The 119,600-nt window shown below is 34.3% G+C and overlaps 6 protein-coding genes and 1 pseudogene across 12 annotated transcripts; 4 read left to right on the forward strand and 3 right to left on the reverse strand.

Annotated features, from left to right (window-relative positions):
• Nucleotides 1-8,904: 8,904 nt before the first annotated feature.
• On the forward strand, nucleotides 8,905-19,534 carry KLRF1 (killer cell lectin like receptor F1). Of its 3 annotated transcripts, XM_033117588.1 has the most exons (7): nucleotides 8,905-8,989; nucleotides 11,830-11,928; nucleotides 12,770-12,916; nucleotides 15,614-15,622; nucleotides 16,464-16,603; nucleotides 16,995-17,107; nucleotides 19,138-19,534. In XM_033117588.1, the coding sequence occupies exons 1-7, from the start codon at nucleotides 8,905-8,907 to the stop codon at nucleotides 19,244-19,246; spliced, it is 702 nt and encodes a 233-aa protein (XP_032973479.1). In that variant the 3' UTR covers nucleotides 19,247-19,534. The 3 variants fall into 3 exon arrangements, with proteins under 3 accessions (XP_032973479.1, XP_032973478.1, XP_032973480.1); XM_033117587.1 differs by lacking the exon at nucleotides 15,614-15,622; XM_033117589.1 differs by lacking the exons at nucleotides 12,770-12,916; nucleotides 15,614-15,622.
• A 1,025-nt stretch (nucleotides 19,535-20,559) lies between these two features.
• Nucleotides 20,560-42,204, reverse strand: LOC117028708 (C-type lectin domain family 2 member B-like). Its single transcript, XM_033117590.1, has 6 exons — nucleotides 41,949-42,204; nucleotides 34,845-34,937; nucleotides 29,572-29,735; nucleotides 26,422-26,525; nucleotides 24,522-24,632; nucleotides 20,560-23,574 (listed from the first exon to the last, which is right to left on the reverse strand). Coding segments are annotated over exons 1-6 (561 nt in total). The 5' UTR covers nucleotides 42,037-42,204; the 3' UTR covers nucleotides 20,560-23,573.
• A 4,376-nt stretch (nucleotides 42,205-46,580) lies between these two features.
• Nucleotides 46,581-58,660, forward strand: KLRF2 (killer cell lectin like receptor F2). The gene is made up of 6 exons (XM_033117995.1): nucleotides 46,581-46,718; nucleotides 49,872-49,970; nucleotides 52,012-52,059; nucleotides 55,806-55,954; nucleotides 56,219-56,334; nucleotides 58,043-58,660. The coding sequence occupies exons 1-6, from the start codon at nucleotides 46,631-46,633 to the stop codon at nucleotides 58,158-58,160; spliced, it is 618 nt and encodes a 205-aa protein (XP_032973886.1). The 5' UTR covers nucleotides 46,581-46,630; the 3' UTR covers nucleotides 58,161-58,660.
• Nucleotides 56,502-67,587, reverse strand: CLEC2A (C-type lectin domain family 2 member A). The gene is made up of 6 exons (XM_033117643.1): nucleotides 67,209-67,587; nucleotides 65,625-65,696; nucleotides 63,595-63,770; nucleotides 62,125-62,228; nucleotides 60,827-60,974; nucleotides 56,502-56,604 (listed from the first exon to the last, which is right to left on the reverse strand). The coding sequence occupies exons 1-5, from the start codon at nucleotides 67,585-67,587 to the stop codon at nucleotides 60,866-60,868; spliced, it is 840 nt and encodes a 279-aa protein (XP_032973534.1). The 3' UTR covers nucleotides 56,502-56,604; nucleotides 60,827-60,865.
• A 5,242-nt stretch (nucleotides 67,588-72,829) lies between these two features.
• LOC117028756 (coiled-coil-helix-coiled-coil-helix domain-containing protein 2-like) lies at nucleotides 72,830-73,347 on the forward strand (annotated as a pseudogene).
• Nucleotides 73,348-79,992: 6,645 nt separating this feature from the next.
• LOC117028757 (C-type lectin domain family 2 member F-like) lies at nucleotides 79,993-94,203 on the reverse strand. The gene is made up of 4 exons (XM_033117644.1): nucleotides 94,095-94,203; nucleotides 83,231-83,418; nucleotides 82,304-82,410; nucleotides 79,993-80,107 (listed from the first exon to the last, which is right to left on the reverse strand). The coding sequence occupies exons 1-4, from the start codon at nucleotides 94,201-94,203 to the stop codon at nucleotides 79,993-79,995; spliced, it is 519 nt and encodes a 172-aa protein (XP_032973535.1).
• Nucleotides 94,204-95,118: 915 nt separating this feature from the next.
• On the forward strand, nucleotides 95,119-110,669 carry CLEC12A (C-type lectin domain family 12 member A). Of its 5 annotated transcripts, none has more exons than XM_033118650.1 (8): nucleotides 95,119-95,223; nucleotides 101,275-101,394; nucleotides 101,743-101,790; nucleotides 105,138-105,236; nucleotides 105,526-105,714; nucleotides 106,675-106,826; nucleotides 108,148-108,254; nucleotides 110,385-110,669. In XM_033118650.1, exons 2-8 carry the CDS (start codon nucleotides 101,304-101,306, stop codon nucleotides 110,560-110,562), a joined length of 864 nt encoding a protein of 287 aa, XP_032974541.1. In that variant the 5' UTR covers nucleotides 95,119-95,223; nucleotides 101,275-101,303; the 3' UTR covers nucleotides 110,563-110,669. The 5 variants fall into 5 exon arrangements, with proteins under 5 accessions (XP_032974541.1, XP_032974540.1, XP_032974539.1 ...); XM_033118649.1 differs by lacking the exon at nucleotides 95,119-95,223 and adding an exon at nucleotides 101,056-101,175; XM_033118648.1 differs by lacking the exon at nucleotides 95,119-95,223 and adding an exon at nucleotides 101,095-101,152.
• Nucleotides 110,670-119,600: the final 8,931 nt, after the last annotated feature.

Raw genomic sequence — 119,600 nt, forward strand, 5'->3', positions numbered from 1 at the left:
CTACTTGAAGTTCATCAACCTTGATAGATGTGTAGATTAATGTTTTCATCAAATTTAGGGATTTTTGGCCATTACTTTTACAAATATTCTTTCTACTCCATTTTCTTTCTCCCCTCCCCTGGACTCCTATTATGCATAGGTTGAATGCTTGATAGTGTCCTACAGCTCTCTGAAGCTCTGTTTCTTTTTCTACATTTCTTTTGTCCCCAGACTTGATAATGTCAATTAATTTATCTTAAACTTCTGATTCTGTCTTCAGACAACTCAAAGCTGCTGTTGAGCTCTTCTAGTAAATTTTTTATTTCATTTATTGTAACTTTCAGATTCAGAATTTCTATTTGGGTCTTTTTTATGACTCTTATGTCTCTGTTGATATTTTCTATTTGGTAAGACATTATTGTCTTATATTTTTTTATTTCTTTAAACATGGTAGCTGTAGTCCTTTGAAAATTGTAAAATAGCTGATTAAAAATCTGTTTTCATCTCTGCTTGTTCAGAGTCTTAAGATCAATCAGAAGGGAGAACTGAAGGCCTTTTCAGGTCTTTCCTGGGCATTGCACAACCCTACACGTGCACATAGCATCCTATATTCCTATCAACAGGTGTTAGGTGTCTTCAGAGTCCGTCTATGAACATCGTATCCCCCAAGTTTTCCTCTTTGGTTTTTGTTTTTTAATTAGCCATTTCTTTGCCCCAACTTGTATTACCACTTCAGGAAGCCAAATTGTTCAAATGGTGCTGATTGTTTTGAAAAATGCCCCTGGGGTAAATACTGCTTGTAGTAAACAAACTCTGTTTGACGGCTTTGGTTCAAATAAAGACATGCCCTACAGATGGGATTTTCCAGCATAATGTCACATAGTTCAAATAATGACTACTCTGAGATTTATCTTTTAAAGACCTCCAAATACTTTCTGCCCTCTTTAGTTCCTGTTATGCTGCTGTTTCCCACAGCTATTGAAGTTGCAAGACTGTTAGATTTCATGGTTACTGTGAAGCTGAGAAGAAGGGAATGGGGAATAGAGCAAGTGAAAACTCCACAATTGTCACTATTCTTAATGAGTTTCAGCTATTTTGTTGAATAAACTATTTTAGATTTTTACAAGTCTTTGGTTAATTTTCAGCATTCTAGAAAGTTGTTTTGACTTTTTTGTCAATGTTCTTGTTGATTTTATAAAGGAACAGCTATTTGTAAGTTATAATGCCACCACCTTTCCTACTGATGACAAGTAAACATGCAATTACAATGAAGTATGTTAATTATTTTAATAGGAAAAATAAAGGTAACTATAGGAACATATTGGGGAATTTAGTATGAGGATAATATTTGTATAAAAAGTAACGTTTATCATGAGAAGTAAAGATGAACAGAAATTTTCCCGATGAACGAGGCAGAAGAAGAGCTTTTTAGCTAGGAACAAATAGTACAAGTCTCAGAGATGAAAGCAAGGATGGTCAATCTGAGGAATTGAAAGAAATTCAATAAGCTGAGATAAAGTGAGACTAGAGAGTGAAGTGGTAGAAAAAGACAGATTACAAAGGACCAAACAAATGCTGTTAAATGGTTTAGAATTATTCTAAGTACAGTGAGAAGTCTGGAAAGCATTATAAATTGTGAATAACTTGGATGGATGATTCATTTTTAGAAGTATTACTCAGGTTGACTAATCCAAGATGGACTGGAGTGAACTGTTAACTTTAAACAGTTATTGTATTCCAGACTAGTGTGCTAGAAGTAGAGGTAAAGGAAAGTTATTAAATTAAACACGTAATTAGTAGATATAATCCATGATTATTTAGATGAGGGAATTCAAGGAGATGAGATGGAGAGAGAGAGAGAGAGAATCAGAGATGGTCTTCATGTTTTGATTTAGAAAACTATGGGCAGTATTCCTTAAATAAGACAGATAATAAAGATTAGATTAAAGAGAAAATCAAAATGATGAAGTTAGTTTCTGGAACTTGTACAGTGATTCAACTAGGTATTTTAAACAGACATTTGTTTGTATGGTTCTAGTCCTAAGCAAAGGAGTCTGGTCAAGAGTGTGTGTGTGTGTGTGTGTGTGTGTGTGTGTGTGTGTGTGTGTGTGTGTCTGACTTTTCTATCTTTTGATTTAGAAAATGATTTTTCCATCTGCAGTGAATGCAGTGGTATGTCACCTCTCTGGACTGAAACAATCATCCCTTCAGCTGATAGAGTTGTTTCCAGCTGAATTTCTACGGTGTGGCTTTCAGCAAAAGAGTACCATCTTTTTCAAAGTCACACTCTCTCAGACCAATTGCATGAAATTATTATTTCATGTGACACAATAAAAGTCTAGACCTCTTGATTTATATGAGGACAAACTTAAAGGGCCACTCATCTCTGGTGCTCTCTAACACTTTTGTTGGGAATGAATGACAGTTCAAAGTTTTCCTTTGCCAGGACAAAAGTTTCTCTTTCTTACCCACACACTAGATTTTGAGATACCTCCCTAATTAACATCCTGTATGTAAACCTCTATCTCAGAGTCTGTTTCCTAAAGAACTTGAATTGCAACACAGTCTGAAGAAATATGGGGGCGCATATCTTAGCCAAAAAGTGAATTTTCATCCTTGATCTTTTCAGTTTTTTGGATAGTACATGTATATTTTACTCCCTACGTGCAATACTACAAAAGAATGAACAGATGTAGAATTTCTCTGTAGCTTGTATCTTGAAAACAGCTGCTTCTCCAATTTCTCTTTGCATATGACATTTTTGGAGAATGATTATAATGAATAATTTGACTCTCAAATTAACACATGGAAATTCATACTTTGCATGAAATATATCACATTTGTAGAAACCACAAAATGACTCATACAAAAAAAAAAGCAAACATGGTTCTACTTACTGAGGTTAGAGTACATAGATCCATATTTTATTTTATCAGTATCTTCATTTGTCCATTTTTAAAGTAATCATTTTAAGCAGGGGAATGGTGTAGTCTGGCTGACAACATCCCAAAAACATATTATTTCAGCATATGATTTTCCAAAAAAAAATAGAAAGAAAGGTGCTGAGAAGACAAAATTTATAATTATGACTAGTACGGCTGAGGTTATGTATCTACATTTTTTCATTGACTTGATAATTGGCTTGAGTGTAGGTGTACTGAATTGAATATGATGAAATGATAAAATCAATGAGCATCTAGTATCCAGAAGTATGATAGAGCATACCAAATATTAAATTGATGAATAAAATAGGAAATATCTTTATTTATCTAGACTTTCAACTTCAAAACACTAGTGTCCCTTGTTTCTCAATGAATATCAGAAAAGCAAGAGCCATGAGAGGTGAAAAGATGAATGCCATGATCCCTTCCCTGGATGTCTACAGTCTAATTTTAGGCTTAAGCGTCATAAATAATTCATTTTGTTTGCAAAAATGTAGTTGAAAATGATATAAGTATATAATTACACAAGATAACAAAAGGGAGAGATTTAATAATAAACCTTTAATAGTAATAAGCCTTAAATGTATGGTAAACCAGTTGTAGAGGCTATACATTCTTGCTTTCAATATTGAAATAATTTTTCAGGTGGCCAGGTTTTAGAAAACTAATCTTTCACTTTTCATTAAAGTCTCAATTCATTTGCAAGCAAATAAGCATGTAGCTCCCACACATCTGTTTCCTTTACACGTTTCTCTTTATTTCACCACAAAAGCTACATAATTTATAGGAAGTCAATTTAACGTCTTTATTTAGAAACAAGAAGTTACAAAATTCAAGGCTATTTTTAGGGGTACTGGAAGTTTATAATTTCATTCACTGTTTAAGAAAAAGAATTACTTAATTGAGGTCACAGTTTGTAACTCTGGTTAATATAAAAAAACAAACAACCTAATACAAAAAAAAGGTCAAACTAGCAAATAATTGAATTAATCCAAAAGGAGATAAAATGAGAATGAATGAGTGTAAACATAGAACCCAATGTACCTTAAAATCCAGTGAAGCAAAAAATAATCTGAGCACCAAGTGGGTTGGAATTCCAAAATTTTTTTACTAAGCAGAATCACCTTTGCATCACAATGATAGTGAAATTAGTGTCTCTTGTCACAGCTATGTGAGTTGACTAATACAATTTGGCTATTCTTCTGCAATTAAATCCACTTTTCTGCCTACACTATACCTGCACTTGAATAGATCTATCTAATTGGGGAATAACACAAAATCTTGTTGAAATGTCCCATTGTAAAAGTATTAACAACCCTAGATATCTATTCCTTTCCCTTCTTCCCTCCCTCCTTTCCTCTTATCCTCTCCTTCCTTTTTCAATTTCTCTTGCATGGAACCCTCCTAAGTCACTGGTCGTTCCTTCTGTCTCCCCCGCAGAATCCTTCTTTCCTCTCTTGTTTTCTTCTACCAACTTTATCTACATGAGCTTCTTAGATGATCCCATCCAGCCCCATGGCATTAATGGTAGCCATATTCTTAGAACCTATATATTTTTTTACCCTGACCTTCTTACATTCTGTACCTATCAACTCCTTACCCAAAATATCTACTTCTATGTCAAATAGGGATCTTAAACTTAAAATATGCAAACTAAACTTCCAATTCTGCCTTGCTTTTTTTTTTTTTACCAGGTTATCCTCCAGTTTTTTATGTCTCTAATGGTAATTTCATCTCAGTAACTCAGAAAAAAAAATCCTAAATCATCTGTTTCCTCTTTTTTCTAAAACACTACATCTAACCCATCTATGTGCATCCTTGGGTTCTTCCTTCATACATATGAAATCATCACTTCCACTGTTACTACTGTATTTCAATCTAACACTAACTCTTGCATGCCATTGTAACAAGGTTTTAATTGTGATCTTTCTGCTTCTGCGCTTGAAGACTTTGCAAAGCAACCCCCATTTTAATGCCTGGATATTGCTTTATTTTTCTTCGTTACTTCCTTACCAACTGAACTGTTATATAGTTTTTGTTTGTTTGTTTTTTGTGCATCTTTCTCTATTCAAATGTAAGCAGCATAAAAACACCACTGTTGTTGTATTCATTGCTATATCCCAGTGCCTAGAACACTGCCAGGCAGATAACAATGTTCAATAATTTTTTGTTGAACGAATGAGTAAATCAATGTGTGCATATGATAGTGAGTGACAAAGTGAGTAGATCGAAGGTGGTAGTATTGAAAAAGGTGGTCAGAGAGGACTTCTCTGAATAATTCAGGAGATTTCCTCTAAGGCTTTGCATTTGTAGCTACAATAGTGCCTAAGAAAGAATCAGACACTACAGAAGTGATGTGCAGTTATCAACTCCAAGAAAAAAGACATAGAAATCCTTATAACTTTAGGGTGTCATGTATCCTCTTTACCTGCATTCTGCTTTGAAAGGTGCCATGACTCTGTAGCTCTCAAAAAATTTCATTACCAATTGTCCATTAGATACCCAGCTTGCTGAAAATATCTCCTGCTGTTTTTGTTTCTAGGCAGATGATATTGGTGATATCTTGGTAGGGAGTCTAGTCTCAGCAATCAGTTTTTTATACACTTTGTATTGCATTGATTCTTTTTCTTGGATCAGTTAACCACAAAATATTTATCATCATTTAAGTTTGCATCCTCAAGACTTTTCATATCTATGCCAGAGAAGAATGATGGAAATGTAAAGAGCAGTGGAGTGTAGACGTTTGCAGCACTGTGAAGCTGAACACGTTTTTACATGGGCTTTAGGTAGATCCACCTGATTGACAATGTTAGTCTTCACATTCAGCTGGACTATTCAAATATTAAAAATTGAGCTGAGACCTAGATGGTGATTGTTTTTTAGTTTGGGAAGATATTAATATTATTGCCGTTGTTACTCTTTAATATCTGATAGTTGAAGACACTACAAAATTCTTTCTTTAGGGGGAAAGAAATTTTGGCACTTCTGCTGTATTCTTCTGACTAAATCTTAAAATTATTTTTCCAATATTTTCAAGGTCATTATTGACCCATTGCTATATTCTTTATTCAGTACTCAATTTTCCCCTTAACGGACTTGTGAGAAGAATTTGACACAATTGATATTTTCCTTTCTTTCATAAACTTTCTTCTTTTGGCTGCTAGAGAAATAGTACTAGTAATACCATTAATATTGAAATCATCATCTTCACTACTGTAGTACTTCCACTGACTCCACCACTACCAATCTTCTCCTGTGAAATACACATGAAAGTTGTTCTTTGTCTCATATTAACTCTCTTGTGTTTTAATTATTCATATTTGGAACTACTATATATAACTTCCTATGTGATCTGATTTGACAGTGGAAAACTTGTGTAGAATGTTATTTTTATGAGCTTGTATTGAATTTCCATACTCATTGGTGAAATTTCTTGTGTTAATATATACATAGAAAAAAATACTTATGGGAGGAAATTAACAAAATATATATATATATATATAAAGTTATATATATAAAGTCTTATATATATGTGTATACACATAATAATTAGTCCATTGACAAAATTATGTCTTCATTCAATGGGATAGTCCTAATTTTTATTTTTAAACACACAATGAAGATAAAAATGTCAGATTCCAGGATATTGAATAAATTAGAGCTAAACACAAATTTGTTTTCATTTTTCACTGCACCTTTGATCTCAATTCAAAGCAATATAAAACATTCAGATATTTTCTCTGGGAACCCACCTTCCACTTTGTTTTCTCAGCATCATTTAGGACAATGACGTCTCAGGAAAAAAATAATCATGTTATCATTTTTTGCAATATTTGAAATGTAACTTTTTAACAGAAGTTTACACAGATCTTAGTGTGACTTACTTTGACACAATGCCTAACACACAATCCATTAATTCCATTTTTTACTCCTTAAAAAAGAAAATTAATTAATTTTACAGTAATATTAGAATTTTCAGGCCTATGATGGGCTGTTTGACACGGGGTCTTCAAAACAGATTGGCATTGCGAATATTTCAACTTAAACTTTTGTAAGTTACTTTTGCTTGGCATTCTTAAGAGGAAATATGTTTACAAGCAATAAAATTTGTTTATTTGTGGCATATTTTTCATATAATAAAATTGAAACCTAAAACCTCTAGTTTTATTACCGATTTCAGGGGCGTTGACTTTAGTACACTGGAATTACAGATCAACAGCATAGATGTTAATTATTTTCAGCTTTCATTTTTTTTATTAGTTTCAGGTGCACTGTCGTGCAGGGCGGCCTGCAGGGTCTCTGGTCCTGCTCCCCTCATAAGAACGCAGGATACGGTGAGGCCAAAAAGGAACACCCACGGAGCCATAAGTAGGGGAGTCATATCTCTATACTCTCGCTGGCTGCTGGGTTGGAGACACAGGAGACAGGAGCAACACAATTCTCAACCCTCACTGTTCCGCTTGCAGGCTCAGCCCCATCTTCTTGCTAGCTCCCCCATTTGCTGCTAGCCTAGCCACGGCAGTTATATTAGTGCCCAATGGCTCACTGGTTACAGCTGACGGCCAACTAGCCACAGCTGCTGGCCATTTGATCACAGTCGATGGCCATTTACTACCTGAGCCAGCACCTTTCTATGTGAGGCTGAGAGCCTGGAAACTGCTTTCTGGGGCTCTGTCCCCACATGCACAAAACAAAGTAATACTTAGACGTTTATCATTTATATCCCTCACACTGTGTCAATCCTCCACCCCCAACCACTATCCCTCTGACATCGCACACAGCCATTACATTTCCACTGTCTCTATTCAGCTATCATTTTTAAACCTTCAGTTCCACTTGTGAACTGGTGCTCTCTGGTGGTTGTTTGAGGCCTTAGAGAAAGAGCCTTCTACTGTGTGATTGGCAGATGGACAAATCTGTGCAAACAATGAAGTACAAATCTCCCACGCTGCTCTCTCGGCAAACACTTCCCTTCCCCTAATTGAATACTTCCACCAAATTCTACCTTCTCATTCAGTCTTTTGCCAAATAGTAGTGGACTCTGGTGGCTAAAGTTATGGGTTTCCATTTCAGATTTGCTACAGCTGCCAGAGATTTGGGAGCTAGCTGCCAAAACTTTAAACCACTTTATCTCAACATATAAAGTTAGTGGTTCCTGAATTATATTACTCTTTTTAGTTGGGGCTGAAGGAAACATTTTAGAGAAATAGAAAAATGCTAAACTAGGTTTGGTGATGGTTGTGCACATCTATATATTTTCTAAAATTTAACCAATCATATACATACAATAGGTGAATTTTATGGTATGTAAATTAGGCCTCATCAAAGCTAAAGAAAAAAAATTTCTACCCTGTCTTATGAATATTGGGCATTCTCTTCAAATACCAGTAAAGGTCGTTGGAAAATATGGTTTCTTTCCTACATGTTCTCCAAACTTTTATTTTATATTTAGAATGTCTTTAGAATGCCCAAAATTGCCAGTATTTTTCTTCAAATTGCATAATTATATTATTAGCATAATTTGTAATCAATGTTGTTTTAGGATCAGAAAATAATTTAACTGTTAGGTAATTGCAAGCTATTATATTAAATCAAATATCACTATAAGGGAGTGTAATTGAAAATTTACATATTTAGGCTAAAAATAGGCAACTCTAAAAGAGGACAATTTCCACTCCTCTGACTTTCTGGGATTATCAGGAGACATTTTTAAAATAACAAATATAATATTAAATCCAGTATGTGGTGAGTAGTTGAGAAATTATATGTTATCTGGGTCATGAGAGAAAAACAAACATTTCCTCTGAGGTTTTCACCAAAGATAAAAGTGTGATCCTTTGTATGTACCCTGAGTGGACAAGTTGAGGACAAATTAGTAGTCTGAGGACCAAGCTCTGATTAGCATCAGGTTTATTATATTCTTATTTCATATCACACTTTAAAAACATACATATACATACACATAAATTCACTAACATTGAAAATGCAAGACGAAGACAGATACATGACATTGAATTTCCAGTTGAAAAAAAGGAATTCAATCCAAACATCCCAACTTAAATTTAAAGGTATGGAATTTAGTATTTTTTTCCAAGTATGTGGATTATTAAGGTTATGTATTTAATATGGATTAATATTAACATGGATATTAATATGGGTAATAATTTCCAATATTCTGTTCTTTTCTGTTCTTGAACTGTTTCTTTTCTTTACTCTTTTTTTTTTGTGCTTCCCTTTCTTTTTCTTTGTCTTGTCATCTCTCTTTCTCTGTCTGTCTGTGTCTCTCTCATTTATCAATGTGGGACTAACAGTTATTTGTCTTTAAATTGATATTTTGTCTCATATAATTTCTTAAATGTATTCTCAGGAAATATATATATTGAATTCAAACTAATAATTAAAAAATGAATATTTGGTGTCAGTCATCCACCTCATTATTCATAAAATATAGCATTTTAAACAGTAATTTTTAATTCATCTTTAAAATACGTTTTCTACCAGGTGAACAATTTTGTTTTGGAAAATAGAAACATTAACCTGAAAGATTACAAAATACAGTTGCTTCTCTGTGCAAACTTTTTGGACACTCAGTTTGCAGATGTCACTTGGAAATCAGAATATGTTTTGGTGAAGAAAAGGAGCTCAGGAAGTTACAAATAATAAATTTGCAGTTTCTATTTATTTAAGTAGTATATGCTAATATTCATCCTTTACTAATGTATCCTTTGCTAATGTTTAGTAAAGCTTGCTAAATTTTAGTAAATCTTGGGGTGACTAAAACATTACATTTGAATCTAATTGACAAATTAAACCTTGTTATTACACATAGGATTTTCCTTTGTTAATGTGTATTTGCATATCTTCACACTAATAATAAGAAATTATATTTTTGCCCTATACGTAAAGTTTCAGAATCACTATAGAAGTAGTATCACTAATAATATAATTACTTAAAACAGATTTAAAATGTTTATGCATTTTGTTTTGTCCTTAGTAAATTTTCATTCCATTGGCCTTGCACAAAGTGTTTTAAAATCACTTGAACTAATTCCTTTCTCTACAGTTAAGTCACTAACTTACTACCCAGTTAGGATTCTTTACTTCGCATTCCATTTTATTGGTAGGGATCACTTTTAAAATTTTTTGTTAATCTTATTCTGTAATTATGCATATATAAACATATGCAATTATAATGATATATAATACATATTATACAATATAATTACAATTACTTTATAATAATGTAAACTATTTAGAAGTCAAACCTATGTGATAAGGTACTTCCAGATATCTCCAATGTCCGTAAACCCAGCTCCCATCCTGTTCCGTTCACCCCATTTAACTACTTTATCCAACTAGTCCCCCTTTTGATGGACATGTATGATATTTGTATTCTTTTTCTATTATACTCCTATTAGAAATAGTGTTGTAATGCCTTGCACATATGTCTTTTCATACTTCGCCAATATGTCACCAGGACAGATTCCTAGAAGAGAGATTGCTGTATGATAATGTAAATGCTTATTTAATTTTGCTAGATTTTTTTTCCAAATATCCCTCCATAGGATTGTACCTTTTCATATTTCTATCTTTTTAAATGTTTACTTGGCTAGTTCTTAATGTGCTCTGATAATAATTTGTTTGATTTGTAAAAATAAACAAATAACTTTTTCACATACGTTGAATTCTTGGAACTTATTGGTTATCATTCATTATTAATGTATCAAAGTATTCAAAATAATCTGGGAAATGCAGTGTATTCATTAACTGAATTCTGATGTATCTTATTTTACTATATTTGTCAATATTATGTTAAGAGAAAAATTGTGTACTGTTTCTCTGAACTACTACTGTTCTATACGGCTTGACAGAGTTTCGCAAGTTAAAATGTAGCTTCTCTATTTCCACAGGTTTAAAGGGAATTTAGAATATGAAATCGGTATTAATAATTCAATTTATTGACTGAACAATAAGGAAATCACAGTTATGGGGAGTGATTTCTTATCAATCATTGTGATGCATTTGCAAAAATTATCTTTGATAAGGACATAAACTACCATGCAAAATATGGATGCTATAAATATATTTAGTATAAACTAATTACTCATACAATTCTATAAGCCAGTAATTTGTATAAGCAATGTAATTTGTCTTAATGAGGTTGAGAAACATAACAACATATATACTTGAGGCACTGGATGATACTCTTTGCTTTCTGTCTAATGATATCAGTTTGTTGATTAATAACCATCACTGAGTGCACACTCTTATCTTCAACCTAGCAGTGCTGGTATATGAAAAATAAAACATTTGTCACTCTAAAAGAGGTTACCATCTAAGGAGAAGCTGAAGTATCATTATTACATGGATTAGAAAGAATTTTAAGACTTTTTTTTTAGATTAAAATAGCAGGTTCCAGGAGTCATATTTAGTTTTGATTCATATTACATCCTTAGTAAATAAAACAGGTGAAATGACTTGTGAATATTAAAGCAAATGATTAATTTGAAAGTATTTATTTGTGTGTGTGTGTATATGTATATATATACATACATGTATATACACATATGAGTGTACATGCCCACATTCCTGAATGTGTGTGTGTGTGTGTATGTGCATGTGTGTTTGGGAAATTATTAGGTGTATATATTAAAAGTCTTTTTTCCCACTGGTTAATTATGTCAAATATTAGCAGTTATTTTAAGATTCAATATAACTTGTATCATAACTTCTGACCATCAGAGTATTATCATTATTAAATAAAATAAATATACATTTTTCTATTTACTTATGTTTTATGCTTTTGATTGCTTAATATCCTTTGAATTCAAAACTAACATTATATAAAATTCTATTATTACAATTCTATCACTTCTTGGAAAGCTAATTCATATGATTAATCTCTCAGATTGTTCTGTGATATTGCACTGGTATAAAATCTTGTTGGGAATATCTGGAACAGTAAATGGTATTCTGGTTTTGACTTTGATCTCCCTGACTCTGTTGGGTAAGTTAAAAGTTCTTTAATAAATAAATATATGAAAAATGTTTACTTTTTTCTTATGATCTTCATATTCATTCATTCTTCCTTATGTACAAAGCTGTATGTTACACTTCATAATAATGTATTTAATATTTAGTAAAAACAAGTATCTTGTCCTCAGGTGGCATACAGTCTGATAGGAAGAAACTGTGTGTGTGTGTGTGTGTGTGTGTGTGTGTGTGTGTATGTGTGTGTGTTTGAGATGAGATGTGTATTTGGAAACCATATTTTTGATTTGTCAGATAGTTGTAAATAGAATTCCATAATTTTTCTTAAACATTTTAATACATTTTATCTAAGATTGTATTTCGTTCTCTTGGTTTTGTCCAACAAACATTTACTGAGCAACTACTACACCTCAAGCATTAGTACAAATTTCCAAAAAAAAAAGGAATATCATGTTGAGGAATGTCATATTCTAGTAGAAAAAACTGACTTTAGATGAATATGTATGGTAAAATGACGTAAACGCAGTATCATAAGTTTCAGCAAAACATCAAGAAACCATGGAAAGAGATGTGTGCTCCTTAGAGCAGGAACTTTGCTTGATTTACTACTGTATCTCAAGTTCTTAGGACAAAGCCTGGCGCAGAATGGATCCTAAACAAATATGTGTTCTATAAATGAATTAATTGTGTAATATTTGAAATTATTTTTCATTAGACATGATAATAAAAAAAGAAATTTCTAGTTATCCCTTCAGTTATTTCTTGTTCCAATTATCAGAATCAATCTAAAGAATTTGTCTTTGAGACATTGTGCAGAGAAGATATTTACCCAATCTTAAAATAATCCTGTTTTCAAGTTTCTCAAGGAGTGTTGCTAAAATGCCACGAAGGAAATAATTCAAATATGAGCCAACATGATGATATTGGAAACCTGGAAATGAATAGAGATGCAAGAGGAAATATAAGTAAAAAAGACTCAGACCACTGTGTTTCAAGAGCTGCAGGTATTTCTCAAGGGTTTGACCTATATTTGTTTCTATTTTTTTGGACCTTCTAAGTTTGAAAAATCTTATTGAACATGTATGCAATAGATTAAATAAACCAATGAAGATTTTAATAAATCAACTTTTCACTCTAAACTTTATTCATATATTCTTTTATTTTTTTGCAGTGAGAGGAGAGCTAGCTGCAAAACATAATATAAAAAATAGATTTTTTCCCTCCAAACATTTAAAATCAAATTGAAACATACAAATATGAGAATGAGAACCTAATTGTGATGATAAGGCAGTAAATATGTAAATAACCTTTTTTTTTTTTACATACTTATCTTTTTTTGAAATACAAAAGAGATTAAGTAATTCTATCTAACGAATTATCCCTTATGATTTTAAACTTAGAACTTCCAACCATGCAGAATTTTGGAAAACTATCTGTTGTACTTTCAATTTTTTTTTTTTTTTTAGTTTAATGTTTTAACACTTAACTCTTTGAGCCTTGGACATTTATTTTATAGTATGATATGAGAGGAAGATGCAGATTCATTTATTTTATAATTATTTATCAAAGGATTTTTCTCTAATTCCCTAGTTTGTGTTGTCCCTTTTATCACGTATGAAAATGTCGTATATATTATGGTTTACTCTTTTCTTTTGAATTATTTGTTTTACATATACAAGTCACAAACCAATTAAAAATTGTAGTTTTACCACTTATTTTACCTAATTCCTCATTATGTTGGCTATTATATGTAACCTTTTTAGGGGTAAGGAAGCTTTGATAGGTAAACATGGAATCATATAACCACTATTAAACATTCATTAAAGTCAATCTAAATACTGTATATCAAATTATAAGATAATAATTTTCTATTACTTTTTTCTTCTTGTTTAATTGAGATAATATCCACAAACATAAAGTTAAATATTTAAAATTAAACAATTCAATGATGTTAGGATATTCAAATGTACAACCACCATATCTGTCTAGTTCCAAAATATTTCATCACCCCTCCAAAAAAGAAATCCCCCACCTAATAAGCAATTACTCTCCATCCCCTATTCCCCCAGCCCTTACTAATTACTAATCAGTTTTCTGTCACTATGGATTTACCTCTTCTGGCTTTTCATATAATGGAATCACGCACTATTTGACCTTTTGTGTCTTGCCTATCTTACTTAGCATAACATTCTGAAGTTTACCTACGTTGTATCATGTATCAGCATTTTATTTCTTTTTATTATTGAATAATATTCCATTATATGTATGCGTATATACCACAATTTGTTTAAGGTGGCAATAGTAACCAATGTGGTCCACAGATTGAAAGAAATCTCTATGAAAATTCTAATGGTTTTTTTATCTGCAGTAATGGGTGAGGTGATCCTAAAATTCATATGGAATTGCAAAGGATCTTGAATAGCAAAACCACCTTGAAAAAGAAGAAAACATTTGAAAGATTCACATTTTCCAATGTCCAACTTACTACAATCAACAGTAATAAAAACAGTGTGGCCTTAAGATAGACATATAGATCAATGGAACAGAATTGAGGATTCAGAATTAAGCCCATACACCTATGCCAAATGATTTTTGACAAAGATGCCAAAACCTTTCAATTTAGAAAGAACAATCTTTTCAACAAATGGGCTAGGTTAACTGGATAGCCACATAAATCAAAAAATGAATTTGATACTTAGTTCATACATTATAGAAAAATCAATTCAAAATGGATCAAAGACCTAAATGTAAGAGCTAAATTATACAATTGTTACAAGAAAAAAATAGATGTAAATATTCATAACCTTTGATCAGATAATGATTTCAAATATGATATTAAAATCACAAGTGACAAAATAAAAAATAGATAAAATAAATATCATCAAAAGTAATGACATTTATCAAAGGACATTATAAAGAAATTGAAAAGACAACACACCAAATAGGAAAACATATTTGCAAATCATATATCAAATAGATCTGTAGTATCCAGAATATATTAAAAACTCATCACTCCAAAACAAACAAAAAACTCCTAAAGAACTCAATTAAAAATTGGGCAAAAGACAAAAAAGACATTTCTCAAAAGAAACTATATAAAAGATATACAAAAGACTAATAAGCACATGAAAAGGTGCTTAAAATGATTAGTCATTAAAACCACAATGGGAAACCACTTCATACCCACTAGTACAGCTATAATCAAACAAAAATAACAAGTGTTGGTGAGGATGTGAAGAAATTGTTCATACATCACTGATAGAAATGTAAAATGGTGCACACTGTGGAAAACAATTTGGCAGTTCCTTGAAAAGTTAAATGTAGAATTATCATATCACCCAGCAATTCAAATCTTAGGCATATACCCAAAAGAATGAAAAGCATGTCCATACAAAAATTCATACATAAATGTTTATAGAAGGTGTATTCATAATAGCCAAAAATAACCCAAATATCCATCAGTTGATAAATGGGTAAACAAAATGTGCTATACCACCATGCAATGGAATATTACACAGCCATAAAATGGAACAAAGTACTGACATGCATTTTAATTGGATGATCCTTGAAAATTTTATGCCAAGTGAAAAAACCGGACACAAAAAGCTACATATTATATGATCCCATTTATATGAAATGTCCACCATAGTCAAATCTGTAGAGCCAGAAAACAGATTAGTGATTGCCAAGGCTAGGAGTAGAAAGAATGGGTAAAGGCTGCTTTACGGGGTTTCATTTTTGGGTGATGAAAACATTTTGGAATTTGATGGTAGTTGTGTTTGCATAACATTGTGGATATACTAAAACCAGCGGCATTTGCATTTTAAATGATTAAGTGGTGAATTTTATGTTATATGAATTTTACTTCAGTTAAAAAAGAAGATTATAATAGCCACAAGTTTGAATAGTTACATTGGCCTGCACTTAAGTTTTTATATATACTTTACTTTCTCTCATTATTATGCCAGAAGTCTCAGATATTTTCAATTTGAGAATACCTCAGTCTAATTTTAATTGAAGAAAAATCAAAAGACTTGATGAACTTGCAATTATAAAAAGGTTTGATAAATTAATATCATTTAATATCAAAAGGAAGATATTAAAATAGATTTACACACATAAAACAAGGATAGAGATTCTAATACTTTATATGGATAAATTCTAAGCAAATAGTATAGAAAATATTTTATCTAATCTCTCAAATAACATTAATGCAATGTATACCTTAATGGGTTCATGGTATTTTAGTAATTATACATTTAGTAATTATGTGGTAATTTAGTTACTATACTTAGTAATTATATGTAGTAATTAATCATGGCACAAAAAAGATCCCTTATATCAAGCTTTTGCTTTATCTTACTAAATTAATTTTCTTAAGTCCCAGCAATTATTATTTGTATTTTGGAAACCTTTTGAGTCTGAACACTTTGTTAAGTGATTTTATCATAGCTCCAGTCTTATTCATATAACACATAAGTATTCTCACTGTTGATTTTCAGAGATACATATATAGTTTACTTTTTCTTTGTTTCCCACAATTGCCTATAGGATTGTGCCCATCAGAATGGCTCAAATATCAAGAAAAATGTTATTGGTTTTCTAATGAGTTGAAAAGTTGGAATGACAGTTACAGGTATTGTTTGGGAAGAAAATCTCATCTACTAATCATTCAGGATCAACTTCAAATGGCAAGTGGTTTAGTATCATGGTTATGGTATTGGCCTCATTACAGTTAAAAATAGCTTTCCTCAAATTTCTTCCCACCCTTCCATTAAATTATTATTTATCTTGATTACTGAATTTTTGGCACCCTCTTAAATTTGTGTTTGAAGCCACTGCCTCACTTGACTCATGCTAATCCTGGTCTGAATATTTGCACTGAATTTGCAAGTAGTGTATGTGTAGGTATATAATATATAACATAGTTATATAATGTGTGTGAAAATTAGATATGAATTAATTAGCATAAGAATCCTCATGCAGAGTGCTAGTTGTCCAATAAAATTTTAAAGTTTTACTTAGTATGTTTGAATTATTAAAATATTATGTTCCTTTAGTCACTCATTACCCACTTTTTAGGCTTTTATACAGAAAAATCTAAAACAATCAAACTACGTGTGGATTGGGCTTAACTTTACCTCCCAGAAGAGGACATGGACCTGGGTGGATGGTTCTCCATTAGATTCAAAGATGTGAGTCTTTACAAAAAGACAATCTGATTTATTGTTTATTGTGAAACTTGTCTTCATAAATCTCTAAGTCCACCAAAATCCATTCTGACATAGTTCCTGGTATTGAAGAATTGAAAGGATGAAAAATAATTTAATGTTCACTGGAGTAATGATAGATATTTTGGTTTTGTTTTCAAAGCAAAAGAATTGTTGTACATTTATTATTTAAAAACTACTCATCAGTTATATGGAAAGATGGACTGAACCAAGGTACTTTTCTGTTGTCAAAGTTCTTAATGTTTACTTTAGCCATTTTTAGTAACTGGAAAAAAAAACTGCATACAGTTTTTTTTTGGTATTGTTTTATTATTATAACGGTAAAAGACAAATGAGAAATATAAAACAGAACAAAATCATCCAAAATTCTCTCATCAATTGTATGAGATGATTGAGGATTTAAAAACTTTCATCAATATTTATGTGCTTATATTAATTTTATAATAAACTACTTAATTAGAAATACAAATAGTAAAACTAGTAAATTCAAATCTTATCTCTATGTTGGTAGGCAGAAGAATGGTTCCAAAGATGTCCATATCTTAATCCCCAAATCCTGTGACTTTGCATGGCAAAAAAGACTTCAAGGGTGTGATTAAATTAATAATCTTGAGATAGTAACATTATGCCGGGTTACCCAAACGAGCCCAATGTAATCACTAGTCCTTACAAGAGGAAGAAAGTAGATCCCAAGTCCAAGAAGGGGATGTAAAGATAAACACAGTGTTCCAATTGATATAACCATGGCCCAAGAAGTGGACAGCCTCTAGAAGCTGCAAAAGGCAATGAACAGATTTTTCCCATAGTGCCTGCAGAAGGCAGCTCTGCAGATACTTGATTTTACTCCCATAAAACCAGTTTTGAACTGTAAGTTAGCACATTTGTGTTGTGTTAAGCCACTAAGTTTATGGTACTCCATTACAGGAGTGATGAACAACTGATACACTAGAGCAACCAATTAATGACACTGTTGTTTTGTCTTCACCCTTATTTCATAATTAAATATTACTTATTTTCCATATCACTGCACTAAATTAATCAATCTAAGGAAGTCAACTGAAGCTCTTATTTGCAATGGAGAGTAAAATTGTGGGTGCGTGTCATCTGAGGGTAGAGTTGTAACAGTGAACATTACCTGGGTGCGTGTCATCTGAGGGTAGAGTTGTAACAGTGAACATTACTTATGAACGTGCTAACTTAGGTTTTTTTTCCCTCATGCCAAATCCACTCACACCACCTATAAGATTGAGCTTTAAATTTAGATCATGCCTAGGGATTTTTGTTCAAAATATATTCAATATAAAATTCAAATAAAAACTTGGACACAGTGTGGTTTCCAATATGATAATCCAGTACTTATTTGCCCCTTATTAATTTGGAAGATTTTATGACCATGTGTATCTTGCCCATGATTCTTTCTTAAACTTTTCCCTCAGTTTAAATAAATTCTTAACAGAATAAATCACTAACACTACAGTATATTGCAGATGATTTTATTATTGTATTTATCATATTGCTTTATGGATAAAAATACAATAAACGCACAAATTATTTAGGCCTTACTTGACTCAATTTGTATGCTGAGTTCTTTGTAAACATCAATTCATTTAGCTCCATAACAATATCATGAGTTAAATATTATCACCATTGTACAATTTGATATGAGAAGCCAAGAAATGTTAAGTGAACTGTCCATGTAACTTAATTTTATTTTTTTAATCTAAGGAACCACATGGAACAATGCAAAGGATACTAGAACAGAATTATGGGCACACATTTATTCTTAGCTCTCTCATGTGCAAACAGACACTGTGAGAACTCTCTGCCAATCACGGACAGTAATACTAAGTTACAGAGATACTGTAGTATTTAGTGAGTCAAGGTATTTGAAAATGCCTTGAAATTTTGAATTACTTTTTAATTAAGCGAGGGCAAATACAAATGGATGTCTTAAGCAACAATGATTAACAATGTATTTATCTTCTCTTCTGCAGATTCTTCATAAAAGGACCAGCTACAGAAAACAGCTGTGGTACCATCAAGGAAAAGAAAATTTACTCTGAAACCTGCAGTAGTGTTTTCAAATGGGTTTGTCAATATTAGAATTAAAAAAAAATTGATAGTGGAATAATCAATGATTAAAAGATTTGCCTATTAGTCTCTAATATCAATCTTCAGGAATAAGAATTTAAAACTGTAATTAAACACCAAATTCTCTTCTCCATTTTCCCTCTATCATCTACTTTGGTCCCAGCCTCAGAGTAACCATGTTAATAATCTAAAATATACCTTTTTGATTTTGTGATAATATAATCTAGTGTAAATCCATGCATTTATGTTCAGGATTTTTATTCCTTTCTTTTTTATTTACAATGTTATTAAATTCTGTCTACTTTTGAATGAGAAAAACAAATGCCATATGATCTCACTTATATGTGGAATCTAAAGAACAGAATAAATGAACAAATAAGACAGAAATAGACTGATAGATACAGAGAACAAACTGATGGTTTCTAGATGGGAGGGAGTTTGGGGAGATGGGTGAGAAAGGTGAAGGGATTAAGTAGTACAAATTGGTAGTTTCAAAATAGTCATGGGATGTGAAATACAGTATGGGGAATATAGTCAATAATGTTATAAAAACTATGTATAGTGTCAGATGGGTACTAGCTTTATCGAGGGGAATACTTCATAAATTATATAAATAGCTAACCACTATACTGTACACCTGAAACTAATATAAAATAATATTGAGTATCAACTATAATTTAAAGAAAATACAGTCATGGGATATAAAGTACAGCATAGAGAATATAGTCAATGGTATTATAATACTATGTACAGTATCCATTAGGTAGTAGATTGTTGGAGTTATCACTTTGTGAGCTGTGTAAATGTCTAATCACTATGTTGTTTCATACACCTAAAACTAATAATAAAAAATGTTGGAAAAATTATGTTTGCTTTTCTGTATTTTGCTTTTTAAAATTATTAACAATATCCTATGAAAATTTCGTATAGTTCTGAGTTGCATTATAGAGTGGATTTTTACATTCTTTACTCCTTTATTGATGAGCATTCTCTGTGTTTCCAGGAGTTTGCTACTTAAACTGTGCTGTAACAAATATTCTAGATATCTTGTTCAATAATAACATTTTTATTTCTATGATATAAAATTTAAAACTGGAAATTCTGTGTAAAAAGTGTTAGATAGGTTGTTTACTTTAGATTTTATAAAAATGTTACCTAAATTTAGAAACTATCACAAACTTTTAAGATTATGGGTTCAGAAAAAATAAATTAAACCTTTTTCCTGAGCCTCTTGAGAATTAGTTGCTAAATTAATGTATTTCATTATGAAATTTTAAGTATCATAGGATAATGTGTGTATTTCCTACAAACAAAATCTTCTACTTCATCACAGTACAATGATAAAAATCAACAAGTTAACATTGTTACAGTACTACCAACAATTTCTCAGACTCCCTTCAGGGTTTGCTAGTGTCAAAATACATAATGCTCTTTACACATCCAGCTCACATTCATTTTCTGCATTTAGATATGTCTCTTTAGTTTCCTTCCGTTTAGAAGAGTTCCTTAGTCTCTTGACATTCATGGCCTTGACATTTGAATACTACAAGCTGGTTATTTGGTAAAATGTTCTTCAGTTTGAATTTGTCTGATTATTTCTCATGGTTATACTCAAGTTAAGTCTCCTTGGCAGGAATGGCAGAGAAGGGATACAGTGAAGCTGTCTTCTCACTGCATCCTCTCAGATAGTACACATTTTTCCTTGTTCTATTATTGGTGATATTCACTTTGTTCACATGATTAATGTGTTCTCTACCATACTTAACTGTAAAGTTACTCTTTTCCCTTTGTATTTTAGTATTTGTGGGAGTGATTGAGATGGCCTTAACATGCTCCTCAGCTTGACTATAAGTTTCATTCTTACTGACTATGCACCCCTGGCTTCCCTTTTTCGTGGAGCATTTACTTTAGAAACTTGTACATGGAAATTCTTTCTATGCTCCTTTGATAGGTAAATTTTTCTTAAGGCCTCTTGAAAGCTTTACAACCCAGAAACATCTTTTTCAAGGACCTAAGAGCCATCCCTTTGAAATGTAATCGTAAAGAAAGACAGCACCCTTATTTTTCAATTTCTGTGGGAGGGTAGGAGACTAACTTTAGTGGGTGCCTAGTTCCAAGTTGTAAAACTACCTCCTATCATGAAGATCTGAACAAGTTTAATTTTCCTTTGTTTAAACCACATAGCAAAATCAGATTGTGTATCATCTTCCCTCCTCCCAGGTCTTGAAAACCCTGCTGCCTTTCGTTTCAGCAGACTGTAGTTCAGACTGAGTTCTAACCTGTCTCCCTTATTCCAATAGTCTTGTATAAAGTATTTCTTCCCTGTGTAACATTGTTCCGTGCAATTTTTGTTTTGACAGGAGGTACTTCTAAATTTTGTAAATATCTCATTTATCATTAAAATTGCAATTCATTTTTGTGGATGTCTATTTTCACATTTTGTTAAATATGCCATAATCTTCTATTTTGAAGGTCAAATTGTTCCAAACCTGCAAGGTGACATCTGTGTCCCTGATCTCCACAATCCTTTGCTGTCTGTAGTGGTTGTTTTTATTTTTTTAGTTTTTATTTTATATTTTTTTATTTTTTAGTGGCATTAATCTCTGCAGAATATCAGTAACCATTTTTGCCAATGTCTGAACTGGCCTGTATGTTCTAGCCTGATTCATAAACATCAATAAAATAATTAACCAAACAAATATAAAATTAAAACTTGGTTTCTTTTCCAAATAATTTGTCTTTCTTTGTATCTTTCAAAATATGATGTTTAATTTTCTGACTCCTCAGCTAGAATTTAAGCTCCATGTGGGCAAGGATTTTGCCCTGTTTGGATTCCTGTTTTATCCTTATTATTTAAAGCAATGCCTGATACATAATAGATGCTTAATAAATATTAGTTGAATGAAATTTGATTGGTGTTATGAAAAAATTTGCATGATACTTATTTGAATATAAAGTAGGGTGATCTGATATTGTCACTGAATTCTGTTAATACTTCATTAAATATGTAACAAATAAACATGTCTGTTGAGTAGAATTAAGTAAAAAAAAAGAAGAAACCTTCCAAAAGGGCCCAGATAACGCATCAATAGGTGAAAAAAATCTTTTGAGTTTAGTGAGTCAAAATGTCAAGTACTAGATGTCAAGAAAGTACAAGCTAGGTGTGAAATATGGATGGAAAATACAAAGTGTCATACATGCCATACAAGTGTTTCCACTTTCATTTAAATAGCAATTGGAAACCAATTAGCAGAATAACATAGTCACTTTTGAATTTTGAAGCCATTACCCTGGCTATGGTATGGGGAAAGGAATATGAGGTATCCACTATTGGGCAAGAGATGATGGACTAGTATGAATGTTTTGAAGATAAAGAGAAGTGAATTGAAATTTAAAGGTTAATAGGACTTGTTGATTGACTGAAAGGGTAAAAGAGGAAGAAAGCAATGTTAAGCATAATAAAAAGTTTGTGTTTTTATGCAACTAGTTGGATGATGGTTCCGTTTAATACAGTGATGAGGGCCATATTTGGGTGTAAATTATAAATTAAATTTTAGACACATTCAGGTTAAGATATCATTGAGACATGGAAGTGGAGTAGGCAGTTAGATATTAAATCTGGAACTCAGAGGAAGTTTCTTTGTTGAGTATGTAAGTTTGGGTTCCTTAGAGTAGACATTGATCTCAAATACATAAAGGAGATTCCCTAAGGAGGAGTACAAAGGGAGAAGGGAAGGCCTAAAACAATAGGAAGGCTAACATAAAAGGCAGGGACAAAACATGTATCCTGAAAGCAGAGAAAGCGGAGTAGTCAGGGAGCCAGGAGGAATCTCAGGGGGATATGGTGTCGCAGAATTCTTGGAAGACAACATTTAAAGAAAGTGGAAATAGAAAATAAATGTTAAATGCTGCTTGAGAGAACATGAGCGATGTTACCTGAAGCCAGACCACTGGATATAGCAATACAGATGGGGGGTGACTTGGTGAGCTCTGCTCTTGTGCACTTTTGCGGTATGATTAGGTCAAACCAGACTGGACTGACTGAGATGCCTGAAGGATATATTTTCCTTGACTTAAAGAAGAACCTTGAAACAAGAAAGGGACATTCTAGCTCAGGCTTATATCCAAGATAGATGGAATATAGTAATGACAATAAGCTGATCTTGGTAATATAATACAATGTATTAGTTTGCTAGCACCGTAAGAACAAAGTATCACAAATTGGATGGTTTAAAACTACAATTCCTCCTTCACCTTTCTGGCAATTGGAAGTCTGAAATCAAGGTGTCTGCTGATCTTTCAGACTGCTTGCTCTAGTGGAGAATCCTCCCTTGCCTCTTCTAACAAAAGAGAGAAAAAAAGAAGAAGAATTAGTAAACAGAAATAGAAAAGAACTGCCTTAACTTAAAAATTGTATTTAAAAAGACTAGATAAAACATTACTAATGGTTAAATGTTAGAAACATTTTCCTTAAAATGTGAAACACATCAAGAATATTCACCATCAGTATTGTCCTGGCAGTCCTACACATTTTATTTTATTATTTTTTAAATCAAATTAAATTTTATTGTTAGGTTTATGTATACAAAACAACATAATGATTAGACATTTATACCCCTCACAAAGTGATAACCCCACCAAGTCTGCTACCCATATTAATTTGACAAGAAATAAGTAATAGTTATAAGATAGAAAAAAAACTATTATTATTAGATACTATGTTTTGCAGTATTTAAAAGAATCCATAAATTATTAGAAATCATAAGAGCTTTCAGAATGGATGTTGAACAGGAGAATTACCAAAAAAAAAGTCTATATACATATCTATATAGAAACAATTATTTTAAAAGATAATAAAATTACATAATTGCAATAGCAAAAAAATAGATACATGTATAAGGATGCAAAAAATAATTTTCAGTAACTGTTTAGAAAAATTGTAAGTTACTTAAGAAGACAAAAATCAATACAAAATATATATTATAAATTAATGAGAGAATAATGTTATAACTGCAATACTCCCAACACTGACCTATAAATTCTGTGAAATTACAAGATTCTTCTAAAATTGCTATAGCAAAGCAAAGATCCATTCTATTTGAAAAGTAAAAACACAAGTTGAAAGAAATTACTCTAACAATTAAATCAAAAGGTATTATATTATCAGGCTATAATATTAAAGCAGTGAAATGTTGAAAGTTAAGTTATACAGAGAGAAAGAAAGAAAGGTTACAGATATTAAAACTATCTTACCTTTGGTTATAAGCCCATGATTAGAACCACTTACCAAGTGCCTTTTTTCTTCCTGCAAATCCATTTTCTTTCTGTGTAGCATCTAGCTGTTGCTACACCATCATCACCTAGGTAAGCACATTTTCCATTTCCTTTCACATCAAACCTACAACAGAGGGATTAAACACTATGTACTAGGCAGTCCTGTGATTTCACCCTTGCCCAAATGACACATTTAAAAAAATGTCTTTCCAGAGTCCTAAAAAAGTGTGCTGTGACACAGTACTCTTGCTAGGGTTAAGATAGCTATACCAAATTGAATCCTAAAAGTCTATGTTCCAAGAATTTATATTTGTTAAACAGAAATTAAGTTAGTTACCTGTAATCAGTGGAACTACCAGTTCATATAAACCAATGGTTCTTAACCTGGGGCAGTTTTGCTTTGTGGCCCCTCTTCCCCCCGCCCCCACAAGGGACACTTGGCAATAACTGGAGACATTTTTGGTTGTCACAAGTGGAGTGGGGAGGGAGGAATTGCTAGTGTCTAGTAGTAGAGGCCAGAGATGCTGCTATCATGTACAAGAAAGTGCCCTTCCAAAATGAAGAAAAAAGGTGAAGGGGTTAAGAAGAACAAATTGCCAGTTATAAAAACAGTCATGGGGATGTAAAGTACAGCACAGGGAATATAGTCAAATATTGTAATATCATATGGGTACTAGACTTATCAGGATGATCACTTTGTATATTACATAAATGTCTAATCACTATGTTGTACACCTGAAGCTAATACAATATTATATACCCAAAAGATTGGAAAACATTTATCTGCAAAGATGTATGTGCTCCGATGTTCATTGCAGCTTTATTTACAGTGGCCATGACATGGAAACAATGAAAGTGTCCTTCAATAGATGAATGGATAAAGAAGATGTGGTATATATACACAACAGAATACTACTGTGCCATAATGAAAAATGAAATAGTACCATTTGTGACAACATAGATGGATCTTGAGATTGTTATGCTAAGCTAAATAAGTCACACAGAAAGTCAAGAACTATATGATTTCACTGATATATGAGATATAAAACTGAAAGCAACAAAGGAACAAGACACAAATAAAGAAACAAAAACTCATAGACACAGACAATAGTTCAGTGATTACCAGAGGGTAATGGGGTTAGGGGTGTGTTAGATGAGGGTAAATGGGATCAAATATATGGTGATGGAAGGAGGTCTGACTCTGGGTGGTGAACACACAATGTGATATATACATGATGTACTACAGAATTGTACACTTGAAGCCTATGTGATTTTACTATCCATTGTCACTCCAATAAATTTTAATTAAAAAGAAAAAAAAAAGAAAGTACCCTTTCTAACAACAAAGAATTATTCAGTCCAAAATGTCAGTTGTGTTGCTACTGAGAAATTCTAATAGAAAATAAGTGGTAAAGTCGCTGGCAGTCATCATGCTGAGGTCATATGTGCAGTGAACTCAGGTCTTTAGATCCAATGTTTTTTATTGTAAAATAGAATATGCAAAGCCCAGGATAAATTGTACTAGCAAAGCAAATAAAATCAGGTTAAAATGAACAACAAATTTATCCTGAGCTGTCAAAGATGTCAGCAAACAGGTAGCATAAAACTGGAAAAACAGATGTAGAATTGGAGAAAATAAGTTAAAATCAGGCAAAAGTTTAATTTTTTGGACTGTGTTTATGAATATTAGATCTCTATTTTCAAAATAACCAAGTAGGACATTTTCCTCTTATATCTTGATTCCCAACCTGTCTGGCTGACAATTGGAACTAGTCTAAGTATTATACAATCTTCCCCATTCCATCTTTTCAACATGCACACAAATCTTGGGATCTAGAGAAATGTAGGTAATGCAGAAGCTCTAAAGTTTAAATGATCTAAATGTAAAGAATCCCAGAAATAAAGAAACTTACCATTTGTTAAATATGGTTCCATTTACCCATTGTCTTGTTTGATTTTTTGTCATCGTTAGCCCAATCCAATGATCAGACGTGCATTTGTATTGGGTAAGAAAATTCTTTAGAGACAAAATAAATTTCATAATTTTACTTGTCAGTTTTTATCACAACCTATTGTGTGCCTCTTTCTTTGCTGGTTGTGAGGAGCTAGGCAACAAATGTTCAACTCCTACCTACATCAGAAGATAGCTATGGCATTTTGAAAAAATATTTTACCCTCCTACTCTCAGTTTTCTTATTTGTGAGACAAAGATGTGAGATAATTTTTCTTTAAGATAGTTTTTGATTCTAAACTGATACATATTCAACATGAAAATCTATTCCCTCAGGATTTTTAAACAATAAACTCTGGAAAGCCAGAGGTTGTCATTGAGCTCTTGCACTGCCTTCCTAACCATCACATATTCACTATGTTTTCCTCTTCCTAGAAATTATTAGTATATTTAGTTTAATGTTGTATTTTACGTCAACTTCTCTCCCAAAATCATCACATGAGCATACACATACACACACACACACACACACACACACTGTACACACACACACTCACCTCCTTTTATTCTAATTCATTCAATTTGAAAATTTTTTGCTTCCTTAGACCCCTTTTTGACCATAGAACTATATTATATATGGAAAGTCAGTGAGTCTACTCTGCTACTAAATACTTTGGAAACCACAAACTTTACATTATTTCACTCTATGTTTCAGTGTTATGATAAATATAAGGAAATCATGACAGATCACAGCATTATGGTCCATTCCTATCTGATAACATTGACACCAGTAACCTTCGGCATTTTAATATACCATCTTCTGCAGCATTTTATGAATTTAGTTGAAAAAATTCAATTCATTGGGCTAAGATTTTGGGATTACAAAGGAACAGATTAAGAAACATTCTCCCTGGATTCAAAGAGTTTCACTTAGTGAGAAAAAATTATGTAAACATAGATAGAAAATATTCTACTAAATAAGGAGATGATAAAGAGTATAATAAATACATAGTGAAATTTGAGTTTACAGGAAGAAGTATCTGGTTTTTATGGGAGATTTTCAAATAGGATGTGCTCTAAGATGTGGGCCTAGAAGGGAAAAGGAGAAGATTCCATGATAAATATAGTGAGTAAGGGAGAAAAGGACATTCATAGTCTAGTCTTACGAAAGAGTTTGTTTGAAGGCAGAAAAAAATATATATAAAAAAGGATAAACATATTGTAAAACAGCAGGAAATCGTATATATATGTTATAGGATGAGGTTCAGTAGTTGTGGTGTTGGTGACAGGCAACTAGGAGGTGCATTTCCTAGAGTCCATCCTATGAAAAATATTAATCACTATTTCCTCAACAAGGGGGTGCCCATATAGTCCCTTGTTAAAAATGCAAGATAATTTTAAGTATGTGAAAATAAATATAAAAATAATTCATGAAACAAGTTTCATCTCATTTCAATTATGGAAAACATTTTGTAACTTAAATAAATATATATAATACTCTAAACTATTTTAAATAAACAGTCCTTTAAAACTTTTGTATACATTACTTTTATCACTCCTTCACAGGTAAGTTCACCTCATTCTGTTTGTCACTTAACATTTGCCCAGATTATATAGTACACAATAGGCATCTGTGATTTTCAAAATATATCAGGATATTGTATGATCAGGGTTTTTTTTTTAATCCAAACAGTACAATCATTCTTATCTGATATGTTTATTGATTTCTCTTAAGTCCAAAATTGTTTTGTGTACTTCTGTTTTTTGTGTTCCATGCTATTAAGTATCTTTTCAGTCTTTGCCAACAAGATTCCTGTAAGTGAAGATTTTGAAAATATTTTGCCTTATTATTTATTTATCCCCCCAAAATTTTATTAACACTTATTATTTTCCAGCTTGCTGCTAATTTAGCATCTTTTTCCCCCAAGAGGAATTGCTAAGGTAGTTTAAAGATTTCTAAAAATGTTTATTGCAGAAGTCTTGCAAAATTCAGGAGTGAAACTGTTGACTGCAGAAGCTCTTCCCATTTAATTGAGCATGCATATTTGATTTTCTGTTTACTCTTAACATATCTGGTTCTTCACATTTGATTCTGATTTCCATACCTTTTAGTGCTTCCAAAATAGTTTTGTTTCCTTGCACTGATCTATAAATTACCCCAGCTTTGTTCACATTTATTTAAATTTGAACCAATCTTCAGGGAGATTATATAAATATACTTTGTTCACCACAGAAATAACATATAATTTTCTTTTAACAATGTTGACTGCTGTGCTATACTCTTTTCATTTTAAACACTCCTTAATTATACATTATTCACACAAAAAATTAAAATCAAGTTACATTACCACTTATATTGACCCTTTATTTTTAAAGAGACTAAACAAAAGTAAAAATATATGCTTACTGCAGAAGTGACTTGGGGAAAAACAGATTTCACTAGTGCAGAGCTACAGAGCTTCATTATCTCTTATTAAAGGTATTGGTGATTCTCTACTCATAAAATTTTTGCCATGTAGATCAACATTTATTCAACGAAAATCCATTCACCTTTAATTTGTATCTGCCTTTATGCTACAGCAAAGCATGCGATTTCAAATAAAACACAATATCTGCTCACTGGAAGCTCATACTCTGGGCTAGGGGAAACTTTCCATCGCACACTTATTGCATAACCGGTAGTGAGTGCTCTGATAGAGCCCGCCATGGGACCTCAGCGACAGACAGCAAAGCCAGCCTGAGAAGTCAAAGGAAGATTTCTCAAAGGTGGTAGAATGGAGAATCTCATCCTCCCTGAGGCAGTTATTTCTTTGTGGAGTGCTGACTTTTAAAAGGTTTCCAAATATTATCAAGTTCTTCTATTTCTACTCCTTAAAATATTAATATAAAGATAGCTATCAAGTCTACTACTTGATGTAAGTCTTACACAATCCAAACAAAATATCACCAGGTTTTTCCAACTGTATCTTTCATGACACACTATGGACATCTTCAATATTCTGTATATATAGACAGGCATGTGTACAAAGTTTTAAAAATAATAATGGAATTTGAATATTTCCAATGTCCCTACTCAATAAAATTCATAAGGAATGCGTGTTAGATTACTTACCATTTCTTCCATAGTGTCAATCATAGTTAGGTCAGCATGTTGAGTGGAACAGTTGTATCTACTTGAATTCCAATTCTCTTCTTGCTTAGAGAAATAATAGCAACTATCTTGGAAACGAATCCAATCATCTGGACAAAAATACTGAGTAACCAGAAGTGGCCTAACTGGAAATGAAAAATATGTATTTTAAGAACCAGATGAAATAATATGCCTCTGTATTTGAGATCACTGGGGAAAGATAGGATTGTGATGTAAAAGATTATGATCATGATTAGAATTACATATCTTTCACATAACAAGTTGAAAAAAATGCATGTTAAGTTAAATGACAGCAGCACAGAATTTGACAGGACACTCATATTCCTTTCAACTCCAGTCTCAGTGATACATAGCCCTTCCTAGAGCTACCAGTGTGATTTCATTTGTCACCTATGCTATTTCTGGGTAAATGAAATATAATGAAATCCTAGTATTATAAGTAAGTAATAAAAGTGATAATTTATACTAGAGTTATATCTAGGAAATTTATGTTAAACTCTAAAGAAGCAGTGAAAATAATAAAACAGAATAAATAGCTAACAAGATATGTATTGTATTGCTTGTTTTCAATGAGGTACCACCATAACTGTATGGTTTTGGATTAACCAATGAAAAGAATCCACATGAATTTGGAAGGTGGAAGTAAAGCAGAATCCATTATTCTTGGAGGCCTAGGGCATAGGAAGTTCATAGGCTTTTTTAAAAGTTTCCCATTTGTAATCATGGCAGCTAGATGTATTAGTTTATTAGACTTTCCTCTAATCTCTGGGTTCTCCAAACACATTAGTGCTTTAAGCCAAAATTATTAGTGATTATTTGTCCTCCAGCTACACAGTCTTCCAGACCATTACTCCACAGCTCCTCCCACAATCATGTTATCCCCAATTCCTACATTAAAGTCCTATTCTTGAAAATTTGTCGTGTCTACTTTTCCGAGCACACACAGACTGAATCAGTTTTTGGTACAAAAAGTGGTTCTAAAGAAATAGAACCTTAAGGCTGAGATATGGTATGGGTTTTCCAATGCAGTTTGCTTTAAAGGCATGAATCTAATTACCTCTTATAAATGGGATACTGGTGACTTAGGGTACACAGAGGCAAAACAATTTGCTAAATTATCATCTATAGTCACCTGATGCCAAGTACTTATAACAGCCTTCTCTTCATCATTGGTATTATAATGAGCCAAAGTGTAAAGATAATGATAACTGAACTCCATGCTAACAAAACTAAGTCAGTTGACATACATAGAGAGTTACATGCAAAAACTACATAATGCACATTCTTTACCTTGCACATGAACCATTTACCAAAATGCAGGACAGTGAAGTGGTAATAAGAAATTTTTTAAAATTGAAGACATTTACAGTATGCCACCTGACTGCAGAGGAATTGAGCCATATATCAATAACAAAAATAAAATTAGATTATCACCAAAGTTTGTAAATTAAGTAATTCAATGCTAAATAACTCATCAATCAAAGAAGAAACATGGGAAGTAAAAAATATTTTGAACTGAAAGACAGTTACATATACATAGTATATGTGATATATGTAAACTTGCAGAACATAACACATTTTCTTAAAGGTAAGAGGAAAATGTATTGGCGTAAATTTATGTTTCAAAAAGGAAGAAAAACTTTTAGAAAAGATAATCATCTATCTCAAAAAGTAAGAGTGGTGAATTAAAACCAAAGTAGAAAGACACAATTAAAAAAATAAGACCCAAAATCAGTTGAATAGAAAATTAATAGAAAGTAGAAAAAGTCAAGAAACTCATAAGTTGGCTTTTAGAATGATCTAAAGATAGAACACTAGGAAAACTGATAAAAATTTTAAAAGAGGGAGATAAAGAAACAAATTAACGATACCAGGAATGAAAAAAAGAAGATGCATTTTTAAAATACACAACTTATCACAACTGACAAAGGAAAAGTCGTACCATGTTTCCCCGAAAATAAGACCTAGCCAGACAATCAGCTCTAATGTGTCTTTTGGAGCAAAAATTAATATAAGACCTGGTCCTATTTTACTATAATATGAGACCAGGTCTTTATAATATGATATAATATGATATGATATGATATGATATGATATGATATGATATGATATGATATGATATAATGATATGATGATATGATATGATATGATATGATGTAATATAATATAACAATATAATATATACTGAATCTTAATTTTTACTCCAAAAGATGCATTACAGCTGATTGTCTGGCTAGGTCTTATTTTCGGGGAAACGGTAAATATGAATAATACCCTATTTAGTAAAGAAGTTAAATCTTTAATTAAAAATTCCATCAAAGAAATCTCCCATTCCAGATGGTTCCAGTGTGAATACATCTAGTCATTTCGGAAAGACGTAACAATATTACACAGCCTCTTTAAGAAAATATAATAGGAGGAAATACCTTCCAATTCAAGGGGAAATTATAGCTCAGTCTTTAATAAACCTATGTGCATATACCTTAAAATATTAGCCAGTTTAATCAAGAGTGTTAAAAGCTTAATACTTTATAATCAAATTGAGTTTATTTTACACATGAACATTTAGTTTAACATTTAAATGTGCAATTTAGCACATTAACAGAAAAAAAGAAGCAAATTAAGTATCTCGATAGCATTTGATAGTATTCTATACCACTTCAAAATAAAACCTTTTAGCCATCTAGTAATTAAAGGGAGTTCCCTTAATTTGATTAAGAATATCCACAAATTATCATTCTCAATAGAGAAATATTAAAAACTTTCTTATAGATATTAAGAGTAAGATAAGAATGCAAGTTCTCACTACTTCACAGTCTTGTACTGGAAATTCTAGCCAGTAAAATAAGGCAATAAAAATATGTAAAGTAGTATAAGGATTTCAAAAAAATAAATAAAATTATTATTATTATTTACAGATAATCTGTTGCTGACATAAACATCTAAATAAAAATGAAGAAAATTTATTAAAATTTGTAGTTAATATAAAACACACCTTAACAAATTTAAAAAATCATAATAACTTGTATGCTTCTGGATCATAATGGAAGTAAACTAGAAATCAATAGCAGAAAGATAACTGAAAATTTCCAAAATACATGGAGATGAAACAAAATACTTCTAAATAACACATGGGTCAAAGAAGTCTCCAGGGAAATTAAAACATATTTTGAACTAAATGAAAATGAAAACACAACTTATCAAATTTTATGGTGTGCAGCAAAATTAGTTCTCAGAGGAAAATATATAGCATTAAATGTACACATTAGAAAAGAAGAAAGGTTGACAATCAATAATCTGTTTCCATCTTAGAAAACTAATAACAGAGAGAAATAAAATCTAAAGTGAACAGAAAAGAAATAATAAGAATTAGAACAAAAATTAATGAAATTGAAAGCAAGAAATTAATAGAAAAAAATCAACAAATCAAAAGCTGGTTCTTTGCAAAGAACAATAAAATCAATAAACCTCTACACAGGCTAAGAAAAAAAGACAGAGGACACAAATGAATAATATCAGAAATCAAAGAGAAGACATTACTACAGATCCCATGAAAATTTAAAAGATAATAAAGGAATATTATGAATAACTCAATGCCCACAAATTTGGTAATCTAGATGAAATAGACCAATTCCTTGAAAGATATAATCTTCCAAAACTCACTCAAGAGGAAACATTTTGAATAGAACCATATCTTTTAAAGAAATTGAATCGATAATCATGACTTGTCCCAAAACAGAAAGCACCAAGCTCAGAGGGGCTCACTGGTGAATTCTACCAAACATTTAAGGAAGAAATTATACCAATTCTCTTACAATCTCTTTCAGAGAATAGAAGCAGAGGGAATACTTCCTAACGCTTTCCATAAGGCCAGCATTATCCTAATACCAAAAACCAAAGACAGTATAAGAGAACTATAGACGAATATCTCTCATAAACATGGATGCAAACATTCTCAACAAACTATTACAAAATCATATCCAACCATGTATAAAAAGAATTATACACCATGAAAAGTGGGATTTATTCCAGGTCTGCAAGGCTGGTTCAACATTGGAAAATCAATGAAATCCAGTATATCAACAGGTTAAAAAGAAAAATCACATGATCGTATCAATATAAAGATTTGACTCAAATCTAATGTTCATTCATCACAAAACACCCTCAGTGAACTAGGAATAGAGGAAAATTTCCTCAACTTGATAAAGACTATTTACAAAAAACCTACAACGATTATGATACTTAATGGTGACAAACTAGAGACTTTGCCAGTAGGATCAGGTACAAGGCAAGGATGTCCCTTCTTATCACTTCTTTTAAATATTATACTGAAAGTTCTATCTAATACAATAAGACAAGAAAAGGAAATAAAAGACATATAAATTATGAAGGAAGAAATAATCTGTCTTTGTCTGCAGGGAGCATGATCATTCTGTAGAAAATCTTAAAGAATTGAAAACACAAACTTCAGTTGGAGGATACAAATTAATATAAAAAGTCAATGACTTTCCTACCGTGTTTCCCTGAAAATAAGACCTAGCCGGACCATCAGCTCTAATGCATCTTTTGGAGCAAAATTAATAAGACCTAGTCTTAATGTAGCATAATCAAAATGTCCATCAAAAGTAGAACAACTAATAATATTAAAATTTCTGTGTTCAATTTTGTTGCAACACAGCCATGCTCAGTTGTTTATCTTCTGCAGTTATTTTTGCACTTCTAATTCAAAGTTGAGTAGTTGCAACAGAGATTGTGTGGATAATAAAGCCTAAATTATTTACTATGTGGCCCTTTGTATAAAAAATTTTTTAACTCCCTTCTATAAAATGAGTCAATAAACTTTTGCTACATGTTATGAAATGGAAGAATAATACAAGCATAATGTGGAACAAAAGAAATGAGATGCAAAGGATATATGCAAATTGCATGATTTTACTTACGTATAAATTTTTAAGTGGACTAAACTAACTTAAGCAACAGAAGTCGAAATAGTGATTACCATTATCAGGATGAATGATTTTGTCTTAATCTTTGCATCTCCCAATCCCTTACACAGGTCACATAATTCGTAACAATTCATTCATTGATGCCCATTAAATATATTGTGACTAATGGGAAGGAAGTGAGAATAATGAGAAAAAATCATGGGAGACAAAAAGGAAAAGGATCATACAACAGGAAACTCTGAAAAGAAAAAAAAATAAGGGAAAAAATAAAGGATGTAATTTACTCACCTATTACAATAGGTACAACAATATTCGCAATAAAAGATATTACCAGTAAAGTAAAAAGTGCTAAAATATACACCATATATTTTTTGTTAACACCTGAAAAACAGAAAACAAACACATTTAGATTAAAAAACAGGTGAAAGAAAAACTAAATTTGCATTCATAACTATCTGACACACCCTTTAGGCAATTTTATTCTGATATTTCACAAGGAGATGACACAAAATATACTTTTTCCATTTGTCATATGAAAAAAAATCTGATTTTTTTCCTTTGGTTGATATTTCTCAGGACATTCTTACATCCAGTTCAAATGTTACCTGGGATTTTACGTCATTGTCCAAGAAATCAAATATGTGTGAGTCTTTGGGGTAGAATTTCCTCAGGCCTGGACCCCCCACTCCAGGCCTTTACTATGCTTCATCTATGGTAAAATATCAGCACATCCTAAGATTCCTTGAATGTTTCTAAGAAAAATCTATTTTCTAACTAATGAAAAGGTTAATTTAAAGGATAGCTAGAATAGCATATTTGAAAAGTCATAGAATATTCAATCAAAAGATTTGGGATTGAGATTTTTGCCAAAACAAGCAATGGTAACTTGGATAAGTCATTATTTTTTTCTGGTCCTGCATTTTCTCATCTGCAAAGTCAGTAGGACAGAATTAATCTCTGGTCAGAAATTGTTTTTCTTTTATTAGTGCCCAATTAGGAAAAAAAATGAAACATAAGTTGCTTTTTTTTTTTTACCATTATAACATTTTGGTTTATTTATTTATGTTTTTAATTTATTTTTTATTAGTTTCAAGTGTACAAAGCAATGTAATAGTTAGGCATTTAAACCCTTCATAAAATGATAACCCATCCCCCAAGCTACTACCCCTCTAACATCTCATATAGCTGTTACAATACAATTGACTATCTTCCCTATGTTGTACTCCACATCCCATGACTATATATACCTATATATTTAGTTATAGTTGACATTCAATATTATTCTACTTCAGCTTTAGGTGTATAGTGCATTGGTCAGGCATCTACACAGTCTATGATGTGATCTTGCCGATAAATCCAGTACCCATCTTGCACCTTACATGATCTTTACAACATTGTTGATTATATTCCCCATACTGTATTAACTACCAATTTGTATTTTTTTAATATATTTTTTTAAATTTTTAAAAAATTTATTGGGGTGACAATTGTTAGTAAAATTACATAGATTTCAGGTGTACAATTCTGTATTACATCATCTATAAATCCCATTGTTCACCACCCAGAGTCAGTTCTCCTTCCATCAGCATATATTTGATCCCCTTTACCCTCATCTCCCACCCCCCAACCCCCTTACCCTCTGGTAACCACTAAACTATTGTCTGTGTCTATGAGTTCTTGTTTGTCATTTGTTTGTCTTGTTCTTTTGTTGTTTTTGGTTTATATACCACATATCAGTGAAATCATATGGTTCTCTGCTTTTTCTGTCTGACTTATTTCACTTAGCATCATACTCTCAAGATCCATCCATGTTGTCACAAATGTTCCTATATCATCTTTTCTTACCGCCGCATAATATTCCATTGTGTATATATACCACAACTTCTTTATCCATTCATCTATCGAAGGACATTTTGGTTGATTCCATGTCTTGGCCACTGTAAACAAAGCTGCAATGAACATTGGAGCACACGTGTCTTTATGTGTAGATGTTTTCAGATTTTTTGGGTAGATACCCAGGAGAGGGATTGCTGGGTCATATGGTAATTCTATTCGTAATTTTTTGAGGAACATCCACACTGCCTCCCATAACGGCTGCACCAGTCTGCATTCCCACCAACAGTGTATGAGGGTTCCTTTTTCTCCACAGCCTCTCCAACACTTGTTACTATTTGTCTTGTTGATGATAGCCACCTTTTTACCCTAATCCCAACCCCTTTCTGATCTATCATCCTGATAGATTTAGAACCTCTCTGCCACTGTAGTGCAGAGGATCATGCCGACTTCGCCATGTGTCATGCGGGGTGTCAGGCGGGGTTTCTGATCCCACTCCCCACATAAGAACGCAGGATATGGTGAGGCCAAAAAGGAACACCCACGGAGCCATAGGTAGGGGAGTCATACCACTATACTCTCACTGGCGGCTGGGTTGGAGACACAGGAACCAGGAGCAACACAATTCTCAACCCTCACTGTGCCGCTTGCAGACTCAGCCACCATCTACTTGCTAGCTCCCCCTTTTTTCTGCTAGTGTAGCCACGGCAGTTATATTCATGGCTAATGGTTCACTGGTTACAGCTGACGGCCAACTAGCCACAGCTGCTGGCCATTTGATCACAGTCGATGGCCATTTACTACCTAAGCCAGCACCTTTCTATGTGAGGCTGAGAGCCTGGAAACTGCTTTTTGGGGCTCTGTCCCCACACTCCACACCTACACGGTCTCGCCTCACAATCTACGCGACAAGCATCTTCCGCGAGGGGCCCTGTGCGAGGAGCCTGGAGGTGAATGCTATTTCCTGGACACAGCCAAGCTCTCTGGTCACAGCCAGGGTTTCTCAGGGCACCACCAGTACTTCTGGGCACAGCCAGACTTCCTGGACTTCTTAGGGTACCACTAGTCTCCCCGGGCACAGCCAGGGTTTCTCAGGGCACCACCAGTACTTCTGGGCACAGCCAGACTTCCTGGACTTCTTAGGGTACCACTAGTCTACCCGGGCACACGAGGGCCTCTCAGGACACTGCCACTCTCTCTGGACACAGCCAGACTTCCTGGACACAGCCAGGGCTCTCAGGGCACTGCCACTCTCTCTGGACACAGCCAGACCTCCTGGACTCAGCCAGGGCTCTCAGGGCACTGCCACTCTCTCTGGACACAGCCAGACTTCCTGGACACAGCCAGGGCTCTCAGGGCACTGCCACTCTCTCTGGGCCTCTCAGGGTACCGTGCTGGAACAACAGTGGCTCACAGTCAAGGTGCTTACATATTCTCGATGGCGGCCGGTCAAGACACAAAAGCAAATATCCACCAGTTCCACTACATGGTGGTATGTTCCCAAACAGTCAAGTGGTCCTTTAAATTAGGTATGGAAGGCAATTCCCCATAGTCCATAGTCATTCGCCAGGGCTGTCCTGGGGGTGAGGGATGACCTTGACCTCACCCTCAGCTCCCACGGAGGACTCAGCAAGCCATTCCTCCTGGGACTACAAGTCCTGCATCCGGGCTGCCTCAGCAAGCACTTCCCAGCCCACCGGGCTGCAAGGACCTTCGCTTTCTCCGGCTTTGCTGGTTGGGGAACCATCCATGTCTTCCCACCTCTCCACGGGGGTCCAGCTCTCTGGCAGCTGCTCCTCCTGGTCTTCCTACAACTGAGTGTTCATAGGCACAAACTGCTTCACCGCCCTTCGGAGAGCTTTGGCCGACACCATACGCTGCTCGCTGCGCCATGTGTAGTGCAGGGGATCCTGCCGACTACGCCAAGTGTCGTGCGGGGTGTCAGGCGGAGTCTCTGGTCCCACTCCCCACATAAGAACGCAGGATATGGTGAGGCCAAAAAGGAACACCCACGGAGCCATAGGTAGGGGAGTCATACCACTATACTCTCACTGGAGGCTGGGTTGGAGACACAGGAACCAGGAGCAACACAATTCTCAACCCTCACTGTGCCGCTTGCAGACTCAGCCACCATCTTCTTGCTAGCTCCCCCTTTTTTCTGCTAGTGTAGCCACGGCAGTTACATTCATGGCTAATGGCTCACTGGTTACAGCTGACGGCCAACTAGCCACAGCTGCTGGCCATTTGATCACAGTCGATGGCCATTTACTACCTGAGCCAGCACCTTTCTATGTGAGGCTGAGAGCCTGGAAACTGCTTTTTGGGGCTCTGTCCCCACAGCCACCATACCTAGCTATTACAATATTATTAACTATATTCCTTATGCTATACTCTACATCCCCATGACTACTGTATAACAACCAATTTGTACTTCTTAATCCCTTCCCCTTTCATCTATCCTTTACTCCCCTCCCAGCTTAAAGAAGTCCAAGAGTCCTTGTAATATTGGTTTGGTGGTGATGAACTCCGTCAGCTTTTTCTTGTCTGGGAAGCTCCTCATCTGTCCTTCAATTCTAAATGACAGCCTTGTTGGATACAGCAATCTTGGTTGTATATCGTTGCTTTTCATCACTTGGAATATTTCCTGCCACTCCCTTCTTGCCTACAAAGTTTCTTTTGAGAAATAAGCTGACAGTCTTATGGGGGCTCCCTTGCAGGTAACTAACTGCTTTTCTCTTACTGCTTTTAAGATTCTCTCTTTGTACTTAACCTTTGGCATTTTAATTACGATGTGTTATGGTGTTGGCCTCTTTGGGTTTATCTTGTTTGGGACTCTCTTCACTTCCTGGGCTTGTATGTCTATTTCCGTCACCAGGTTATGGAATTTTTCGTCACTATGTCTTCAAATAGGTTTTCAATTCCTTGCTCTCTCTCTTTTTCTTCTGGTACTCCTATAATGCGAATGTTGATATGCTTGATGTTGTCCCGGAGACCCCTTAAACTCTCCTCAATTTTTTGGATTCTTTTTTCTTTCTGCTGTTCCGTTTGAGTGTTTTCTGCTACATTATCTTCAACATCGCTGGTCAGATCCTCTGCTTCATGTAATCTACTGTTGATTCCTTATAATATATTCTTCATTTCTGCTATTGTATCCTTTATTTCTGACTGGTTCTTTTTTATGGTTTTCATCTCTCTGTTGAAGTTCTCTTTAAAATCATTGAGCATTCTTATAATCAGTGTTTGGAACTCTGTGTCTGATAGATTGTTTATCTCCATTTCACTTAGTCCTTTTTCTGGAGCTTTGTTCTGCTGTTTGATTTGGGACATGTTTCTTTGTCTCCCCAATTTGGCTATCTCCCTGTGTTTTTTTCTATGTATTAGGTAGGGCTGCTATGTCTTCTGGTCTTAGTAGAGTGGTCTTATGTAGTAGGTGTGCTGTGGGGTTCAGTGGTATGTCTTTTTGGTCACCTGAGCCACACGTTCCAGGAGAGTCCCTTCTATGGGTTATGTGTGCCTTCCTCTTGTAGTTGAGCCTTGGTTGATAATTGTACATCAATGGGAGGGACTGACCCTTGGGATCACTGGTTGTGAGGACTGGCCTTGACTACAGTGGAAGAGTTGTTGTGCAGGGGCTGACCCTAAGGATCTGCCTCAGCAGGACTCTGGTGCCTCCCCAATCTTCCCCTTGGGTGTATTGTACTTGGAGATGGCTAGGTGATGCTCCAGTTCATTTTGAAGCTGGCCACTGGGGGCACCAGCTCCAGGCCCACCTTGGAGGGGATCTGCTGTAGGTCTACTTCAGCCACAGCCCATGCCCCACCTGGGGCCTCCTAGTGGGTGCCAGAAAGAAATCTGCAGATGGCTGCCACCCATGTTGTGCTTGGAAGGTCTTTGAACCAAGCCAAGAACCAAGGCCGCCTGCTGTTAGTCCTTCTAGAGGCACAGGACACACTCAAGCCAGATGTTGCTTATCCTTGAACCTCTGAGCGACCCTAGGAAAGCACAGCTTGAGTCAAGGCAAGCGGCCACTGAGAACAGCCTGGGTGTGCCTGAATCGAGTTGGGCAGGGTCAGATCTCAAATCATCAGGGTGTGGAGAACAAACAGCAGAGACTCAGATATGGCGGCTGCTTGTGTTCGTACAGTGGGAAAGTGGAGGACACAGCATAGAAACAATGGCCTCTGCCAGTTCCTCTGTCCAGGAGAAAGCTGCCTCTCCAGCCCCCATGGCACACTGGACAACTCATTTCACCATCGTATATCCCTGCCACCTTTCCAGCTGCTGTCCCAGCGCTGGAGCTCAGAGCAAGTGATTCTGTTGGTGGGTAAGTCTGTGCAGTCCCTTTAAGAGGAGCGCCTTTGCAAAGGCAAAAGTCAGTTCCTGGAGTATAATTTTTGGTGCATCCCCAAAACAAAACAAAACAAAATGAAACAATATAATATTAAGTAACTTATATATTTGTGTATACATAAAGTATTTGCACATAAAACATATAAATCCATACTGTCGAAAGGTATGTAAAGTTAAATTTAACACTGGTTTTGTAACTGGCTGGAAAGCATTTTTTTGGTTCAGATATTTTCATTTTACAAAATAATATTTGATCCCACTGTCCCCAACCCTGTTTGATCTAACCTTAGACAGAATTATTAAATTATCAAAATAGAGGATTAAAGTATTTATGTGTTCTAATATAAACTACAACAATAGTTTTTGAATGTTCAATGCACTGGAAGATTGAAATAAAATTAAATGGTAAATGTTTAATACTCACCATAGCCCATAAGTCATGGATTGCTGTGATTAATGCATTTTAGAGTCATTTCCTCCCTTATTCTCCTTAATTTGACTATAAAGAACCCTGTTTAAATAACTTTGAAAGATTTTCCTGTTAGATTTAGAATTTGGATCTTTCATACTCTGAATTTGTTATTTAATACATCTACTGCTACTAAGTGGTTTTCTAAGGATTTCTTTTTCTTTTTGGTACATTTTCTTTCCTTATCCTTCTTAAGATTTCCAGAGACATCCTCAAGGATATCAGGATACCAGCAATTGTTTTGATAAGAGTAAGACAGGGAACTAATCTTTCTGCTGTTAAGTATCTCTGAAGTCTAGTTTATCTTTACTTCCTCACAGGCCATAAACAATCTTTTAAAGTATTACAAATATTGGGCAACTTTTTCATATCCTGTGTGCATTCTGGGCATTGAATGAGTATGCAGATTTAACATCTTCTCCAAAAATGGAGTCATGAAATACTAAGTAAATGTAAAATTGAATCTTGAACAGTTTTATACTATGGCTAATCCCTCTTCATTACTAATTAAGATAAAGTGAATCTGAATTAAAAGGACAAAATAGTCCATTACAAATCTGACTTTTGTTGTTAAAATTTTAATTTATGTACAGGTTAACTAAAAATAAGATTTTATGCCTAGATGGGAGAATCTACAAGACCCGTTTCGTGTATTCTAAGGCTTTTGTCTAACATTACGCATATGCTTCGTAATTTCACTAAATGACCTTCATTCTAAGAACAACTGAAAATGTTCTTACCTCGTTTCGTTTCATCACTTCCTTGGTTGCTGTTATCAGTATTCGGCACACTTCCAGACAGGGTAGCTAAAGGGATGCTTTGTGTCATATCTTCCAAAACCTCTCTTTAAAGTTTCCACTTTAACGTAAAAATGTTATTGTTATTTTTACAACACAGCTCCAACTACAGTCAAGCTACTTTTGAAAAGTAAAAGAAACTTAAATACTAGATCTTAAAACGAAAGTATGTAACTGTATGACTATGATCTTGAGTCATGCTGTTATCTTCCGGTAAAAGAAAAAAAAAAAAAGGAGAAGATTAGTAAGAACAAAACAACCTTAAGTAGTAAAGAACTCCTTTTGTCTTATCTCTCGCCAGAGGATCCTCATCAGAACCATAGAGTAAAAAATATTCAATTGCAAATTTTTTTCAATTCTCCCAAGAGTTCCCTTTCAATTCTTCCAAGAGTGCCTTATGAGATAAAAATACTAATTAATTAAGATGCATGTTTTAGGACATTATGGTTTAATTATTATGTGTTAAGAAAGGCCATCTTAAAGGTGGTGAAAGCAAAAAACAGAAAGTTATGCTTTAAACTGGCTACTGAAATAAGATCAAATGCCATTTTCTCTCAAACACAAACATCATGTCACACACACACACACACACACACACACACGAGGAAAAAAAATGAGAGAAAAAGAAAAAAATAGTTTAAAAGTACCCAGAATGTTATCATCAATATTCAAGATAATAATGTTATGATAGTGTTAGGTTATTAGGACAGTTTGGTTTTCAAATCTGTCCTCATGAGAATTTTCAAATTTTCTCATATCTCCCCTCTATTATATACACATATATTATACATAAAAGGGAGGAAACTTAAGGGAAATTGCTTATGTCCCACAAGCTTCTTCAGAGTTACCATCACATTTGTTCTGACAGGGACAGTCTGAGGGGAAAAGGAAATGAGAATAGAAAAGTAGAGTGCAAAAGAATGAAAAGAAAGAAAATGTAAAGAGAAAAAGAAGTGCAGAATTAAACTCTTCTAGGTAGCTCCAAATAGATATCTCTGGTCACTTCTGCCATTACCCAAACAAAATTGTACAAGGTAAACTGCAGAAGGAAAGGGCAGATAACAGAATTGTTGCTTAAATTTGGGGACAGTTAAGACTAAAAGTTTGGGGAGAAAAAAACTGAACATATTCTATCTGTATCATCTTCAAAACATTCTATTCATAGAACTACTAAGAACGCATATGTAGGAGAATATAGTGATTGCACTATCTGGGTTGAGTGAAATTTAGTTTAGTTTCTAAGGGAAAATAGTCAACATATAAAATTTGACTCACAATATAAAACATTTCCATTATCTCAAAATGTTTCCTGATGTACCTTTGCAGTTCCTCCCTCTACCTCTGGAACCAGACAGTGATTAACTTACAATCAATGGAGAGGAGTTTTGCTGGTTTTAGAATTTTACATAAATGGAATCGTGTGGTATGCACTCCTGTCAGTTATGCTCCGCATAACATTTTTGAGTTTCATCCATATTTTTGCATAGACCAACAGTTCATTTTTTTTTATTGCTGAGTAGTATTTCATTGTGTGGATATATAATAATTTGTTCATCTATTACCCCATTGGGTTGTTTCTAATTTGGCGCTATCATAAATAAAACCAGCATACATATTTTTGTTAAAGTCTTTCTTTGGACATTTATTTTCTAATATTTTGAAGAAATACCTACGAATAAAATCATTAGATCTTATAGAAAAAGTAAATTTGTGTTTGCCCCTCTTTTATTTGTGATAAGACCACTTAACATGCAGTCTGGGAGGTGATGAGCATGTCTATGACCTTGATTGTGGTGCTGGTATCATGAGTGTTTGCATGTGTCTAAACTCATCAAATTGCACACATTAAATATGTGCAGTTTTTGAATATAAATTATACTTAAATAAAGCCGTGTTTAAAAAAGAAAATAAATGTTTAATTTTGTAAACATATAACATTTTCCAAAGAGGTTGTACCATTTCTACTATTAGTTCCAGTACCTCCACATCAACAGCAACATTTGTTATGGTGAGCCTTTTAAATTTTAGTATGTTTATGATGGTATCGAAATGCAGTTTTAACTTGTACATTTCTAATAATCTGTTGAGCATTTTCTCATGTACTTATGGCAATTAATATATGTATTAGGTTGGTGCAAAAGTAATTGTGGTTTAAAAGGTTAAAAATAATTGCAAAAATCACAATTACTTTTGCACCAACCTAATATTTTGTGAACTCTACATTTAAATATTTTGCCAATTTTTATACAATTTTTGTTATATTGAGGTATATATGTACACATATATACATATAATGAGTTATAACATTATTTATAAATAATATGGAAACAATCCCTTTGTCAGATATACATATTACAAATATTTCCCACCATTTGTGGAGTGTCTTTTTACAAAATTTTATAAAATAAAAGTATTCCTTTACTATCTTATCCAGGTATATGTCAGTTCTCCTGATCTCTGCCATAAGATATCCCAGAGAGAACTAGATCACCTTGACATATCTTAGAATGTGATATAGCATATACTTATTATACAGAATAGATTCATTATTACATTGATGACATTATGCTAATTGTACCTGGTGAATAATACGTAGTAAACATCCTAATACTTTAGTATGACATATGTTCACCAGGAAGAATCTGATCTCATTTGGCCAATTTGATACAATGGATCCTAAAATTAAAATGTACACCAGCATTCTATCAGAAACTCATATGGGGCATATTGGAAGTTAGGCCTTAGCAGTTCCAAAAAGGCATAGTAAACTGCATGAGCAGATGGCTCAGACTTCCATGGTATATTTCTGTATTAATTTTCTCTCTTCATGATAACCATGTATATGCCCTTGGGGCAGGACGGGGTGGGGTTCCATATAATCATATATTGGAGAAGTAAAAAGAAAAGTTTTATCACTGAATATGAAAAGTATGCCAGCTAGAAATATATACCAAATTAGAGTCCCATTCAAGCAGTGGTCATGAAAGACAGAAGTGAAGTTAAATCTTTGCATTAAACAGAAACTTGGGTGACACATCTGGCTGTCCATCTGGTAGGAAAGATGAGTACCCAGATATATAAATCTAAATTGACTCATGGTCAGAGATAAATGGGTTAGGTGACTCGTCAAGAACTCAAAAAGAACAAAATTAGAAAATCAGTGAGAAAGATATTTGGGTGAGAGGTATGTGTAGGGCTTATTCAGAATGGACGCAGATTGTGAAGAAGTTCATTCCCATGTAAATAAGCACAATTGATAACCACAGTTGAGGTGGAGACTCTCAATAAACCAGGTAGACAAAATATGTGCCATAGGCATCAGGAAGCTTCTTTTTCACACACTCTGTTTGCTCGATGGACCAATACAGAGTGGCCACATAGCTGAAATGGATCCCATGCATGTGATCAACAATGTTGTCTTCTACTCCCAAGGATGACCTGGAACTAATGAGTGCCCAATCTGCCAAATGCAATGGCCAAATCTGAGTCCTATATGAGATACCAATTTTGGGAGGGACAGTTGTTTAGCTAGGTGGCAGATTAATTACATTGACACTTGTCCATATTGAAGAGGGCAACACTAGGATTTAATAAGGTAGACTCTTAATCCAATAATGAATTTGACTTCCTGCCCACAGATCTTCTGCAGTACCATCATCCAAAGACCCAAGGACTCATACTAAGCTGTATCCATCTCCCTTGTATTCAATCTACCATTTTCTCTGCACTGATCATCTCTTAAGAGCTACCTCAGACTCTCATAGCCAATCCTCTCTCAGAGGTTTTGGACAATTATTTAGACAAACTGTTACGACAGCTGATTTAATGCCAGCCTGATATTACCTTTTCTCATACCCTCATTATATGCTCCTTATCATTGGCCTGTGACTTACCAATTGCCAATGAAAAGTGACATTTTCCTCTGTGTGTATGCATGTATAATACCAAAGTGTGGTAAAGATAATACTCTGTAGAGCAAACTTTTTACCAATGCTAGAATAGAACTGTAGATAGGTTTTCTCCCTTACAAAAAAGTTACTTTTTTCAAAATAATTCTGATCTCACTAACTTGAAATTTATTGATCTATTATTTTCCTGTTTTGCCTTATCTAAGCATTTTTTATCTAGACTTTACTAGTCTGATATGTCCCAAAATAGCAAAATGGTTATTTAAAAAATTTTTTTAATGTAAAAGTTTCATTCTTATCGAGCCAGACACTGGTTTTGTTTGTTTGTTATTTATTTGTTTTGTTTCATTTTTATCTTACTATAATATAAAAGATATGAGGGTAGGACGCATGTTTGTCTTGTTTATTTTTATGTTACTAGTACACTGCACACAAATGACTGCTACATGGTAAGTGCACAATAAATATTTGTTGAAAAGAATGGAATAAAACAGCCACCTTTATTTGCCTTGCAGCACACAGAATTTTAGCCAGCAATTAATAAGTCTATCCGTTTTCATTTATCAACACATCCTGTGTGGTTTTAGACAGCAATACCTGAGTAAATTTTGGCTATTTTTGGATTTCCTTTTAGTCTTTGGTACATTGGGCTAGGAGAAATATCCAAGGCTGAAAATAGTCTCCATTTTCTTTTTGCTCTTTTCTGGGTAATATCATATGAAAACATTTGAGGAGATGGAAGCTGAAGATGGCTATATGAAGCTGAATTGCAAGAATCATTTCAAATCCAGGCAGAAATCTAAAGGTAGGAATACTGTTTCTTCTCACTCAGACTCCAATTTAAAATTAGATTATTCTCATAGGAAGACAGTTACATTTGAACACTTCTAAAGTGTTAAAGTTAACTATGTTCTGGGATTTTTAAAAATGTTGTAACTTATCTGAGATAGGTTATTTAGATTCATGTAAACATCAAATAAAAAAACAAACAGTATTTTTGCAGCCATGCGGCCTGAGAAATGCTAATAGGATAATGTATAATCTCCTCAATGCTGTAGCATAAGAATAAAAAGGTAACTTTCAAGTAAAAGGTCAATGTTAGCATTTTTGTAATGGAAATTATTCCTCCTACAAAAAAACATAAGATTCTTGGAAGCAATTATTTGAGTATGGTATCTATAAAGATGTCTGTTTTACTCAGAAGATAAAGATCTAGTGCTTATGGTAGGAGTAGCAGTGGTCCTCCTATCATCAGCACAGGGTTTTACCGTTTAAAAAGCATTTACATTTACACATATTGTATTTTTTAAATTGTCTAAAAAGAGCCATGGGATTGGCAAAAGGGTCTATTGGGAATGAGAGAAGGGAAAAATAAAAGAAAACATTAATCTAAGTTTCCTCCCCCCAGATCTGTTATATCTACTATAGACAAGTTTAATAAACAAGATACCAAGATTCCAATGTTTAAATTCAGTTGGTCTAAAACAAATTTCTAAAATAATTCTGTTGAAATAGTCCAGATCTAAGCTGGGATGACATAAGCTTTTTTTACCAGCAGAAAGTTAGAACTGCTGGTAAAAACTGCAGTTCTGCCGTATGTACTTTTGGTGAATGTCCTTATGTACTATTCCGATTTTCATCTAGTGAATTCAAGATTTTTGTTTTTTCAGAAACATAATACTTTTGTCATCATCTAAAAGCTCAAGGTCTTTTTCATGATCTAAATATCAGGATGCAAACACTTCCTTTTTCATCAGTAACATATTTTGATGTAGTTAAAACTAGGGCCATTGGAGTTAAATTGACTGAATTGGACTTTTAATCCCATAGACTAACTGTATGGCCTTGGGCAAAATATTTTGTTTCTTAATGTCAATACTTTTATTTATAATAAAGCAAATCTATCTTGTAATTTTTTTATGTGGATGTTAAACTAAATTATTAACTATTTTTATCTTAAATTTATAAACCACCCTGTAAAAGACAGGTCAGTAAAAAATATATAAAATTTGACTGTAGGTACATAAACAACCATTTAAATAATAAGTGAAATAAGGATTGGGCTAACATGATAAATTAGGCCTGCATTTAAGCAAACATTACATTACTATAAGCATATTTTCTTGTGCCATAAATTTGTTTCTAAGCTTCTTTGTAATTGATGAATAAGGGTAACACAACCAGTTATTTGACTTGCATTGTAAGACAATTACACCTATTGTTTAAGATGACTGTAATTAATGTTGTGACTAAATCCAGAAAGAAAAGATTTCCCTTCACAAAGTATATAGAAATAATACAATTAGTGTTCTTGCAGTAGTGATAAGCAGTTTCATAGAGCACTTCCTTAATATTGCCCCAGGGATGCCAGTGGCATCCAGTCGAGCATTTCTGGAGTGGGCCAATGCAATGCATTCCAGGTAATCAGTTCTCTGGTTATCTGTCTTGATATAGTATGTACATTGTGCCTTAGATAAAAGAATATTAATCTTTAATTTATAGCTATGATATTATTTGGCAATGAGTTTAAAATTTTCCTTCCTGGCAAGTATGCAATCAGTTAACTGCATATGCCTAGCATTGGTCTTCCCTCATAACTTGCAGAGATATATTTTGAGGATTTTCAGCTATGTAGAGGTCTTTCTACTTTTGCTGGAATAAAGAAACCCCCACCAGCAAGAAAAAAATAATAGAAACTTACTTTGGATTTATTTTGTAATACAGAAAATAGGGCAGTGAATTTCAAAAGTTTTAGTATGTACAGCACAGTACATAACTGTGTACTATAAATATAAAGAGTTACTCTAAGTCCATAAATATCAATTGAAATAAAACATCTAAATATTACCCAGATTTGAGAAATAGCACTCTTTTATTGTGACTTAGAACACGAATTATTTGTGAAATGTACAACCGTGGTTATGGAATTCAGTGCTTGTTTATTTATAAGCTAGCAAAAATTGGGGAATAATTTTCTGAGTATCAAATTACTTGACTTTATTTTTGGTCACTAGCAAGGCAAATTAGCTACAATGCTTCTACATTGAGAAAATATTTCTATCATTTATTAATGTAAAGATATATCTGTCTTTATTTTGCTTGTAGAAAGAGTGTATATATCTAATTTATTCTAAAGTGCTAATATGTGGACAAATACAGCTAAAATTAAAAGAGAATAGTAACATATATATCCCTGCCTCTGGAGGTTCTCCATTTATTCCTCTTTAAAGACACCATTCCTGCCAATGCTGATCCAAAAGAGTACTATAGCAAAAATTCTATGTAAGCGGTATTAACTGGAGATCTATGCTGCTTAGGCTGACACTGATTCCTGTGCAAAAAGTCAAAGCCAGGGAAATATAATGTATCATATATAAAAGTGAGATAACATGTGAATACTCCCAGTACAGTGACTGGTACATAATCAAACTTCAATAACGTTCCTTTCTTTCATTTATTTCTAACAGTGAATCATTAAAATAAAGAACATATGTGACATAGATGCACTTGGCATTAGACAATCCAAAAATAAAATAAAAATAATTCCATTTACAATAGCATTATGTATATATCATATATGACACATTAATTCTATTTTTCTATATATAATACAAATGGGATATATAGAACATATATATTATTATATATTATATTATTTGATATATATTTTATATACAATATAAAACATATATTTATATTATGTATAATATGTTATATATAGACTATAAATTATATATTTACATTATATTTTAAATATTAATATATAATACATATACCACTATACATTATAAATTTTATATATATATATATCTATATATAATATAGAGAGAATTTAATAAATCATTTTATGTTATCAAAAACATCACCAAATAAATAACAAAGCAAGACAGGAAAATATTTATAAAATGAATAATTACAAGAGTTCTAAAATTAATGAAAAACCATCTCAACATTTCAGATTTCTCCTTGTATACACAGTATTATTGTATTATGCAAGTATTCGGATGCATTGGGATTCTTATTTTCATGCTGACAGTGATTGACCTGAACTTTTGGGGTGAGTATGGAGTTTATTTATTTTTGCACTTTTGAAAGATAAATTGATCTTTAATTCTTCTTAATATTAAGATCAGCTCCACATTCTAATCCAAAAATGGTAAATTAAACTTTCTAACCATATAAGTCATATTACAAAATTATTTAAAATTTAAGAAAAATTAAGAAACACTCAAACGTAAAACAAGTATTTATTCTGCACCCTTTCTTTTGAATAACCTCCACTAAAAGGTTGATTTGTTAATTTTTTTTTTAACAATTAGTGATATATTTTGCAGCGTATGTGCTCATTGGTATCACTAAGAGATAATAATTTAAATGTATAAACATGCTAGCTGAAAAAAAAGACCTATTTGAAAACCATTTTAGATGGACTTCACCTTTTTTTTTCTGAAGTGGTGTTTAATATGTGTATTCTGTACTCATTTTTCTTGAAATAACCAGACAAATTCATGGTTTCTATAATTTGCTGTTCTTCTGCTAAAACTGTGGTTCTGAAAACCGTAGGGCTAAAATGGGTGTTGTCACATATAATATTGACATGGAAACATAAACCCTGGGGGCCTTTGAGATGAGATATCTAAATATAGATGAGCCCTAAAGCAACTTCTCTAAGGGAGACAAAGAAGTAAAGGGTCTATTTTTGGGGAGCAATTATATTTGTTTTTTGTTTTTTATAATACAATAGAAAATGTCATAATTTTCTAAGACCAAATAAATGTTCTACTTTAGGTAATTCCTCTGTAGTTTGCACAGCATTTTGGTCGGGAAGCTGTGAATCAATCATATCCCCCAGATGGGTTAAATAAACCCTTATATTGAAGTCAGTAATTGATAATATGAAATCCACCACCTTGTTAACATTTAATATTGGATGACTAATATTAGTTTTCATGAGTTGATCTAAGTAAGCATCATTTAACCAGTAATTCTTGAGATAGATAGGATAGATAGATACATACATACATACATACATACATAAATCTTCATCATATTTCAGGATACAATCGGTAAAGATACAATCCTAAAAGTTTACATAAAAAATTAGTTAGAGAACCATGCGATTTCAGTGATATGTGTGATATAAAACTGAAAACAACGAAGGAGCAAGACAAACAAATAAATAAAAACTCATAGACACAGATAATAGTTTAGTGTTTACCAGAGGGTAAGAGAGGAGGCGGGTGGTAGATGAAGGGAAACGAGGTCAAATATATGGTGATGAAAGGATCATTGACTCTGGGTGGTGAACATACAATGTAATATATAGATGGCGTATTACAGAATTGTACACTTGGAACCCATGTGATATTACTAACCATTGTCACCCCAATAAATTTTAATTAAAAAAAATACTTTTCTCCCAAAGCAAAGAGAAACAAATTGACATCCGATTTTTAAATGTATATAAAAATATACATTTTGTACTAATGCCTTCAATGTTCTGAACTTGATTTTAATGTAAGTTTAAAACAAGAGTAATTAAGTAATATAATTTTTCCATGTATTTTTTGGAAACAAATAAAGGGGGGGGCACTGATATTATAGTGAAGTTAGCCCAAGACTGTAATGAAAAGACACTGTAGGTTATCAGCTGTTCTGTGTTCCTGGAAAGCAATTAATTCAGTCTACATAAAAACAATCTATAAATATTGCAGCTAAGAAGCTGAAGAAACTTGATATTGTGAAAAAAATCTTTGTTTTTTTTTTGGGGGGGAGGTTATTTGGAACAAGAAAAAATGACATCAATTAAAAATCTTAGTGGAAAAAAGAAAATAATATACAAAAAAGTAATAGGTATGAGGTTTAAGAATACATACAATATTTAGAATTGTGATTTGCACTTAAAGGAATAAAAATAGATATGATAAAAAGTGGCTAATTCTGAGGAAGGAGAGGAGTAGAAGCCTAGTTGAAGAGAGATATTTTGAATTTTTATTTGTATGCCTGTATTTTGTGCTAGTATTTTTATTCTCATATATCTAGGTTGCTCTTCATTTTTACATGTTACTCATTATATTTTTCCTTTGCACTGAGTACAGATAAAAAAATGGATTTCTCACAGAATGTAAATATCAGCAGTCAAGCAGGTAATGTTCTTTTCTGTATGTAATGTGTTGTTCTATGTTTCAATCAAGAAATTTCAACCAACCGGTCTCATGAATTTAGGCAAATTAAATATTAGTTAAACTTTCAAATGGGGATATAATAACTACATTATAAAACATTTGGTATAGGTTAAACCAAATGTGATGGCTAACTTTATGAATCAACTTGATTAGGCCATGCATGCATAGTTTCCTGATATTTGGGCAAACACTAGTCTAGATGTTGCTGTGCAAGTACTTTTTAGATGAGATTAGCATTGATGTCAGTAGATTTGAGTAAACCAGATTATCTTCCATGATGTGACTGGGCCTCATCCAATTAGTTGAAGGCCTTAAGAGAAAAAATACTGAGGTTCCTTAAAGGAAGAGGGAATTCATCCTTCAGACTCCAAACTTGAGCCTCAGCATCAGCTCTTCTCTGGGTCTCCAGCCTGCTGGCCTACTCTGCACATTTTGGACTTTCTAGCCCCAATAATTACATGAGCCCATTCCTAGAAATCCGCCGCCCCCTTTCTTACTCTCTCTCCTATTTCCCTGACAAATACATCAATTAATATAGTATGGAAATAGTATGATGCAGTGGTTGACAACATGGGCTGTAGAGCCAAACTAAGTGGATTGGAATTTCAGCTCTGATATTTACCTTTTCTATGACTTTCAGAAAAATATACAACTTTATATTACTCAATTTCTCATCTGTAAATTGGGGGTGATAATAACATCTACTTCATAAAGTTTTAATTTATTATATGTATTCTTAGATTTTTATTATGAAAACTAGAAGTAAAACTAGGTACCTTTCAAACCGTGTCAAAAATTGTTAATACATGATCAATATTATTTCATCTACACTCTTCCAAACTAAATTATATTAAAGCAATTACCAGATATCATGCCATTTAATATTTAAATATTTCAGTACATGATTCTTACAGTTAAGGGCTCCTTTTGCTTAACACAATCATAACATCATTGTGACTCCTGTGTTAGTTTTCTTTCGACGTTTAACAGATTACCACACATTTAGCAGTTTAAACTAACAATTATTTAATACCCAACCTCCATGAGTTGGGAGGCTGGGCCCAGCTTAATGAAGTCTTCTGTTCAGGGTCTCACAGGGTATAGTTTAGGTGTTGGCCAGACCACACACCTTTCTGGAGCTGAGATTCCTCCTGCAAACTCTTATGGTTGTTGGTATAATTCAGTTACTTGTGGTTGTAAGAATTAGGTCACTGCTTTCTTGCTGGCTTTCGTCCAGGGTTGCTCTAAACTCCTAAAGGGTCCCTGCATTTTCTTGCCATTTGTTACTTTCATACAGTGTCTGAAGACATGGAAGCTTAATTTCTCAATGACAATAAGAGTTCTCTCTGCCTTCACGAAAGGCCCAGTCCCCTTTTTAAGGTCTTGTACCTGACTACCCTGTTTCCCTGAAAATAAGACCTAGCCAGAACATCAGCTCTAATGCATCTTTTGGAGCAAAAATTAATATAAGATCCGGTCTTATTTTGTATTATGTTATATAAGACCCGGTCTTATTTTACTATAGTAAAATAAGACCGGGTCTTATATTAATTTTTGCTCCAAAAGATGCATTAGAGCTGATGGTCCGGCTAGGTCTTATTTTCGGAGAAACACGGTAAGTCAGGCCCACTTGGGATAATCTCTCTTTTCATTAACTCAAAATCAACTGACTGGGCACACTTCTGCTGTCTTCAAAAGGCCTTCATCTTGCCATATAATCTAACTTAATGAGGGAAGTGATATCCCATTATATTCGCAGGTATGACAACACTCACGGAGAGGGAATTAAACAGGCCATATACACTAGGGGGCAGGAATCTTGTGGGCTCTTTTAGAATTGTGTCTATCATAATTCCTAACAAAATTAGCAATAACTTCTTAATATTATTTGTTATCTAGCTAGCATTAAAATGCCTTTTTTTTCCCTTTGATTTGTTAGAATCAGAATCAAAAGAAAGATCATAATTGCACTTGGTTAAAATGTCTCAATATCTCTTGAGTCTCTTAATCTTTAGATCCTCTTTACCTTGTTTTATTTTTCCTTTGCCATTTATTTGTTGGAAAAAAATGGGTCATGATTTTGTATAATTTCCATACTCTGGATTTTTCTGTTTATATTTCCATCAGGTCATTTAACATATTCCACTATTTTATAAAGTTATTTTGAAAACTCAATATATGGTATGTGCTTAAAAACCTGCCTGGCCTCCAGTAGTGGCTATATATGTTTGTTGTTATTATTATGTAAAGCATCTGAGACAGGAATTGATATAAAGTATTGTTAAATAAATGTTTTTCTCCATTCTCATCCCCATATTTCTTTTTCTTATAGAAGATAGCACTTGAAGTTGACTTAACCATAACAACTCTTTGGACAATCAGTGTCTACATTTTGCATTATGTTTTGATGTTTTAACATATTACACTGATCATTTGGACTATTTTTAATGTGTTTTGCAACTCTAAACGATACTTTATTGACAAGTCTATCAATATCTACCCAATGGAATCACTTGGCCCAAATGATTCCTTCTCATTAATAATAGTGAATAAATTGCCCCTTTCAAATTATAAATTGGGAGGTATATTGGAGGTCATTTAATACTTTTTAGTCCATAACTATGTACTTGTACAGCTGGGATTAGAATCCAGCTCTCCTGAGTCTTCAAATATTTTTTGCAAAATTGTATAACTATCTAGGATTGGCAATTCTTGACCTGGTACAAAGTATATTGATAAGGTAAGGATATATATGAATTTTATATATTTAAAATTAGTCCATGATAATCTTTGCTATCTGTTGATGTTACTCGCCCCTCCCACCATCTTAGCTGGACATATTAATTCAATTTCTTAAAATGAATTTTAACAAAATTTTAGGCTCATAGACAACAGAGGAAAATATTAACAATGAAAATTATGACATGCTCTAACTTATGGATATTTAATTCAATTATTCAACGATCAACAATTAGACACTATAATCAAAGTGCTACATTGATGGGAAATTCAAAGATGAAAATGACAGTCACTTCAAGAACCTTCCAGTCAGGTAAAAGACATGGGGATGTTCACAAATGACAAGGACATAGATAATTCATCCTTTGTTAAATGATACCTACGTATTATGAGTCCTAGAGGTGGCAGAAATTATGAGTGTGTTTAAAGGCTTTGATTTTGAAGTGGACATACGATTGAACATTAAAAGATAAGTATAATTTAGAGGATGAAAAAGGAAGAGTAGCCTATTCAAGGCTAAGGGAAAAGTGTGAATGAAAAACACAGGAGGATGAACATGACCAACCCAATGAGGTAAGCATTGGTAGTGGTAAGTAATCTCACAGAAATGAAGTGCTGGTTGTAAAAACAACCTCCAGAAAAAGGAGTTAGAATCAGATAGTGGAGGGACTTAAGCAACAGGCTTTCATTATTTTTCAGTTAGTAATAAACAGTTAAGAAAAATTATATATCTGTTTCTTCTAATTATAGGGGTCAGAACTCACTCCAACCCATCGCCCAAAACCTTTCCCCCATTCTGGGAAATACACAGATTAATGAATTAATCTCATTCTTGTTCTGCTAATAGAGTTGCCTTTTAATTGTGAAAAGCGAGTTGACTATTTTCCAGTCAATTACATTTGATACTACTCACATTTTATCTTTGACTGTAGAGTTTAATTAATTTTTTTTCCTACATTTTCTTTCAGGAAGTAAGTGTATGTGCCCAAATGACTGGCTATTGAACCAAGGGAAGTGTTACAAGTTTTCAACTTCTTCTAAAACTTGGAATGAGAGTCAGCGTGATTGCACAAAACTCCAGGCACATTTGCCAGTGATTAACAATTCTAAGGAGCTGGTGAGGAATCAAAAACAAGATCTAAGTGCTCAAGGAAGAACTGCTAGGTGCAATTCTAGGAAGTGGGGGTGGTTTATAGTCATTGCTTTTGAACATTCATTAGCCATAATATAATTACTATTGTTTATGATAAAAAACATATTTATTAAAGAAATGATTATTTACCATTTCATCAATGCCTGGCACAATGCCTTACTCTATAAGAGGCATTGACATTTTTTTTTCTCAAAAAATGAATGAATGAATACACAATTTCCTCCTTAGGAATTCATACAGAAGAGTTTAAAACCTGGATGTCCTGGTTGGATTGGATTATATATTATATCCCCAGAAAAACAATGGCAGTGGATAAATGAACATGCTTTTGTGGAACAAAACATGTAAGCAGTTATTTGAGGCAGAGGGATGATGTAGTGATGTTTTATTTATAGCAAAGTATTTTTAATTAAGCTTCCTTGATGTCCAAGTCTTTTTATCTTTCTTCTTTCTTTCCTCCTTTCTTTTAAAAATTTTTTTCTCTTCATTTTTCTTCTTCTCTTTTTCCTCTGTTCTTTCTCCTTTTATGTTTTGCTTCCTTTCCTTTTTCTTTTAACAGTCAGTAATGTTGACAAATGGAGTTAGAAAGTATTCAGTATGGCGTCTGGAAATTACTGTCAAAAAAGTGATAATTAAAAATTTTTAAGCTGACTAGGATCTCATTTAAAATAATTTAAAGCAACTATTTTCTATATAGGAAATTCAAAGATAAGAGTCACTTATACATAAAAGCATCTGGAATATATAAAAACATCTCTCGAGGTGAAATCAAAAATTGTGAATTTATGAGTAAAGTTTTGCTCTTAGAAAATTCTCCCAATTATTTTGATTTCAATTACTTCATCTGTACAAAAAGAACAATGAAACTTTCCTCACAATGTTCTTGTATGAACAACATAAGTTAAGGCATGTAAGAGTGCTTTAAAATTCTTAAGTGTCATATACATTTACACATTTTCCTTTGGGCTCTCATATTCTTTACACGTTATACTACCATAGCACCTGAGATGTGGCAAGTTTGGAACAAAGACCATGGAGTGATAGTTACTTTCAGTCTGGATATTTATGTACTCTTAGGTACTTCTATTCTCCATTTACCATCATCTTTCATGAATATAAACTAACGTATGAAGTAGTATTCATTTTTGGAACTATTTTGACATATGTTTGACAAAAATTAGTAAGAAATGCTTGGGGTCTTTTATTTTATTTGGAAACCAACATATTGTTAGGGAAACATATTTCTTTTTAAAAGCTTCCCTTTAATTATTTATGAAAAATGATGCGCAGAGGGTTATAATAGTGTTTGGTTTTTATACTTTAAACAGTAATCAGTAACTAGAAAGATTAATGAAAAAATAGCTTTCTCCAAAAATATTTTACCCCCACATTTTCCTATCCCTATCATACCATTGAAGTTAAATGAGGAATTTAATAGTCAGCTAAATAGTTTTTACTTTAACTTTAAAAAGAAATTAACTTTTTTTGTAGTAGGTTACTGCTTTGTAACTCCTATTGGTATAATATATCGATCACCACGCATTCTTTACCAAAACTTCCATTTTAACATCTAATTACCTTTTAAAGAAAATTATTTATTCTGCTATGTGGAAAATGAATAGATGGAAAGTGAAACTGAAACTGAAGTTCAGTTAGAAGGCAGTGACCAGAGATAAGGAGAAGTACCGGTAGTCTGAACTAGAAGAGAATGAATATGAGGACTTATCTGGGGATAGAATACCCAGGACTTCGTGATCTATGTAAGGTAAGGAATGAGAGGGAAGGAAGAGACAGGATGCTTCCAGTCTTCAGGCTTGAGCTTCTATGGTGATGTTACTCAAATAAAAGTGGCATCACAATGGGGAGGGCTTGGAGGGCAAGCAAATCAAGAGTGCCCAAATACAATCATTGGCAACAATAGAAGGGTCCATTCGAAAACTGCAACATTTTGATTGTTGAGGAAAATTTATACAAGTTTGGCTAGAGAAATCTTTAAAAAATACAACTATTATTTTAAGATAAATTCTCTAAAGTCTGTCCTTTATCTCCTAGTTTTTCAGTAATTGGACCAACTAATATCATGAGCTGTGCTGTCACAACAGGAAATCAAGTGTATTCTGAAGACTGTCGCTCCAAATTTAATGGCATTTGTCAGAGAGATGTTGTCTGAACAAGGAAAGCAAATCTGCATTTAAATAAAGAAGTGGAAGAAATGTGTATGGATGTTAACAATGCATATCTATTTTTTTAGAGGAATACAAATTTGTTTCTTTTTTATTCAAATATAAAAATTTCAGATATTCTATACAGAAATAAGACTTCAAAATGAGAAGATATAGTAATTTATTTTTAAACAAGAAAACATAACTTCCTATTTTTTTAATGTCTGAAAAATAATTATATTTAATCTTCTAAGCCTGCCTATTCTCTATGTGTGTCCTATTACTTGGATTCTAACTCCTGAGCATTTGGTGGAGTAATAGGCCAGGCATGTAGATATAGATATGCCATTTTTTCCTTCGTGGTGGGCCTTTACACCAAGTTGTTCTCAATTTTTATCAAAAAGAAATCAAACTTTCAACTATAATAACATATTCAGGTATTGTAAGCATAGGATGTCTATTTGAAGTAATATATAATCTTGTTTTTAATGTAATTCCACAATTTATTATCTTTTAATAAAATTTATTTTAAACATTACTATATTGAGAATGGTCCTACACCCTTAGTTTTCTAACTGAAATTCTATAAAAAGCTTCTTATTTTCCTCTCATTTATTCAAAACATTCATATTTCAAAATAAATGAAACAGTCTGCGTCCACTGTGAGGTAGTTATTTGACTTCTTCAAGAAATTGTGTGTAGTTTATTTTAAACCATCTGGAATCTATATCCTAACTGTGAATATAAGGAAAAAAAAAGAGATGAATTATTCTAAATTGCTAAGCAATGAAAAAAATTAACTTGTAACCAGGAGGCAACAATAAAAATAAAACCTATATTATGAATCAACTAAAAAAATTGAGCCAAAATTTAAAATACCTCTCTGTTATACACAATGGCATCTAAAGTTCATCATTTCCAAGTTTTCTTGGTTACAACATGATGCACAGATGTAAAATGTCCATACTTGATTACATGCTGATATTTTCCAGGATTACTAAAAGTCATTTGCATTCACATAGCCTGCGAGGTAGAACATTTATAGGTGGGGCTCACAAAAAATCTCCCTATTATATGTCAGAAAGTTTCATCTGCAGCTAATTAAGGAAGTAAGCCTCCTCCATTAAAGATATAGGAGAAGGACTTGTTTCAATGTTTTTGCCTTGTAACCTAGACATTTCGTTTCTCCAGCTTCTCTATCCTGTTAAGTTTCTATTTCTTCACTTCCACTGATATTCCTTCCTTGTACTCATAGATTACGGTTACCTAGTCAGGAAAGTAAACTCAAGCTAATGTAACAAAGGCAGCATTGATATGATTTTACAAATGCTCTGCAGAATTTGAATTTTATGTACCCAATTTAGAGATGTTATAAGTCCTTCTTATTTCCTTGTCCTTACTTGGAAAATTAAAAACTTCTCAGAAATCTAGTGTTTGATCACTTATTTTTGCATGTATCAGGTTAGTTCCCCCTCCCCTTTTTTAGAACAACCACCATTTATTTTATTTTATTTTTACATTTATTTTTTCAATTACCATTCACATAAAATGTTATATTAGTTTCAGGTGTACAACATAGTGATTAGACATCTTTATACCTTAGGAAATTCCCCCCGATAAGTCTAGGACACACACATCTGACATCATACATAGTTACTACAATATTAGTGACTATTACTGACTCTGTACTTGATACCCTTATAACTATATTTATAACTGGCAATTTGTACTTGATCCCTTTCACCTTTTTACCAGTCCCCCCAACTCCCTACCCATCCAGTGACCATCAATTTGTTCTCTGTGTCTATGAATTTCTTTTTTGTTGGTTCATTTATTTTGTTTTTTAGATTCCACATATAAGTGAATTCATGTGATATTGTCTTTCTCTGTCTGACTTATTTCACTTAGAATAATACTGTCTAGGTCCATCCATGTTTTCCCAAATGGTAAGATTTTATTCTTTTTAATGGCCAAGTAATATTCTATTAAATATATGTACCACTCTTCTTTATGAATTCATCTATTGATGGACACTTAGGTTGGTTTCATATCTTGGCTATTGTAAATAATGCTGCAATGAACATAGGGGTACATATATCTTTTTGAATTAGTGTTTTGGATTTCTTCGGATAAATACCCAGAAATGGAATTTCTGGGTCATATGGTAACAATTTTAATGTATAATTCTGATCATTTATCAGTGACTATTTTTTACAGAGTTAGGGTCCTCCTGGTGGGCTTTCCCTTATTTTTAGGATATTGTTGAAGTAAATGCCTATTCATAAGCAATTCTCTTATAACATTTCTGTAAGTCAAAGTCACTATGGTTAGTATTTTATAATATTTACACATATGGAGTACATATACTTCTCTAATTTTTAAGCTATAAGTCTTGGCTTGCCTATCAACATAGAACCATTTAAATTTGCTTGTTATAACCATCATTACAGTTACAGGCTATCTAATTATTTATTGCTACTTTGTTTAGAACTATTTAATAGGAGTTTCCTGACTTGTACTCATAATAAGCAGTTAGGTATCTTGAATTGATGTGGTTTGCCTATAATCATTCATTCAACAATTTTTAGTTCCTTTTTAAAATACTTTTAAAACTCTGCATTCCATACTGTGAGAAGTGAAAAGCAACTTTTTCCTACTAACTCCTTTGCTTTACCTTTGAAGTTTGATTGTCATTTTTCAGGTTTTTGCTCTATTAAAATCTAGGTTTGCTGCAAATCCACTTGATATCAACAAATCCCCTGGAACTATAGACTCCATCAGCATTCAGAAAAGCAAAGGATCCATCCCCGGTAATTTCAAACCTGAAAAGGAAAAAATATCAGTTTGGAAGCCACTGATAGCTGTAATCAAAAATAAAATTAGGAATAGAGTGATTTGAAACATTTTATACAAAACACTGAGCTCCATACTCACCCATCAATCACCATATGCTACACAAAAATATCTGGCACATTAAAAGAATATATGACTGAATGTAGGTATTTATTTAGTTCTTAATAGTGTAATCTGTAATCTTATTTAGAATAGGTAGAAAACATATATACATATATATGTGTATATATATGGATAAGTCAATGATATAGCTATATCTCTGTATTTATCTACATTTACCTGTATTTATTTCTATCTATCATCTATCTATCGATCTATCTATCTACTGAGAGAGAGAGAAAGAGAGGGGCTAAATCCAAAGATCTCTGGAATTTTTTTAAAAAGCAGTTTCCTTGCATACTTTTAGCTAATGTTCTTTTTTGAAAATAAGTAACAAGATTTATATTCATTTGGTACTTTTGAAACATATTGAAATACAAACCAGAGACTAATTATAATATTGTCTTTATTAATTTGTTTTGTTAACCGAATTTTCCCTTTTTTTGTAATAAATATAATTTGTCGTCCTATCATACATATTTCAATATTTGTTTAATTGGTTCCCTTTTTTTAATCTAGCCCTTAATGAAATATGATGGCAGGAGTACATGGATAGAAAAAAAAAGTAGTTAGTTCTTATAGCTAAAATGGTATATAAGTGAAGAAACAACATTCACTCAAGAAATGGTTACATAAAGCAGTAATATTGCTTATGACGGACATTTGGAAAGTTAAAGGCAACAATATGGACTCTATTTAAAGAAGAAAGATCTTGTATAAATTTAACCAGTTGGAAAAAGATTCAAGTAATATATGTGCTTTGGCTTGGAATTTGCAGAATAGTTGAATTTAAATTAGCAGCAGGAGGGTTGATTAGCTATAGCTTTACAGTGAAAGTAAAATAAAATAGGAAACAAACATAAAAATGAAAAATTTCACTGTCTCATTTAGCAAGGTAGAAAGAAGATGGGTTGCTCTAGGGTATGTTTCATTGTGAAGGGGCATGTGTCACAACTCAAAATTATTTAAAAATTTTTGTATAACCAGAATAAAACCTTTCCTATTCAATTAGAAACTCACCAAGCATTAAATGTTGTGCCGTTTGTCCATTTCCAAGACTCGCCTGGTTTTCTGCTCAATCCAATCCAGTGCATTTTTGTCCCCGTGTGCTTCTTCAAAAATTCCTTTCACAAAAAGCAGGGCATTATCTATTACTTAATATTTTAGAGCACATTGCTGAACAATGCTTCTCACCCCAGTCAGCTTTTAAGATTTAATTCCTGATTTGCATGGCTAATGCTTCTATAGCAACAAACGCACAGATATTTAGTTTTACCAGAAAGATTCTCACTTTGCTCTTTTACTTCTTAAATGTCACTAAGGAGTGGAGGGACTCTCATCAAGTCATAGAAACTCTCTGAGCTGCCTTGACTTGAATTATCTTTAAAGGTAACTTCTATTTATGTCTCAACTGGGAAATTAATGAGAAAAATATATTTGACGTCCCTTCCTTCTATTTCTAATGCATAAACTATCAGTATGTTTTAGTCACAGAGAGAATGAAAAAGACTATAAACTGATGTGATGTTATATAGATGACAAAATCAAGAGCTAAGCAGTTTTTATAGGAACTAATACAGCATGTTCCTTAAAGATGCCAGAGAACTAATGCTTATATTTTGTTTTGTGTGTAGGTTCTCTCTCAAAAATCATAGAAGAGGGATTTCAGAGGGAAAATGGTTTAATGGAAAGTATAAATACTGTTAAAATATAGTAAAACTCAGTCATACACTACTTTGACTAGATACCAGAATAAGAGTCCCATTGCTGTTGTGAGCTTTCTCATAGAATCAGAAACCAAACTAACTTCTGAATATGATTTATTGCAATAGAAGATATTGAACGATGGGTTTAGTCTCTCCTCTATCTGTTCTTCACTATTAGACCACAGATCTATTAGTCAGCTTTTCTTTACAAGCTTCTTCCCTCACACAGTGCCCGTGGAGTTCAAGTCCCTATTTCTTTGCCCTCTTTCACTTTTTCAATTCATTGTCTCACTTACTTCATACAGCATGGATTTTCCTCACATCCTTATCTCTAAATTCCAAGAACCATATCTTTTCTTTGTTAGTTTGTTTCAATTTCCCAAGGCTATTCTTGAGAAGATGCAAATGTAAAGGTATTAAAAACTATTTAATAATCTAAGAACACTGAACAAAGCATTTAGCTGTATAAACAATATGCATTGTGATTAAGGACATAGCATCATCACTAGCTAACTTGCTTGTGTTCGAATCCAGTTCAACAAGTATGATAATGACTGTGTTGCATAACATCTCTGTGCTTCACTTTCCTCAACTTTAGAATAGGGATATCTGAATATTTACTTCATAGGCACTGGTTGAAAAAAAAATTACATGTTTTTATAGTTACAGTGCTTAAAACATTGTGTGGCATACATTATCATTGAATACTAATTTTTGTTATTTTTATTATTTCTTTGTATAAACTTAAGCTCTGAAATGATTGCAAACTTTCCCGTTTTCTTACCATATCCTCTTGTGTATCAATGTGAGCAAGTTCTGATCCCTGTGAACTGCAAACTCTTTTACTGGCTGTCCAATTCCTGGTATCATCAGAAAAATAGAAACACTTCTCTCTTACTCCAATCCATTCTCCTGAACATTCCATAGTTTTGGGATATTTTAAAAGTTTTACAACAAATACTGAAAAAAAAAAAAGAATTGATCAAATAAAAAATAAATTAAAATGTATTTCTACTCATTCTAGTGAATCAATTTTATTTTTCACTCCCATGGCTTGAGGCCTATGAAATCAGCTTCACTCACAGGATTATGGATGAATTTAATTCCCTGCCTGCAAGGAGGAACTCTTGATTGAGTAGTCTGTACTGGATATTCCTGGCTTCTGTTTTGAGGAATAGGACTGCTAGCCTCTCATGGTCTATACTGACATACTACCAAAAACAATGCATAAAATTTATCAATTGAGAAAGAAGTGTAGAGACCTGAATATAATTTAGGCCTCAAGGCTAGGGTAAGAAATGAAGGCTTACCTTTACTTGGAAGAGAAACGAGAAGGTCATAGACAAGACAGGACATTCAAGTTAGGGAAGTGAAACACACCATAAATGACAACAAATACTTGAAATATAAAATTTAGTGGAATATTTGTTCTACTTCACCAGTAGTCAGTGCCAAAGGAGCTGGAATAATGATCAATGTAGTTCTACTTGTATCCATATTGTTTTGAGAATTTACTGTTTCAGGGTTTTAGTTGGGTGCTGGGTAATCAGAATAAGGTAAAGTCCCTGTGCTCCAAATGTTTGAATCGGTTAATGTAATTAGTAAATGTTCAATGTAGGCCAACTCTAAAGCCTTCTTTCCTCACTCTGCTATGATATTATATATATGTATATGTAAATATATAAATATATATATATATATATTTTTTTGGTAATACTCAGAGTGTATTCAGGCTACTATAGATGGGTAATAAACTATATTGTGTTTCAATACATTTTTTAATCAATTAATTAATGAATGTAAAGACTTCTTATAGAAACCCTTCTCTACAATATTTAAATTCCAAATGTTTAACTATCAATAATGTTGACCACCTAGGACCATATGGTAAGGCTGTAAACAAGAATATTCAGTACTCTTGCAAATGACAAAGAAAACAAGAATCAAGAGTGTAGTGCTACTTTAATTTAAGTGCTACCTTAAGTGTTAAATTAAGCAAAGCATGCATATGGACAATCAAGTACTGAAGAGTATTAGGCCCTAGCTCAGGAATTAAAATTTACCTTTGAATTATTTTCACAATATGAACCCATAATACACAGAAGAAAAATTAACATCTTCTTTTTTACAAATCTACTCCAACAGAGAAAATCTTGCAACATATTACTTATGCTATTATTTCATTTTTCTTCTTTCAACAAAATATGATAGAATAAATATTTCATAGAACAACTATTAGTAATATTTCTTACTCTTGATCCAAAAGAAATTAAAGGTATACCTCAATTATAGAGGGAGTGTTGCATGTAAAATATCAAGAATTAGACAAGAATCTCAATTCTGGCTCTGGAACTCATTATTTGCGAGAGGCAACTTACTCACTTTGGCTCCTATTTCTTTGTATGTAAATGGTTTCATAATTATACATGTTTCATTGTCTTGTGAGAATTAAATATAAATATTAAATATAGGGTATTTAACATTCACTCTTTAACTCAGACAAAGTACTCTCAGCTATAAAAATAGTTATTGCTGTTGCTATCTGGTGGTTGTCTGAGAATTTACAATTATATTACTCAAAGATCAAGAACTACTATAAAGTTGATAAGATGACTGCATTGTGGTACTTAAGAGTATTTTTGAGAAAAGCAAGGAGTATGGTAAAACCTGCTGAGATGGTAGGAACCTGAGGACAATCTCTACACACCCTTTTATTACTCCAGAACTGAGAGATTCTGGATTAAGCTTAAGTTATAAAATTTTGGGCCAAGTGAGCATAAAGAACTATAGAAAGTTTATAAATTAAGCACTCACCGCTTAGTATTATAAAAATAAACAGGATGAATACAATATGAGAAAATATCAAGTATTTTTTCAACTGATGAACTGCAAAATAAACAAATATTTATAATTAAATTTCCAGAGAAACCCTTATTGGATACTTATTATTCATTTATTCTTCTTCCATAATAATCAGTCAAGAAAATCTCATTAAAAGCATATATATCTTAAAGTAAAAAAGGATATAATTGAGATAGGACAGGGGCAGGGCCTCCAATAAGAACCACTAACTTCCAGTGGAAGACAAAGGACCAGTAAATCAAGATGAGACAAGGAAACCAGGCCAAGATGGCTAAAGATGTCCCTCCAAGTAACCTCCAGCCACATTATATGGTCATTGTAATATATCTCCATGCTAAATGACACACCCACAAGCGCCAGGACACCTCCAGAGGGGACCATTTAGGGACAAAAAAGGAGTGTATTCCTGATTCTTGGAAAAGCCCACTTATTTCCTGAAACTAATAGAACATTCCTCTCCTTCATTTCCGTGTAAAATACCTACCAAATGGAAATTACTGCCACACCTCAAATGAGTTTGTCTTTCGCCCGGAGGCGAGCCTATGGAGTAGATCTTTATTCAATCAACTACTTTCGCTTTATTTCCCGGCTTATGCTTTAATACTTTCCTGCAACACAACAGCTTTACAAAGTGTGAAGACGGTAAGTGCCAATGATTGCTATAGCTGTTCAGATGGGGAATAGGGGTGGGGAGATCACTTAGACTTGATGGAAGAAGGGAGGAAAGGCAAGGTTAATTCTAAAGGGAGAAATAGTGTGAACGGGGGACTGTAATCAAGAGAGTATAAGGGTCATTGAAAGAGCTGTGATCAGACAAATGGCCATAACAAATATATAAATTTACAAAAAATCAAAGATAGGGAAGAAAGGAAGATCATAAGGTCATATCACTTAAGTGTAAGAAATCCCTTTCATTATTTTGTAAGCAATAAGGTTAAGAAGTTTAAGGCATTTGAGCAAGAGAATGTCACAATAAAAGCAGTAATTTGTGGTGAACAGAATGAATTAGAGAGGAGAGGGGAGTTGGTACTCACACAGTAATAATTCTATTAATGATTATCTTGTCTGACACATTAGTGGAGCAGGGCCCGGTTGGCACCCCCACGTGGAGGCCTCTTCACACCCCCGGCCTCACCATTACTTGACTTACCTATAGCTTAACAATAAATCAAACCCCTGCGGCTTGAGCTCGGAATGTCCCCTGTCCCACCCAGTTCCCTGTTTTAGAAAATCACCCTGAAACTTATGATTAACATCCTTAGGCTTACTGATCACAATCTCTACAGTCTAGCATTCTTTCCAGGCTACTTCCATTATTATTCCTGGGTTGCTGACTTCACCATAAAATTTCATGACCACAGGGAAGACGCCATGCAGATACCTGGAACCTTCACGTAGCCTCTGGAGGAACGCCCAGATTTTCCCTTCAACACCCCAAGTCGGTCTGAGAATGTTACGGCAGTTTTTGGAGGTGTTAACCCACTGCCTTCTCAGACCACGGTGCTCTGAAATAAATAAGCATTTATTATTCGATACCCAACTCCTGTGTTTCTCTATTGGCTGAGTGGCACACGCAGAACGAACCCTGGACTGGTCTTCTGGTTTCCATTTCTGGCGATTCGATAGGGATGGTCTCGGGATTCCTCTGGTAATTCTTTCGGCTTGTGAGTCTCCGGGGCTGCCTGGGACTGGGTGGATTCCTTGACACAGGACCAACCTCTGGAAGCAGCTGCCGAGCAATTTTGCTTATCAAGGTGGGATCTATGCCAGGGCCCACCCATGACAGACACCTTTTTGCCCAATTGGGATAAAGCGTTTGCTCTGTTCCTGCCTCGTTTCTGGTTCTAGAAGTGGGGTGGCCCTGGTGTGCACAGGATTTTTCACTTACCATCTGGGGCTCCTCTTTGAGGGCCATTTAGGTGTCATACTGACCCATTGGCACCAAAAGGTGAGATTGCAATGTCCAGCAAGGCATAATACCCCCACCAGTAAGGGGCTTTGGTTGCAAGCTTGCTTTGGTTCTGGAAGCATGCTTGTGGTTGGCACTGTGAAAGCCACCATGCTTGGTTTAGGCCTTTGGGCACTGGGTGGTCTTAGGGCCACATTTGGTTTTTACCCACTGGCCGATTGTCTGATGATCGACAGACCATGTATATGGAGTAAGATGATGTCGCATGCCAATTTGGTGCTTGGCTAGGTTCAGTTTTGGTTTTGGTATTTGGATCCAAAGTTAGGTTTTCTGGTTTTGTCTGATTCAGGGAACACTTGGATTTGTGTGTGTGTGTGTGTGTGTGTGTGTGTGTGTGTGTGTGTGTCTCAAGTGCAGCTGTATTTGTTCAAGCTCAAAAGTGGGATCTAAGGGTTTAATCCCGGCCAGGAGCCCATTGGCCAAAGTATTAGGCCATTGGCAAAACTATGGCTATAAGCCATTGACCAAAATGAAATTAATGTTCTATTACAGTACTGCTTGGCCCATGTATATATTAGATTCTGGAAGGTGCTGGTCGCTCAATATTTCATTGCAACTGGAATTGTTCTGTTAGAGGTCTGGGAAATAAAATTTCTTTATAAAAGCCTTTATGATAGACTCTAAAGAGAGGGGAACTAAACTGAGAGTTCAGGAAAAAAAAGGGACTGCAGCCATCTCCTAACCCACTTATAACCAGGGATGCCTGAGGCTGAGGTAACTGAAGGATAAAAAAGAGATACTTTTAAAACCAAGCAACTAATTCTCAAGCCAGACTCTCCAACCCTTGTCGCGGCTTCTTTGAAATTGTAGGGGCAATTGTAAGATCTTAGGACCTCTCTGCAATTGTTAATAATTCTGTTTATATGTATATGATCTTTGATATCTGCGCTTGTCTGTGTTTTGTATATAATGTAGTGTTTTTGCCTCTGGATGGCATTACCAGATTATAGTTGATTAGCCTAAAGAAAAAAAATTAAGCGCTTATATAAATTTAAATAATAAAAAACTAACTCAAGTGCTTTTCAGTATCACATAATCTAAGAAAATATTTGATACTAAGGCTGGTTTAACTTTTGGTTAAATAGATACACATTTTTAAGGTTATTAACATCAAATATGGTATTTTTTGTTTTACCTGGGTTTACAAGAATAAATTGATGTTACCTCTGTCACAAAATTTGTCAAAAGAATAGCTTGGGTAATAATTACCTTTGAAATCTCATAGAGCTAAAAACTGATAAAGTGTTAACTAATATAAAGTTTTAGATGAAACTTTTCAGTAATAATTATATAGTGTGGATACTTGGACGTTTTTTCCCTGCTTCTGTTGGTAACTTAAGATTTCAGTTTTACTAAGTTGTGTTAAATGATAAAAATTATTAAGTATCTAGGTATTTCAAAATAACAAAATGCTGAAATATTAATTATTGGATGAGTCTGAGTTCACTTACTTTTTGGTTTTTTGTCACAGGAAATCTGAAAGATAACTTAAGATCTATCAGTAAACGTGTTTTGTACTTTTTAAAAATATATAATTTTAAAAATTGGTAGATATATTGCTAACAAAATCCTATACTTCTAAAGGTTTGTCACGCGGGGTGTCCGGCGGGGTCTCTGGTCCCGCTCCCCACACAAGAACGCAGGACACGGTGAGGCCAAAAAGGAACACCCACGGAGCCATAGGTAGGGGAGTCACACCACTATACTCTCACTGGCGGCTGGGTTGGAGACACAGGAACCAGGAGCAACACAATTCTCAACCCTCACTGCGCCGCTTGCAGACTCAGCCACCATCTTCTTGCTAGCTCCCCCCTTTTCTGCTAGCCTAGCCACGGCAGTTATATTAGTGCCCAATGGCTCACTGGTTACAGCTGACGGCCAACTAGCCACAGCTGATGGCCATTCGATCACAGTCGATGGCCATTTACTACCTGAGCCAGCACCTTTCTATGTGAGGCCGAGAGCCTGGAAACTGCTTTCTGGGGCTCTGTCCCCACAAGGTTGTTAAATGTGTTTATGGATTTGCTAATGGAAATATTGGATACTTGCTTTTAGTTGTCAGTAAAAATTAAGGTTCTGAAGGTTACGGATGCTAATTACCATGAAAGGAAATGATGTGTATTTTCAAGGAAGGCACAAGGTGTGGAAATACATTTTTGAAGGAATTGAAAGAAAGTAGTTTGTCCTAAGGATGGTTATTTCTGAATGAGTGAGAGGAGACAACCTAAGAGGGACTAGGAAAGTTGTAGAAGGTTTGTGAAGGAAAATCTTGGAAAAATTTTATACATGGTTAAGCTAAATGTGATTAAGTAAGTTAAATATCAAAAATAAGCTGGTACGAAATTAGTTAAGTTTTCTCTCTCTGCTAAAGAAAACAAAGTTTGTTAGACTATTGGTCTGCTACTGATATTATGAAACAGTTTTTTGCCTGATAAAGATTATATGTGTCATCAAAATAATTTTCTATGTTTTATATTGTCATGATTAGATCTTTAGTTACTCAAGAAAATAAATCTAAAAACAAAATTGTACTAATACGGTAGTTATGTAAACGTCTGTATTTTAGGACTGCTAAGAGTTCATGTGTCCTCGGTGTTAGATATAGGCCAGTGTATGGAAGCTTATTTTCTCTAACCTTGGCAAGGTATTACAATGGTTCTGACCCACTGTTCTCTCGTGATAAAAATGCTCAGATCCTAAAAGAAGGCCAGGGGATTTGCTTAAATGTCCTTAGCAACTGAGACAGGAAAAAAGAGGAAAGAAAGGAGCAGTGAGACCAGATGAGGCCAGAGACAGGCCAGACTTTGGCTGCAGTTAATAGACAGGCCAAAGCCAGGGCCACCTCAGGGCTACCCCTGCAGCCTCAAAAGAAAAGGAACCTGCTTTAGATGTGGAAGCCCAGGCTACTGGGGTAAAACAGCCTGCAAAGCAGCCGTGCTCCCTGTGCAAACTAAAGGGCACACTGGAAGAGGGATTGTCTTCTTTTCTGAAGGGGGCAGGGACCAATTCCTTCTCTGCAAATGGCTGCAATTGACTGATGGACCTAAAGGGCTAGTGGCTCCTGAGAAGAAGAGGCCATGCTCATCACAGGAGAGGGGCAATAGGTGAGCCGTGATGTGGTAGGTAAGGCTGTTAATTCCTTGATTGATATGGGAGCCATTTATTCTGTCTTGACTTCTCACTCTGGACCTGTTTCCTCTGAGATCTGCTCAGTTGTTTGGATAAATAAGGCCCCTAAATTTGGGCTCATACTCAAGCCTGCTCCTTACCATTGGCCTATACCTTAGAGAAAATGTAAAACTGGCTGAAAAAGGGTTCTGGAAATGTTTTGTGAGGAGACCTCTAAGCCCTGGGTCTAACTGTGGCTCATTGCTCTGGATTCTAACTTCAATTCTGCTATGTCCTATCTTGTTAACTTGGAAGAGGTTCAGCAGGCAATTAGAAAATATGGGGAACCGGCACCTCCCGCAGGCCGACCCCTTTATACATTATATCCCGAGAAAGCAAGGAGACCAAGTACTGCTAGAACCCTGGAGGGGGAGGGGTCTCTCACAGACTAGCAGTTTTTCTGAGCACCCCAACTTCAGAGAGTCAGTGGCTGGGTCCACTTCCCTCAAATCAAACTTATTTCATTTAAGTCTTCACAGGACTCCCTCAGAAGGAAGACTGTCACTCCTATTTCTGTGAGCCAACTGAAGACCTGAAGCTCCTCTTCAATCAGAACTGCTGGAGCTGCTCATTATTGCCTCTCTGCCTGTGCCCCACCTGGGATATCCATTAAACGCCTTTTGTCTCCCCTCTTCCCTGGCTCCTCTAGGGAGAATAAGCTAATACAAGAGCTAGGTTCAGTAGCCTCTCTGACTGCTGGATATGCCCCCTCTCTGCTATAAACAAATAGCAAAGAACTCTGGTGCCGATAGGCAGGGACTACGCATACTCTCAGCAGGAAGTAGCAAGAGTGGTCGTCGCCCGTATCCCTGGATGTAAAATTTGTCTTAGTTAATATAGTTATTTAATTTCCTCTCTAATCTAACCTTACTTATTTTATGTTAATAAAATGAACATAAGACATAGGGGAATTGAAACAGGACCCAGTTGGGACCCCCACAAAAGAGGCCTTGCGATGTCCCTGGCTTGTGTCTCCCTGCCCTAGAGCTTAACAATTGATCAACACCCTCCCTGTGGTTTGAGCTTGGAATGTCTCCTGTCCCAGTCCCCTGCTTTAGGTAATTACCCTGAAACTTATGCTTGCTTACTGATCACAATACAATGCTTACTGATCACAATACAATGCTTACTGATCACAATACCCATGCTTACTGATCACAATACCCATGCTTACTGATCACAATACCCAATGCTTACTGATCACAATACAGTGCTTACTGATCACAATACACATGCTTATTGATCGCAATACAATGCTTACTGATCACAATACCCATGCTTCTGATCACAATACCCATGCTTCTGATCACAATAATGATGCTTACTGATCACAATCTCTATGGCCTGTCATCACTGCTTCTGCGTTGATGACCACGCTGGAGAGCCATATCGCCTGAGGGAAGGCTCCATGCAGACCCTCAGAACCATCACGTGGCCACTGGAGCAATGTCCAGATTTTCCTTAACTATCCCAAGCCGGGCTGAGAATGTTAAGGCAGTTTTTGGAGGTGTTAACCCACTGCCTTCTCAGACCACCGGTGCTCTGATAATAAATGCTTATTCTAGGACCCAACTCCTGTGTCGGTCTATTGGCTGAGCAGTGTAGGCAGCACATGCCCCTGACTTAGTCGGCCTCCAGTTTCAATATTGTGTATTATATGTCAACCATAATTTTTAAAAATTTAAATGATTGTTTAAAAAAAAGGAACGTTTTGGAGACAGACTCGCACATAGGCAGAATGACACACAACATGATGACGACCATCCACAAGCCAAGGAGACAGGCCTGGACCAGCTCCTTTCCTTACAGCCCTCACAAAGAACCAGCCTTACCAACACCTTAATTTCAGACTTTTGGCTTGTGAAACAGTAAGTATCTGATGTTTAAGCCACCTAGTTTGTTGTAACTTGTTATGGCAGTCCTAGTAAATTAAACCACCAAAGCCTTTATAAGGTAAGGTAAAAAAAATGTTTGCCTCTGAGTCTCACTCTCATAGAGGCCAAGCTGCCATGCATTTGCAATGCTGTGTGGAAGACGAAGCCAGACTTCCCGCATGGCCCTTCTGGCCAGCCCGGCACCTCAAATGAGACCTGTGCTCAGGCCAGTGCCAGCAGCTCAGCCACCAGCAGCAGCTCCACCATCTGTTGTTGGCTCACCTGCTCCAGCACCCCGGGAGCCAGATGTGATGGCCCAGATGGCAACCACAGCAGCTGGTGTAGCTGTGGGCTTTGCTGTTGGCCATACATTAAGTCATGCCATCACTGGGGCTGCAGAAGAGGAAGTAATACTGAGCCCGCAAGACCTGACATCACTTACCAGGAGCCTCGGAACCCAGTCGCATACCAGCAGCAACAGCAGTTTGGCCCATGCCACTATGAGATGTAACAATTTTTGCAGTGTGCCCAGAACCAGAGTGACCTTGAGCTTTGTGACAGTTTCAGCGAGGTGCTGAAACAGTGCAGATTTGCAAATGTGATAAAGAAGTTCAAATTGAAAACATGGAAACTCATCTCTCATGACCAAATTAATTTGGTATAAAAATATAATTGCTAGTGAAAGTGTAAAGTATAAAACCACCAGTTAAACCTCTCCCCTAGCATTAATAGCTTCCTTGCTTCAGAATTGCAATGGACAGGGTGTTTGTACTGGGTGTTCATTGAGATGGTATTGAGTTTGGGGCTGGGCAAATGTTTGTGTGGCCTCCTCACACCTGCTTTTGTGATGTTATTGTTTAAGAATCAATTTGAATAAAGTGATTTTGTTCCAAACAGAACATATTTTCAGAAAATATAAAATGCCAAATTTATAATGAGTAAAAAGAAATAATTTAAATAAATATTATAGGTACTGAAATGGTAATTAAAATAGAGTGAATACACCAAACTTTCAAGGAACAGCTAATTCTTATATTATACATCATGTTCCAGAAAGCAGAAAAAAGAGAGGGTGTCATGCAGGGTCTCTGGTCCCACTCCCCACATAAGAATGCAGGACATGGTGAGGCCAAAAAGGAACACACACGGAGCCATAGATAGGGGAGTCATACCGCTATATTCTCTCTGGCAGCTGGGTTGGAGACACAGGAAGCAGGAGCCACATGATCCGCAACCTGCCATCCATCCCCTTCTCTGCCAACCAACCTCACTTGCTAACTGCAATCCAGCTGTCTGCAATCCGCAATCCACACTCTGCAGCTGCTAGCTCAGCCACCATCTTCTTGCTAGCCCCATTTTCTGCTAGCGTAGCCACGTCAGTTATATTAGTGGCCAGTGGCTCACTGGTTACAGCTGACGGCCAACTAGCCACAGCTGATGGCCATCCAATCACAGTTGATGGCCATTTACTACCTGAGCCAGCAACTTTCTGGTTCTGTCCCCACAGATGATTTATTTAGAATCATCTTTATTCATGTTAGTCAGATGTTTACTTTTTTTACCCACCCTCGGGCTGTACAGGTTGAGACAGAAAGCAATCTTGGTTACGTAATGGGGCAAAACTGTGGTAAACAACTTTTTTTTTTCCTGTGAAAGTATATTTAATCGGTATGTAATGCACATATCATAAAATTCACCACAAATGTCTTTATACGCACAAACCTATGCCCTCTCTTGGAGATATAATGATCTACATAGTCTCCCAAATCTTTTATTACTTTACATAATCTTGTTTTTTCTTTCTTTCTGTTTTGTTTTTGTAAAGGAAGATAGTTTATTAGAGGCAGGAGAAGAGGTTGCAGCTCCCGAGTGGGAGGGGCTACCTGAAACTGGGAAGCCCCTGTTTTTTATTTCTTTTCTCTTTATTCTCACTCACCCAGTGACGCTTTAGTGTCCTGTGTATCCAGCTGCCATGCCATACCTGTTCTCATCAGGTAGCTCTGGGATGGTCATGGCAAATGTGGTCATTAATCCACATCAGTAGCAGAGAACTAGAAGGTAACTTATATACATCACTCAGAAAATGCATTGAGTTCTATGTCAAAATGAATGTCAATGCACAAACAAGACAGATTTATATATGATACAGCTAGAAACAGTGAGGAAAGTCTCTCATTTGTTTAGATGCAAGATAAAAATAGACAGACTTGTTAGTTCAGGAAAGTGAATGGATAAATGACTCATCCATAAGAAGAGTACACTGAAATCAGCAAAATATTTTTGTCCTCCGGCAAGAAAAAAAATTTTATGTAATATATTCAATGGTACTCATGGAAAGTAGTATTCGTATTATAACAGCACTTCGTGCTGTATTTTGGTATTCTTATTTCTCATTTTTATAGAAAACTCATACCCAAATCATAAATAATAATTATATACACATATTCAATCTGTATAAATTCAAATGCTTGAGAAAGTTGCCTAACCTCCCTGTTGCTCAGTTTTCTCTTCTATAAAATTGAGAGCAAAATTGTACTTCCCTTGTAGTAATGTTACAATAATCAAATGAGAATGTTTAGAATGATGATGCCTGGCATTTATGTCAAATATTATCGTCTATCTACCTGTTTATCATCTATCTATCTATCTATCTATCTATCTATCTATCTATCTATCATCAATCTTCTACATACACACACACAAAATCAGGTACATTTTTACCACTTTAAAATCTGCTTATAAATTACAGCATATATATTAGCTAAAATAGAATTATATATTCCTTGCAGATCATTTTGTGTATGAAGCTGTACTATGTTTTAAAAATTGTACATCTTTAAATTATTCATTATTTAGATCATTGATCCACTTTAATAGTTAGAGTCAGTATTTCTCTCTGGATTTGAATATATACAACTATGTCCAATTATGACCACCCAAAATTTGTGCATACCTCTTGTTTGCTGTGCAGAACCAGCCCTATTTTCATTTCTGTAAAATTGAGGACCTTATAAATAAGGAATAGTGAACACCCCCTGAGTTTTGCTGAATCATTCTAAAGGTTTGGATACCTTCAGTATGGTTGGTCTATGCCATGTGGACTTTTGGAAAGAGCCACTTTTGGAATCAGATGATCTGATTCTAGTCTTGGGTCTACAATTTGCTAGTTCTATGAACTTCTGGAAAGTTACAGGATCTCTCTTTATCCAATATTCTTTATTGCTATTGTAGAATCACATAACTTTCCCATTCTGTTTGGAATGTTATTAAATGAGATGACATAAAAAGTATACTGGACACAGAAAGGGCATTGTATGCCTTCAGTGAACTTTAGAAACTTTTCTCCCCTGATATACTTTCTTACAATCTTGTACACACATCTATCAAACCTCTTCACAATTATTGGTGTGTGTGTGTGTGTGTGTGTGTGTGTGTGTTGTTTCTTGTTTTTCCTGAAGCCTGACAAAGGCACTCAAATACTCATATTGTATTTCTAGGGCCTGGTGGCCTTTCAGAATGTGTGAATTACTTGATTACACTTCAAAATTTTGGGTTATTTGGTCCACTTCAATTTCTGGGTGACATCAAACCAGGAACTCCCCATTCTGGGGAAAATAGTCATGGAATATCCAGCAACAAAGATGTTCAGGCTATTGTCTACATTCCAGATTCTCAGTAAGCATTGACTTAATACATGTATCCAAACTTCTTTGTAAGTACATCACCTTTTCTTCAATAATCCACACACATGTTTTTGTTTTTACCCATATCTGTTGAATTTAAACATGTTTAACCTATTTGTGGCCCTTTTGGCTGACTTTGTAGGTATTTTGTTCTGTGCTTTATTATTGGTTAATAAATAACCTGATGCAGTGGTATCTGGGATGGGCTCATTATTGGAATAGAAGTATACCAATCTTTTACCAAAATGCACCAGGAGGAAGACTGCAATTAATTTATAGGGCATCTAAAAGACTGGTAATTTGTTTTGCTTTATGTTTTTGAAAATTTTGTTTCAAAATATTTGTCAATGAAATAAAGTGTTTAAAATAAAATAAACAAAATTAAAATGAAGACTGAAGTCATGTTGTTGTTCTTAGTTTTTCTGGTGGTTACTAAAGTATTTATAAGCAATGTGCTTGTATTATCCTTTATAGATATTATCTGTTAAATTTCTTATTGATAACTGAGGATGTGTAGAAAACACCAGCATATCTTCTCCTTATCCAATTCCGTATACATTTATGTGTATTTTCCAGTGGTCACCTCTATAATTTTAAATAGTACACACTTATTGCTTGTTCTGTATAAAAAGTGTATCTTAATTTCCTGCTTTATACGAAGAAAACATTAGAATAACACATTTCCCTTCATCACTCCTATGCTTTTTTAATATATTTTTAAATTTTGTGGTTATGAAGTTATATATATTCAAGTAACATAGAATAGAAAATTATGTTAGCTTGAAATATAAGCATGACTACTGAAACAAGAGATGTGAGCCTCAATTTGTTTTCTGCCCTCAGGCTCTATAAATGTTAGAGAAAGAGATATATAATTATATGTATATTTGGGCATATATATATATATATATATATGTTCACATATGAGTGTATACATCTTTATTATACAAATGTAAACGTATCATGCATATTATTCTGTACCTTTTTTTTTTGACAATATAGCTTAAAGCTTTTCGAAGGCAGTTTTTGGGGGTGTTAACCCACTGCCTTCTCAGACTACTGGTGCTCTAATAATAAATGCTATGACACCCCCCCAAAAAAAAGATGTTCATATAACTCATATCTAAGAGCTACAAGCTATTCTATATGGATAAAACATATATAACTGTCCGTTTGGTAGATATTTTCATCGTTTCTCAACATTTTAAGCACAAATTTATATACACTTATATTGCACACACATATACAAGTGTATCTAAGAAGTAATCTCTTAGCAGTGAAATGGCTGAGTCTAAGAACATAAGCACTTTATATTTTGATAAGTCTAGTTAAATTGCTTTCTAAATATTTATACCAATTAATATTCCCACCAAAAATGTGACATCATATTAATTTAATAAAAATTTTTTCTACTTTACTTTTTGATTAACTTTCATGGAAACTTATGTTAGCATGTTGGACTGGATCGTATGGAGGTGGTATAAGTATATGTTACAAACTGATTTTAGTTTGCTTTAAGCTTAGTGGCTTATAAAAACACTGTAGGTGGACTATTATTTTTTATTTTTTATTTTAAGGCTGTTTTGCAATAGCTTTCCTTTCCCAGGATAATCCTTACTGATTTCAAAAGAGATCCTGACTAACAATCAGCAACATTTGGTCAGTGATCTACAATTTACAAAGCAGTTTTATGTACGTAATCATATTTACATTACAAAGTTACATTTATACAAAAAATATTTGTAATGTACTGATAACAAAATTAAATTTCAGAAAAATCAAATGGTTGGCTTAAGTTCATTATATAAATTAAATATAGTTATGTTGGGATTTAAACACATATGTTCTGACAGCTCTTTCTCATTCCTTCTCTTTCTATTTGCCTTCTGGTATACTTCACCTTTTTCTCCTTTATTAAAACCCCAGGAATACTGTTTAAAATCAGCTACTTCCCTAAACAGATATGATTTTTACATTGAACAAATGCTATTTGAGTGATGCAATATGAAGCTAGTTTAATATTCTCTCCTATTCTCTGTTTAAACGTTACCACAGGCCCCTGGATAAAAAAGTTCCTTTTCCATAACTTTTTTCTTACTCTTGAGCAATACATGAATGCACACGGAGAGGTCTGTAGTACAACATGTAAAGGACTAAGGACTGATATGGATCCACTCCCAAATCTACTCTTTTTATAGCATTCAAATAAAATAAATTCTAAATCATATAAAAGATTGTAAGTCACAATTTCCCTGTAATTAATTTTTCAATACTCTAAAAAATCATGTTTATTAAATATAATTCATATATAACATTCACCAATTTTTAGTGTGCAATTTGGTAAGTCTTAACAAATGTATGCAATCATGCAAATGCCAGCACAACTGTGACTCAAAGCATTTTTATTGCCCCTCCACATCCTTAGTTTCCTTTTGTAGTCACTATCCTCCTTGACCTTAGTCCTTGGCAAGCATTCATTTGCTTTATGTCAATAGAGTTTTGCCTCTCCTATAATTTCATACAAATGGGATCATATAGTATGTAGTGTTTGTGTCTGGCTTAGTTCACTTATTATAATGCTCTTGAGATTCATCCAAATTGTGCATATAAGTAGTTCGTTGTTTTTCTTTCTGAGTAGTATTCTCATTGTGTGTTTATATCACAAATTATCTACCAATCAACAGATGATAGACTTTTGTTTCCTGTGTTTGAATGAAGCTGCTATGCACATGTCATAACAAATCTTTTTAATGGGCATGTTTTATTTATCTTGGATAAATATTTCCAAAAATGGGATTGCTGCTCTACAAGGTAAGCGTGTGTTTAGTTTCATAAAACAACTGTCACTCTTCCAAAATGGGTGTATGATTTTGAGTTCCCACAAGCAATGTATGAAAGTTTTAGCTGCCCCACTACTCAGCAACACGTTTATTGTTAGACATTTTTCCCCCAGCTATTCTAAGGGAGGTATATTGGTCAGTCATATAGTTTTAGTTTACATTCCTCTAATGACTGATTGTGTTGGGCATCTTTTAATGTGCTTATGTGTCACTTAGACATCTTCTTTGATGACACGTTCGTCCAATACTTTGCTAATTCTTCATTGGATTATAGGTTTCTTATTGAGATGTAAGAGTTCTTTACGTATTTGATACAAATCCCTCATATTATATATGTTTTGCAAATGTTGTCTTGCAGCCTATGGCTTAACTTTTCATTTTCATCAAGTTTAGAATGGTGAAAGTATTTTATTTTAATAAAGCCAAATTTACCACTTTTTCCTTCCATAGCTTGTGAATTGTGTGTATATGCATACATTTATCTCTTTGTTCTTTTACATTTATAGTGTCTAACATGTGCTGGATATTGTTCTGGATGCATGAGATATTTCCATGAAGAAAACAGACAGAAGACTGTCCTCATAGATTTTCTATTCTAGAAAGATTAAAATCTCAGTTTAGTTTCTTGGCTTCTTAGATATGTATGCAAATAAAGATAAAAATCATTTAAATTTCATCAGTCAACTTAAAACATATGTCTGATGGGAAGGAAAATGTATCTATATGAATTTATAATACATAAAAAGTTAGATTTTCATTGATTTATTTCTTGCATGGGAAACCTCTTTAAGGACAAACACCTTTCCTGCTGCATATGTATTTTCTTGCATCATCACAATTGGCACTACTTATGCCCTTCTTGAAAATAAAGGCACAATTTCCACTTCCTTCGATAGTGAACCTGAAACAAAACAGAGATTATTTACTGAACCTCATGAAAAATAACTAAGCACAGTCTAAAATATATAGAGTGTGAACTTTGTTGACTGTGTCTCAAAAGGTGCAATGTGGAAGGAATAGAGCAAGTGAAATAAGCTGCTTCTCTCCTCTTATCAGTCTTCAGACTTTACCTCAGGATTGTGGTGGTGGGAAGAATGAACACTAGGGAAGTTTACTGCCTTAAACAAAGACAATCCTGAAACTTTATGCTGTTTTATAATGTAGTAAACATTGTAAATAATTTTGTGAAGGATTAGATTCTTTATACTTTAGAATAAAGAAATAATAAATCAATTTACTTAGCCATTTAAAGATTACATAGAGTGAGAGTGTAACTGGTATTCCTTTGACTACCCTTCACACATTAAGTAAATGGTCTATCTTAAGGCTGAAATAGATGTTCACTCATCCACTCTGAAACCATCACCATAGTGAAATAGGTATTTTTTATTTGATTGACTATAATACACATAAATAATTATAAATAAAATATCTACAAATAATTTCTAAATTCCTATTTTAAGTCATAAATAAACATGAAACTGAATATTCAAAATGAAGAAAAGAAAATAGAATGGTGAGTCATGATGAATTTCTGGTTATATGGTAATTAAAATGCTTTCAGCACTTCCTTTTTGGGTATCTGTGTAGTACTGGTATACACATTTTTAACTTCTAGTGTACCTTCAAAGTTTTATCTTGCCTGTTTTCAAAATAGATGTGTAGTTCTGTGCCTATGCATTCCCTAGCACCAACTGAGAATTCACCAACTCTCATGGGCCTCCAAAATTTGTATGTCGAAGACCTAACCTCTAATAGCTCAGAGTGTAACTGTATTAGAAGATGAAGTGTTTACAAAGGTTATTAAGTTAAATGATACCTTTAGGGTGGGCCCTAATCCAATATGACTGGTATCCTTACAAGAAAATTAGACATAGGCATGTACAGAAGGAAGACCTATGTGAAGACACAGAGGGAAAAGATGGCCATCTTCAAGCCTAGAAGAGAGGCCTGAGAAGAAATCAACCCGACTGTCCCCTTGATCTGGGACTTCTAATCTTCTAATCTCCAGAAATATTGTTTAAGACATCTAGTCTGTGGTATTTGTTACAGTATCCTTAGCAAACCCATACATCAACTTTAAGCAACTTATAGCTCTTTTACTTTTCCCTCATCTTTTTTTTTTAAAGTAGAACTATGTATAATATAATGTTAAGCTGCAAATATTTTCTCTCAAAAAAAATAACATAAGTAGTAGGTTTTGTAGTCAGAAATTTTATGTCATACTTTTCCTTACATTCTTCAAAGTTGAAAATGTAATTACTAACTATATTATTATTCTCAAATCACTGTGTGTGTATTTTAACCCCAGATTGGATATAAGTACAATGGTGACATAAGTTTCTCTAAATGTATTCTGTTTTATAATTTAATAAATATCAAAGAACATCTTGCTACTCTCTTTATGCCATATAGTTCATATAACATCTAACACAGAAAGCTACAGAAGTATGACGGTGCCTACCTTATAGTAAGCGTTCCATAAAATGTAGCTAGTGGCCCCCTCTATGGGGCATTCGATATCCTTCCTATTTCTTTCTCCTCCCTGAAGTTGAAGAAAATCTTAAATGTTTCAAGAACAAAAATGGAGTCTAAAAGTAAAATCAGTTCCTCAAGATAAGGAGCCTAGAAAAATTCTAGAATTTTAAATAAAGGCCAAGAGGAGCAAACGTTTTCTCTTTCTCACTTATTCTCTTCCATTTCAAGCCTCCAGTGGATGGGGTAAGTGTAGGGTTGAGTATACTTTCTAAGTATATTTCCCCAGTCAGTGAGAGTCCAAACCAACAATAGACAAAAGGCAAAGTCCCAAGTGGAAAGAGGCAAGGATTAAATTATTTAGACTTTAGTTTAGGATAAGAATACTACTTGTGGCTCACATGTGGTATATTGTTCAACTCACCATATAGAAGTAAATATTGCTCTTTGATGCCAAACCCTTACTAAAGGCCATTTGTCTGAAGTTTCCCTTTGACATCCATTTGTTGAGGGTCTTTTTGGGGAATGATGTGGAGGAAACTATAGAAGGAGCTCATTATAGACTCAGAAACTTTACCATGCTTAATACATTTAATAACAAATAAATGTTTTTGAGGCTTACCAGTTATTTAACGCATCTCCATTTGCCCACATCCAGCGTTGGCTTGCATTTTGCTTTTTCAGTCCAATCCAATAGGAAGAAGTCCCCAGATAGTGGGTCAAAATTTCCTTTTACAAAATACAGAGTGCTATAATGGATCTCTCCTTGTTTTCTCATTCTCACTACCTCCAAAGCTATGGTCCTTCTTTGATCCCATTATTCTCTTGCTAGGGTTATTGCAACAGCCTCATAATATGACGTTATGCTTGTATATTTGCCACTCAGTAGCCCATCAGAGCAAAGAAAATGATTCTTTTAAAACTTAAGTCAGATCATGTCACACTTTTGTTCATAATTCTGCAATATCTCCCTATTTTACTTGGAGGAAAAACTGGTCTTTACAATAACCTACAAGATCTTAATGACCCACATCCCTCACTCACTCTCTCATTCTAGAAACACTGATTGGTTGCCTGTTTTCTGTTCCTTGAATAATCCAGGCATATACCTACCTCCTACCTTAAGGTCTGTGCTGCAGCAGTTTCCTCTTCCTGGAAAGTTTATTCCCCAGATTCCCTTGACTAACTGCCTCATCTATTTTACATTTTTGCTCAAGTGTCATCATCTCAGTGAGAAAAGACTATCTTACTGTAGCCTACCCACTTGGAAAACTCACAATACTCCTTAATTTATATATATATATATATATATATATATATATATATATATATATATATATGCATGTTTATTGATTTCTAATATACTATATAATTATTGACATATTTATTTTGATTATTTTTCATTCTTTGTCTCTTCCTTTAGGATGTAAACTAAATAAAGACAAAGATCTTTGTTTTGTTGAATGATGTATCATACCCTTGAATTATACCTGTCATGCAGTAACTCAGTAAATCAAATGAGATTTATATTGCAAAGGAGAAATCTAACCACTTCATTCTGGAAGGTGAATATGACCAGAGATCCACGATAGGCCAGACAGTTGGCCTGACCATCTCTCCAAGTTTTTTCAAGTTCAAATCGAAAGAAGCATTTATTATGGATTCGGTTCCAGCCTTGTGGACATATAGTTGCATCCCCAGTGCATGTCTTTTCTTTAAAGATCCTTGGATTTTTAACTAAAATTAAACACAGTGATAGAGAGAGAGAGAAAAAGAACAAACTGTAAGACAAAGAAAGAGTTTAACCTACAGGATAAAAGATTCTCATATATTTCAGATTGAAATAATTGTACTTTCTTCAGATCAATACCGAGGAGTAGCTGTTCCAATTTGCAATCCCACCAACAGAGCACGAGGACGTCTTGTTGATTTATTGATGACAGTCATTCTGACAGGTGTAAAGTGATATTTCATTGTGCTTTTAATTTTCATTTCTGTTATTATTAATGACATTGAGTATTTTTTCATATGTTGATTGGCCATCTGTATGCCCACTTTGGAGAAATGTCTATTCAGGTTCTCTGCCAATTTTTTAATTGGATTGCGTTTTTGGAGTTTAGTTGTAAGAATTCTTTATAAATTTTGAATATTAATTTTGCTATCGGTATTCAAAGAAATCCAAAATGCTAGTTTAAAAAGATATACATACCCCTATGTTCATTGCAGCATTTTATATATATATATATATTATATATATATATATATATATATATATAATATATATATATATATATATATATATAATATATATATATATATACGTACATATATATACATATATATATATATATTTGGCCATAAAAAAGAATGAAATCTTACCATTTATGACAACATGGATAGACCTAGAGGGTATTATGCTAATGAAATAAATCAGGCTGAGAAAGACAAATACCGCATGATCTCATTTATATGTGGAATCTAAAGAACAAAATAAATGAGGAAGCAAAACAGAAATAGACTTATAGAGAACAAACTGATGGTCACTGGATGGAAAGGGGGTTGGGGGACTGGGTGAAAATTGCGAAGGGATTAAGAAGTACAAATTGATAGTTACAAACTGGCCACAGGGATATAAAGTACAGCATAAGGAATATAGTCAATAATATTGTGGTAACTATGTATAGTGCCAGGTGGGTACTACACTAATTGGGAGATTACTTTGTAATTGAAATAAATGTCTAATCACTATGTTGTACATCTGAAATTAATATAAAATAATACTGAATGTCAATTGCAATTGAAAAATAAAAATAATAAAAAAGAAAAAATGTATTTTATTTCTATATTCAGTTCAAATGGTTTAACTTTAAACATCAAGTCAGAAAAATTAAAGATCAAGAACAGAGCATGAAAGAATCAGCTTTGAAGAATTCAGATATATGAATAATATAAGATAGCAGTAACAAACTAATAAGCAAACTTCTAGGAACTCAATTAAACTTCTCGAGCCATTTTCCCTCTCAGTTTCTTTGTACTACTGTCATTTTCTTTCCTGTAATTTACTATGGCATCTGGGACATGTCTCAAGGTAAACAAATTAATTCTTTATATTCATAACCTCAGAGGGCTGGCTCCCTATTGCTGACTTAACTGAAACTAGATTGTATTTCAAGAACAGCATGTCCCCAGAAGTTGAAATTATTCCTTGTTCTTAAAAACAAACAATGGAAGGCAAAAAAAAAAAAAAAAAAAAAGGAAAAAACAAAAGAAAAAGAAAAAAGTTGAAATTTTACTAGCTTTTTAGTTTCCACCTTACTGAACCTAGATAAATACAGTTACTTGTTAAGGTATAACCCTGACAAAAACAAGGTTTACTAAAAGGACACTTCCTACCCTCAGCTGAAATAAATGACTGTTTCATAGTCAAGCCTATGAGTGGGAAGATCCCAAATGGGACAATAAATCATCAGTGTGGAAAAATTCCACACTGTCAAGTGGAAAAATTATTTAAAAGTATCAATTTCAAATGATTCTAAAATATCAAGTTCAAATAAACAGCCAGCACAAAAATCATGTGTTTGGTTCAGAACTTGAGTCACCAGAAAGCCAAGTTTTTCATTGATTGATTCATTGATTCATTAATTCATTCAATAACTACCAGTTGAGCTTTTATTATGTGCCAGACACTTTGGTAACTCTAGGAATACAACAGTGTATATAACATACAAAATCTTTACTCTATGGGACTTCTATGTCTAGTAACTACACAGTCATAAAATATATTGAAGTGAAGGGATTGGGATTGTTGGTGGAGTTTTAATTTTAATGCAGTAGTCTGGATGGGGTTCAATGAGAAGGTGATATATACTACAGGCTTGAAGTAGACAAGCTGGTAAGGCATAAATAAGCACATGCAGGGGAAGATCTTCCCTAGCAAAGATAAGACATAATGTAAGGACCAAGGTGAATGTTCCTGGCTTGTTCACAAAGTGGTAAGGATGCCTGTATAACTGGAGAAGACTTGAGTGAAGGAGCAAGAGTAGATGAAATCACAAAAGTAATTGCGTGACTATATCTAGTAGATCCATTGGATCGATTGGCAGAATTTTGGCATTACTCAAAGTGAAAAAAATTAAAATTTCAGTATTTTTAACAGATGTGATTTGTTTTAAAAATGTGTTAAAAAATATACCTTAGAACTGTATTGTCAAGTACGGTAACCACTAGCCACATGTGGCTGTTGAGCACTTGAAATATGGCTAGTTCAAATCCAGATGTCCTATAAATATAAACCATATACTGAATATCTAAAACTGTGTACAAAAACCGTAAAAATCTCACTAATAAACTTTACATTGTTATATGGTGAAATAATATATTGGGTTTATACTGGGTTATATAAAAATACAATCAAAACTATTTTCATGAGTTTCTTTTTATTTTTTAAAATGTGGTTTCTAAAATATAAATGACGTGTGGCTAACATTATATTTTCACTGCAATGTTGCTCTAGCAGGTCTAGGGTAGGAGAGGGAAGAACGTTTAAAAGGAAGAGTATGTTGGCTAAGAACTGGGTGGTAATATCAGAGGTAATGAAAAGTATTCACATTCTAGTTATATTTTGAAAGACCACACAGAATGTTTATATTTGGGGTATAAAAGGAGGGGAAAAAATAAAAACATGACCACAATTTTTGGGGCTTGAAAATTGGAAAGAGAAATTTGCGATTTCCTGACATAAGGAAGACCACAGATAGAAGAGGTTATGGGAAAGAGATAAAGATTTCAGCTTGGACAACATTAAATTTGAGATATTTATTTGACAGTCAAATAAGTAGACTTAAAATTTTGGAATTCAGGGAAGAGACTCAGGCTGTATATGTGTTTTTGGATGTCATCAGTGTTTATGTGACAGTTAAAATTGCAAGTCTGGTTCAGATGGCCAAGGACAAAAGGGTAGATAAAGAAGAAAACTATTCAGGGATTGAGCCATTTTTTCATGTTGGTATCATCATTACCTAGTACTTCCCTGAAGTTCAGTAGATATTTATTGGGGGAAAAAAAAGAAGATTAATCTAGAAGGCAAAGCAAGTGACTAAATTTGAAGAGAAATTAGATGTTCTGGCTGAAGAACACTTTCTGTTCCAAGTGTTCAGTGTATGACAAGGAAAGCCTAGTTTTTGGTATCAGACTGGATCAGTAATAATACCATCAGTATGTTTTAGCAGAAATTGTTCACTTACATGTTCTAGGAAATCCTAACACTGCCCAAAGAAGTAAGGCGATGCCTCCACAAAGCATACTTGAGGCAACTAGCATTTTCTTTGTTACCATACCTAGGGAAAACACATGTCATTGTTTATCTTCTACAGAAAAACAAGCAAACAAACAAAAAACCCAAGTAATGTTTATCTTTTTCTCTAGCTTCTATATGTTCTACTGGTCACAACCCAGTAATTAATACTTTAGGAAGATGAGAAAGGGTACTAAAATGTAAATTTTTAGCAGCAGCAGTCTCAAAGTACTTTGGCTCCACTTTTTGGCGCCATTTCTGAGAACTATGTTACTCAGTCTTCTGCCCTACTTCCAGAACAGAAAACCAAATTTACTCCTGTGACTTTGGGACTTATTAATAAAATTCTGCCTTTATCAAGCCGTGGGGGAGAGGGGGAGGAGGGGTTGTATTTAAGGATCAGATTATGGATGATATATATCCATATATATATATATTATATATATATATATATGTAAATATATATATATTTAAAAATGCTGAGCATGCCAGCTGCATCAGAAAGGATGCCAGGATAATAACACGGGTCTTAGTTCTGTATCCAAGGCCGAGCTCTGTTTCCGCCCTTACCTGGTTCCTGGCTTCCTGCTCCACTGCCTCAGTCCCATACCAGTTCTCAGTCCCTGCACTATCCATCTCCTATGAGCTCACAGAAAAGCTCTTCTGTGGTCACAGCTACTGGGATAATCCTGAGGATGAATTGCGAATTGCTAATTATATTGGGTGCACCAGTTTTCTGCACTAGTTTTCTAGGAGGACGGTGTCGCAAGATTGAAGTGGGAACAGGGCAGCAATCTATCATCCTCTGCTCAGTGCCACAATTTGGGCCAGATCCTCCCTCCTGCTCCCCGCCCCTCCCACAGGCAGCGCTTTGTCAACTGCCTTTTCCTCTGTCGTTTTTTTTAAGAGGCTGGAGCAGTAACGGCTACCAAGCAATTTACAACCAGTCCTCTAGCCCCAATGGCTACGGCTGCGCTGCCCAGGATTGGTTGGAGGACAGTCTGGACTCTGAGAATTCAATCTCTGATTGGCTCCTTACATTCCATCTGCTAACTACTCAAAGCAGAGAATGGACAGGCCCATACTTTCCATTTTTGGCGCCTTATATAGTCTCCCAAAAAATGCAAATCTGAGAAATTTTTTACAACGTATGGGTTGTTGGCCTGTATACCACTCATTTATACTCTCCAGAACCACAAAATGACTCTGCGCGTCACCCTCCCCACTTTTTTTTTAAATATTTCTTTTCTCTTTTTCTTAATGTATGAGTTCTAAGTTTATTTGTGGACTGCTTAGGGATATTTGGGGAAGGCAAACCCATTATTTTTACATGTTTCCACAGTATTTGAATAAAACCTTGTTTCATATACATGCAGTCCTCAGTTTGCACAGTAGAACTGCATGATAAAAATGACCCTGCAGGCTGGAAACATGCCATATTATTTTAACAATTAAAGGGGAAAACTATGATTGTTCCTTGAACTTAAATTATTTTTTGTCAAAATCGAAAACTCTCTTACTCTTCCTTAAAAACGTATAGGGAATTAAAAAATCAGTAAAACTAATAATTTTTTAGGACACTGTAATTTAAACATTAGAAACATGAGAAATCAAGCGCTTTGTTTTATTTTGTAAAAAAAATCTCATCAAGAGTACTTTGAAGAGGGCGCCTTTTTCTTGTATAACTTAAATATTGAGCAAGCATCTCTTCTTTGCTGTCTAAAACTTTCATAGTTTGATCGTTTTGCATTTGAAATGTCATAAAATATCTTTGAGAATTCCATTGATGTATTTTTTGGGGAGAGGGGATATAACTTCTCTGGGATATCTCCATCCTTTTCATCACAACCATTTTCCTTATTTTGTTGATTTTGTTCACTAAATTCCTCTGGCTGCATATCTAGAGTCTCTCCAAAGTGAAAGTATCAATATCCCCAATTCAAAAGAGGGAAAAGAGACCAATTCCCTCTTTTGATATCAATTTTTTTGTAAAATATTATATAAAATATCACTGTGAGACAAGAGGGTAACACAGCTTTACACTTAACTGTATGTGTTAACTGTTAACAGATGCACATTAATCAATCACTGACAGACTTAGAAGGAAGTGATGTGATTAGTTATTGATCATGATGTATTTCTGTTATATATATGTAGTGATTTGTAGGCTGAAAAACTAGCAGTGAAGTTTGTACTTCAGACAATTATGGTAAATGTACTGTAAATATATGTAAACATACTGTAAAACTGAAATTTGAGGCATAATTGGAGGGTAGTATTATTTAATTAAATTATGGTAAATAAAATTTGTGCATATTAGAATGATACAAAACAATGCACAGTCATATCACTCATTTTCTATACATGTATATATATATATATACACACACACACACACACACACATATGTATGTGTCTACATATATACCTAATTCTACACATATGTTATGGACTAAATGTTTGCCCCCAAATTCATTTGTTGAAACCCTAACCCTAATGTGATGGTATGAGGAAGTGAGGCCTTTGAGGGGTAATTAGGTTTAGACGAACTTATGAAGATAGAGCCCCCATGCACTACACTGAGTATTCAGAGATCTGGGTTGGTTTTTTTGTTTGCAAAAATCATCTATATAGCCTCACTTTAAGAACATCTATTTAGATAAAATGAAAGAGAATAGTAGGACATGAATACAGGAAAATATTCAGCTGTGATGCCAGGCTATTGCTAGAGTATTTCTCTGTGTAAGGAAATACTGAAGTTGTTTATTATAATAAGGATGAATGTGTGGATTAGACAGACAAGAAAACATCTGAAGTCAGTCAGCAGATAATGGGGGGGAAAAGAGATGAGTGGCATAGACTTTTACCCCAGCTTTTTTGAGATATAATGACAAATAAAAGTGTATATACTTAAAGTGTACAACTTGATGTTTTGATGTATATATATATATGTGTATATATATATATATTCATATGTATATATATACATATGAATAATCACTACACATCACTAACATATCAATCACCTTACATAGATACTATTTTATTTTATTCTATGGTGTTCTATTTATTTTTGTGGTGAGAGCATTTAAGATTACCCTTTTAGCAAATTTCAAGTATACAGTATGGTTTTGTCAACTATAATCACCTTACTGTACATTAGGTCTCAGGAACTTATTTATCTTGAGTAACTACGACTTTGTACCCTTTGACCAACATCTCCTCATTTCCTCCTCTCCCCCATCCCGGGCAAGCATTGTTCTACTCTGCTGCTATGAGTCAGACAATTTTAGATTCCACATATAAATGAGATAATGCAGTCCCTATCTTTATGTAAATGGATACACAATATAAACAAGAGCAAATCTGGAATACAAGAACACAAAGTGGTAGGAGAGGAATAAAAGTATAGGGTTTCTGTAGTATAATTGAAGTTAAAATAGATATCCATTATTAAATCCAATCAATCACTATAGATAAAATCAGGCCTGTAACCCACAGAAGGGAATATGTACAACACATACAGACCACCCCCAAATAGGACTCTACTTAAATGTAGAAAGGGAGAATGGATGGGATACGTAACCAATAGTGTCTGATACAGTGTGGGGACCAAAAGCTGAAAAAATGTGGTGTGGGGTAGGGGTTATTGACCGATTGCAAGACACAGAGAAAGATGTAGTACCAATACACCGCATACACTATAACAAAGTCTTATAAAGAGAAACCCATTCTGCTCAGTTTAGCTGAGGTATCAAAGATCAAGAACAAATCCAAAAGTACTAAGTCCCTTTGTATCCTAAAGCCACACTTATCATTTATGCAGGAGTTACTAAGAGAGTGTAAAATCAAACTTACTTACAAGAAACATGATTCTCCTGTGACTAGAAAATATTTAAATGAAAAAGTACAAGAGGGAAATGTATTCAGAAATAGTTACCATTATGCTGTGCAATCAATCACCTCAATGATCCGTGGTGAGGAGAAGGAACTGTTTTTCACCTCCAAACAAGTGAGAAGAGCTCCGAAGTGACCACTCACAATGTATCCATTTGTGTATCATGGGGTTCGAATGGAGTAATGACCATTATCTGACCCTACCAAGGGAAGCCTAAAAGACTACTTATGGGGTACCTGAAGCTGGCAGGTTACTACAAAAAAGGACTGCAAGGAAGTTCATCTATTTCCACCAATCACGAGTGGATCAGATGTGTATCCCACCTTGGAAAACTGGGTAGGTGACTATAAAATGTATTCCAATACAGATTTAATGCAGTCTTTATCAAAATGCCAACAGTGATTTTCAGGGGAAAATAAATTCCATGCTAATTTCATATGGACACTTCAGAGATTCCAAATAGACAAAACAACTTTGAAAAGATTAACAAGTCGGACAGTTTCACAAAGCTCGATTTCAAAACTATGACAAGCTACAGGCAAAACAGGGGCGGGACAGCATCAAGACAGAATGCAGGCCAACAGAATAAGATAGAGGCGAGAAACCAGTCTTCACTTATGTCCTCAAGTGAGTTTCAACAAGAGGGCCAAGACCCTTCATCAGGCAAAGGGTAGTCTTTTCAGCGAATGGTGCTAGGGAAACTGTCAAATAGCATGCCAAATAACAAACTTGAACCCTACCTTATGCTGCATATAGAAATTAATTTAAAATAGGTCAAAGACTTAAATGTAAGAGCTAAAACTATAAAACACTTAGGGTTGGAAAGCTTCAGAACACTGGATTTGGCAATGATTTCTTGGATATGACACCAAAAGCACAGGCAACAAAAGTAAATAGTTAAGTTGGACTACATCAAAAAAAAAAACACAAACAAACACCAAAACAAACAAACAAAAAAACATTTCTGTGTATCAAATAACAAAATCAAGAGAGCGAAAAGGCAACCTACAGAATGGGAGAAAATATTTTGCAAATCATATACCTGATAAGGGACTGAAATTTAGAATATATAAAGAATTCCTACATCTCAACAGCAAAAAATAAAATAAATAGATTTTAAAAAAGTGGGTAAAGGACTGGAACAGATGTATCTCCAGAGAAGACATACAAGACACACATGAAAATATGCTTAACATCAGTGATGACTAGGGAAAGCAAATCAAAACCACAATGAGATAAGATATTATTAAGAAAGCTATTAAGATGGCTACTTTCAAAATATAGAAAATAACAACTATTATGAGGATGTGGGTAAATTAGAAACCTTCTGCACTGTTTGGGGGGGGCATGTAAAATAGGACAGCTGCTAAGGAAAGCAGTATAGTGTACCCTCAAACAATTAAACATTGAATTATTATATGATCCAGCAAATCTACTTTTGAGGATATAACTCAAAGAATTAAAAGCAGGGTTTTGAAGAAATATTTGTAAACCATGTTCATAACAGCGCTATTCACATAGCCAAGAGATGAAAGCAAGTATCCATCAACTGACAAATGAATAAATAAAATGTATATATATATATATATATATATATATATATATATATATATATGAATATTATCAGATTTAAAAGGAAGAACATTCTGACACATGCTGGATGAACCACACCATGGATGAACCTTGAGGACATTATGCTAGGTGACATAAGCTAGTCACATAAAACAAACACTGTGATTCCACTTATATGAAGTACCTAAACTCCTTAAATACATAGAAACAGAAAGCAGAATGGTGGTTGGCAGGGTTTGGGGAGAGGGGAAAGTGTGAAGTTGTTATTTATTGCATATAGAGTTACAGTTTTACAACATGAAGAGGTCTGGATGCTGGATACACAACAATGTCAAAGTTCTTAACACTACTATACTGTACACTTAAAAATGATTAAGATAAGACATTTTACGTTATGTATATTTTACCACAATTAAAAAAAAAAAAACATATCCAAGAGAACCCTAGACAATAAAGCCCTAATAGGGAGTATCTATAGAATCCCAAAAGCTAAAGACAAACCAACTCAAGAGAAGTCTCTCTGACAGGAAGTAAGTAGCAATCAGATGACTTGATTTCTGGAAAACCCACAAAAATCACTCAGTGATTTCAAAATCTTTTCTTCCTCCAGCTTTCTCTCCCCATGGGAGGTGTTAGAGGACTTGATGAAGCTAAGGAAACAGCAGCTGTTAGAGGATTTGATGACGCGAGGGAAAAAAAGAGGAAGCAAACAGAACATCCTATCCTCTGAATGCTTCCAAGCCTAATGTCTCGTATAGGCCAGAAGAAAGAAGAGGTTTTAAATTTGGAGTTTCAGTTTGAATAGAAGAGCTTGGAATTTTGATATTATGCTGGACATACGAGTAATAATTCTGAAATGCGAGCTGTCTTGTACTGAACGAGACCACAAAAGCTATGGGACGGATCCCAACCTATTCAGGTGTGGGAAAACATAAGTCTCAGAGTGAGTTTAATGGAATGAAAGAATAAAGTTAATTTTTAGGTACATATACAGAGCTACAGTCCTTTCAAAACACCAGATTCACCTCTGTTTTCCTATCCTCTGATGCATGTCTATACATTCTTCCCATCTTCATGAATGTGGCTGACAGGTGTGGGTTAATGGTTTTTCCTTGACAATAAACTTGGTGATATCAGTCCCTGTTAGGTAGGAGGAAAGGGAGGCAGAACGTTAAGAAATATTCTAGTCATACAAATTATTTTTTAAATAAATACAGTGTTTTCTGGAATCTCATGTTTGTATTGACATTTTCTCCTATTTATATTATTAATTGTTTCATAAGGAAATGTTTCCTCTGATTCTTCAGGATGTGCTGCTTTTTTTTAAAAAAAAAAACCTTTAAATCATTACATAGGCCTAGACTTTTCTGCCCATTTTGCTCAGGTTTTTCCAGTATTGGGTTTTGAGATAAGTTACTGCAGGCTGCGTATTGAATGTTTTAGACTCAAAGTCGAAAATGAAAAAAAAAAATTGTATTACTGATAGTTACATTTTGTGAAATTTGGAATCCAGCTGCCTTGAAGTATGGTAACCAAGAAAGAATATGGGAGATAACGGCCAATGGAGCCCTCAGTGTCAAGTGTGCAATGATCTGATGATGGTCTCAGGTTGAGTTGGTTGTCTGGCAACATTCTCTTGATTCATCTCACCTCCAGTGACTGCTGCACTGAGCGTGTGGGGTACATGTTTCCCATCAGATCTCCAGTGGCCTTGAGAAATAAGGAAAGGTAGAGAGATGGTCAACACTGGACCATGCATTCTGGTGTATAAGTACATAGGCTTCAGTTTTGTACTATTTCATTCCATTTGTGGCAGCCTGGATTTAGAAGTCTGTGCTGTGAAGTTTCTTTTACTCTCAAACTGACTTCGCAGAAATCTCAGTAGCTATGCTCATGCTTCATTCAATTAGCTTTCTGTGATTCGGGAGGCCAGAGCCTGACATAGTCGGCAGCCATTCCATAAATAAACACAGCAAACTTTCTGACGCCTTTCAGTCATTTGGAAAATATTAACTGGGCCTTAATTCTTAATAAATTCTATGAAAAAGCACGGGATTGGATAATGGTTAGGTTGACTGATGTGTACGGGGAAGGAAAAGAAGAGTATACTTTAAGGTTGGGTGTTCAGAATAAGACTTCATTCTCATTAAAATAATTTTTGCTGCCTATACAAATTTGTCTTCATTTTTCTAGCCAACCCACTCATGTATGTGTAGGGTGGACAGATTTAGCAAATTAAAATACAGAATTTCCAAATAAATTTGAATTTCAGATCAACCAAAAATATTGCAAATGTAATAAATATAAGAACATTCATACTTATACTAAAAATAAACCATTTTTTTAAATTTGAAATTTAATATTAACTGGGTATTTTACCTGACAAGCCTACTTAGATCACAACAGTTTTTCTTACCTTTTAAATTGTTAAGTGCTCCATGGCTTTGTTTGGGGTTATTTTCAATTCTCTGCTTACACCTCTCTGTGAACCCTCAGGCAATGATACAGCCTGTAGACTGAGGACAGGAAAGGACTAAGGCAAAGAAGGAAAGATAGATTGCTGCCCTGCAAGGGTGGGTGGAAAAGACCTGGAGAAAGGGGAAGGCATAAAGGATGACACGAGATGCTTGGAAACAGGACTTGAGGAAACCAGTGCAAACCGTTTATTTGGAAGACGAAAAATCCTGAAGGGAGGAGAATTGAGACAGGGTGCAATAGCAAGCAAGTAACCACTGAGAGTAACTAGAGCTGAATTAGCAGAGGACTTCTAGAAGCCAGTGTAAGTACCATCACAGTGTTTTCTTGTCTTTTCCCCAGGAGTATAGAGAAGTTTCTATTTCACTTCCAGCTGTAATGAGTCTTCACCAGCGGCCTGATTGGGAGTTTGCTGCTTTGCCCCCAGTGGCTTTCGGTTTTTGTTCCGTAGGGGAGAAATTTCCGGTGGGACTTTGTGTCTTTTGTACAACAGCTGCTGTTCGGCTCCGCCAGGCCTGCAACATAAGCTAAACATTAAAGTCTCCCAACCTGTTCTCAAATTTTCAACATCTGGTGAAGTCTGTAAAGTGCTTTTCAGTGGGTGTGATTTCTCATTGTGTCTGCAGGTCTCAGGGGTTCCATGCTCTCATGCACATTGACACTCTGCCTTTAGCAACTTTTTGAAAACTTTAGCTGAATTCTTTATAACAGCGTGTATGAGTTGAGCATCGACCCCAGATAAGCTAGATTTCGTGCCCTGTCTCTCCTTGCATCTGCCCATCTTTCCTTAGTTTTCGGTTTAGCTGAATGCCCCGTGACCTCAGATCTCTGATGGGTTTAAGAAAAATTATGAATTTACAAATGATCCAGCCTTCCATTGTTGTGTAAAAGCAAGTAAGTAGTTTTTCTGGGACAATATTTACATGTAAATTAAGATAATATAAGAAATAGTCAATGGGTATAGTGAAAATATAATGTTTGTTGAACTTGGTGAGACCCATTTGTTAAATGAAAGAGAAGAATTCAGGTTGGATTAGATTGGTGAAACCCTAGCTAGAGGGAGATTGTGTGTGTATGTGTATTTGTGTGTGTGAGAGAGAGAGAGAGAGAGAGAGAGAGAGAGAGAGAGAGAGAGAGAGAGATTTGAAAAACAAGACAAAACTGAGCTTTTAAAAAATAATTGAGACACTGATCCAGACACTGATTTATCTTCCTTACTTTCAGCGCATCTGACAGCACCATTAGTCATAGATTTACCGGGCAATTCATTAATCTACATGGCACTCCTTACAACATGCCTTCTGATGGAGAAATTTATTTGAAGGCAAGGGAAGTGGGACAATGAACAATAATTCTCTGGACTTACTATACTACATGCCCACCACCCCAAAGCAACTAGGCCAGCTTAGTAGAGCAGAGGAATGACTTGGATGCTTTTTTAAGACTTAATTCCTGTATAATCTGAGCGACAGTATTTTAGATTATTGGAGCATTCCCTTATAACCTATTGTATATGTTTTCAAACAGCTGTGAAGACACGGTGTCAACCCCCTATATCCAGAATGTTATTGTCTGGGAAATGACGTGAACGTAAGAGTAGTTGTTCTGTGTATTATATGTGACAGCCCATGTAGTAAATTTTTGCTGCTTGTTTGCCACACTAAGTTTTGGTGTGTTCGGAGGTCCCAGAACCAACAATTGTAATGTTTCCACAAGGAACATAATCATGGTTCTGTTCAACTGGCACTTGAAATAGGTCACTATTGGCAATTGTATGTTCCTTAAATCCCTAAAACAATAGGTAGTATTGTTTAAAGATAGATTCAAATAAGGACAACTTGGACTGTGCTTGCACAAGGGACAAGTAGACTATCTGGAACCCAAAGAATTAACTGAGGTATCTCTTTTTAATCCCATTCCCAAAATATAGGTCAATAAAAGCAGAGTAAGCCCAAAAAAAAAAAAAAAAAAAAAAAAAAAAAAAAAAAAAAAAAAAAAAAAAAAAAAAAAAAAAAAAAAACAAAAAAAAAAAAAAAAAAAAAAAAGCTATATAAACAGGACTAAGAAGGACTCAGGACCTATGAGAATGGGCATGTGGGTCAATTATGGTAAAAAAAAAAAAAGTGCTGGAAGAACATAAGGGGAACATAAAATACGTGGTACGAAAAGAGGGCTCTGGTTCTGGTTTAGGTCACATGGTCAGCTCTATGCGGAGAGACTACACACATAGTTTTAGTAACTGACTTTTTCCACTTTCCCTCTACCCAGCCTTGCTACCTTAAATGAATCACATTGGTGGTAATTAATATTTTAGGTTCTGGGATAATGAATTTTATGTGTCAAGTTGACTGGGCTGAGGGACGCCCAGATCTTGGTAAACGTTATTTCTGGTGTATTTGTGAGTGTGTCTCCAGAAGACATTAGCATTTGAATCAGTAGTCTGAGTAAAGAAGGTTTCTGTCACCAAGGAAGGCAGACATCATCTAATCTGTTAAATCCTGAATAGAACAAAAAGGCAGAGGAAAGGCAAATTCTCGCTCTCTCTGTGCCTGAGGAGAAGTATACATCTTTTCCTACAACATCCACTTCGACATTGGGGCTCTTTGTTCTCAGGCTTTCAGACTCAGGCAAAGATTTACACCACTGGCCTCCCCCGACCTCCACTCCTTCCTCCCCACTGGTTTCTCAGGCCTTAGGACTCAGACTGAATTACACCGCCAGCTTTCCTCATTCTTCAACTTGCAGGTAGCAGATCCTGGGACTTCTTGGTCTCCATACCATGTGAGCCAATTCCTAGTTTGTGTGTGTGTGTGTGTGTGTGTGTGTGTGTGTGTGTGTAAATTTATTGGTTCTCTTTCTCTGGAGAACCCTAGTACAGGTTTCTTTGGAAGTGTGACTGAATTGAAATGAATCCACCGTGCTGTGGGAGCTGATAGGATGATTTCAGAGAGAAGAAGAGATTAGCCTCGTTGGATATTCTGTTTGTCATTCCAGATCTACTCTCCACCATCTCATCCCCTTTGCCAAACCCTAAATAGTTGTCTCCTTTGTATAATTTTACTGGACATTCTTCCTGAAGTTCTAGGTAAATTTGGGCTAACAGGAACAATAGGCAAAATCCAAAGTTAGGGGAATATTTCCCTACATTGGTAGGATATGGGAGTGCAGTTTTTCTACCTACAACTGTATCTCCAGGGTGGCCAATTTCTATAGTTATAGGTTTTGCTACTTCAGTCAATTGCTACCAACCTTGCCCTCTCAGGCTCAGTAGTAGTTATGGCTTCCCACAGCGGTTAATACAAGGATGTTTTGCTATTTTATTTTTTTTTTGAGCCTATCCACATCTTGAAAATTGTCCTTTTATGTTATTTTCTTCAAACTCCCCTTTTAATGTATATACTTATTTTTCTCTTTGAATCCTGATTGTGGATCTCCTTTTTGAACTTGAATATATCATCGTCACTGTGGTCTCCCAAGTCTTCAATAACTCTGAAGTTATATGTCTCAGAATTTTTGTCACTGTGCATTTCTAGGCTCCTATCTCTATTTCTTTGCCTTGTTTCTATTATAATAACCCACACAAATAATTCAGGCAGTGGATACTTTAGTTATCATTTATGTTGAATTCTGGAAAACATTTGCAATTATATGTAAAGATCACCTCTCAGTATTTTACTAGAATCAAGACTAACAGGAGGCTGTGGAGGACAATTCATTAAATCACCCCAGATCTTTTTATTCATGAAGAAATACATGTTTTAGCTATATATCTAAATATCTGGGCAGCTCTAAACCAAAAAAAATTGGTATGAAGTTTTAGTTATTCAAATATCTTCACAATTATGACCACATTGGAAATAGGACTTTTTAATTTCTTTGTTGCCCCTGCCAATTCATTGCACACTCTTCATTCCATACTGATAACTGACTACACAGCTTTCTACAATGTATAACATAAGACCAAAATAACACAGAGTAAGGCTCTGCCTTACTAATGCATAGCTCTCACCCTCCCCAAAGAAAAAGAAACTGTAATTCAATCATCGTTTATTTTTTCATTATACATATTTGATCAGGCCCGATGTCAGAAGCTAAGATGCTAACTAGATTTTTTTTAATATGTCTATTACCTTTAAATGTATTCTTAAGTGCTTTAGAATATAGAGATTTACCAAGTAGAGGGTGATAGGAAGGAGAGAGGGAAGGAGGAACCAGATGTACAAGAGCACTCTATGATACATAATAAAAAGTAAAAGCCCTCCTCTTCCACCTCTCTTTGTTCTGCTAAAAATAAATTTTAAGTCATTATAAAATAAGTCTGCCCAAAAGGAGAAATACAAACCTGTCATATCAATGTTAGTTTTCTTATTATTACTTGTCTCTTTCCTATTGATTTGTATAATCTCTCTGTAAATTTATAAGATTAACTCTTTGCCCTTTATGATATATATGGAATGTATTATATACGTATATATAATTTTTTTTCAGCTTGCCATGGGCATTTTATTCTATATTTTGTCATATAAACACATTTAACTTTTATATTGTAAATTGTGTCCATCTATCAAATGGCTTTTCTTGTCTTGTTTCAAAAGATCTTTCCCACTCAAAGATAGTAATAAATAGATCCACAAATGTATATTTTCTTCTAAAAATGTTAATGTTTTCTTTCTTTATGTACAAATAGATGATCCACCTAGGAGGAGTAGAAGGGCTAGTCTGTTCCCACTTGAGAAGCATTATTGTCTGTGGATATATATTTGAACTAGGCAACAAATATGCTTGGATCAGGTCTCAACTCTGCCATTTATCACCTGTGTAATGTTAGATCAGGAATTAATATCTTTATTGTTCACTTCGTCATCTGTAGAATAAGAGTGATAATAATGGTACCTAGTTCAAAGAGCTGTAAAGATGAAACTAGCTTTAGTAAAGTGCTCAGGATGGAGGTAATCATTATATGTTTTGATTATACTTATTGCTGGCAGATGTTTACAATTATATTTTCAAATGAATTTCACTAGCTTTTTTCAAGTACCAGGAAAAAAAATATACTAGTATTTTAAGTTGACATTGAATGTTTAAATACATTTAGGAGATGTAATTACTTTTTTACAATATTGATACTTGTAATCCAAAAGCATGTTTCCCTATTTTTCATTTTTTCTTTTTTTCAAGTTTTCTTCATTTGGTTGTGTATATTTCTACTTATTTTGTATCTGTTATAACTCCTATAAAAGGAACCTATTACTTTATTTTAATTTTATGTCTACTCTAACATATAACAAAGCAGTTAATTTTTCATTAAATACTTTTAAAACTCTTCACACATTCTTTTCAATAAAAAAAATAGTAATAACACCTATCCATTTTATGGTATTTATATGTGGCAATACCAATTAGAATTTCAAGGTAAGATTTATTAGTGAAAATTAAGAAGAACTTACTCAAAAATAATTGTACTCTAACCACCACCTTCACATTGTATACTTGATCAAGAAATGAGCAAACTGCTGCTTCCTGAGAATCTACATCAAATTTAACAGACACTTAACCTGCATAACTCTGGAGACTCATTTCCTTCCTTCGTTAGGTAGCTTAGCTGAAAACTGACTCAAATTGATTGAGCCAGTCTTCAGAAAGACAACAAGGCTGATCTTAGCTTTCCTGCAAAGCTATTTCCAGGGCCTTTGGTACCAACCTTGGCCATCAGTATGCACAATTCCTAGCATAGTTCCTGGGCCCCAGGTTCCTTAATCTATTTTTGTTACTAGAGAAAGTAGTAGGCATTCTCTAGCTCCTCTTAGGCTAACCTATACCAACATAACAGGGTGGCAAGGTGGAACTTGTACTCCCCCTTTTTCTGGGATAGCTCTCTGTGTATGTGCAATCTCCTGGCTAAGGCAAACCCCTCTATCAGAACTCTTGCCATGACATGTGCAGAGCATCTATTGCAGGCCATTTCTGTAGAGTAGTTAGTGAGGATTGTATAGTTTTTATCTCTCTGCTTGAAAGTTCTCCAATAAATTCTAGGTTATTTCTGCATCATGTTGCACTAGTGATTTGCACAACACTAACAATGTCCAAACACAATTTAAATAAATACTCTGTAATTGGTAGAAAGTGAGAAGAGGAAGAAAGTTCCTTCTTCTAATAGCTTCCTGTTTTTGTCTGAAGCCATACATAGTACAGATACAGCTCATCTGCAGACCTGTGGGTGGTTTGTACAGTGGATATGAAAAAAGAAGTTAAACTTGTAAGTTTAAGCTTCAGTTTATAAACAGAAGCTCAAATCACAACTCCTGTTTAACATTCAACTCTGTTAATTTACCCTCATCTTTTTTTTTTTTTTTAGTTTGTCAAGCTTTCTTTTCATAGCCATCAATGTCTGAAGAAGTTATTTATGCGGATCTAAAATTCCAAGATGCCAGTAAAATAGAAAATATCCAGGAGTTTGACCAAGTTGGCACAAAAGGTAAGATTTTGAGCTATGGATGTTTTGTAAGATGGTAGAGATGAAGTATAGAAGGTGGTAGAGTGTAAGGGTAGAAGCCTGCAACTTAGATATTAGTGAATTGACAATGATCCTTCAATTTGAATTTTCGATTAAGCTTCTCATTTTTACCAAAGCTACCAATAATGTCCATATAAAATGATTATAAAGGTTTTTGTTTGTTTGTTTTTTAAAGGCACTGATCAGTGTCTTGAACACTCAGTCTTTTGTAAATTTTCTAGTTTTTAACATCACACTCAAGATAATTAAGATAGGATAGTATTTTCACATGACTAGATTGTGAAAATTCTTTTTTTATCTCCATGAAAGGAAACCATGGAACAAGGACCAAATGCTGTCCGGGAAAGTCATGGTTTTGTAAGTTCTTTTTTTTATAAGAAAATGGTGGTGTGTGTGTGTGTGTGTGTGTGTGTGTGTGTGTGTGTGTGTGTATGTGTGTGTCTGTGTATGTAAAAGAGAGAGAAAGAGACAGGGACACAAAGAGACAGACAGAGATGTCTATCTTTAGTGGATTACATTTCATTTTCTACCAAATCAAGCATATATTACCCTAATATTTCTCCTACTTCTTTTGGAGATCTTTCCCTGACTTACTGAAAAATAGAAGAGGTTAAGTTGAATAAACAACACATCAGGGGGCCGGTGAGCTGAGCTCTCCTTAACTAGAATGAAGACAATGAGCTCCTGCTAGGCTGTCACTTAGCTGCTACTGAGCTCCTGGGTGATTGGGTGATCGGATGACTCAGTTAGTTGGAGTGCATGCTGTCAACCACAAGGTTGCCAGTTCGACTCCAGCAAGGGATGGTGGGCTGTGTCCCCTGCAACTAAGATTGAACAGTGGCGACTGGACTTGAAACTGAGCTGCACCCTCCACAACTAAGATTGAAAGGACAACAATTTGACTTGGTACTGATGGGTCCTGGGAAAAACACACTGTTCCCCAACAAAGTCTTGTTCCCCTGCCCCAGTCTTAAAAAAGCAACAAACAAACAAACAAACAAAAGAACAACAACAAAAAAAAAACACGTCAGGGATTAAAGGAAGAAAAGAAATAAAGAAATATTGAAAGACATAACATTCAAAATCACACTGTATGTGGAAGCTTTGTATTTTTCTGTTCAAATTTAAATAAGGATGTAAATGATTACCTGTATTGACATACAGCTTATACTTCAGTAAAGTATTCTCTAATCTCCATCTTATTCGTAATCCTATATTCCTCCTATTATACATAGCTCCTATCTACTGGCTCCTGGCCTTTTGGATGAAATCTGCCCCAGCACATCCATACTTGAATTCATTATGTTTAAGTTAAAAACAACATAAACAGTAGTTATGGAGAACATAGAAAGTTGATAGAAACAGTGAAATTATGATGGGAGTAATAGAAGAATTCTCATGTATTATTTAAGTGATTTCCCCCTCCCAAAATATAATATTCTTTGAAATGCTAGCTTTATTATGAACAGAATATTTGTTGTTACATCTTGGATTTATTTATCATCAGCATTGTACATCTTGAAAAGGAAAAACAGCTCCATTCTGTGAGCTTTTCCTTTAATACAATTTTTTTTAAGAGGTGACATTTAAGGGTTTTGCAGTATTTTCTATCTTAATTTCCTTGTTTGTATTTCTCCTTTTTTTATGGTTTTCTTTTTTATATATAAATTTTATTGGGGAATGTTAGAGGACAGTGTGTTTCTCAGGGGCCCATCAGCTCCAAGTGGTTGTCCTTCAATCTAGTGGAAGGCACAGATCAGCATCAAGTCCAGTCACTGTTTTCAGTCTTTAATTGCAGGGGGCTCAATCCACCATCCCATGTGGGAATTGAGCCAGCAACCTTGCTGTTGAGAGCCTGTTCTCTAACCAACTGAGCCATCCAGCCATCCCTCCGGAAGCTCAGTGGCAGCTCATTGTCTTCAGTCTAGTTGTGGAGGGTGCAGCTCACTGGCCCAGGTGGGAATCAAACTGGCAACCCTGTCGTTCAGAGCCCGCACTCTAACCAATTGAGCCACCCAGTCTCCCCAAGTCTTTAGGGTTTTCTATGCATAATATCATATCATCTGCAGATGGTGAGAGTTTTATTTATTTCTTTCAGATTTGGATGTCTCTTATTTCTTTATCTTGTCTAATTGCTCTGGCTAGGATTTCCAATACTATGTTGAATAAACTCGGCAAGAGTAGGCATCCTTGTCTTGTTCCTGATTTTAGAGGAAAAGCTTTCAGCTTTTCACCATTGAGTATGATGTTATAGACTTGCTTGTCATATATAGCCTATATTATGTTGAGGTAAATTCCCTCTATACCCATTACATTGAGTTTTATCATAAATCAATGTTAAATTTTGTAATATGTTTTCATGCATTTATTGAGATGATCATATGATTTTTATCCTTTATTTTGTTGATGTGGTGTATTATATTGACTGATATGTGGAAGTTGAACCATCCTAGCATTCCTGGAATAAATCCCACTTGATTGTGGTGTATGATCCTCTTAATGGATTGTTGAATTTGGTTTGCTAATATTTTGTTGAGGATTTGTGTGTGTGTGTGTGTGTGTGTCTGTTCATGAGGAATATTGACCTGTATCTTTCTTTTCTAGTATCATACAGTCTGGTTTTGGTATCAGAGTAATACTGTCTTCCTAAAGTGAATTTGGAAGTGTTCCCTTCTCTTATTTTTTGGAAGAGTTTGAGGATTGGCATTAATTCTTTGATTGTTTGATAGAATTTACCAGTGAACTTGTCTAGTCCTGGACCTTTGTTTATTAGGAGGTTTTTGATTACTGATTCATTCTCTTACTAATAATCAGTCTGTTCACATTTATTATTTAATTATGATTAAGCCTTGGCAGGTTGTATGTTTCTAGGAATTTATCCATTTTACTACATTGCCCAATTTGTTTGCATATAATTCATAGTAGTCTTATGATCCTTATATTTCTGTGGTATCAATTGTAATATCACTTTTTCATTTCTGATTTTACTTATTTAAGTATAATAATTAATTTATAATATAAAGTTCATAATTTCTGTTTGTTTTTTAATAGAAAAATTGTCTGTTTTGGGCTTTACTGTCACTAAAAAGAAAGCATTCAGCAAAAGTTTGTTGCTAAAAAACATGAAAAATTCTAAGAAGAAAATAATATAGATTTGGCCTAAGATCTGGCTGATGGAAGGACACACAGGGACATTACAAGGATACAGGCTATCATTTATGTTCCACAGCTATGATTTTCTAAAGAAAACATAAATAACTAAAATGATTTTCTTTGACACCCACAATTGTCCAATCGAGGAACGAATACTCAGATTGATCTCTCTGTTAACTGCCATGTACTCAGTTTCCCCAATTTTTACAGAAAAGATATGTTGTATCCAGATTGATTGGTTTACTCACTTCTCTTTTTTAAAATTCAGTTTTGCCTCTTTGTTTATTGAATCAACCTACAAAATAATAGCCTCTCCTTGGGAAACAGTTTGCATGCAAAACAACTAACAAAATGTTTTTTGACTTATTCTTGACATGTTATTTAAAAAGGTATTTTAAAATGTCCTTGAGTTTCCAGCAAAGCATATTTCTTTACTGGAGATATTTTAGGAAAGGAAAAAAAAAAAACAGGCAAAATGAATGAATGAGTGAATGATTTAGATTAAGATGTATACCATTTCCAGGCCTCTTTGCTAATTTTGCTTTCCACAGCACCTCCTGCTATTTTCCATGTATGGCGTCAAAGAGCCTTGGCTCTGGCTCTCCTGTGCCTTCTGCTACTAATTGGACTGGGAGTCTTAGGAAGCATGTGTATGTATTCCTCATGTTTCGATTGAAATGGAAAACACCTAGAATTGCATGAGTTTTATAAGAAAGTTTACTCTGAATTGAGGCTTTGGGATGATTATAGATGACATGTAAACATAAAGTTGACTTGTAACTAAGTCCTTACGACATGATACTTAGCTACTTTCCCTCACTCCTGTAAAATGACTATTTCCCTAGGCCTTGAATACTCTTAATACAATTTCAGTAAAAAGGAGGTAATGGTTGTATTGAGGGATTACATTTTCTTTATCATTTCCTTTTTGATCTGGAGTTTACATAACTTCGAAGACAGAAATGGAAAAGTTGAAAAAACTACAATATTTCAAAGAAGAACTTCAGAAGAATGTTTCTCTACAACTGATGCATAATATGAATAATTCCAAGAATATCATGAAACTCTCTATCACACTGCAAATAATAGCCACCAAATTATGTTATGAGCTATCTAGAAAAAAACCAGGTAATACTATTCGTATATTTCTCTCTGAGTTATTTATTAGACAATCAACTAAACCTGTAAGTCACTTGAGAGTCAGTCTTTCCCTCAGAAGTGATTATTTGGGGAAAGGAATTAAATGTGGTTGACAGAGGACTTGATATTTCTATGTAGTTAGAAGAAAACCAGAAAAAGGAAAAGTAACTTAGGCCCTCAAATTACACAAGGTGACCCTTACTACATAAAACATTAAGTAATACACCGGTTTCTCTAATCTGACGTTCACTAGATTATTTTGGGTACTGAGGCCAATAGAAGATAGGGAGGAAAGAACACCTCTTTATAAGTGACCTCATTCCTAAATTTTAGTAAATGTTTAATAAGAGTCAAGAGAAAAGAAATAAAGTTAGGGCTTACCCTTGGAATTTGGATGAATTGGTCTTTTAATATCTCTAACAATTTTTATAGCTATTAAAATATGTTCTGCTTTAATAAACTAAATACACTCTCCCAAACATTCGACAAGTCAGAGAGCTCAAAATGCTCTAGGTGGAGAAGTCAGGATTGTTGTATGTTTGTGGGGTTGATTCTCATCACACAATGTTGCTTGTGATTAGCTGGGGGTTTTTTTTGTTTATTTGTTTATTTGTTTGTTTGTTTGTTTGTTTGTTTGTTTACCATGTGGTCATACAAAAAAATGACAAAGGGAGAGAAGGAAATTAATTAATCATTATTCAGGGCTCCTGAGGTAGGAAAATATACTGGCATCCAAGTGTTTTATTTGAAATGTGTTGCTCAAATTATGTTTTGAGCACATTGTGGTGGTATATAGGGGCCTGGAACACAAGATTCATTTTCTTCACCTTTGATGTAAAAAGAAGAAAGACAAGTAAAGGTGGTTACTTTAACACAGAGGACAATGTGAACAATAAGAATAATGAAGATTATCAACACACACCAAATGAAACTACACTCTTCTTCCAGAGCACCAATGTAATCCTTGTCCAAAGGAATGGATGTGGCATGGGAACAGCTGCTATTTACTATCAAAAGATTTTAAGACATGGCCAAACAGTGACAAGATGTGTTCTGCTAACAATGCCAGCCTGTTGAAGATTAAGGACAAAAGTGTAGCGGTAAGGTCCTATGGATCTCTGTTTGTGAGCAAGGAACTCACTTTTCCCATCATCCACTAGGGAGGAGTGAGGCATGTTGGGGAAGATCTTATTAATCTACACATGATTCTGGTTTATTCTAGTTAGGGTATGAGGTGACTGAGACTTTAGTACATGTATCTCAGGGTAGTACAGCCAAGGTAGAGCATATAAAACTTTAGCTTAGGACCTTAGCATCTGTGGAATCTCAGAGTCTGGGCAGATGGGTAGATATGGAACACTCAAAATTTGTCGGTCTTTAAGCATTTTCAAACTGGAACTTTAGGGTCAACTTTCAGAGCCCAGTCTCTGAGCATTTATCTAAAAATAGAAGATCTGGAAATAATTCTTAACTGTTACCAATTCCATAAAATCTACATGGGAGGAGATTATTTGTTTCTACCGTTTTGCTTTTTTTTTTTTAAGTGAAAAAGCCAACATGCACTAGAATAAGATTGTTTGGATAAAATATGTATAGAAAAGTAGAATTAAGATGGGGTGGCAAAGGCAAGTGCCAAGCAGATATATTGCACTGAATTTCTGGATCTAAGAATAAGTGAGTTCTTTAGAAGATTTATTTATGTATTGATTTTTTTTTCTAGCATCCAAACAGCATCTCCATATTTTACTTATTATTTAGCATTTCTGGTCTCTCAGATAGTAATCACATATTTATTTTTTAAGCAGAAGAATTCATTTTGCCATGAGTCTCAGCTTCCCTACTCTAAGCATCTTTGTTCTCCTTTATAGAAGAAGGGGAAATCAGTCTATAGCTCTTCCTCATCTGATCTTTCTCAAATGATTCATTCATAGTTATTTACTTAAAAAAAAAGAGAAAAAAAAGTCTGAAATATGAGGAAAAAACGCCCATTACTTTCGCTATAAAAATCTGGACTGGTTCTAAATTCAATTCTATAACCACTCTCTTTGCTACATTTTTCTCCTATTCTTTCTGTTTCCAGTAACATGTGTTCATAGTGATTAATCACCTCTTTGCCCACAGACTAAAAATTTGTCGCTCAATATTTGAATCCTGAAGTTTGTGAACTTCACTGGCCCTACGTTAACGTTATGCACCGATTGGTAGATCCTACTCCATGTGAGACAGTAGCTGGTGTATAAATGTTGGAGGCAATATTATAGTAAAAATTGCTTTGTGTCAATTTTCTTTAATAACATTGAAAAGTAGTAGTATAATGCAAAAATGTTACCTTAAGACAGTAATTTGTAAGAAATTATGTTGTGAGGTAATATACAAAACTGGGAGATAATTATTTTAACAAATCATCTCTATTTCCTGTAGGAATTTATAAAATTCCAGAAGTTACATGATTACTGGCTGGGATTATCTCCCAGAAAATATTCCCTAGATTATCAGACCTTGGAGGAGATAATTATGTCCTCTGACAGGTAAGTCTTTAGTCTTACTGAATTTATATAGTAGGTTTGAGTAAAGGCATTTTCCTCAGGAGCATTATAGGTTACAATCCAAACTGGCTTCCTTAAAGAATTCTTTTCCATAGGGCAGCTTTAATATATCTAATAATGTAAGAAGATGCCAGAAATGTCTTCTCATTATCTTGACAAGTCACTAACAAACTTACAGTAGCCAAATAAGGAAGAATTTCTGTGAATCGTGCTTTTATCTAAGAGAACTATAGAAGCCAACAAAGTGTACCGCGTTCTAGCATGTAACTAAAAGATGTAATGTTGGGATTCAAAGATGAATGGAAGACTGATTCTGCCCTTAGCTACTTAACCATTAATTGTATGACCAGACTAATTTAAAAAAATCTACAGATAAAAAGAACAGAATGTTATAATGCTTCAGTAAAAATAACCAAAAATAAATTTCAGCTTTGAAATTTGTGCTATAACTGATATTTGAAATGTCCATTTTTTTAATGGAAGATATAGAGATAGACTAGAACATTTCTGGTAAAGAGAATAAAATGAACTTAGGCATGGTATATTGTATACATGGTATGTATAAAACATTTTGTTGTGTCATATATTTAAAAATGTGGTTATAAAGATACCATTATAAATGGATTCATATGTTGTATTTGTTCTGCTTGTAATGGGGAAAAAACAGACAAAAAATAATGCTAAAATTTCATTTGTATTTTATAATCCTTTCAATTTGGGAAGAGACAGGTTTAGACTAAAGAAAGAAACCAGAGCCTCAACCTGTTGCATTCTGTTGCACAGATGAGTTTATACGTATATGTTGGTTGAGGACACATCAAGCAAGAGTGAACTCAGGGCAACTGTGTTAGGATGCTGCCACACTGAATCTGAACCCTGAAATTCCTGCATATTCACCACACAGGGCCAGACAGCAAATAGAACCTTTGATTGGTTTTGTTTTGTTTTGTTCTTGTTGCTTTTTCCTTCAGATAGAAATAGTAGGTGTAGGAATATGCATCAGAAAGACAAGGCAGCTCTACCTGGCAGTTTGCAATGATAGGACAGAATAAGGGATAAGACATGTACTAATGGAGGAGAAAAGGATATATATTTTAAAGATCTCATTTGGAATAAAGGACTAGAGGTAAAAGTAGTGGGTGTATCAGGGGAGAGTATAGATGGAGTCTTGTTTTGAAAACGTAGAATTTCCTTGTGTTTATTTGTAATTATTGCTAATGGGAAGATAATCTATAATGCGATGGAAACACAGTAGATATTTTAAATTATCAAGAGATAATACTGAAATAAAAATTATATATGCATATTACATAATAATGTATGTAAACATATTTGTATGTATACATTCCCTTTTGTTTTTTTGTTCTCAATGTTGTTTTAGGGCTTGTTTCTGTTAAGGGGCTATGATCAATTACATCTGTATTATGTCACCTCAAACAGGAATTTTCACTTTTAAAAATTGAATTGATTAACTTATTGATTGATTGATGATCATTATTAATTGACCTAAGTATTGACACTACGTTATTATCCAAAAATAATATTTTTAAATTACAAGTTTGTCTTAATATGTAATCCCTGATCAGTAATCTTGTATTAGGGGCTGGTAATTACTCAGAACTTCAGAGAAAAATCTCTGAAAAATGGCTAGAGGGATATGTCACTTAAAGATGATTGTCTATTTTAAGGTATCATACTTTAGGTTAATTCCTGGTTTTGGTGATTATGAAAAACATTTGAGAACAGTGTCAAAGATTTACTACTGAGCCAATTAGATTAGATAATCTAATGGAATTGCACTATTCTACATTATATTAGGTATTAGGGAAGGGAGGGGCTATGTCTGAAAGTAAAGACCAGCAAATATTGACAGATGAGAAAAAGAGAATATTATAGAGGAAGCAGAGAAAAATAAGGCAGTGTCTGACATTGTGTATTTGTCAATAAAATTGAGTAACCTGGACACTCTTGATATTCTCAATAATAATTAAAATTTATTCTAGACAACGCAGTCCCTAGAAGCAACGATATATTGGAAAAGTAACTTTTGTGCATGTGAATATGTTTCAAATGTTTGACTTGCCAAGTGTAATTCTTTATTTTCTCTTTCAGGTTTACAAGAAATACAAATGACCCAAGTGATAGAATATATTGCAGAAATATAAGAAATGCAATATATATTTATAGCGATTACTGCACTAAGCAAAAAAAGTATATATGTGAGAAGTTAGCTAATCCAGTGAGGACTGAGAGTATACTAATGAATGAAGTACCAGATGGAAGAATGTAGTTAGAGAAATTATTTTTCCTTACCTATTATCCTGCAAGTAAAGGCAACTTTGGGGAACATACATCTTGTGGGCTACATAAATGGAATAAAGATGCTGTGAGACTAAATTCCTGCCTCTCTCTTAACAATTTATATTTTCAAACTTCCTTCTTTTTCCTCATTTGCTGAGTGAAAGAAACCTAAAGTTATATCTGAAATCATTCTATGTCATTTAGATACAGTCCAGATACTATTGAGCATAAATTCAGTGTTTTGGGTGAGAACACTGAAAACTGAAGGTAATTTTTCTTGTTTTTCCAGACATAAACAATGTAAATACCAACCTTATGGTATTTACCAGAGAAACCTGAATCTAGGAATATATAAAGGGTAATACATCATGACCAATTGGGGTTTATCTAGTAATATAAATTGATTTACATTTGGGGGGTGGAAAAGAGAAAAAAAATGGAATTGCTTGTCCTGCCCACAGGGCCTTGGCCAGAACTGATATCCATTTGCTTAGAGAATATTTGATCAACTGGAATGAAAACTTACAAAACATCATGTCTGACCAAGGGATATACTTTCTAGCATAGAGGTAAGAGAGTGAACCATGCAATCCACTGGTCATGTCATAAACTAAAGCAACATAAAGCTGAAGGTCAGATGGAGCAATGGAAAGGACTAAGGGCTCGTTGAAAGCACAGCTGGAGAGCCAGCTCAGAGTTAATATTTATGACAACATGATGTCATCTTCCAAGATGCAGTGTATGCTTTAAATCAATAATCTTTATATGGTTCTGTGTCCTAAGTACATAGAAAACATGAGTGTGTAAACAAAGTGCAGAAGCAGGGGTGACCCGACCCTGCTTACCATCATTTCTATTGACCAACTTGGGAAATGAGTCCCAGTAACTCTGAGTTCTATGGCTTTAGAGAACTTGGTCTCTAAAGAACAAATAGTTCCACCAGGTGTCACAATACCTCTTGTTGGATGAGTCACTGTCTTGGAATGAGCAAATGACTGATCAACAGGAGAAGGTAGGGCTGTTGTTAAACAATAGGGACGAAAAAAAAAAAAAAACAGAAAACAAAAAACAAAACAAACAAACAAAAACAAAACAAACAAACAAAACAATAAGGATGAAGAAATATGTTTGGCATCCAGTTGTCACTCTTGAGTACATCTTTATAATCCATTGCCCATTTTGATGGTAAATAGACAAATTCAGCAGTCACAGCTTGAGAATGGTGTGATGAACAGGGATTCAAATCCCAGTTTGGTGACTTAGGTGAGCAGAGGTACTAACAGAGGGTGAGAGGAATCTAGAATGAATAGTAGAAGGAGATAGTGAGGATTGCTTGTGATTCTGAGCTGAGCTACAGCACAAGGAGCTGTAATTCAGTTTCACACACCTTCTTCTTACAAGTTCATCCAAAGAAGAGAGACAAACCATCATGTACTCATTCCACTTCCATGAAGAAGTGGGTCTAGGGTGAGAAAAAATTATACTGTGGTGGACTATCGATGTGATATACAGATTTCCCTTTAGGTCTGAAGGTCTAATTCTCTCAGTTGCTGGGAGAGCTGTCAACATACAACTACCAAGTGGGAGCCATTGCTTCTTTTGAAGAGAATTAACTCACTCAGGTTATGTTCTCTTTCCGTGGCAGCTCATATCCAATATGAAGGCATATAAAGGCCTGGCTGCCTTTCTCTAACTGGGGAAAACTCAAAAGGGCTATTCCAGCTTCAGACGTCTGTGTGTAATTGATTGAGGTCTCACTGAGAATGCATCACAGCTCAATTTCCCCTTCTGCTCAATCCTGCCTTTTCCCATTCTCTTCCACAGGTGATAATATCAAAGGTGTTCCCTAATAAAACTTCTTCATGCTAATCTTGACTTTAGAGTCTGCTTCCTGGGGAACTAAGCCTGCAAGAGTTCCTGACATAATTATAGAAAATCTTAATAAGTGGAGAGATGACCCTATACTTAGATTGGAACACTATATTCTTGGGATGTCAAGTTTCCCAAATTTGCCTATAGATTCAATACAATCCCTGAACATTTCAGAGGGATTTTTTCTTTTTGAAAGTGATGTTCAAAAACTATCATAGAAATGCATAGGATTTAGAATATCCAAGAAAATATTGAAAAACAGGAATATTTGGAGAAATGACAGTACTGAATATCAAGACTTACTCTAAAGCCACAATAATGAAACAACTTTGAGTTAATACCAGGACAGATATATATCCACAGGACCTGATCAAGTGTCCAAAAAGAGACTCATGTGCATACAGTTATCTTATAAAAGAAGTTGGAAGAAAATGATAGCCTTTTCAATAAATGGAGCTGAAGCTATTGGATATCTCATGAAAAAAACTAAACCTGATATCTATTTTATACCTTATATAAACATTAATTCAAAATGAATCATAAAACCTAATATGAAAGTTCAAAACATAAGGATTCTATAAAACACAAGAGAATATTTTAATTGTTTTACAGTAGGTAAAGATTTCATAAACAGGACTAAATAAACACCAATAATAATAAAAAAACAGAAAAGTTAGACTAAGTTATAAATAAGAACATCACTAACAGAGTGAAAATGCAAGTCATAGCCTTGAAAAAGATATGTGTTCGGTTTGTATTAATATAATACACACATACCCATATTTATATAAAACATAATTAACTTCTATAAATCAATAATTAAAAATACCCTCTAATGAAAAAAATGGGCAGAAAGATTTAAAAAGGCACTTCATAAAAAAGAATATTCAAATGGCCTGAAAATATAGAAGTTGCTCAACATCATTTCTCACCAGAAAAGAATTCAAAATAAAAATATAGTGAGGTTCTATTATACCCACCAGAGCAGCTGAAATTAAAGTCTGGCATTACTAAAGATTGGCAGAAATGTAGAAGGTGCTGGATTTTCTGTGGTCAAATTAGCATCAAAATGCCTAAGTCTGGGAAACATATTTTCCAGAATTCCTTTCCTTCTTTAAGTCCTGATCAGAATTGGGCAATGAGTGGAACTCATGGCATAACTGGAAAGCAAAATTGAAGCAGAGATCATTACTTTTAAAAGGTTGCTATAGGGCAGGCCCGGTGGCTCAGGCGGTTAGAGCTCCATGCTCCTAATTCCGAAGGCTGCCAGTTTAATTCCCACATGGGCTAGTGGGCTCAACCACAAGGTTGCCAGTTCAATTCCTCGAGTCCCGCAAGGGATGGTGGGCTCCATCCCCTGCAACTAAGATTGAACATGGCCCCTTGAGCTGAGCTGCCGCTGAGCTCTTGGATGGCTCAGTCGGTTGGAGTGCATCCTCTCAACCACAAGGTTGCTGGTTTTGACTCCACAAGGGATGGTGGGTTGCGCCCCCTGCAACTAGCACCTTCCACAACTAAGATTGAAAGGACAACAACTTGACTTGGAAAAAAGTCCTGGAAATACACACTGTTCCCCCAATAAAGTCCTGTTCCCCTTCCCCAATAAAATCTTTTTAAAAAAAGTTGCTATAAGAGCTGATGGGCCCTGGAGAAACTGTTCCCCAATATTCCCCAAAAAAATTAAAAAAAAGAAAGGTTCCTATAGTCAAACAGAATGACAGGTGGAGGCTGAAGTGCCTAGTAGGCCTCAGATCATCATCTATCTCCTTCTCCACATCCAGTTCATCTTGCTGACTTCTTATCCTACCAACCCACAGTAGCTCCAGGTCTATACATGGTTGCACTCCTGCAGAAAGTATTGTATTCTTGTGGAAGAATGTATTAAATGATTTTATTACATCCCTATGTTGTGAATGAACATATTTTCACTTAGGAATGAGTCACCCAAGTTTTGGGATACTGCATTTTTGTGAAAACAGTGCCTTATTTTTCCAAAATGAAATAAAAATCATTACATAGAAAATAATCAAAGAATAATTTTTTCTTTGCCTTAATGACAAAGTGACTCTTTATTTATAAGTGAAATCTCTTGGCACTTGTGGGCTATTCTGAAATAAGTGACAGTATGTTGAGAATACTGACAAATTGTGTGGTATTTCCTTAAAATCCTTTGTATTTCTGTGGTGTTGGTTGTCACTTATACTCTTTCATTGCTGATTTTATTTATCTGGGCCCTCTCTCTTTTTTTCTTGATGGGTCTGTCTAAAGGTTTATGGCTTATTGATTTTGTTTATCTTTTCAAAGAGCAAGTCTTGGTTTCATTGATCTTTTCTATGGCTTATTCGATTATTTCATTTATTTCTGCCATGATCTTTATTAATTTCCTTCCTTCTACTCACTTTGGGCTGTGTTCTTCTTTTTCTACTTCCTTTAGATGTAAGGATAGATTGTTTATTTAAGATTTTTCTTATTTCTTGAGGCAGTCCTGTATTGCAATAAATTTCCCTCTTGGAGCTGCTTTAGCTGTGTCCCATAGATTTTGGGTCATGTTTTATTTTCATTTATCTCAAATATCTTTTGATTTCTTCCTTGATCTCACTGGTAACTAATTATTTAGTAGCATGTTACTTATACTCCATGTTTGTATATTTTAAGTTTTCTTCTTGTAGTTGTTTCTAGTTTCATACCATTGTGATTGGAGAAGATGCTTGATATGATTTCAATCTTCTTAAATTTATTGAGACTTGTTTTGTCGCCTGACATGCGGTCTAGCCTGGAAAACATTACATGTGCTCTTGAGACAAATGTATATTCTGCTGCTGCTTTTAAGTGAAATGTCCTAAAATATCATTTAAGTCCAGCTGGTCTAATATGTCATTTAAGACCACTGTTTCTATGGGCAGCAAGTTATTTTTACAATTTTAGTTATTTTCAATACTTTCAAAAAAAATTGGAAGAGGATTTAATCAGCTTATTAAATAAATAAAAGTAATATTTGCTATTAGATAATTATGAATTTTTGGCATGCAATTCACAAGGAGTTAAAATAATTGAGTGGCATTGCTATAATTGAAAGTTTTTATATTTTCATTTGTTTATTCTTATGATGAGAATTTTCTAAGTTTTTATATGTATAAGCATCAAAAAAAATACAAATTGTTGAAAGTTGCCTCAATCATAATTATATAAATATTCCTGAACTAATTATAAAACACAGTAGTGTTATTATTATAAGATGTGTTTCCAATTAAATATTATATTTATGTTTAAAATTTATTCAAACGAGTAATATATTTACATTGTTTTTACCAAATGTATGTTAATTATTTTAATTTTAAATTTCAATACATACAGCTTCATATATACTGGAATAAAACAAATACAAAATCCATAATTTATATTCATATTTTACTTCTGGAAGTGGAATATACTGATCAGTGTATTTTTCATTGAGGGCAGAATCAATAGTAAAGAAACTAGTTGGGACAGGGTAAGAATGAAGGCAAATTATGAAATTGGAGAAAGAGCCTTGGTTATAGCTATGAATATACACTTATTATTTTTGTTTTTTCAATATATTTATGTTCAAAACAAAACAGTACAGAATAGCTCATTAGTTAACAAAAACATCTCCCCTCAAATGATTGTTTTGCTTTTTAAAGGCAATTTGTTTTTATGCTGATTAGCTTCATATGTCTAAATAATGTTTGTACTACCCTATATAAATTTATGAACTTTAGAAATTATCTATTGACTTTCTGTTTTGAGAGATGATTAACTTAAACTTTCTCTCTCTCTCTCTCCGCTTCTCTCACACCTTTATATAAATCTTTATTTCTTATTTAAACAACCACAGAATGTATTTCTAAATTCCCCATTCCATAGGAAGTAGAGATTAGTGTTACTGCCCTTCCACTTCTTCTGCCCTCAACCTCTCTATTCCCATCCCTTCTTTCTTAATATCTGTCATTTGATCCTCTACTTTTACACTGCCAATATTGAAGTACGCATATATTCCACAGCCATAGCTATTTTATGGTTTTACCATTGGCTGATTTTAAGAGTGAATTTTTAAATGCATTTATTTTGTTTTACCATATTATGATTGCATAGTGATTAATTCCAGTGTAGTGATTACAAATCTTTCTCTACATCTCCCATATGCCACTCAAAGGACAATATTCTCAGCATAAAGTTTAAATGGAATTCTCTTACTATGCCTCACTAATTTTTCAAAGCCACCACACATTCGTATGTCATTTTTGCTCAGAGTCCTTCTTCCTAGAGTCCCCAGTTCTCTTACTCAATTCTGGACCAGCATTTTGCAAGAGCTGTTATTAATACAATATTCATCCTGGGACATTTGTCACTGATCTCTTGAGTATTGTACACTATTAGCCAGATCTCACGTCTGTTAATTTTTTTGTTTGTTTGTTTCTTCCTTGTTTTACTGGATTGCTAATTTTTTTAACTGATGCTATGTTTGTGAATTAGTCAGTTTGGATATAGCCACTGATGAAGGGGTTCTGATTCAGGATTTCAGGATGAAGAATCATTGGGAGTGAAACACACCAAAGAGTCAATGTATCCAAGTTCCTGGGACAAGAGCAGTGGACACAGAGGCTGAGAACATCAATTAATACTTACTCAGAAATGATGAGGACACATTATTTGACATAGTTCCTGCCTTGGTCAGATGTGGCAAGGGATCAGGCTTGGGTCAGTAATTGAAAATACGGAAATATGAAGAAATTGATAAGAAATGGGGAAATTTAAAAGTAACTGAAACCTATGAAACTGAAGAGCAAAAACTTACTTTAAAAAGTTATTCTGACTAATGATTTCAATAACTAAAAGAGGTAGTACGTATTATATCACAGTATTAAATGAGCATATTTTTGTAGAATAATATTTTTGTTGCTGTCATTCTCTGACTGCCAAACAACAACTCTGCAGAGAGGCCTCTCATGAGTAACCTATTTAGAACAAGCCCCTTTTCCTTGCTCTGTCCCCCTCTCTTCTATCCTGCTTCATTCTTATCCACAGCACTATCACTACTTTATATTATATTACTTATTTATGAATAAATATATAAAGTATTAAATAATATATAAGGATGCATTTACAAATAAAGTAAGAATGTAAACTGCATTAAAGAAAATGTTTCTATCATTTGCTCTACAATAACGTATAGCAGAGTAAATAGATAATCAATTAATTTGTTGAATAAATGAATAAATAAGTAAATGTAGCTGAACTCCCAAATATACATATTTATTTCCTTTTTCAAATTAAACAGGCAGAATCCACCTATGAAATAAAATGCATTGCATTTATATCTATGGAGACAAAGTTTATTAGGATTGGATGAGGATAGATGAAAATCTGCATCTCTGAGAAGAAAACTGAGGCTTTGAAGATTTAGGAGATAAACTACTACTCAAAGTTTCAGAGAAAAGATTAGAATATTGAATGACTTTTCTTCAGGTAATTTCCTGCTAATAAAGCACATTTATGAGAATGTGGGAACATCTATTGCTCCCGAGCAAATTAAAGTCAGTGAAAATTCTGAGCTTCACGGTGAGAGTCTTTGGTCTTTTCCACCCTCAATATTTACATATCAGAATATGGTATATGAGAATATAAAGATAATCTCTTTCCCAACACTAGGTGAATGTCGTGAAGGGCGGCCTGCGGGGTCTCTGTTCTCACTCCCCACATAAGAACGCAGGATATGGTAGGCCAAAAAGGAACACCCATGGAGCCATAGGTAGGGAAGTCATACAACTATCGTCTCACTGGAGGCTGGGTTTACACGACGGGCGACCTGCTGTCCTCTTTGCTGCCAACCGACCGACTCTCCTCCACTCTCCTCGACTTCCTTCCATAGCTGCGGCAGTTATAGTAGTGGCCAATGGCTCAATGTTTACAGCTGTCGGCCAACCAGCCACAGCTGATGGCCATCTACTACCTGAGCCAGCACCTTTCCACGTGAGGGCGAGAGCCTGGAAACTGCTCTCTGGGGCTCTGTCCCCACAGTGAAATATTTCTTAACTTCTATCTTTGTAATGTTTTTATTTTACCCCGTTTTTATCCAGACACTCTCCATCATAAACATAATGTTTTCTGTTAAGAAGAGAGGAACAAAACATTAACCTGACTTCTGATTTCATTTTCTGAATAGTTAGAATTTCAATTTTTCCTTTTTTAATACTTACCTCTTTTATCATTTTTCACTCTAACAAGTAACGATTCGATGATGATGCAAGTACATAAATCTTTGTCTATCTCTGTATCAAGTCCAAACAGTCAGACTACTGGCTTAAAGAAAATGTAAGTTTTAAGACCACAAAGAAGCATTGGATAGATTCATTCTTGGAAGGGGAAGAATTTGAGCATTATATAACTTTAAAAAAACAGGTTAAAAAGTGTAGGTCAATCCATTTCATTTTTAATAAATAAGTAAAGTAAGGTCTAGCGACTTCCTTGATTTACTTAATATTAGAGAAAACACCAAAACTCATGTTACACATATATATATTAATGTTTCCTGCCCTTATCTCTGCCTCTACCTCAATCTCCAGCCAGAATACAGTTTCTCCTAACATGAGAAAAAAGTTCATGGTCTGTTTACCTGATTGCAATGAGTATTGAATATTCCTTATTGGTTTTACCCAGTCTGTTTTTAAAATACGTTTCAAACTCTGTGGTATAAGGTAATGTCTTTTTCATAACACTCTTTCCTCAATTTACTCCTTATCGTTATTTTTTTTTTAATTCTGTGAAAGGTGGTTCTGTCAGCCTATTGCACACTGTCCCATTATTTCTTGAAAATCAATAAAAGTGTTCTTATTGATAACAATATTTAATGGTTGCTTTTCACTGAACAGTATGATTATTTATGAATGAATTCATAATTGATGCATTTAAAAATACTGATTGAACATCTATTAGGTGGTCGTCACTATGGTAGATATTCAGAATACAGTGAGTATGTGCACCACTGACTAGTCTTGTGCTGGACTGTGAGTAAGGCCCTGAATTTAACTCTCCAATGTTTAAAACATGTTCCTATAAATACATACCCTACCTTTCTCTCAGAATTTAAGTTATTAGAATTCAGATCCTAACCTGATGAGTACACTCTAAAGAAAG

This window comes from Rhinolophus ferrumequinum, chromosome 10, assembly GCF_004115265.2.
Source record: "Rhinolophus ferrumequinum isolate MPI-CBG mRhiFer1 chromosome 10, mRhiFer1_v1.p, whole genome shotgun sequence".
Classification (NCBI taxonomy): domain Eukaryota; kingdom Metazoa; phylum Chordata; class Mammalia; order Chiroptera; family Rhinolophidae; genus Rhinolophus; species Rhinolophus ferrumequinum.

Coding starts and splice junctions, on each gene's coding strand:
- KLRF1 (XM_033117588.1), top strand. CDS start 8,905: ATGCAAGACGAAGACAGATACATGACATTGAATTTCCAGTTGAAAAAA. Junction 8,990..11,829: donor ATCCCAACTTAAATTTAAAG/GTATGGAATTTA, acceptor TTAATCTCTCAG/ATTGTTCTGTGATATTGCAC. Junction 11,929..12,769: donor GATCTCCCTGACTCTGTTGG/GTAAGTTAAAAG, acceptor CCTGTTTTCAAG/TTTCTCAAGGAGTGTTGCTA.
- LOC117028708 (XM_033117590.1), bottom strand. CDS start 42,036: ATGACACAAAGCATCCCTTTAGCTACCCTGTCTGGAAGTGTGCCGAAT. Junction 34,938..41,948: donor AAGTGATGAAACGAAACGAG/GTAAGAACATTT, acceptor TCTGTTTTTCAG/GTGTTAACAAAAAATATATG. Junction 24,633..26,421: donor GGAACCATATTTAACAAATG/GTAAGTTTCTTT, acceptor CCTCTGTTGTAG/GTTTGATGTGAAAGGAAATG.
- KLRF2 (XM_033117995.1), top strand. CDS start 46,631: ATGAAAACATTTGAGGAGATGGAAGCTGAAGATGGCTATATGAAGCTG. Junction 46,719..49,871: donor ATCCAGGCAGAAATCTAAAG/GTAGGAATACTG, acceptor TCAACATTTCAG/ATTTCTCCTTGTATACACAG. Junction 49,971..52,011: donor GATTGACCTGAACTTTTGGG/GTGAGTATGGAG, acceptor CACTGAGTACAG/ATAAAAAAATGGATTTCTCA.
- CLEC2A (XM_033117643.1), bottom strand. CDS start 67,587: ATGGCCCTCAAAGAGGAGCCCCAGATGGTAAGTGAAAAATCCTGTGCA. Junction 63,771..65,624: donor TATTTTTATAATACTAAGCG/GTGAGTGCTTAA, acceptor TTTTTTTTTCAG/TATTTGTTGTAAAACTTTTA. Junction 60,975..62,124: donor GGCACAACATTTAATGCTTG/GTGAGTTTCTAA, acceptor TTTCCTTTTCAG/GTTTGAAATTACCGGGGATG.
- LOC117028757 (XM_033117644.1), bottom strand. CDS start 94,203: ATGCATGGTCCAGTGTTGACCATCTCTCTACCTTTCCTTATTTCTCAA. Junction 82,411..83,230: donor TCACCTTCCAGAATGAAGTG/GTTAGATTTCTC, acceptor ATTTTGTAAAAG/GAAATTTTGACCCACTATCT. Junction 80,108..82,303: donor GGAGATGCGTTAAATAACTG/GTAAGCCTCAAA, acceptor GTTTTGTTTCAG/GTTCACTATCGAAGGAAGTG.
- CLEC12A (XM_033118650.1), top strand. CDS start 101,304: ATGTCTGAAGAAGTTATTTATGCGGATCTAAAATTCCAAGATGCCAGT. Junction 105,715..106,674: donor GCTATCTAGAAAAAAACCAG/GTAATACTATTC, acceptor CTCTTCTTCCAG/AGCACCAATGTAATCCTTGT. Junction 106,827..108,147: donor TTAAGGACAAAAGTGTAGCG/GTAAGGTCCTAT, acceptor TATTTCCTGTAG/GAATTTATAAAATTCCAGAA.